We start from the raw sequence: 144,179 nt of genomic DNA, 5'->3' as shown, positions 1-144,179 counted from the left end.
AGCTTTTCTGGCCCAAAGCAGCCGGGATCCTCCATGCCTTTGTGGAAACAAGCTGGCAGGAAAGGTAAACACGAAGGTGTGGAAAGAACCTCTCTCTTCCTTTGGTGGTCTCATCACTCACAGAGCCACGCTTAGTATAAATACAGCTTTAAATCGGGAGCACGGGCCATAAATTCAAACGCCGCCCGGTAGAGATGAGGAGTTATTATGTGAGAGGTGATGTGATGATGTGAAGGAATGGTGTTGCTCCGTCGTGTGCAGGAGCTCTCCGCTTTACGGTGGATAGATGATCTCCGTGTGAGTGGAGAAACACATAAAGATCACCGTGTTTACACCTAAGAGTTTAAAACATGGCTGTGATTATCGTCACTTGGGTTCGTATTTACTTTTGGACTCCTAATGTCACAAAGGTAATTGGTTTTCAGTGTGATTCATCTCAGAAATAATTTCTCTCCACATCACAATCTTGAAGCATAAATAATTGCATATAAATGTGTCCAACCAACTTTATCATTATAAGAGCAAAGTTTTATTTTATTTTATTCACATAAAATAGATTTATTAAGAAAAACACACCTCCCTTTGCAGATCACCGCTATGGCTGGATGGCTGGATCAATTCACATATGTTCATTGAACTCCTTACGTAAAAGGAGACATATTCCGACCTTTATTTGCAAGTTAACACAATTTCCCAAAGTTTAAATGGAATTTCTGAGTCATTCTTTGGTCAAAGTACCACAGAGATGCAGCACAGCTGTTTCAACCATGACTCCATCCCTCCGTTCATAGCAGCTGGTTTAAAGGGGAGGAGCCAGCAACTTGACGTTGGCTGTGTTTTTTTAAAATTATTAATTCATCCGTCCATTATGTAGAACAGCTTCTTCCTATTTAAGGTCACAGAAATCCCAGATCTCTTATTTATGCTTCAAGATTGTGAGCCTGGTGTAAACAGAGGACACGCCACACAAGCAGAGGAGGAACGTACAACCTACACATACAGAAGCCCCAACCAAGATTCAAACCAGGAACGTTATTATATTCCAGTTCAGTCCATTTTGTTGTAATTTAATGAATAAAATTAATTCCTTGAGAGTCCAGATTCAAGAAAAAACAAGAGAGCAGACCGCACACTTTTGCTCCCTAGTGCAGATTTATTTAGCACATCACACGTGACGGTTCAAGCGCATTTTGCTCTTCTTCAGACCAAAATGCACTCAAAACGCCACGTGTGATGTGCTAAATAAATCTGCACTAAGGAGCAAAAGTGTGCGGTCTGCTCTCTTGTTTTTTCCTGGATCTATGCTTTGAGACCAGCACCTGTTGAGCTATTGGATGTGTGCGACCTATTTCACCCTTTGAGAGTCCAGATTCAAATTTCATATAATACAATTCATACAAAAAAAAAACCAGCCTAACCTAAAACTTTGCGTGTCTCTTTGACAAAGTCCCTCATCCTAAAGGAGCGCATCATTTTCTGCACAATCCACCTCAGAGGTGCGAAAAATAACAAAAAGTAACAACGTGACTAAATACACTGTTGTGGTCGGAGATGCAGATGAGGAAGCTGGATAATTCTGCTCTGATCCGGGTCGGTGCTGGCACAATATCCTGCAAATCTTCACAGCTCGCCGACAAGACACGTGCTCAGACTCAGATACCCGGACACGCTGATAAGGTCGTGTTGTGGCGACGTTTTGAGCTGGTCGTCACCGAGGACTCTCAAGAACTTACACACACATGATTATTACTGCCCTCTTTAGTCTGATGGTTCATCAACAGTCTGGCTGTCGATACCTGCTCCCCCCTCCGGGGTCACAGGGGTCTGCTGGAGACGATCTCAGGTGTCTTCAGGTGAGAGGTAGCTACACCCCGGACAGGTCCCGTCATGAAACATGATCTGCTGATTGGTGTTTTTTGTCGTGTCACAGTTTTTTTTTCTCCCCCCTTTCATGTTCATGAATTTAGAACTTTATGTTGCAGAGAAGGGTTTGCAAAAATCTTGCAAAAGCAGTGATTTTGATGACTGTTTCTCATCAGTCTGACAGTAACACAAGTGCATAACTGTGAAAGATGTTTACTCTAGAAGGTTTTCCACATCTGTGTATCTATATCATCGAAAACGAAGGTCCAAGACTTAAACTCTGAGGCTACAGTCTGTTATACAAGTTCAATATCAGTAGAAGTGTTTTTAACTCAATTTCACAATTTGCATATGAGAAAAGATATGAGGCAACAAGTTTAGTCAGTGCCTGTTTTTTTAAATTGTAATCAGAGATGTCAAGTAACGAAGTACAAATACTCCGTTACCTTACTTAAGTAGAAATTTTGGTTATCTATACTTCACTGGAGTAATTATTTTTCTTTTACTCCTTACATTTTCACGCAATTATCTGTACTTTTTACTCCTTACATTTTAAAAACAGCCTTGTTACTCTATGTAAAAAAAAAACTATCCAGTTAAATTGCTCCATCCGGATAGAGTGAATTTGGTTGTGGTTGTTTCAGATGTTCTTGTCCAGTTTTGTTCTTACATCCGTTCCCTCAGATTCCTGCAACTAAACTTGGATGTACATTCCAATAAAGGTTAGGATAAATGATAACATGCCTCTGAAGTTTGACTTTTTGCACCATTACAATACTTATAGGCAACTAGTCATCATATCTGCTGCTCTCTGAAACACATGTTAATGCTCAATAGTACACATATATGGTTCTTTAATATATTTGCATTATACTAAGATGCTTCATTTTCAATGGATTTTGTCCTTAATGGCTTTTTCCCCCTTACATTACTTTTACTTTTATACTTTAAGTAGTTTGGAAACCAGTACTTTTATACTTTTACTTGAGTAAAAAACTTGAGTTGATACTTCAACTTCTACAGGAGTATCTTTAAACTCTAGTATCTATACTTCTACCTGAGTAATGAAGGTGAATACTTTTGACACCTCTGATTGTAATATACATTTGTTATGAAGTGAAACTTGCACCTAAAACGGACGTTTCAATCCCTGCAGGATCTGGAGCCTGAACCGCTACCACACCGCCATCTGCTGGTGGACGGCGGGAGCGCATGCGCGGGATCTGGCCCCATTCATTCATTTCAGCAACTTCCTGAAATAAAACGGCCGAGTGGGAAGGAAATTAAAATGTCAGAAGGTTTCTGACAACTTGATATTCATTTGAATTAGATTTTAAAAAGCAAAACGCAACACAAACGATGAATTTTAACAGAATGCGTGGGCAAAGAGACACCCAATAATGAGAATGTCAGAGATTAATCACGATATTGTTGCATCGCTGTGTCAACTGTGTATTCAGTGTTATGTTTGAATCAGTGGAATTATTATTAATAAAACATTAACAAGATTAAAGCTGTTCCTTACTCCGTATGTGCTCACAGTCTAAAATAGACATTATTTGAATAAATCCTAAACTTACAGTGATTATAAAGGAGGTAAGACATTTTTTTTCTTCACGTTAAGAGTTGAACATCGTTTTAAAACCTTGCATGTCATGTTTTTATTTACATATAAACAGCTTCCATTGGGAATATGTGTGAAATAAATAGATATAAAACCACAAACAACAGTTTTTTTGAATTATTGCACAAAGACAACATGAAAATATATAAAACTACGAATTTGTATTCATTCTCAAATATGTGCTCACTTTGAACTTGAGGCCTGCAGCCCCCCCACCCATGACATGTGTTTACCACTGCATTGCATCAGCTCCCCCGTTAACAACAGCGCTGCTGGGAAATGAGGAACCGTGCAAGCCCGTTGCTTTGTGAATCATTCCTCTTTTATGTGGCGTTGCAACCGCTCCACAATTCACAACTTCCTACACGTCTTCTTCTCTTAGCAAACACAACAAATGTTTTGAAGAAGGAATGGATCTGGGCTGCGGGCCAGTTCAGCCGCTTCCACCTGCTTCTGTCTTACGGCCACTTGTCAAGTCTCGCTTCATCTCCATGTGAACGCCTTTAACGTCCAGCGCTGTTGTGAAACTGTTATTTACTTTACAGTTGAAATATTTCAACATGTGCAGAGGATTTCGTTTCTGGTGGTAGCAGGCAAATACAGGACAAATACCTAGCAGACTTCTGGGAAGAAAAAGGAAAAAAAGGAAATAACAATCCTCTTTCAGGTGTTTAATCATATATAGTGAAATAACCACAAGTGGATTGGATTGGATTCAACTTTAATAATCCCCAAAGGGGAAACTTCATTGCCACCATGGCCACAACAATACAACATAAAACAATCAACAATACACATTAAGAATATCTCCACCTAGGGACAGCAGTGGATCAATACAACAAAATAACCAGAAAATAACCACAAAAAAAGGGAGGTAAAAGAAAAAAGAAAGAAAAAAATGCATAAAAGAACACAAATCCATTTAAAAGTGCAATGTGCAGGACAAGTATAGCAGCAAATTAAACAGCTAAGAATATAGCTGCAATTTAAAGTGCACTGTACACAGTACTAGAGTTGAGGGGGGATGAGGGGGGATGGCATCTCCCCTGAAATAAAAACGGTCCAAATCATCCCCCCTGTAAAACTGCCATCCCCCCTTTTCATCCCTTATGTCATTTCATCAATGAATGTGGTTTTACTGCTATTTCAACATTTAGAGTCACCACCAGAAAAATAACACCAGAAAAATAACTTATTTGACAATTTTCACCTGTTTCAAGTAAATTTTCACTTGAAATAAGTAGGAAAATCTGCCAATGGGACAAGATTTATCTTCTCATTACAAGCAAAAAAATCTTGTTCCACTGGCAGATTTTTCTACTTATTTTAAATGAAAATCTACTTGAAACAGGTGAAAATTGTTGTTTTTTCCAGTGATGAGTCTTGTTTTAAGTGTAATGAGATTTTTTTACTAAAATGAGACATTTTAACTAGAAAAAAGACAAATATTCTTGTTAAGATTTTGAGTTTTTGCAGTGATCCATGTTACTTATCCTGTGAAGGACAGAGTCATATTGATAAGTTCAGAAAAGTGTTTTTAATTGTTGTGTTTTGATGTATTTGATGTAAGCCCAGTGGATATTTAAAGCTTACAGAAGGCTGCATTTAACTGCTGCTATGTCATTCCTGCAGCATTTTTGCAGGTGTTTTGGTCAGTGCTATTATTTGTAATATATTATATTATTTGTAATCAGCACAAATTATCTGTCCCCATATGATAAAATCCACCATCCCCCCTGATTTTATTTTTACAACTCGAGTACTGACTGTACAAGCAAATATGGCAGCAAGTTATGACAGCCTAAAAGAGTGGCTGCAGTTTAAAGTGCAATGTGCAGTACAAGGATTAGTATAGCAGCAAGACATGACATCAGTGTAACAAGTGTAACTTATTATTAAAATAGCCTTGTTGTAAAGATGAGCACAATGTCATTGTTTTGCTGAAATAATTCGTTTTTCAAAGTAAAAGAAAAAAATAACTCATTTTCTCAGCATTCGTTTCCTAAAATACTGAGAAAAATAACTTTTTTGTTTTCATACTTTTGGTTTTATTTTGAAAAACGAATGAATGAATGATGCACGGGTTTCTTAGCAATGCTCTTCCTTGTAAAAGACATTAGCTCAATATACCGTGTAGGAGATGTGAAACCAACCCAGGGTGACGGCAGCTCTAACAGCCACAAACAAGCACAACTGTACATGTGGGGACGTAACGTCCAGCTTACTTTTATCCAGCTACCGCTGCAGAACCGTCAGGTATTTGGGAGGAGATCTTCTAATGTCAGTACGACCCGAGCTGAGATATCTGCAGATAAACCCTCCTGAAGAGCTGACGGCAGCTGAGATCTATCTTTGTGATCTGGCTTGAAGTTGATTGTTTTGTTATTTATTCCATTAATTCTGGCCGACTTGATTCATGTGTTTATTTTCTTTCATTCCACTCTCTAATCCAGTTTAATTCACTTTTTGGCAAACTCATTTAATTGTTAATCTTATTTAATTTAATTGTTTTAACACCAGTTTACAGTATTCCTTGAAGCATGTTGCTCTTTACAATCGGTCCAGTAATGCTACATTGTCTCTTCCTTATCTTCCCCTTCCAACCCTCATTTGGCTTTTTGTAGCGATAATGATGTAAAAGTTTTGTTTTAAAGAATTGTCTTCTGATGTTATGGTCGCCGTCTAAAAATAGATGGTCAACAGTGAGTGTAATATTAACTAACCATAACGCACTGCAACCCTCAGTTTTTGGATCTCATTTGTTTAAGTCCTTTTAACTGAAGTCTGTCTTTCATTTCTGCTTTTTAAGCTATTGTCTACTCTGGTACTTTTACATTTGAGTTTCAAATCATATGTTAAACTCTGTTTAGAGTTGCTCAGGTCTGAATCCTGTAAATTCTGTTTATTCCTTTTTTTGTTTTGTTTAAACCTTAAATCATGCTTTTTATTTATTTTTGAATGTCTTTGTAAAGCACTTTGAATCACCTTGTTGTTGTGTTGTCATTAAGGCCTTAGAAACTCTGAGAACACGACAAACACGGCAGCACACGTTGTTTGAAGGTTATTCTCTGAGATTTTATAAATACGTGAATTCATTGAATGTTGTTGGATTGTTCTTATTTACTCGTTCCAATTGCAATCATAGACTATAAAACGGAAAAAGCATTGAGTCACGTGACAGATTTAGAAATAGTGGTTTTGACGTCTCTGTTTTCTTCGTATGGGGAGCAGCCATGTTGCTCGGGGAAGCCAACAGGAACACGCCCACCGTACGTTAATAAAAGTTAGCTTTGGCTGCCGGCTCCTTCAGCGAATCCCTACTGAAATATCTCCAGAGCTGCCGACAAACATTTACACCAGAATATACCGATTAACATGTTGACTCAACGGCGAAATAAACAATCACTTCTTCGTTTAGTCGACGCCCGGTTAAGAAAAACGTCTGGTTTCTTCAACCACATTGTCACGGGTGTGAAATCAAATAAATGAGACCAAAATGTTGGGGTTTTTTTAAACACCAAGCTGTAAATATGTTTATTTCTGCTCTAAAGTTGTAAATTTTAACAAGAAAGTCAGTGGAGACTGACTCGCTTTTGGAGCCCCCCTCTGGTGGCCAGTCGAGGAACTGCAACGGATCCTAGTTCCTCATGAGCCTCAACCCGGAGGTTGGAGCTCGGTTTGCAATGCAGAACCAGGAACTATGAGCGGGAGAGACGCTTGAAGAAAACTCTCCTCTGAAAACCTATGAGTGACATCACGTTGTAGAGTTTGTCCACTTCTTCTTATACAATCGGCGGTGTACGCACTGAGAAATGACAACAATGACTACGTTTACATGCATCAATAACCCTTTTCTAACTGGAATATTAGCAATAACCCGGTTTTGCACGGCCATGTAAACACCAATAACCCCTTTGAATAACCGGAATTTGCTCATATTCCGGTTTTTAAAAACACGAACATGACCCCTGGGTTACTGCTTTTATAACCTGAATATTGGGTCATGTAAACGCCAAACGGGATATCCCCATCAAACGGAACATGAATTTGTTTTCTGCGCATTTTTTTTTCACAAGGAATCCTGGGGCCTCATGTACTAAGAGTGCGGCGCACAAAAAACGTGCGTACGCCACTTTCAACGCTCACGGTCGGATGTACAAAGAATGACGTGAACGTAGAAAGCTGCGGTCCTTCACTCACACACCAAGGCTGTTGTACGCACTTTTCTGAGGTTTTGTCCGTTGGCGACACTCACTGGTGATGCAGTGAAGTGCAGAATATGAGGAAACATGACGTCAACAATAAATTCACGACCACGTGAAGGACATGACAGTCCCCACATCACCAGATAAGTTACACAAGAGTGGAGCTGCAACAATCTCACAATCAACCACATGATCTGAACAAACAACTAAAGGAGCTCAACGATGGAACCTGCAAATCCCGATGGAGCTTTGGCTCCGTTAGAGGAACCTGCTGATGCAGGATCAGGAGCGAGTCTTCAGGGACCAAACTGATCTGCTGGTCCAGGACTAAAACTGAACCATCAGCTGGTTTAGTCTGGACCTGCTGGTCCAGGACTAAGACTGGACCATCAGCTGGTTCAGGTACCAAGAGGATCTTCTGGATCTCTGCCCTGAACTGGACCAGCTGCTCCGGTTCAGACCAACATGATGCTTCAGCTGGAGCTGCAGGTCGGACATCTGTCTGTCGTCATGACGACCGTATGGGAGGACTACTGATAAAAGCCAGATCCTAAACATCCCATAACTGTGTCTGGACAGAAATACATTAAAATTAATTTTGAAGCAAAAACCGCGTTGTGCCAAAAAGTGATTGTCTGCCAGAATCTGATTTCTTCTGATTTGTGGCCGCGGGAGCGCGCACAGCAGCCTGTTGAGCGAGAGCGCTAAACCGTCAGATTTCAGATTATGAAGCTCAAGAATGAGATCAAGTCATATTTAGGCAGAAACAACCTTTCATTAACTGTATTTGGCCTTCAATCACTTTTTGGCACGACACCTGTCTCTCCTCCTGCGGATGCAACACTCCGAGTTACAGCAATTTTGCTCTTTATTTCTCACGTTTGCACCTCGATAATCCCGTCGGCACAAATTGTCTTTATTTCTGCAGCGGAGGAATCAGATCGTAATGCTTCATGTTTTAAATATAAATGTTTATTGTTCACATTGTTATACTTATGAGAGGGGTGATCGCGGACATCCATAATGTGTAAGACTATTTAAAAGTGTACATTGGTCTTAATCCGTTAGTATATAATACGCATGACAATAAACAACGAGGAGCCGTTTTTCATCCACCAAAAATTCTGGTGTCGGTTCTTAAAATACAAACAAGAAAAGCAGAGTGTAATGATGCACTAACGCTGCCCATAAACATTAACAAACCCGTACGATCATAATAAAACCACAACTCTTCACCGAACGCAACGCAAAGCAAAGAACACCATAATTTAGGTGCCAAACTGAATCCCAGAAGGGCCGGTGTCCTGCATGTTTTAGATGTTTCCCTGCTTTAACACACCTGATTCTAATTAATCATCATCACCAACTTGTCATCAAAGTCTGGATAGTTCTGTTGATGACACAGTCACTTGTATCATGGTGCAATGAAGCAGGGAAACATCTAAAACCTGCAGGGACACCGGCCCTTGAGGACTGGAGTCCGACACCCCTAAATGCCCCAAAATGAATTATTTATTCCAGCTCAGAGCATTTTCTTGTTAGGATGAGCGGTTTTTAATGGATAATTATCTTCATATCATATTCAAACATATATTTGAGGGAGGAGACAAGGCGGAGTGTTGTGCTCCCGCATGTGCGCTCAAATCCACGCTGATTGTGATGTACAGAGAAACCTGCGTGGATTTGGGCGTACGCACAGCTTTGTACATATGAATTTTTGCGTTCTTGTTAATTCCACGCACGGATTCACGTTGAAATCCACGCACTCTTAGTACATGAGGCCCCTGGTCTTTTGAGTCCAGGAAGTTCTTATAAACATGGCGAAACGCAAGACCAGGAGGAGACTAATCACTTCATAAATGTAATGAAAGATAGGAACATTTCTGCATTTGTAACGGTAGAAAGTACCGGAATAGTGAGATTTACAAAAAGGTGAACGGAAAGTTGCGCAAAGCAGGACTTGTACGAACGCCAGACCAGATCAAGCTCCGCTGGAAGACCCTGAAAAAGACGTACTACAGGGTCGAGAAACAAAACGGTACCAGCGGGTCCGATTATCCGCCGTGCTGCTGTTATTGTTGTTGTTTTGGATTTGGATACAGGAAGAAGAAGCGGAAATGACGGGAATTGCATCATGATGTTCTCCGAGCGTCACTGGTTTGATCCAGATATCCCAAATGATTAATCACCATGTATACAGGGATAACTCTGTTTACTCACGCATGTAAACAGATTATTCCCAATGTTTCAGTAACCGGAATATTGACCTTAACCCAAATTTTGACTGCATGTAGTCAATACAACACCTCATGGAGCTTTTTTCCAGCTGGGGGTGGAACTGGGTCTCGGTCCATTGCATGATGGTCTCTGATGACTTTTCACACATCACACTTCAAGTCCCGGTGCTGCTGCGTCTGCACTCAGTGAACCTTCGGCTAAGTTGCTCCGTGTTGTCTTTTCACGTCAAAGAAATCCCTGTAATTTGCAGTTCTCACCGTCTTCAACATTCTCACCGTAAACATTTAATACAGTCAGCCGGTTGACCTGCAGCTACACACAGCTGCAGACTTTAATCATGCAGAAACGGTTGTCTTACATTTGACTGACGGGCGTGGGTTGGTCATTTTGCATCTTTTTTGCATCTTTTTAGCCTAATAATCACATTAATAGTCAACCTTTTTGTTAAATTGTGTTGATAATGCAACAGATTTGAGATGCTAATTGAGACGACTGGGATGTAAACTCGTGTGTCAGTTCATGTCAGTAATTATGATTCCAGGGAGATCCAGACTAAAGCGGCTGATTAGATGGTTGAGGTGAAATCCCCACGTCGTAAACATTCCTTTAAAATACTTTTAACACAACAGGATTCAAGATTCGCTTTGAAGAGGATGTGAAATCTCGGCTGTGGGTTAAACTCAAAATGTTGCGGTGCAGGGAGAATCACTTTATACTTAGTTACCCGTGTGCTTACTGACGGAGCAATTAGTCCGTGGTGTTGCATTTATTTGCATGATAAGTACGTGGAATAGCCTGCAACTTCACAAATCCTGACAAAACCAAGTAAAGGTTGTGTTATTTGAATTTTTTTTCCTGATCCAATCACATTTGAATGAGAAACCAAAGCGCAGTGAAGCGTGACACCCCGAACCCCCGGCTCAGCCTCCCCTCAGCCGTCTGCAAGTTTCTGCCCTAAAAGAGGACAAGTGACGCCATAACCAACTTGTTTTCTTATGCGCCAGATGTCTGATGCTACTTATAATGTATTTAAAGCTGGGTAAAAACAAAAAAGAGTTGTTCATATAGCCAATAAAAAGAAAGCCCAAACATAGATCCAGGACTACCAGCTGGCAGAAAACAGAAGGGGATCATGGGAAATGCGGGAACGACAGCGAGGATATGACAAAGCATTAAGAAAACCCAGGAGGAGCCCGGTTTCTAACGGTACGCAGGTGTGCAGTGGTAGAAGTGGTGAAATCAGCCCAACTGAAACAGGTGTGGAGCTGCTAAATCCAGAAAACAATCAGAGCAGGGACGCTACGGGAAGAAAGGGATGAAAATGATACATGAAGCAAAGTAAACGCAGATGAAGGATACAGATATATGATGATCTGGGGGGGCGAAGCATATGCCCAGGTAAAACCAGTACTACCCTCAGAGACGTGGATGTTACTCACAACGTTTGCACTAAAAAGACGCAGTACGAACTGGGTCCCAGTCCATCCTAAATTAACTTTTCTTTGCATGAAATGGATTTTTGTTTTATTGGATGGAGTGGTACTTTCAAGCACTGATAACGGCCCGTACATACTTAACATTTTCCCCACTTATCATAATTGAAGGCCTCGGGGTTGAAGATGACAGCTGGTTGATGTTGGTTTGTGGCCTCTGTCAACAATCATTATCAGAGATGGTGAAACCGTATTTGTCAGGACAGTGTGATGAATTGGTGCTCGTAATCACTCCTGAACGGCTCACACCCAGCTCACACCACGCTCGAGTTATACAGGCGGTAAGTGTCGGACACAGGAAACTGGAAACATGGCAACATTAGCATTATTAGCTTTATTATCAAGCCAAGCCAAGCCATGCACGAAGAATATATATATATATATATATATATATATATATATATATATATATATATATATATATATATATATATATATATATATATATATATATATATATATATCCTTTATTTAACCAGGTGAAACACTCATTGAGATTAAAACCTCTTCTTCAAGAGTGACCTGGCCAAAATGGCAGCATAAAAACAATACAACAATACATACAAACACAGTCAGTCACACATTCCGGGGAAACAATAAAAACAATGGTAAAATTTACTCAACGGGGCAGTTGCAAGAACCGAGAGAGCTAATTTCTCTGTCTTTTAAAATGGATTTAAATTTACCCAAGGATACAAGCTCAACCAATTTCAAGTCCTTCTGCGCATCATTCCAAGTTGAGGGGGCAGAAAACCTGAACGCCTATTTACCCAGTTCAGTTCTGGCTCTCGGGACCTGCATCTGAATAAAGTTCTGTGAGCGCAGGCCATAATGGCTGATGTTTCTACACATGTGCACGCACCAATATGTGGGGAGACGTCCCAAAATGTATTTGTAAATAAAAGTCAGCCAGTGGGAGAGTCTACGGACAGGCAAAGAAGGACAATTGGCAGCAGCATAGAGGACTGGACTTCCCTGTGCTGAACTTCAACAGGCACAATCTGTATTTTTAATATGGATTAACACTCAGTAAGTGGAAAAGGGAAGACAGGCACCCAACTATGTGAAGAAACAAGACTTGTGATGTAGTGACGACCAAACTAGCATCAACGTAAGAGATTAAAATAGTGACCAGCGGGGTATGAACGCCGGTAAAAGAGCGTTGTCCGTTTATAGGGGTGTAACGATACACTAATCTCACGATACGGTACGATACACGATGTTGAGGTCACAATAACGATACGATATTATAGCAGTATTTTTTTAACAACCTTGAATGAAGAACATATGACTGGAAAAAATTGTCTTTTATTTGAAAGACACAAAATACAAAACAATGCTGTGCGTTTGCCCTATTGTTACAGTTTGTAATGCTTTATAACTGTTTAAGTTTTAAAGAGAAAGCCAGGCCAACCATTTTCCACAAACTGAACTAAAAGTAAATGTCAGGTTTGCATTATGCATCTTCAGTTTCATACAATAAAAATATTTTGCCACAAACTGAATAGTTTCCATCATGTATGATTTGCCTTTTTTCTTTTCCAGAAATGTAACAACTAAAATTAAATAAATAAATAAAAGTAAATAAATACATACAATTTTACATCATAAAAAAGATTGATTCCTGCTCACCTTATAAGTGTAAGAGGAGATTTATTTTTGTTAAGAAGGTTATTTTGGTAATTCAGGGTTCATTATTTTATAAATATATTCTTTATATTCTGATGTAAATCAGGGACTATAATGACACTAGTCAGTTTATCTGTAGTGATTAGTCTGTTTTAGATTGGGCGGAGTGATACGCCACAGTACGGCACTAGGTGCTGTGTTGATGTTCTAAAATCCTACACTGTTGAGGGACATTAAAGTACACTCCAACTCGGAAGAAGTTGTCCCCGTGTTTATCCTACTCACGACCAGAAAAAGGTTTAATTTAATAAAGGTAGGGCTTAACTCTACACCAGACTTAAAAGTTCAGAGCTCAAAACCCTGCAAGAGTCCCGTGATCGGGACCGCAAAACGGTACTAGTTAATTCTGAGTAAGATTTTGGTCCGCGGGTCGAGGCGCGGTCGGCACGCGTGGTCGGATGCGCGTTTCTAGTCAACACAATAGATTTATATTAATAACCCAATATCGCGATACAGTTTGTTACCTCCACGACACGTATTGTGACGTTTTTGTATCGCGAAATTTCGTGGCACGATATATTGTTACACCCCTGTCCGTTTAACACGTGTCATCAGTAATTTTGCATTGGCTCTTAGACGCTTCTTTAAAGCCCAACCCCACCCTTTTACTGTTGGTTGGTACATTTTGAACCAGAAGAACTGGCACCAGGAGGTGAGGCGTGTGACCGTCCCGACCAGATCCACGTGTGGTTTGATTGCAATTTAAAAAAAAAGAAAGAAAAATATCTCATGTGGTTTTTGGATGTTCAGACCATGAATAAATCTGTCCAGATACAATGAGGACATTTTAAAAACTTGGCCTGTCAGTGAGAACACAGTGTGGTTTGTTGTTTTTTTTACCCAGAAATCCTACACATATGTTGCTAGTCACTCTCGTTAGTGTTGAGATGTCCCAGGATGTTTTTCTTTGTCCTTTCTGTCTTTTTTAAAATCTTGTCCCGATGTTTATAAAAACAGGCTGAAGCCATTAAATTCAAAATGCATGAACACTTACAAAAAATAAATAAATCTAATTTTGACATTTAATGTGTATTTTTTTTTTTTACCATTTTAATTAACCTTTAGGTGTAAATGTCTTGCAGTTAATTGAAAAGTTTGAATCCAAATTAATTGCTGTTTTCCCTAGACGTGTGTGTTTCAGGTGACTATTGAAACCACCGGACCCACCGGAGAGTCACATTCCTTCAGGGGGGATGTATGCGCCTGCTGACCGGATCGCTCTGGATTCTGGCTCTGTTTGTGTTTACGTGCTGTGAACCGGGTTGTGTAACACGGACCACATACATTCCAGAGTAGCTGTTTAGATACCAGAAGCAGGGAAATACTGACCAAGAAAAAAACTGTTCATTTAGTAGTTTTGATATTCTGTTTTACTAAAATGTTCAGACTAATCAGACTGGAAAAGTACGACGGAGTATTAGGGCCAAACAAAAAAAGGAAATTACGAGAATAAAGTTATAATGTAATGAGAATAAAGTCGTAAAATTACGAGAATAAAGTCATAATATTACGAGAATAAAGTCGTAAAATTACGAGAATAAAGTCATAACGAGAATAAAGTCGTAATATATTATAAATATATAAATATAACTTCACAAGATGCTCAATATTCCTCATTTTAACACAGGGAGAAGAAGCTCTTCCTGTTAGAGTTCTCATAAATTATATTCTCATAATATTACGACTTTATTCTCGTAATATTACGACTTTATTCCCATAAATTACCACTTTATTCTCGCAACATTACGACTTTATTCTCGTAATTTTACGACTTTATTCTCGTAATATTACGACTTTATTCTCGCAACATTACGACTTTATTCTCGTAATTTTACGACTTTATTCTCGTAATTTTACGACTTTATTCTCGTAATATTACGACTTTATTCTCGCAACATTACGACTTTATTCTCGTAATTTTACGACTTTATTCTCGTAATTTTACGACTTTATTCTCATTATATTATGACTTTATTCTCATAATTTCTATTTTTGTCTTAGTTTGGCCCTAATACTCCGTCGTAGAAAAGTGATAGAAAAAACTCAAAAGTTTTAATTTGTCCGTGTTTTCCTCACCTCAGCAGCCCGTCTCAAGTTTCTGTTTGGATTTTGGGAGCCCCGCGCTTCCACAACCCGAGCCCTGGTGTTTGTGGTTTCAGCCACGAGCGGGGAACCTTCGTGTTACACCTTCACACAGAGAGGGTCACGTGGAGTCTCAACAAGTTTAAATATATCTAAAGGAAAACAGCAGTCTGATTACAGTGAAAACAAAACCCCAAGAGTTCCCCGCCAGCTACTCCGGAGCTCGCTGTTACACATGTTGGACCGAAAGTAAACAGTATTTATTGATACGAGTCCAAATCAGAACAAGTAAGGAGGAGGATGGATGAGCGGCGACTGCATGAGAAACCATTGAAATGTTTAGAAATAGTCGTTCTCAGCAACAGATTGGACAGGATTTGTATATTTCTTCTCCTACAGAGCGTAATACTGATAAACACTCAAAAAAAAAGACTTCACAACTAAGAAATAAGGTGAAGTTTACAAGAGTGATCTGAACAGCCATAGATACAGAGTTACTTTCAGAAATAGCACTTTTATGAGCAAGAAGAAGAAGCCTTATGTTAACTTTGTCAGTAGGTGGCGCTGACACGTCTGGACTCAGAGGCGTCTGGCATTTCACAGCTTTCTTTTTTTTTGCTTTTTCCTTATATGGTGACTCAAATGTGTTTTCTTCCATCTCAGTGACTTGAAGAACAATAATTCTTTAACATTCCTAGTAGAACGTTATAACCTTGACATACACCTGCTTTAAGCCCCGTACGTTGTGAGGACAGGGCATTTATTGATTAGACTTTGTTGTTTTTTTCAATTTCCGTAAATACTTGAGATCTGGACAGACTGGTAGTCCAGTCTTGAGCGTGAGCTCTATGCTATGTTCCTTAAAACAACCGAACACCGTTTGAAAGACTCCATACACATCTTTGTTGCCTTAAAGACGTGATCGTTGTCTGCAGCAGGTTGTAGGTAGATGGACCACATGACGACGCGGATGCCAGCGTTCAAGGTTCCCCAGAAATATAAAACTACCGGCGATGGCTTGCCTTCATACCCTGCTTTGGCCATTCCTCCCTGAAATAACGGGCGTACGCACACCCTGATCTGGTCAAAATATGTAGCTTGTGATAGACATAGATGAATATCTGACTATGAAGCCGAAGGCAGAGTACAAAGGAATTGGTGTTAAGTGCAAAATCATTTTGGTCAGGCAGTCACTCCGTCCAGGCCGGGAGGCAGTGGGGGGTTCACCTGCTCAAGCCACAATTTATATCCACACCCTGATACAACCATAGCGCAGCGGACCTGACGCTTCCCGACAGCCATGACACAGAGAGTGACGTCAACTTTGATTGAAAACACCCTCATTTGCATAAAGCTGAGCAAAGCTTTACTTTTTGGCGCGCTGCCTGGACGCCCTGCCATCCCAAGATTCCTCGTGAGGCGATAAACAGGCCTCCGTGCTTTCAGTAGGACATGAACTACAACTCCCACGAAGGAGATGAAGCCGCAGCTGCAGCAGGGAAACATGACTGGAATCTGTAGAGGCCTGGAAACCATCTCTGGCTACAAAGATCCCGACTCCCAAGTGCTGGGGGACCAAAAATGGGCAAATGATCGGAACATATTCTCCTACAGATTCGATCAGTCACCCCCCGCCTCCCTCGGCCCAGTCCCCCATGCTGCCGCCCCCCTTCTGCTCCACCTCATACTTTCACTCCAGAGCACTCGTCTCACAGCCAACCCTCGCTCCAACCTGTCCTTCACATCAACCCCAGGTGAGAAACCAGCTCCAGAAGACCAGGACAAGAGAAGTCACAGGTCCAGATGGCATCAGCTCCAGGCTCCTAAAGTCCTGCGTAGATCAACTGCGCGGGATTGTTGTACACATGTTCAGCCTGAAGCTGGTCGGGGGGTGGGGGGGTGCCACAGCTGTGGGAAACATCCTGCGTGGCACCTGTTCCCAAGACCCCCCCAAGGACGTCATCATAAGCAGTGGCAAGGAAAAAACCCCTGTAGTGTGAGAACAACCTTAAGACAAATAGTGGCAAGAAGAAACCTTGAGCAGGACCCGGATCATTAAGGGGAGGGGCTCCTGATGAAGGCCAGCTGGGCAGAGCAGGAACAGAGAGATAGGAAAGAGAGGATGAAGAACAGAGAAATGAGAGATTCAGTCTCACTAGTTGGTGCAATACAGGGATGACTGTATAAACAGAGGTAGACAGAAGACTCTGAGGTGGTTGGGGGCCAGGCTGTCAGGAGGTATCCAAAAGACATCTATACAGTCAGGTGGAAGCAGCAGTGGGATGATCCGAGGGGGGGACTGCAGGTCAGCATGCAGCTCCTGAAGCTCTGGCCTGCAAACATGCACAAAAGAGAAAAGGAGGGGGCGCAGACCAGCACAACAAACTACAAGAACGATGGAGGACAATGATGGTGATGTGATACTTCTAATTAATAACTGAGGGTTGATCTGAAGAATGGAAGGAGAAGAAGAGGAGAGAAGGAGGGTTAGGGGCATCAAGATGGTGACATCTTATAAGTACCTGGTCGTTCTCCTGAACAATAAATACTGGACTCACATCCCAAATGCACTTTACAGGCTGGGTCAGAGCAGAAGCTATCTGCTCTGGACTTTGAGGTCTTTTGGAGTGCTTTTATGCCGTGGTCCGCCGGGGAAGCGGCATCCCGGCGGCTGACTGGAGGATAAACTGATCCAGAAGGCCCGCTCAGTCCTGGGTTCCCCCTTTGACCCAGTGGAGGCGGTGGGAGAGAGGAGGACGGTGGCTAAGCTGGCATCCATGATGGAGACAGACTCCCATCCCTGCAGGACACTTTAGAAGCTCCTTCAGTGATGGACGGCTCCACCCGGAGTGTGAGAAGCAACATTATTGCGGGTCCTTTCTTCCTGCAGCTGTCAGGCTCCACAACCAGCAGGGCTCCCAGTAGACCACTGACTCACAGTTGATCCGATCCAAGTGCAATAAAAATATTCACGTGCAATATCAACACTTCAGTCGTGTGTATCTTACAATGTCCAGGGATGTAAATTAAAAGAAAAGAAAACCGCATATACTGTTTATATCTTTATATCATTACTATTTTGGTATCTTTTTCCTTTCCCCTGCTGCTGTAATGATGGATATGTCCCCTTTGCAGGACTAATAAAGGAAGTCTAATCTAAGGAATGGGACGCGTGCGCGATGCAAGCGATTCACCCGTCGTGACACAACACCGTTGGTTAAAACTCCACAGGTGGTGGCGCCGACATGCCGTCCTCATACCACAGGTGGCAAATCACATTTCTTCCTACCTGCAGCACATAAGCTGCTATTTTGAAACTGTCCCGCTCCCCAATTACATTCACTAATACCACTAAAACAACTGATTGGTACAAGACCACCATTGGCGACAATTATGACACTTCTTTCATCAGATGACTCATGTTTTTTATTGTCAGAATAATTTCTGATGCCTACCTTCCTTTGCCATCGCTACGAACACCGACCAGGAGATTTTCCTAAATCTTGACCAAAATTGTTGGAAGGGGTCAGTGTTGCATTCATGTAACTTTTTGATTAAAAGTTGTAGGATTTTTGCCCTCGATAGCTCAGTGGGTTGAGCAAGCGCCATTTGTAGATGCTATAGTCCTTGTCCGGGCGGCGCAGGTTCAAGTCCCGGCCTGTCGCTCCATACTGCAATGTCTCCCTTCCATTCTCTACCCATTTCCTGTCTACCTACTTTCTCAATAAACGCCACTAGTGTCACAAAATTCTTAAAAAAAGTTGTAGGATTTCTGACACGCTCAAAAAAGGGCATCCGGCCATCTTTCATCCAAAGACCCTTGAGATGTCGGCTGTTGAACTGCGGACACTGTACGACGTAGAAATGATAGTTTGGAGCTATGAGAAAAGATATTACCATGATTCATCCATCTTTCAGCTGTGGCAGCCCAAAATGAGTTGTGAATACCGGGTTTTATTTCCTGAAAGAAACGGTGGCGGATTCAGAAAGAGATGAGGAATTTTACTGTGCAAAAAAGAATCTTTCCTGAGTCCAGATTTTCTTTTTCTTTTCTTTTCGGAATAAATTGGTGCCGTTTGCAACAACATTGCCAGGGTCTGTGATGGTACGAGTTTCCGTCTGCGACATTGGCAAAGGTTACTTCCACATTGCAGCATATCTCCCGTCTGTTATTTCCACATAGTAAAGCAAAACTACATTCTGCAGGCGTTACAAAGGCATAGCCGAGGAATAAGAGGGTACACCGACCAGACGGACCTGTTTCTAAACCGGAACTGTCCACTACAGAGAAAGTGTGGCGAAATGATGACCCTACACTTTTGTACACATTAACACACATTTGTGGGAAGGGCCGATGTCCTTAAAGACAGAACGCCTTTTAAATGTTATGAGATGAAGTGGCACCGTTACAAGGTGATAAAGGCTTTACTGCACCAACGTTTTATGTCATGTGTAATTTGTACTTGGAGGATGAGGCAAGTGTCCTGCTGCACTACCGGGGCTGGGGGGGGGTTGAGATTCACCCTGATGGCCTTGAGGCCCCGGATGCTGTTGCACTGTCCTGCATGACACACGTGTGCAACTTGGCATGGAGGTTAGAGACAGTCAACGGCCCGGGAGCAGCCATGGATTCACACTGACATTAGATGAACACTTTGGGAATAACAGCTCTTTTCTCGGTAGCTCAAATATAATTAGAGAATTTATGGAAGGCTGCTCCGCGGGCTTTCCATGATTATCCTTGAGTGCGTTCAGGAGCTGAGTAGGCAAAATGTCTGGAGCTGATTTAATGAGGTCCATTTGCATTTGGAAGCTGCTGAGAACCCACGACATGTGATGGAAGGCCCCCGCCATGCAAGGGGAACACGCAAACTAAAAGTCAGATAGATATATGCAGTAGGAGTGGTCATCAGCATGGTGGATTCTGAGAAAGAAGACAACAATGTAAATAAAAGATCTGTAATTAGAGTAGAGGTGGATGATTGTAGGATCTTCCCAGTGGTTAAGAAACAAACACACACACACACTGCGGCGAGGGAAGAATGCTCTCCCAGAGAAAAACACATCATTTTCCAGTTCTACAAAAAAAAGAAGATCCCACAAGAGCCAGCAGAGTTCACCACAATGTGCAAACCCTTCACAAATCTCCAGATGTGACAGATTTAAAGGCACGATCTGAGGTATTTAATCATCCGTTAACCTCGATGCATGTAGTGTGCACGCAAGTGGAAAATGATGCAATGGCAGAGTCGATCTCCATCTGATCAAGTTGTAATGCTTGTCACTCTCTGGAAACAAATCTAAGGTCTTAAAGGGGACCTATTATGAAAAACAGGTTTTTTCTTGCTTTAACATATATAAAGTGGTCTCCCCTCAGCCTGCCAACTCAGAGAAGGAGGAAAGCAACCAAATTCTGCAGTGTCTGTACAGCCGCCCGGATGAGCCGTCCAGTGTGATGTGGATCTACGAGCCAATAAGATTCGGTGCATTTTCGTTACGTAACCAAAATGCAAACACGCCCACAACTATAAAACCGTGTAACTGCATGCGAGCGTCCGACTATCGTAGCACTGCGTGATATCAGACGCTCTCTGTCCATCTCCCTCCAGCAGCTGCCACTTTATTGAGGTTTTTGTAGTGAAATGAGGAGGAATCATAGAGATAACTTTTCATTTCAACTAACTGGATCAGCCGTTCCTCATCATGACTGTTTCCTACAGCGCTTTCAACAGGAACGACAGGAAGAAAATAGAAGCAGGGCGTCCAACAAATGTTCACTCAAAACGGCGCACCGCGTCGTGCTGCGTCGCTGCGGGCAGTTAGGACAGTCCAATAGAAAATAAAGCAATGGAATTGATTTTGTCGCTGACGCTCCGCGTTACACCAATGCAGAGGGTAAGGGTAGGGTACGCTGTAGGCTACGCCGTACCCTACGGCGTAGGGTCTGCATCGATTTAACACAGAACCATAATTCAGGCTTAACTCCGCCGGCCGGAGCTTCTGCCATTTTTTCGTAGCGGTGTATCGCGTCATTCAGGCAGCCAATCAGCACAGAGCCTCATTATCATAGCCCCGCCCACTCAGAATCCCTCATAGAGAAAGAGATTAGAAACGGTAAAGATAAAGACATGGCTCAGAGGCTGAATTTCTAATTTATATAGAAAAAACTATCAAAAGCTTGTTTTTAAGACATTCAAGGCCTGTTTAAAATAGACATTAAATGCCATAATAGGTCCCCTTTAAAACAGTTTATCACAATTTTATCTACTTCAGTGATGCTTAGCTCATGCTAACCTATGATGCTTACTAATGCATGCTGATTAAATCTGCAAGTCCATCCTCATGAAGAGAGCAACATGTGATGGAGTACCGCCAGAGCTGGAGCGACGACGGGGAGAGCTCTGATTGAGCACTAGCGGGACCCCTGATGAACAAACAATTGGCTACATGGCCGAGGGCTTTGCTCGGCTAATTGGGTCCCCGGGGTTTGATTCCAGCTGTGTCCGGGGGGAGGTTCAGGAAAAGTTATTCCATCCAACAAGGATGCAGGTTGAATTGGAGGGGGACTTGGCTGGATGAGCCATGACCCATCAGGGATTTCTTGACCACCGTCTCTCCTTCACAAAGCTTTGACCCTTCAGGGAATAAATGTTTGTCTTAATATCATTTCACCTGATGGGGTACATAAATATTCACCTTCTGTTCAGTTGTCGAGGATGTGGAGACCAAAACCAGGCTACAAATATGATCATTTCTACTTTAAAGTTGGACATTTTAACATGGGAATCCCTAGTGGCCAGATCAGGAACTGCATCCTTTTTCACTTCCTGATTTACTATCAAGCCAGATGTGTCCACTTGGTACAAACACATTTAAACTCTTATTCCCTAACCATCCCTCAAGTCTGAACATGAATCACTTAAGGTTAAAAGGTGAGAACTTCTTGTGAAATGTTTAATATCTATTAATAAACTTTGCTGAACTATTTCCTGTTCTACCTGTTACTGATGATCAACACAAAATTATTTCACTTTGATTCACACTATACGACATGACTCAATGACAAATGACTGAAACTATTGTGACACAGTAAATTTGATGTTTTTGCAACGTGGAAATACAAAATAAATGATTAACTCAGGGACCAGCCAACACCCCACATCTTACAGTACATGAGAAAGTTGTCCTTGGTGTAGGTTTGTTTGTCCTTGTTAACAATTATGCAGTTCATGAAGAAAAGAAAAACAGCACAAGGATGCAGGTGACCCACAAGGAGCGCTGAGTTTTTCTCTGCTCATGGATAGTATACTTGCAAATCATCTAACTCAAATAACAGATACATTTCACCCTCATCTTTTGGCACTTATGGCTTAGTTGTGGTAACGTCGAGTGTTATAAGAGCAAGATTTTGCAAAAAGATCATCAGCAGGACCTAGTTTGAGCTAGGGCATGTGTTGTGTGAGTGAAATGTGGTTTAAAACACGTAAAAACGGGCTCTGATGAGAGTTAGGGCAGTTATTGTGAGGGCCATGGCTTTGAGATATGCCTGAGTCGGGGGACCAGGCCCTTCTGCAGTCAAAGCTATCAGTCAATCCCAAATGTAGGCCGGAGAAAACTGCAGACCATGTGTGAACCAAAGATTGTTTCTTATCTGGGCCCGATACCAGCAACATGTGGGCCCAATCTGTGCTGGTTTTGCCTCCTTATTTTTGGAGCAGACATCATGCAGACAGGACGCGACTCACATGTCATACGGCGTGACCTTCACAGGAATTACTGAGTGTTGAGAGAGTCAGACGTAGTCCTCAAATACTAATGCATACTTTAACGCAGTATTATCAGATTAATCTTCCCAGGTGGCCAAGAGCGGTGGGCCCAGATACAGAGTACAGAATTCTGATATTTTGGGATCTAAGTGGCTGTTTCAATGGGATGTATGATGAAAAAAAGACTTTGTTGTGTTTGGGACCAAATACTTGGGTAAATGTGACGCAGCGACAAGTACAGGTTCAGCTGATTTAACTGCCAACCTGTAAGCAATGAATCTGAAACTAACTTCAGGGTTAGGAAGTAAAGTTGATTTATACGGCCCTTTTCACAGGTTTAAAGCCACAAAGTGCTTCACAAGCTAGAAATAGAATTATAAGACAAACGCATAAAAGAGGGGAAGCATTAAAAACAGAATAAAACAAGAAAAAAAACATGAAAACATGAAAACAAACAAACAAACGTAGAAAAATATTAGACTAGAAATCTAGAAACTCTAAAATCTGCTCGGCAGGTTCTTCGAACTGCCAACCTGTTCAGTAGGTGGTTCCCAAAAAATCGATTCACGTAAGAAGAATGTTGTTGCAAAAGGCACTTTCAAACCTCACAGGCGCTATTTTTCTCTCAAAAAGAAGCACTTTTTTTTCATAACTAATTTTTCTCAAAGCTACTGGGTAATATTAATAGTTTTAATTTGTGCAACAGTAGCGTTCCACATTATATTTCAGGTTCTGCAACTTTCTTGTGAGATGAAAATGCATTTTGTTCAACAGTACTATTCTTATTATAGAGAAGCACTTTCTTTTTGTTCCAACTTATTTCACAACTTTTTAGAGTAGTGGTTGTGGAAAAGGTACTTTTTTAAATTGAAAAGGCTGCATGTTTAAATGCACTGTTTTTTATACAGAGGCACTTTTATTGTTATTACTTAAGCAATATAACAGTTGCAACAATTCCATCTGAGCCTGGATAAATGTTTAAAATGTAGTAAGGGTTAAAAAGACACTTTAATGTCTCCTTTTATCATTCTGTTTTGCAAAGCAGACTGCACACCTACAGGTTAAAGCAGAAATGATTATGAATTGAATCATTTTGAACTAAAACTCGATTTTTGAATCGAATGGCGAGATAGTAAAAGATTCCCACCCCTACTGTTCAGCTCATTAAATACACCCACAAGTCCTGGAGAGCCAGTCATATCAGTCTGCCTGAGTAAAGCCAGTGTCTGGGCGGGCTTAACAGGATGACGACAGAGTAATCTGGGGGAGAGCAGTGTAGATGGTTGCAGTTTGAGATTAACAGCCGCTTAAATCGGATTTGGCATCGACAGTTAATGATGACTTTTTCTTCACAAATTGGAGAAAAACTTTGCACAGTAAAGTATAGTGGAAGACGGGAAACGAGACAGACGAGGGGAGGAAAGAGAGAAACGACGGACAAGAAAGAAAAATAACATTTGAGTCATAGTTTGCTTATTTAAAGCCAGCAAGCCTCACAGTCATTCAGTACATTTTCAGTACAAGAAGTAGAACCTACATTTCCATAACGTTACTAGATTATCTGCCCCTTATTACACAAGACTTAACTCTCTTGCTTGTTTTGTGATTTAAAAGACACAATCAGATAACAACATTAAGCCCCTGAGGTTGTGCAAGTGAAGAAGTATTTGCTGTTGAGAAAATAGCAGCGGATGATCATGCAAACCATAATCCAAACACAAAGCCCTTACTTAATGCAGTAATGCATAATAATTACGTAGTGTCATAGTACAACTGTTACTGTATCGTACTGATGAGGCCAAAAACAGCTGGATGCTACATGCTGATGACGTCAGACTGACCGCCTACGTCACATCCAGCGCTGCCACAGACGTGCAAATGAGCAAAAAGCGTTTCCATAAACTGGATTATTGACACGCGTGGAAAAAAAAACACCTTGTGAAAGCTTTAAAAGGTTTTTGTGATATTTGGGAGTTTATTTGAATAAAAAGGTGCTTTGCTTTGCAATATTTGGATTGGCGGGCGCACAGATCGGCTCTGGAGCGCATCCTGTGCGCATCGTCGGTTACCGGGGATCAAACCGACAGATTTGGCTGAAAATCTCGGAGGGTGAATCCCCAAGGACCCAGCTCCAAAACCACCCGGGAACCTGGATGATTTAACCCGGATCCGCGGCGCCGCGTCCGACTGGCTGAAGGATGGACCGTTCCAGCCAGAGCCAGAGAGCTGGTTGTGGGCGTGGTTTCAGCAGCGGAGGCGGAACCTATGGAAATGAGCGCCTATGGTGACGTCACCATAGGCGCAGATTCAGAATGGCTCAAAAAAAGGTCACGTGACACTGGGGGACTCTGTCCGGCGGGGGTCAGAGACCTTACAGAATTTCATGGTATTTTGTCTCCCCTGTGCTGTCAGGGTGAGGGGAGACCACTTTATATATGTTAAAACAAGAAAAAACGTGTTTTTCATAATAGGTCCCCTTTAAATACTTACCTGCTGTACTCTACTGCTCTTACTTTTTAACAACTGGTGCTTTTTATTATTTTACCTCTTTTCTTAAGCGCACTCTTAAATTAAATACTTTTTGAAAACCGCGCAAAGTTAGGGATAAGCCCTGAATACAGGCATTGTGGCATAGAATTGATAAATTGCTTTGATTATCCGAACGAATCAGCACAGATTACTTTTGTAATACTGTATTTGACCCGGTCTTTGTACGTTTTGACCGTATAGAAACGTAATTCTTGTAAGAATGAGATGTGTAGCTGCTGGACTCTACTGCCCTTACTTTTTAACAACTTGTGCTTTTTTATTATTTTACCTCTTTTCTTATCATTTTATTTCATTTTATTTGTTATTTACTGTTTAATTGTGTAATGTTGATGTAAAGCAATTTGATTTACATTGTGTTGAAAAGTGTGTGTGTGAATACGTGTGTAAGTAGATATGTACATAGATATAGAGCAGATGCAGTTAATAGACACAGTATGGTGTAAATAAGTATATTTATATAAATGTATATGGGCTTGTGTGTACAAATATATAGAAATACTCAACTATGTGTATGTATGTATAGGTAAGTGTGTGAGTATTTATAAATATGGGTTAAATGATTAGTGAATGGGGGTAGGATTAAATAAGTTTACACTTCTTCCTACTCCTTTTTTGCACATGTAAATTAAATTATCAAGTGTTAAAGTATGAAATTCTTTGTTTTGTTGTTTTGTTTTCTTATCTTCTCTTGAATTTTTGTTTTTTACATGGACAAAATAAGTAAAATCAAATTCAAAATAAAAAAAAATGTGCTATACAAATAAACTTGCCTTGCCTTTCCAACCTGCCTAATCTCATGTTATATGCAGAGGTGTAGTAAAGTATTCACATTCATTACTCAGGTAGAAGTATAGATACTAGAGTTTAAAAATACTCCTGTAGAAGTTGAAGTATCAACTCAAGTTTTTTACTCAAGTAAAATAATAAAAGTACTGGTTTCAAAACTACTTAATGTATAAAAGTAAAAGTAATGTAAGGGGGAAAAAAGCCATTAAGGACAAAAGCCATTGAAAATGAATGCATCTTAGTATAATGCAAATATATTAAAGAACCATATATGTGTACTATTGAGCATTAACATGTGTTTCAGAGAGCAGGAGATATGATGACTAGTTGCCTATAAGTATTGTAATGGTGCAAAAAGTCAAACTTCAGAGGCATGTTATCATTTATCCTAACCTTTATTGGAATGTACATCCAAGTTTAGTTGCAGGAATCTGAGGGAACGGATGTAAGAACAAAACTGGACAAGAACATCTGAAACAACCACAACCAAATTCACTCTATCCGGATGGAGCAATTTAACTGGATAGTTTTTTTTAAAGGCCGAAATGAAATAGAGTAACGAGGCTGTTTTTAAAAAGTGAAAATCTACTTGAAACAGGTGAAAATTGTTGTATTTTCCAGTGATGAGTCTTGTTTTAAGTGTAATGAGATTTTTTTAAACTAAAATGAAACATTTTAACTAGAAATAAGACAAATATTCTTGTTCAGATTTTGAGTTTTTGCAGAGATCCATGTTACTTATCCTGTGAAGGACAGAGTCATATTGATAAGTTCAGAAAAGTGTTTTTTATTGTTGTGTTTTGATGTATTTGATGTAAGCCCAGTGGATATTTAAAGCTTACAGAAGGCTGCATTTAACTGCTGCTATGTCATTCCTGCAGTATTTCTGCAGGTGTTTTGGTCACTGCTATTATTTGTAATATATTATATTATTTGTAATCAGCACAAATTATCTGTTCCCATATGATCAAATCCACCATCCCCCCTTTTTTACAACTCGTGTACTGTATATATATATATATATACGTTATACGTTATACGTTATATCTTCCCCCAAGCTGTTGCTCTGATGAACTCTCATAACTTATAGTCTCAGAGAAATCAATCACTGTGCAATAATAACAATAATAAAGTTATATATAAGTTTTACTGGCAGTCTTTCTCTTACTTTTTGCTTTTATTTCATTAATTTAATTAATCTTTTTGAGGGTAGGCAAATAATAAGCTTTGCTTCAGCCTACCCCTTTTTCGGTCTAGATGTTATTTGTTTATTTGTATACTGGAAACTTTTTTGTTATGTTTTCTTTGAACAGTGTATTCGTTTTCATGTTGTCAGTTTTATTCTTGTTTTTTTTTTTTTTTTTGTGTCATGACCGAAAATAAACTAAACTAAACTAAACTAATAACATAATAACAGTAATTATAATAACCCAATCATATGTTGTAACAATACACCTTCCAATAATCATATCTACCCCATTCTGCTGCACCTTTCACTTTTTAAAAATTGTATATATGTTAATAAGAGCCACATTTGTTTATTTACTGTCAAATTCCTTGTTGGGCAATGTTTAAACTTGGCCAATAAATTCTTATTCTGATTTTGATATGGCATTTTCCCCCTGTACCGGGTGTGAACTCAGCCTCGGCCCCCAGTGGTCAGTCCGGGTACTGCAGCTTCTTCTCAACACTAGTATTTAGGTGATGCAGCCCCGTGACTTTAGACCTGGTGAACACATCAGCTGGACCAGAGCCTCTGCTGCCCCTCAGGACTATCTAGTGCAGCAACTCTCCCCAGGAGGAGTCTCCGTGTTGCAACGGCAGGACAACAGCCTGTCTGTGCCACAGCCGTCCCGTCCCGAGCCTGTCCGGCTTAAATAGTAGCGGGCGGAGCCGCCCTCCCTCCCTCCATCAGCAGCGGCTCCACCGCATCAGCGGCTCCAGGAAACACGCGGCTGTCAGCGAGGCGGGCGCACGCATCTCCCCGCTGCAAGGTCACCCACATCTCCATCCACCGGGAAGGTGAGACACGGCTTTAAACGTTTGGTTATCAGAAACGAGGCTCGGGGGTAGAGGTCGGGGGTTTGGGCTCTTTATCGTTGTCGTTATAAAGCCTGAATTATGGTTCTGCGTTAAATCGACGCAGAGCCTACGGCGTAGGTTACGCGGCGACGCGCAACGTACTACGCCGTAGCTCTGCGTCGGTGTAACGCGGAACCATAAATCAGCCTTAATAAACGCGCGCCGGGACGCATCACCAGAGGAGACGTCAGTCTGCCTCTTTGTCCTCTTTGCTGGAGGGCTTTTTAAGATGCGTTCAGGGCCCGCTGGGAATCTACCATTGCCCGTATTGGGACGTATATATCCGGCAGCTTCCAGATCTACTTTGAGCGGCCCATTTATCCCGCGGAGGGAGGAGGATTAGGACCGGCTTTATCCGGTCCCTGTCCTTACATCAGCAGCATCATATGATCACGCTGCAGTGCCCAGCAGCCACGCAACGCTGTTGCATCACCCTTTTCTGATGGAAACCCACATTCTCATACTTCACTTTGTTTATTATTACCAAGCATTGTTATTTCCCATTCCCCCCCAAAAAAGCATATTTGCTACAAGAAGAGGATACAGCGCTCCCTGGTCAGCTGGTGAGGCTGTAAAAATAGCTTCACATGACATATTGTGCTGGAAAGGCTCACTGTACTATTTATTTTTATCCCTTTAGTTTAATGCCGCTCGTGTTTCTATTAAAGTTGCAGGAGCACTGATGGATTTAAAAAACAAGGGGGAGTAAAGATGGACCTGCATTTCTGTGGTGGGCATCACAATGTCTCGGTCTCAGGGTTCATGTCCAGACGGAGCGATAACAGGATGTGAAAATGCAAAGCGTTGTGTTTCCAGTTGAGCAGAGTCATGGCCAGATAACCCAGCACTCAGATGCCGGGTTTTTTTTTTCATGTTTTTATTATGTTTAATCAGCACACAAACTGAAGGGTAGAAACAACACTGTGGATTTATGGAGTCGATGAATTGCATCCTGGCATCGGGCCGACACTTCCTGGATCCCGTCAGGCCCGGCTCCTGTTGCTTGTTTACTTCTCAGTCGTAAACATCTTCCCTGCCATTTAAACTGGCCTTTGTGCGAACTTTGTAGTCGCAGTTGACCTCAGAGTTGAGAACTCTTAACTGGAACGCCGCCCCAGATCGGATTCGCTGTGACATCAGGATCCAAAATGGCCGCTGCGCGTGTCAGTTACTTTACTTTTGTGTTCTCATATTTTATTACATCAGGCTGGACATAGGGTACGACATACTCCTCCCTATTTATCACTCTTGTAGGATACAGCGTTGTTATTAGCTGGTGTTGCCAGCGACCGGTCCCGGCATGCGAGCAACCACGTTCTTACCAAACTCAATTCGATTCGATTCGATTCGATTCGATTCAATTCAATTCAATTCAATTCAATTCAGTTGTATTTATATAGCGTCTACAACAGAAGTTGTCTCTAGGCGCTTTCCAGAGACCCAGAACATGAAACTGGTAACTGGAAGGACGTCAACTTGGCTGTGACATCATTCCTCGGTCAACGTTTAGACTTTAGAGGTAAATAGAGCGTACCGTTACCCATAAGTGACTGGTTCCCCCCATTAGCTTGCCGAAGGTACTTCCCCTCTAGACTTCCTGTATTGTTATCTGTCAGGTGAAGTCAACTTCAGCATTGTTTTTAATTGCTCTTAAAGCAGAAGAAGAATCTTTTACTTGTGTTTCAACGTCCGTTTCTCACCCATCACCCATCACCAACGATGGAGCGAGCCCACAGAGCTACAGTTCTCATATTTTATTCTCATCAGGTCGGACTGTGGTACAACATACTCCTCCCTATTTATCAGTCTTGTAGGATACAGCGTTGTTATTAGCTGGTGTTGCCAGCGATGGGTCCAGGCATGCGAGCAAACCACGTTCTTACCAAACTGGTAACTGGAAGGCCGTCAACTTGGGTGTGACATCATTTCTAGGTCAACGTTTCGACTTTAGAGGTAAATAGAGCGTACTGAAGTCAACATCAGCATTGTTTTTATTTGCTTTAAAAGCAGAAGAAGAGTATTTTACTTGTGTTTGAATGTCCGTTTCTCACCCATCACCCATCACCAACAATGGAGCGAGCCCACAGAGCTACAGAGGAAGTCATGTGACCAACTCGACAAAGTAAGACGTAGTGAAGTGAAAGTGAGGGGCGGCGACCTGTAACAACCTCCCGCATGCATGGCGACTCCTCGGCCTCCTGAGGCTCACGGGTCCTTTCTGCTCATTGGGAATTTCTCAGTATGAGTATTTTAATTTGCTCATGTTTCATAGTGGGCGTCATGGTGGCTTGGTGGTTAGCACTGTTGCCTCAAAGCAAGAAGGTCCCCGGTTCAACTCCCTGGCCGGCGGGGTCTTTCTGTGTGGAGTTTGCATGTTCTCCCCGTGCTTGCGTGGGTTTCCTCCGGGTACTCCGACTTCCTCCCACAGTCCAAAAACATGCATAGTAGGTTAATTGATTCTACATTGCCCGTAGGTGTGAGTGTGTCTGGTTGTTTGTATTAGGGATGGGTGGTATGGACTAAAAAATGTATCACGATAATTTCTGGCATTTATCACGATAACGATAAAAATGACAATTAAAAAAATACCAATTCAACTCCACCTTTGTAACTATAAATCTATCACCACGTTCACTCTTTGGAGCCCCCAAAACACTGCTCTAAAAGAATACTAAATGCTACTAAACTACACCAATTAAATTAGTACACCTGTACTGCAAAACTGTAATGACTCAAATGAAACAAGTTTGAAATGTAAGAACAGATTCAACATTTATTCAAACTGTATGGCTTAAACAGTGGGATAACAGTGCAAACAGCAAAAGTACCATTGTCCTTCAAGTTTTCCTAGCTTATAAAATCACAAAGTAGAAAAAAATACAACCTGATAAATAATTAAACAATATTTCCATCCTTTGTACTCACTGTGTTTTTGCAGACTCTGCACATAATAGATGATGTTTGCTCCTCGTTTCTCTTTTTAAATCCAAACCAGTTCCAGATAACGGAGCTGGAGCTTCGTTTAACAACAAGCTACTCGCTCTCAGATCCGCCTTCCGCCATGTTTGTTACACAAAAACGTCATCAACGGGAATTTATCGTTTTTACCAGGAGATGACAAATTCTTACCGTGGGGAATTTTTTTGACGGTATATCGTGAACGGTAAAATATCGCCCATTCCTACTCCCAGGCCAGCGGGGTCTTTCTGTGTGGAGTTTGCATGTTCTCCCTGTGCCTACGTGGGTTCTCTCCGGTTACTCCGGCTTCCTCGCACAGTCCACAAACATGCGTAGTAGGTTAATTGGTGATTCTAAATTCCCCGTAGGTGTGAGTGGGAGTGTGTCTGGTTGTGTCTCTATGTGGCCCTGCGATGGACTGGTGACCTGTCCAGGGTGTAACCCCTGCCTCTCGCCTGAAAATAGCTGGGATAGGCTCCAGCAGACCCCCGTGACCCTGCAAAGGATATAGCGTGTATAGAAAATTGATGGATGGATGGATGTTTCATAGTGTCTTATTCAATTTCAATTCAATTCAGTTTTATTTATATAGCGTCTAGAATCTTTCCAGAGACCCAGAACATGACCCCCGAGCAATTATTGCATCTATAAACATTTTACCTAAGCGTAACCTCATGATTTGGACTTGTCCTCGCCCTGAGCGCCGTCCTGCATGTCTGCAGGAAGACTAAACCCTCGTTGGTTGACAGTGTCCACAGTTTGTTTCTCAGAAAAGCGACAGCCTTCCTGAAAATGTGGGCCGGAATCTTTTGTTTTCCAGCTGAGTCAGATGCTGGTGGTCCGGGGGAGTGAGGGCAGCAGGATATTTCTGTCATAGTCTGACTAAGCAGTTGCAACCTAGCAGAGATATTTAGTAGCAGAAATGGAGATTGCAGCCGTGGGACACGATGGACTGGAGGAGTCACAATAACAACAACAACAACATAGTTTTGATTGATGGTAACAAATGTGAAATGTTGTTGTAAAACTGTAATAATATAGCCGGGGACAGTAGGAGGGGACAGTAGGAGGAGACAGTCCCAGGGGAAGACACTGCCTCTGGACACCGCTGGGTAACCATACAACCGGTCAGACAAAGGAAGCACCATGGGACAGACGCCGTACTGGCTGCTGAAAGCGCCTCTTGGATGCTGCTGTGTGAATAATCACATGACGTTTGCGACTGGTTCTGTACATTCTGTACCAGTGGAAACATTGTGAGTGGGAGGGATACTGGACCCCCTTCACAAAGGAATTCTTTAGAGGTGAATTTAGAGCAGTAACATATAACATACAATGACCAGCCGAAGGTTTGAAGAGCGTGTCCAAACCTTGGGCTGGTGGCGTCTCAGTAATCACGTGTCTCATGTGTGCAGCGTTACTGTTGCACACTTGGACCGACTCTCAGGACGAGCTGCTGGGACTCGGGCTGAAACCAAAGCTGCAGAGCAAGGCCGTGTACTGTACATCAGGAACATATGTTACCCCTTACTGGACATTCCAGCCTGCACATGGCATTGTCCATGACCTAAAACAGTTGCTTACTGTACTTCAGCAGATCCAAGTTAAAAACTACATTAAATGACAACATGAATACACTTTTTCCTCTAAAGTTTATGAGTGTATGTGCGAGCCAGTAAGGACTAGTCCAGCCTAAACTAGGATTCAGGCTAATCTAGAGGGAGACTGCTGTCCCAGTGAGTATGAAGCCTTAATTAGCATCTTTTTTTGAAGTATATATAATGTGACTGTGCGGCAGCAGGACAACTGGAACGGGACCAGCAGCTGCAGGATGCAGACAGAGGTGTGGGACGTAGACGGAGCTCAGGATTGGCTGCTGGACGTGGGTGTTGGCAGTCCACATGTAAAAGTGAAGGAGCCTTTTTTAATCAAGGCTTATCCCCAGGAATTAGCTCAAGGGCCTCACAGTGCTCAGCCAGCCGCTTCAGTTGTGACGGTATTACAGTTTTAGTGTGTTTTATGGGGATCCCCCCCACCCCCCGCTGATGGCCTTTTCTGCTGGTTTGCAGCTTTCACAGGAAGCCACTGCAGTTTTCTCATGCTTGTTGATGAAGTTCAAGCGTGTTTCTTTGCTAAATGTAAATGCATGTTTCAATTTTAGAGATCTTTATGCTGAACTCTGTGTCTAAAACAAAGGGACGACTGTGAGTCTGAGGTTACCTTAGAGCTAATCTTGAGTTACCATAACTTGAAGTTTCAGCATGACGCTGGATGCAGTGAGCGGGGAGTAGCGGTCATGCTGGTAACCGCTGCTGCAGGTGGAGGTCATGTTCCCCACTGCAATGTCTGACAGTCACTCACTGCACGTGGCCATCTGTGTTGCATTGAACGTGTTTACTCTGCCACACCTCAGCAAAGTGCTACGTTCTTGAAGTGTTAAACAGGAAATATGATTGCCTTTACTCCTTTTCCTGCGATCTTGGTGAAAAGTTTGCAGCGTGTTTTATTTTATTGGGTTTTGCAGATGTATACAATTATATAAAAACATTTACAAAGAGTTAAGCATACATTTTTCTTTTAGGAAAAACAACAGAAGTAGAAAACTTTTTGCACACCAGACATGCAGAAAGGTGCGTCGGAGGAGGAAAGCTGCAGCCAATTTAAAAAGAAAACTCCCGCACACGTTCTTCTCACCAGACTAGTGTTTTATTGGGCCAACGTTTCGGTCATCGACCTTTCTCAAGGCCAAGGCCTTTTTAAATAGGAAAACCAACAGAAAAAGACAGTGGTCACTTAAAGGAGCTTGAGGCCGGATTGAGGCAGGATTTATGAAAAAAATTCGTATACGTTTTAAGTTTTCTAGTACCGTATTTTCGCGACCATTCGGCGCACCGTGTGGAAAGGCGCACCCTCATTTTTGTGTGTCATTTTTAGATTTAAAACATACATATGGCGCACCGACCCAAAAGGCGCAGTCTACAGAGCAGAGCTGCACACACGCGTGCCGCAAAACACGCCGGCCGGAAAACACACACACCCGCTGCAGAACGCACACACATGCAGAACGCACACACAAGCACACAAGCGCTTATTTAAAAAATAGAGCAGGAGCAAAACCTCTGTTTCTGCATTAAAGAGCTCCACTAATTCAGCTGCGCCAGTCCGAATTTCCTCGTTGTCAGACACTTTCTGCACAACAGTAAATAAACTTTTCATACCCCGTTGTGCGGATCCTCCACCGCGCAGAGCCCGTCTCTCCCCAGCGGGGTGGAGCAGCGCGCGTCACAGCGGCTTTAACCGGGAATGTGACCTGTTCGGACCGGCTGGGACCGAAACCACCCACCTGTATGGGAGTAGGGGCTCCCGGGGAAATACCAGCGGCATTTCGGCCGGATCTGCCCCGGGGATGGTGCGCCCTGGCCCGGCAAACCCGCGGCGGGAGCCTGGCGGCTCCTGAGCGCATCCTCTGCATCTTGGTTAGGCTACCAGAGATCAAACCGACAGATTTGCCTGAAAATCTCGCAGGGTGAAGTTGTTCCGACCTGGGACAGACCCCTGAATAAATAAAGGTAAGAAAATAAACGTTTCATACCCCGTTGTGCTGCGTTGTGCTGCGGTTCCCGACTGCCTCGGTCCCGGGTCCCGCGTCCCGGGTCCCGCGTCCCGCGTCCCGGGTCCCGGGTCCCGCGTCCCGCGTCCCGGGTCCCGGGTCCCGCGTCCCGCGTCCCGGGTCCCGCTCTGCGCTGGTCCCGGGTCCGCTCCCCGTCTGCTCCCCCGCGCTGGACCCGCTCACACACGCGCTGTCGGGGAGCCGGTACCGGGGTTTGTATCCGACAGGAGCTCCAGTCCGAATTTCCAGACCTGTCTCAGCCACCTGATCATCATCATCCCTTCATCCAGCCCCCCCCTTTCCATTCGTCCTTATAATGACTCCGGCTGGAAACGTCTTATGCAAAGTTTTTCTTTTAAAAATCACCATAGGTTTCTGTCCATCAGCTGCGCCAGTCAAGCGCTACATAAATGAGAATCTGTGTGTGTCGCCGCGAATACACACCCGCGCATGTCGGGGTCCGGTACCGGGTTTGTAACCGACAGATTTGGCTGCAAATTTCGGAGGGTGAAGCTGACCAGACCTGAGACAGACCCCAGAAATCTCTGCTCGCAAAGCGGCCGGGAACCAGGTCGATTGGACCGCTTGGGGAACCAGGAAGTCGGGTTGCAGCAGCGCCCATCACCGCGCTGCTCCAGCCGCTGCTTTAACCGGGGAAAGTCACCGGTTCCGACATGCAAAACACACGCGCGCTGCAGAACAAGTGTGCTTATTTAAATAGAGCGGGAGCAAAACTTAGTTTGATTGTATTTTATTTCACTTTACACATCAAGCAAATCCTTAAAAGTTTTCATCTTCTGTTTCGCATTAAACAGCTCAGTGGATGGTCTCATTCAGCTTCACCCGCCCCCTTCTCCCTTTACCGTTCTCATGGCCGGCCTTACATTACCGTAATTCAGGTAATAGACACGGCGCACCGTTTCTTAAGGCGCCCGGCACATTTAAAAAAAAAAAAAAAAAAAAAAGTTGCGCCTTATGGTCGCGAAAATACGGTAATAATGTCAGATGAAGCGTTCCAAACCCAAAAGAATGAGCCCTCTAGTGTATCTCTCCGTTGCCTTGAACAGGCTGTGTGCTGCAAAATGTGCTGCAATTCCGTCCCGAATTTCCCGCGCTGGGCTGCGGGTGTGACGTCACATGACGCTGCATGCGCGTTCTCCCCGTTCTCCCGTGCCGGCTTCACTGTTGGCTGCAGTACCCCCAACGGCCGTCGTGGTGAAGGGTGGCGCTAGAGAGTCTCATTTCTTAAAAGGAGCCTCATGCTCCTTTAAGTATTGCAGCATACCCGAACAATCTATATAAAACTAGAACAACCACAATAAAATAATTATATAGATAAATAAAAAAAATAAAAAAATAAAACTACGACAGAAATACACAATTACAAGAAATAAATAAAGAATTGTAATGAGAATTATTAATTAAATTTTAAATAAAAAAAAAACAAAACAAACAAAAAGGCACAGGTACATCAGTCAGGTAATAGTGAATTGCAATAGAGATAGCAACAGACATCCCAAGTTAAAGAAGCGGCATATAACCCTTATCACAACAGAAATAACATATCTGCAGGTCTCACTAGCGTGTTTTGAATAAATAATGCAAAATATCACCAAGATACACTACAAAAGCTAAAGTTTCAGCCATGTCTGTTACTGCTCTGGTCACAACAGCCAGTTTCAGGGAGTGGAGTCATACACTGGACTCGTTTTGAAGCTAAAGTTTAATGTTTTGTGATGACCAGTTCCAAGTTAATAGCTAATGTCATGAAGTTGGAAATAACCTGGATAATTCCACTCTTATCGGGACTAATTTGACGTCACCTTGGATATATGAACCAACGGGCTACATCTTGCGCGCTGGACTGACGAGAGCCCAGAATCAACACTGAGCTCAATGTTAAAGTGTCCAAACTTACTGGAGAAAGAAGCATATTGGCAACCTAACAGTTTTGGTTCCCACAGATAGATTTTACATCTGTGACAACTGCAGTGGGGAGGAAACTTTATCTATGTTATCAAGTAAAAGTATATAAAACCATTTCCTGACCGACATCTACACTGAAACCTGTGGTGTCAAACGGTTCGCTGTCGTCACTTTAGCGACTTTGTCAAGTGAACTGTGACTGTGAACTCACTGTGAACTGTGATCGTGGCAGCAAAGTGGCTTGGTGGTTAACACTGTTGCCTCAAAGGTTCCTGGTTCGACTCCTTGGCCCGGCAGGGGTCTTTCTGTGTGGCGTTTGCATGTTCTCCCTGTGTTTGTGTTGGTTCTCTCCGGGTACTCCGGCTTCCTCCCACAGTCCAAAAACATGCATAGTAGGTAGGGCTGGGCGATTTTGGACAAAAATAAAATCCTGATTTCTTTCTCTGAAAACCCGATTTTCGATTTCGATTTCGATTTTTTTGGTAAAACTACAAAAGACAATGGAATAAATTGTTTCAAATATTTTATCTTTATTTTTAAAGAAAAATAGCAAACAAATTTCCCTATTGGGAATGAAGTGCAATTGAAAGATTCTGTAAATCCTCCTTGAGTTTAGTAAAGTGACAACATTTACAATTTTCTTGACCAAACAAAGATGACTAGACGAGCTCTGTCTGTAATGCAGCTGCAAAAAAGGAAAATCGATTTTCCGATTTTCCTTTTTTAACATCGATTTTGATTAATAAATCCGATTTAGATTTAAAATCGATTAATCGCACAGCCCTAATAGTAGGTTAATTGGTGATTGGAAATTGCCCGTAGGTGCGAGTGTGTCTGGTCTTTGGTCTGTAGCCTATATGTGGCCCTGCGATGGACTGGTGACCTATTCAGGGTGTAGTAGTACTACTACTACTTCTACTACTACTACTACTACTACAAAACGACTTACATCTCAGAGAACAAACACCATTTCACCCAGGCGGGTGTAGAAAATGGATGGATGGATGGATGGTTTGCCGTGCTGCTGGTATCACTGACAGACCGCCATGACCATCGCTGCTGTACCCGTGAAGGTGATATGACTGTCACGTGGTTGGTGACAGACGGTGACGGTAGCTCTGAGGGAGTCCTGCTAATGCTCCGTCAGATCTGTCTCGGCTCCTTTCAGATGTCACTTCTGTCGCTGAAATGACGGACAGGTGAAATCAGGATGAATGTAAGGTAATATTGGTTAGCACAAGTTATGCTAAGCTGTAGTAGGGAACTTGTGGTAACTGAGGTAGGGCAGACATCTTCAGACCCAACAAACTCTTGGGTGGAATCGGCTCCTGTCAAGCTGGTGTCCCGTTAGGTAAAAAAACGGCTTTAGATCCACCCTAAATAAAACGTATGTGTAGGATTTGGGTTATTGATGACCAGGTTCTGGGTTCAGAGGAGCACGTTTTAGCTAAATAATAAGAACGCACCACAGACCACAGGTTAGTTTGAAATACCGGTTTATTTATGTAAAGAAAGGAAACAAAAATTGGGGCATCAACAACTACATTTACATTCACACCTACACTAAAACAGGTAATAAAATTCTGTGAATATGCCGTGTATTTTCTTCAAGCTTATTTTTTCACTCTGATACGTGAAGGGCATCAGATTCAGTATCACCTCATCCTTTTTGGGAGTAATTATCAAACGTTTAGATCCAACCGGTGAGCTTCTCATTATAGCTTTTACATATTTAAATCCTTTGCGCCACTAACTTGTCGTAACAGTTAGCTGTAACAATGAACTCTCTTAAAGCGACAGAACAACTTTTTTATACGACTTGTAAAAAAACCAAATAAAACAATATTTTAATTGTAATTACCTGATACGAATATGAATTTCAATTCCTATTTTTATTGCTATTAAACCTTTGTCTGGTTAAGGTTAGTTTCATCTGGTTACAAGGGGCTTGTTATTATTATTATTCCTATTATGCTGTCTGATCTGACACAACCTACTGAGACATTTCCAAACAATGCAACAGTGTTATGTTGGAGCTTCTGAGCTGGGAGTGACTTCAGACTCTCAGATAAATCCACTCAGGCCTAGAAGAGGGCCTGTTTTCATAAGTTCCCCTTCAAAGGTGTGTATTTTTGACCTTTCTTCAGTTTAACAGGACCGCCTTGTTTTCAGCTGCAAGTGAAGTCACCTGCTGGCTCCAGAGAAAAAACAGTTGAGTGCGTGCTAAGTTCTGAAAGGCAAAAGGGCGTTTCTGTGTGGAGTTTGCATGTTTTCCCCGTGTTCCCCTGGGTAGCTAATGTGAGCTACCCTCACAAAAACATGCAGCAGTCCTGGGCTATACATGCCCCCTCCGGCCAACCGGGGCGCCAGATGTGTGGGGAGTAGTGTTGATGTTGTCAGCCTGTTTCAATTTTAGTCTAGTCTTTGTATTGGGTCCAGCTATCATTTTAGTTTTTATTCGTTTTAGTGACGGTCATACTCCTTTTAGTCGTGTCAAGTTTCAGTCGACTAAAAGTCTGAGCATTTTAGTCTAGTTTTAGTCAAAGATTGTATTCAGCAAAACCCATTTTACAATTCAAACAAGGTTATCTTATTATTATATTATTGTTACCTTATAGACTCAAGAATACACTCATTCCAGATACAGAAGACTCTAATTTGAGTTTACAACATATTTATTTTTCCGCATTTCTCCCCATCCTTTTCTTTTTCGACGACACATTGGGTTTTCTTTTCCACGTCTATGTAGGAAATTGTATCCAAAGATGGATTTTCTTCTTCTTTTCCAGCCCCAGAGCAGATCCCCGCGTTTCTCTATGTAACTTTGTTTTTAATGGATGTGAACCTAGAGCTCTGCGTTAACGGCATCAGCCTCTAACTCCTACTGAAAACATGGACATTAAGGATCTTTGGTAGAACATTTCCTCTTGTCTCGTTTTGGTCTACGAACCTGAAGACACATTTTAGCAGTTTTTCTTTTGTGATCTACATTTTAGTGTCGTTTTTATTCGTCTACGATATTGCATTATATATTTAATTATCGTTATCGTCACATGAACATTATTTTTGTTGCGTCTCGTCTCATTTTCCTCAGGTGATAAAGGTTCATTGACGACGATATTTAGTCATAACTTTCATTGATGAAAGTAACTTTTCGTGGGGAGGATCTGTCTGGAATAACGTGATCCTTCCACGCGTTACGTCCGGTCAGAGAAGCCCCACCCTGTCTGGTGAAAAGAAGCGGCCTGCTCACTCCACAAGTAAGGAGGAGACTTGGGCCACGTTTCCACATAGCTGAGTATTTACAAAAATGGATATTTCCCCCTCTACGTTTTGAAAAATACCATCATTTACACGAACCCGCATAAATACGCTGTTAAGGTGCTATGATCAGCCAAACCTACAGGGGGCAGTGTAACGAGAAGATAAAGTCATGCTAGCCAACCAGAATCCTGGAAAAAAACATCAACAAATGACACGAGTAACTTTCAGTTACTTTAAGATTAACGAGAGTCTTTCGTTTGGAGTGACAGAGAAGTGGAGTTCCTTTTAAGTGTGACTTTAGAATATAAAACAGGTAAAATACAAGAAAATATTGACGGTGGTCAAACAAATTGTAAACACAGGTCGCACACATGACGCTGGTGACGTTTCTGTCGCATAATGTGACGTTCTGAAGCCTAAATGTCCGTTTCTCTCTGTTTTCAAGCAAACGTGAAGACGGAGTTTTTGCAAATCTCCACTTTGGCCGGAGTTTTCAGAACTGATGGTTTTTGGTGACTTTGAGCTTCGTTTTCGTGTAAACGAACGACCAAAACGCATGAAAACACCACCGTGTTTGCTACGTGTAAACGGGGCCTTGAGCTCAGTGCAAGGCCCTCCCGGGGTATGTAGAGGGAGCAATGCCCGGGACTGACTGAGGTGGGAGCACTGGGTGATAAAATAGGGAAAAATCGGGATTAAAAAAAATAAAAATAAAATAAATGTTCATGTTTGGAACCTGAATGGTCGTTTTTGCCACTCCTTTCTGCCTTTTTGCTGCTAAATGTTCCACCAAGGAACATATAATTACACAGAGCCCTTAGGTTAATAACATGCTATGCAATCCATACTGTGCTCAAGCACGACTAACCCTAAAGTCTTTAGATTAGTGTGAACTTTCTGGACATGCTCCAGCATGATTCCTTGCACGTATGTGGAGGAGGGAGTATGAGAAACGTAGGCTTGACCTGTTAACGTACTGCTGTTAAAAAGGTTCCTCCAGCCAGCAGGTTTATAAATCATCTTCAAAGCCACAGTCAGGATTGTTGCCATCACATTTTCTGCACTGTTCCTGCGTTGCCCCTAATCTGTGACTGCGTGTGCTTCCCGTAAACAAACGGCTGCTTAGCGTAACAGCGTGTTGACATGTATACAGGCAGCAATCGCACTCATGTGCAACCGAGACCAGAGTAATCCATGGTACTCCGGTAGTCAGGGACGTCTTAGTCCTTGTCAAGCGGGCTGTAAAGATAGCCTGCTGAAGTGTCAATAAAAATTACTGGTGCTCAACATTTATTGGCTCCAACTCGCAGATGTTCTGCTTTATTATGTTCTGTTACTATGTCTGAGATGCTTTTAGGAAGTAAACAAAAGCCAGCTCAGCAGTGGAGGGGACAGGGCTGCAGAAAAGACGCCAACAACATGGACGCCAACAACCACAGAGGGATGTAGGCTAAGGCCAAACTCTTTTAATCGTGATTACTGGCATGACTCTGTGTGGTTAAGCGCGATCATCCGTCCATCACAAGCCAAGCGGAGAGGTTTAACCTCACTGGCCCTGAATGTGCCGCGAGGCCTCGGTCTGAGGCTCAAAACATCGGCCATCCTGACCAGATGCTCAATACTCACAGCCCATGACCATAGATGGAGACTGACATGTGACTAATAGCAAATCTATCACATGTTATTAGGGCCCGAGCACTGACAGTGCGAAGGCCCTATTGTATCTGTAGGAATTGTATCTGAGGACCTTTTTGCCCCCCTTAAACATGCCTTAAAAGTCACCAAATTTTGCACGCAAGCCAGGCTTGGCGAAAAATGTGATATTTAATGGTTTGCATTAATGGGCGTGGCCTAATGGCTCAACAGCGCCCCCTAGAAAACTTTGTGCCTCAAGCCCCACAATACGGTTTGACGTACATGCACGGAAATCAGTACACACCTGTATCATGTCGCAACTTAAAGAAAAGTCTCTTGGCGCCATGGCTGAAACCAAACAGAAAGTCGGTCATTTTGAATTAATCGTGTAATTTTGGCGCAATTTATGCCATTTCTTTGGCCGCTTCGCCCGAACCGTAACGTGCACCCAGGTGTGTTATACATCAAAATGTGCGTCTCGTTCCTGCGACCATGCGCATTACTTTTCTCAGTCAAAAGCGTTACCGTGGCGACGCTAGACGCCAAAAGGCGCGCCCCCTCTTCATCTCATGGGGGGGGACCATCTTGGTCCATATTTGATAGTTCCTACTTTCTGCCATAGTCTTTGAACATAAAGAGTCGTGGGTGGTGTCATCGAACTTAATTTTTGAGTCCTTGAGCATAATTGGTGCAAATTAGCCCTGCCCCTTCTTCTGATTGGTCGATATGGGATAGTTCCTATTTTCTGCCATAACTTTTGAATGGTTTGACATGAAGAGTCATGGGTGGTGTCATCGGACTTAGTTTTGAGTCCTTGACTTTTATTGGTGAAAATTGCACGCGCGAGGGCCCGTTCATCGCTGCTTGCAGCTTTAATTTATTTTGTAATCTGTTGAATCTTTTTTAACGGCGAATAATTTCCATACTGGTTAAAAAGAAAGAAAGAATGTAAAACACAGAGTCCACGCTGGAGCTTTTTTGCTGAGTGATACCATACACGGGTCTGCAGGGCCGTCTGGGGTGACGCTCTTGGCGTTCGGTTTGTGATGCACACAAAAAGTGCCTTAGAAACATAAATAATCCGCCAGTACAGCCGCCCGCCTTGTGCTCCTGGCGTGTGCGGATCTACAGCGTGTTTTCTCTGCTCGGTTCCAGGCAGCCTTTGGCGTCTGAACAGAATCGTGTTTTGTTGCTCCCGAGACTGCAGGAGTGGTGGGAAACGGTCAGTCCAAACACGAGCCCCTGAAACCCAGTGACTTTCCACGTCCACAGGCAGGCCTTGTTTGCTCTCAGCCTCTCGCCATCGTGGCCACACCCTCCCGGCCCCGTTCTGCTCAGGCTCACCTGAAACGCAACACCGGGGTCTCCGCTCCGGCCCTCGCTGTTGATCCAACCTGATAGGCTGATCTGGACCGCTTTCACAAAGACATCATTGTTGTCTCTTTCCCACCAAGCTGAGGTATTAGGTTATGTCCTTGACAGAGGTACACACACACACACACACACACACACACACACACACACACACACACACACACACACACACACACACACACACACACACACACACACACTGACTTGTAGTTTTATTCAGTGTTTTATTAAGTCAGATGCCTGAAAGCACTTCCAGTACTTGTATTTTTGATGAAATACATTCCAAACAAGGGACATTTCCTTCTGGTTAAAGCACAAGAGAGCTAATGTTTGGAAGACAACATCATGGGGAGAAAAAAATGCACATGGGAAACTTAGGAGGTGGTTGGTGTTTGCTTTGAACCAAGTGGCTAAACCCGGCTTGGTAGCCTGTCAGCAACCGGCTTAAATTAAAGGCAGTTGGACTTGACAGTGACCCGTACAGTTACCAAGAACCAGTGGTCCATGGACATGAATATTTGGTACAGTTACCAAGAACCAGTGGTCCATGGACATTAATATTTGGTACAGTTACCCCAAGAACCAGTGGTCCATGGACATTAATATTTGGTACAGTTACCAAGAACCAGTGGTCCATGGACATTAATATTTGGTACAGTTATCAAGAACCAGTGGTCCATGGACATTAATATTTGGTACAGTTACCAAGAACCAGTGGTCCATGGACATTAATATTTGGTACAGTTACCAAGAACCAGTGGTCCATGGACATTAATATTTGGTACAGTTACCAAGAACCAGTGGTCCATGGACATTAATATTTGGTACAGTTACCCCAAGAACCAGTGGTCCATGGACATTAATATTTGGTACAGTTACCAAGAACCAGTGGTCCATGGACATTAATATTTGGTACAGTTACCAAGAACCAGTGGTCCATGGACATTAATATTTGGTACAGTTACCAAGAACCAGTGGTCCATGGACATTAATATTTGGTACAGTTACCAAGAACCAGTGGTCCATGGACATTAATATTTGGTACAGTTACCAAGAACCAGTGGTCCATGGACATTAATATTTGGCCACGGATAGAGTTTCCTGATGTTTTTATGAACTTAATTTCTACGCCGGGGAAATACGCGAAGCAAAGCTTGAAGGCTTACAAAAGTCTGGACGCTTGGTCCTACTTCAAGGCAGGATTTGTTGGTGAAATTAAAGTAATGGGGACACCGAACTTTATGATTTGACCGTTTAACGTTAGCTACCCAAAAATCCAACATTACCTGATACAAAATGGGAACCGCAAATCCACGTATCGGTGTCTGGAATCCAGTTGTTTCTGTGAATTGCAGCGATACATTTGTCTCTCTTAAGCTTATTTTTCGGCAGTCTGTAAAACGATAACTCCGATTTCTTGCTAAATCTATGAGTACAGTCGATCGCACAACAGCTCTTTACCATTTTAGATGTTTTGCAGTTGCTCAAACTGAAAGTTTACGCTGCCACGGAGTCTTTCTGCCACTCAGTCTTTCTGACACTCAGTCTTTCTGCCACTCAGTCTTTCTGACACTCAGTCTTTCTGACACTCAGTGGGCGAAACCCGCTTTGAAGTCGCATCTGTGACGTCATGCACATTCCCTCTATTATAACGGTAATATGGCTCGTTGTGCTATTAGTTATACAGACAGGTTGGAGTGGCTAGTCCTAAAGAAGATTCTGGGCCCAGATGTTTCACCCCCTGGACTGTTGTGGCAACCAGCTAGCCGGGTGTGCTCCTCAGGAAGGGCTAGCCAGGAACGTTAGCTGTCCACGCTCAGCTGCTAACGCTTGCTGACTATGACTGAAAACAACGTCCCGCAGCTATGAAACTGCTACATTGCTAACCCAGGCTAAAGAGCCTGACAATGACTCTGGTGGACAACACAACCTGCAGCCTCTGCTATCTCTCACTGGTCGTGTTACTCTACGTGGTTGAGTATAATTATTGGAAAGTAAATCAGGAAGAACCAAAAGTGAATTCAGAGACTCTGACCTTTAAGAAAAGCAGCAGTCCGCTAATAAACATTTCAACCTGTTGAGCCTCGATGTTCCTCACAGGTTTATGTTAAAGGCCTTTCTGAACACATGTTTCAGGTTAATTTAATCAATCTTATGTACATTTTAATCTCCAAGCACTTCTGTTTTCTGTCTACGGTCCATCAGTTCTCATATGTAAACATTAATTTAAGGTCTATTTTCATCACTTTGTGCACGGGGCTCCGTCCTCTGCCAAAGTGCAGGTGGACTCAGCTGCAGGACTCAAGGGTACCGGTATTTAATTATGTTTTAAAACAGCGAGGTGAGATTTATTGATTATGTTAGCCACATACATTCACCCCCGCGGGTGATGGGCCGAGGGTGGCTAGAGTTACTCAATCTGCCATAAAGAGCCCGAGCTGCTGATCTTTGAGCTTCCTCTGGAGAAAATACTGAGAGTTTCCCCCTGCAGGGGTCAATAAAACTTAATAATTACCCAAGGTCTAAACAATCAAGTCCTTCTGGTTGGGGATTGCCTCTTGCCCCCCGCGTGGGAGTGAAATGCACTGCGGTTCAGCCGAACCAGTCCTCAGCTTTGAGCGCGGCCCGGCGTTATCAGCGTTAGGTGATGGGCACGGCGAAGACGACGCTCGATGGAAATCCCTACTTGGAACTAAATATTGGGAAATGTTGACATTGTAGCGTCTCATCGGGGACGCTGCTTTGCTCGGCTTCTTATGTACTTATGTGGTTGGTCATAAAGAGGCTCTGCAGGACTGAATTCGCACCAGTTTTTCCTCTCCAGCTTTGTCGCTGCTCTTTTACGGTCAATCTATTCAGGGCTTCATATTCCAACCCATCAACTTAAGCTCCTTACGGTCTGAGGATCCATCTTGCATCGTCGTCACGTTCAATCAATCAAGACCCGTATCTCCAGCGAGCGCTGCTGTGGGCAGCCTGTAATCTGATTAGCGTGGATTAGATCCAGTGTGTGGAACTCGGAGAACGGCTTAATCTGCAGCTTTGATTAAAGGGCCAATACGAGAGCTTCGTCTTCGGGATTAGACTCCCATTCACCGGGCCGGTTCCCGTAGACGCACTGTTATTTTGGTTGTTGAGTAATGGTGTACAAACACACTGCACACGTGGTACAGTTCCAGAGAAGTGGAAAGGCTGGAGACGGCACGCCTTTTGAATGGTTTTCTCTGGAAATGTTTACACAAGATTTAGATTATTCAATATATTGCATTTGGATCAACATTAGCTCTCATTACCAGGTCTTTAAACCAAACAATTGCATATTTTCATTGAGTTTATCGACCGTACGCTGATATTTTGCAAAAGACTTCCTAATTGACACTCCTCTTTTTCTGTATTTTCTCGTCCTCAGATAAAAATGTATGTGTGCTAGATAGGAATGGGCGATATTTTACCGTTCACGATAAACCGTAAAAAAACAATTCCCCACGGTAAGAATTTGTCATCTCGCGGTAAAAATGATAAATTCCTGTTGATGACGTTTTTGTGTAAAGCTGATTTATGGTTCTGTGTTAAATCCACGCACAACGTACGTGAAGGAAGGAAGGAAGGAAGGAAGGAAGGAAGGAAGGAAGGAAGGAAGGAAGGAAGGAAGGAAGGAAGGAAGGAAGGAAGGAAGGAAGGAAGGAAGAATGAAAAGAAGAAAGAAAGAAAGAAAGAAAGAAAGAAAGAAAGAAAGAAAGAAAGAAAGAAAGGAAGGAAGGAAATGAGCCAGAAAATAAAGAAAGAAAGATGGAAATGAGCCAGAAAGAAAGAAAGAAAGAAAGAAAGAAAGGAAGGAAGGAAATGAGCCAGAAAATAAAGAAAGAAAGAAAGAAATGAGCCAGAAAGAAAGAAAGAAAGAAAGAAAGAAATGAGCCAGAAAGAAAGAAAGAAAGAAAGAAAGAAATGAGCCAGAAAGAAAGAAAGAAAGAAAGAAATGAGCCAGAAAGAAAGAAAGAAAGAAAGAAAGAAAGAAATGAGCCAGAAAGAAAGAAAGAAAGAAATGAGCCAGAAAGAAAGAAAGAAAGAAAGAAAGAAAGAAATGAGCCAGAAAGAAAGAAAGAAAGAAAGAAAGGAGCCAGAAAGAAAGAAAGAAAGAAAGAAATGAGCCAGAAAGAAAGAAAGAAAGAAAGAAAGAAAGAAAGAAAGAAAGAAAGAAAGAAAGAAATGAGCCAGAAAGAAAGAAAGAAAGAAAGAAAAAAAGAAATGAGCCAGAAAGAAAGAAAGAAAGAAAGAAAGATAGAAAGAAAGAAATGAGCCAGAAAGAAAGAAAGAAAGATAGAAATGAGCCAGAAAGAAATAAAGAAAGATTGGTGTAGTTTAGTAGCATTTAGTATCTTTTAGAGCAGTGTTTTGGGGGCTCCAAAGACTGAATGTGGTGATAGATTTATAGTTACAAAGGTGGAGTTGAATTGGTATTTTTTTATTGTCATTTTTATCGTTATCAGGATAAATGCCAAAAATTATCGTGATACATTTTTTAGTCCATACCGCCCATCCCTAGTGCTAAAAACATTCAAAACTTGGTGACGTGAACTGGTGTGAGCGCAGGAGTGAGTGCCAGTAATGGCTTCCTGTTGACTGGGCATGAATGAGGCTCCGCTGTGCTGCAACCCGACCTGGTGCGAGCAGCCGCCCGCTGGGAGGACGGAGAGCAGCATCATTTATTAATGCCCGTCCTCCCCAGACGTTTACACATTCTCTGAGGAGATAAACATCCACTTAGCTGGCGAAGCTTGGCTAAGGCCAAAGGAAAGCTGCTGCTGGATGCAGATTCAGCTGCTGCTCCTGCCCAAGCGTCACTTTGACTTTTGCTCCAGGGCGGCATCGGCGTTCCTTGAGTTTTACCCACGCTGCTCAGACCCGTCAGCAGACTGCACTTTACATAACTAACTCTTTTTTTAGGAGCTGTTTGTCTTCATCTTCAGCTCATCTTCTCCTGTTTACTCCGAAACTGGAGCATCTGATTCATTTTGAAGGCATATAATTAGTGTTATGTCAGAGGGAGCTGGGACTGCTTACGGGAGGAGACGGTTAAAACAGATTACTGCTGATTGGTTGTGCAGGAAGACTCGGCCGGTGAAGCCAGTTCTCTAACTCTACCACTTACAGCATCTTATTTTATTAGTGCTGGTTTGTTGAGAGGACAGAACATGCAGAAGGCCTAAAAAGGAGACTTATTTTTGACAAATCTCGACAGACTTTCCTGACACAGTTTGGTACCCACTCACAAACAATGCAGCATGTTATTACGTTGGGATGAGGTAAAGACGGGAACCTTCCGGACCGCCCTTTTGTCTCCCAGCCTCCCTCTCTCTCTCATCTGCTGGAGCTGGAGCTCCCTGGCTGGTTTAAAGGAATAAGGCCAACCATCAAAATTAAAACGACCTTATCTTGCCCCTGTAAAGGTCCGCAGAGTAATCCAACGACGCGTGTTCGAGTTTCAGAGTTCCCGGAAAGGTGACTGGGCTCCGTAGCCCAAACTTGTTTACACGGAGGGACACGACGTGTCCCTACATGACGTGATTGATATGCCTGGTGCTCGTCCAGGTGGAATTAATACGGTTAGCAACATGGTGGTGGTACCGCAGGTGGAGAATATCCCTGCTTTCCCTCAGTCACAGGTTTAACCCTTGTGCTGTCTTCGGGTCAAGGAAGGAGGAAGAGAAGAAGGGAGGAAAGAAGGAAGGAAGGAAGAAAACAAGGAAAGAAGGAAGGAAGAGAGAAAAGAGGAAAGGAAGAAGGAAGGAGAGAGCAGGAGGAAAGAAGGAAGGAAGGGAAAAAAGAAGGAAGAAAGGAAGGATGGATGGAAGGAAGGAAGGGAGGAAGGAAGGAAAGAAGGAAGGGAGAAAACAAGGAAAGAAGGAAGGAAGAGAGAAAAGAGGAAAGGAAGAAGGAAGGAGAGAGCAGGAGGAAAGAAGGAAGAAAGGAAGGAAGGATGGATGGAAGGAAGGAAGGAAAGAAGGGAGAAGGAAGGGAGAAAACAAGGAAAGAAGGAAGGAAGGGAGAACATAGGAAGGAAGGAAGGGAGAAAAGAAGGAAGGAAGGAAGGAAGGGAGAAAATAGGAAGGGAAGAAGGAAGGAGACAGCAGGAGGAAAGAAGGAAGGAAGAGAAAAAAGAAGGAAGGAAGGAAGAAAACAAGGAAAGAAGGAAGGAAGGGAGAAAAGAAGGAAGGAAGGAAGGAAGGAAGGAAGGAGAAGGAAGGGAGAAAACAAGGAAGGAAGGAAGAGAGAAAAGAGGAAAGGAAGAAGGAAGGAGAGAGCAGGAGGAAAGAAGGAAGGAATGGAAAAAAGAAGGAAGAAAGGAAGGATGAATGGAAGGAAGGAAGGAAAGAAGGAAGGGAGAAAACAAGGAAAGAAGGAAGGAAGAGAGAAAAGAGGAAAGGAAGAAGGAAGGAGAGAGCAGGAGGAAAGAAGGAAGAAAGGAAGGATGGATGGAAGGAAGGATGGAAGGAAGGAAGGAAGGAAGGAAGGAAAGAAGGGAGAAGGAAGGGAGAAAACAAGGAAAGAAGGAAGGAAGGGAGAAAAGAGGAAGGGAAGAAGGAAGGAAGGAAGGGAGAAAACAAGGAAAGAAGGAAGGAAGGGAGAAAAGAAGGGAAGAAGGAAGGAAGAGAGAAAAGAGGAAAGGAAGAAGGAAGGAGAGAGCAGGAGGAAAGAAGGAAGGAAGGGAAAAAAGAAGGAAGAAAGGAAGGATGGATGGAAGGAAGGAAGGGAGGAAGGAAGGAAAGAAGGAAGGGAGAAAACAAGGAAAGAAGGAAGGAAGAGAGAAAAGAGGAAAGGAAGAAGGAAGGAGAGAGCAGGAGGAAAGAAGGAAGAAAGGAAGGAAGGATGGATGGAAGGAAGGAAGGAAAGAAGGGAGAAGGAAGGGAGAAAACAAGGAAAGAAGGAAGGAAGGGAGAAAATAGGAAGGAAGGAAGGGAGAAAAGAAGGAAGGAAGGAAGGAAGGAAGGGAGAAAATAGGAAGGGAAGAAGGAAGGAGACAGCAGGAGGAAAGAAGGAAGGAAGAGAAAAAAGAAGGAAGGAAGGAAGAAAACAAGGAAAGAAGGAAGGAAGGGAGAAAAGAAGGAAGGAAGGAAGGAAGGAAGGAAGGGAGAAAACAAGGAAGGAAGGAAGAGAGAAAAGAGGAAAGGAAGAAGGAAGGAGAGAGCAGGAGGAAAGAAGGAAGGAATGGAAAAAAGAAGGAAGAAAGGAAGGATGGATGGAAGGAAGGAAGGAAAGAAGGAAGGGAGAAAACAAGGAAAGAAGGAAGGAAGAGAGAAAAGAGGAAAGGAAGAAGGAAGGAGAGAGCAGGAGGAAAGAAGGAAGAAAGGAAGGATGGATGGAAGGAAGGATGGAAGGAAGGAAGGAAGGAAGGAAGGAAGGAAGGAAGGAAGGAAAGAAGGGAGAAGGAAGGGAGAAAACAAGGAAAGAAGGAAGGAAGGGAGAAAAGAGGAAGGGAAGAAGGAAGGAAGGAAGGGAGAAAACAAGGAAAGAAGGAAGGAAGGGAGAAAAGAAGGGAAGAAGGAAGGAAGAGAGAAAAGAGGAAAGGAAGAAGGAAGGAGAGAGCAGGAGGAAAGAAGGAAGGAAGGGAAAAAAGAAGGAAGAAAGGAAGGATGGATGGAAGGAAGGAAGGGAGGAAGGAAGGAAAGAAGGAAGGGAGAAAACAAGGAAAGAAGGAAGGAAGAGAGAAAAGAGGAAAGGAAGAAGGAAGGAGAGAGCAGGAGGAAAGAAGGAAGAAAGGAAGGAAGGATGGATGGAAGGAAGGAAGGAAAGAAGGGAGAAGGAAGGGAGAAAACAAGGAAAGAAGGAAGGAAGGGAGAAAATAGGAAGGAAGGAAGGGAGAAAAGAAGGAAGGAAGGAAGGAAGGAAGGGAGAAAATAGGAAGGGAAGAAGGAAGGAGACAGCAGGAGGAAAGAAGGAAGGAAGAGAAAAAAGAAGGAAGGAAGGAAGAAAACAAGGAAAGAAGGAAGGAAGGGAGAAAAGAAGGAAGGAAGGAAGGAAGGAAGGAAGGAAGGAAGGGAGAAAACAAGGAAGGAAGGAAGAGAGAAAAGAGGAAAGGAAGAAGGAAGGAGAGAGCAGGAGGAAAGAAGGAAGGAATGGAAAAAAGAAGGAAGAAAGGAAGGATGGATGGAAGGAAGGAAGGAAAGAAGGAAGGGAGAAAACAAGGAAAGAAGGAAGGAAGAGAGAAAAGAGGAAAGGAAGAAGGAAGGAGAGAGCAGGAGGAAAGAAGGAAGAAAGGAAGGATGGATGGAAGGAAGGATGGAAGGAAGGAAGGAAGGAAGGAAGGAAGGAAGGAAGGAAGGAAGGAAGGAAGGAAAGAAGGGAGAAGGAAGGGAGAAAACAAGGAAAGAAGGAAGGAAGGGAGAAAAGAGGAAGGGAAGAAGGAAGGAAGGAAGGGAGAAAACAAGGAAAGAAGGAAGGAAGGGAGAAAAGAAGGGAAGAAGGAAGGAGAATGAGGTCATTTTGACCCGAAGACAGCACAAGGGTTAAGTATGTTCAAGCATGTCCGTTACTTCACACTGCTATCATGTTGGAAATAAAGTAGTACAGAGCAATAGGACCCATATGTTAGAATAAAGGACTATTCAAGTAAATAAAGTCACTTGAAGTAGAAAGTACTTCCCTCCCACGTAGCAGCCAGGTGCTGCCAATAAACTTAAGTAATTACTCATCGGTAGGTGGGGCCGTCTGTGTAAAAGCAGGAGTTTTGGCAGGTTGGAGTGATTTGGAGCATTCGGGCGTGTAATAACACAATGCCAACGAGGCATTACGTCAGCAATGAATCTAGAGAAGCAATTTTTGGGAGGATTGAGAAGGTCTTTTGCAGCTCTAGTGGCCTTTATTCAAAGTGCAGACAGGAAGGGGGTAGAGAGAGAGAGGGAGGACTGTAGCCTCAGTATATGTGCCGCTTGCTTTAACCACTGTGCCACCCAGCGACCCTTACATTCATATTTCTAAAGAGAGGAAAAATATTCAGAAATGGAAAATGTAATGTTTATGTCAGTGGAAGAAATATTCCTCTTTCGGAGGGATTCCCACATGAAAGCCTTTCTCCCTTTGGATAGTTTCGGGTTGCAATGATGCATCTGAGCAAACCACAACCCTTCTGCAACAATTTCTTTTAAAGATATGAACAAAGTGGAGATATTTGGCTATGAAGCAGAGCATCACATTGGGCAAATACAAGGCATCAGAACAAATGCCTCAAACCAGCTGTTGAGCTCGCTGGCGGAGCGGCGATGCCAGGTCCAGTTTTTTAGGCACTAGAGTTCTCAGTGATCAACCTTGAGCTCTTTGAATTGACCCTCTGTGTACCGAAGTAGGACTGCAATTAATGACTATTCTGATAGTCGATAAGTCATCGACCTGTGAAATCATTAGTCGACTAATCAGATCATGAATCTCATAATTATGAAGTGGCTTTTATTTAGCTCTCAACTTTCACATTGTGCATGAGGTTTGTTTTTCTACTAAATGAATTAAAAACTTTAAAAATACATCTTTTAATGACCTTTGCTGCCAGTCGCTGTGGTGATGCTTCGGCCCTTGCCATATTTTTTCCCTGGCGCTGTGCTCTATTGCACATGTGCAACTCTCAGCAGAGATAGGAAGGAAGGTGATGCCTCTATTGATCTTTTTCTTTTTTCTTTGCCAACAATAGTCAAAGATTAAATTCGTTGGTGACTATTTTTATTATACATTTTCTTTTATTCGTTGCATGTCTTTGCCAAGGTATTAAAGAGCCAAATGTCGAGCTGTGCTAAAGCTGAAAATGAGCCATTCAACAGGACAAACGACCCAAACGTGCCAGCAGATCTGAATGCAGCGACCCAGTAAAGTTACTTCTTATACTTATTACTTCTTAGTGGGCCATAAATGAACATTGACACAACTTTGTATAAAGTTAAATTCCTCCTCAAGATGTAAGAAGCTCATAATGTCAAAGAGAAAACAATTCGTTCGGGTTATTGCCACTAAAGATGCTTTGGCAGGCTATTAAATCATTCCCTCATCATGGTTTAGTTGTTGTTCTGTACCTTATAAAACAGTCATATATTGTATCTGAGGTCATATTTACTTCATTTTACTGCCCGGTGATGTTTTTCTATCAGGTCCTGACATAAAATCTTATAATTGGTGCACTTCCTTTTTCTTATTGCTGAATTTAACAAGAAAACAGCATTTAAATGTAATTTCAAAAGACGCTGGATGCTTTTGTTTAAAACAGTTGGGGGGGAACGAGAGGACAACGTCAGAACAGAGACATCATTGTTCTGCTTTCTTCACTTTAAAGTGGGAAATGCTCTTGATTGTTTGAGTATGGCGCAGCTTGAAGAGCTGCAGTGCTGCGATCCAGACGATGTCCGGGGTGGTGGTTTTCCAGCCCCAGAACACATTGAAGTCCTTTGTTTTGCGACACCAACCGCCGCGGCTCGACTGAATTGAACCGGGCCGAACTGGTTTTCTTTCCATCCACTGGAGGTTAATTACTCCGCCACACTTACTGGATCATGTGTGTGTCGACATGTCGCCTTGTGTCCGTTGAAGTCGGACTCCCTGCCAGCACCGTGAGATATTTATAGATGTATATGTACCCGACTTCTGGCTGGTTGCAGGCCGAGCTGGTCGGAGTTAAAGGACAAAACCACCTGCTCGCTACACCTCACATACATTGTGACAAGTGACTCTGAACTGAACTGCTTTGTGTGTGTGTGTGTGCGTGTGACAAAGGCCTTTTGTCCTTTGTCAGGGCGTGTGTTTACTTTGTACACAGAGCCGTATAACTACCTTCCCGTCACTTGACTGCCTCGGCCTGTTTCCATTACCTCCCCGGAGCCGGGGGTGCGGGCCCAAGGTGAAAACTGGGCGGGTCCGGCCTCTCAGGTGCAGCGGGTGCAAGCCCCGCCGGATAGGGAGCGTTGTGTGTGTGTGCGCGCCCGTGGCGTTGCCCGGGATACGCAGCTCTGGCATGTCCTCGTGTGTCACTCTGCTCTCCGCTACTGGCAGCTGTCCATGTGACTGACAGCAAGGACAAAGCCTTCTCATCACACGGCCGTGTGTGCACTGTCAATACGAGCTGGAGGTGCTGGCTGAGCTCGGATTGTCTGTAATGATCTGTGACAGTTTCCTATAAACAGTTTCCCCAGCTTTTGATGTTTGAGGTGTGTTGGCAGCATCAGTGCGGAAAACATGTGTCCCTCTCAAGATCACGTCTCGTAAATGCCATGCAAACATGAATATGTCATGACTGAGGATGTAGAGGGTTCGGTGTGTACCGTCTTTGCCCTTCAATAAGTTCACGAGTTGGAAGGAAGAATGGGACAAGACACCAACTGAGGCTTGCTTTGGTCATATCAGTGCCAGCGTGTCTTTTAAGCGTGGGGTAGTGTTGAAGTCACCCAGACTTCCCAAGTCAGGAGGAAGGCAAGTGAAGGTTCAAGCGGTTGAAGAATTGTTGAAGTACTCAGCACACTAGGCCTGTGTTGAAAACATGATTTCCCAATTCTAAATCGATTCTCATATTAATTCCTAAAAATCGATTCATATGTCTAAAGATCGATTTTTTTTTTTTTGGGGGGGGAGGTCCTTTTTTTCATAATTACATTACAACTTTTGGTTATTTTTTTGTTTATCCACAAAAAAGGAATGTTTTGTTTGACACGAGAATAACTTGTGCATGTTTTTGCCTTTAAATATGTTTAAAGGTATGAAAACATTAAAGTGTTAGGTTATAATTGCATAAATTGTCTATATTTCATTACTTTATATACTGTCTTGGGGTTGAATTTGCAAAAAATGCTAAAAACCAAATTCTCAAAAATTAAAAACCAAAATAGACCGAAAATGGAACAAATAAAAATGGAATGTGGGATAAACTAAAACCGATTTCATCCGTCTCTGTTTCCTCCCTGGATCTGTTTGGTAATTCTGACCCACATGTTTCTGAAAGCAGTTCTATCAGCATTCTGGGAGCTGATTGGTCCTTACAGCATCATTAGCTGCAATGCTTGCTGTTTAATCTCAATATAATACTAGTATTAATATGTTGCATAACTACAGTCATATAATTCATGCAACAGCTCAAAAAACAGTTTTAATAACACTAACCCAAATCAATATCGGATTTGAATCGAATCAAATCTTGATAATCGATTCTGAATCTTAAGAATCGGAATCGAATCGATTCTTGACATTTGAATCGATCCCCAGCCCTAGTCATATCAGTGCCAGCGTGTCTTTTAAAGGCGGGGTAGTGTTGAAGTCACCCAGACTTCCCAGGTCCTGAGTCAGGAGGAAGGCCGCAAGTGAAGGTTCAATCGGTTGAGAAATAAGTACTCAGCACACGCTTTCTTTCGTTCGCCTTTGCAAAGGGAGAGCCCAGCTTTACAGACCCCGCGATCCGTCTCTGATCTGCTGAAACTCTGCCGCTCTGTTGTAAGCAGGCTGTATTTATTTGAAGCGCACAGATGATAGCATTGGTCATTTGATCACACTACTGTCTTGTCCGACCTCACTTCTGCTTTTCCTGTTCAGACGGGTCTTCACTCCAAATAAGGGGTTTGTTGTTCATCTTGTGCTTAGCGTGCCCTTATCGTGCCTTTTACTTTTCGCGTGTGCTGCACTTTTCACCAGCTGAACTTCCTAGCACCCCGATACTTGAACTCTGCATCTTCCTCACACCCTGATATTCGAACTTTGCACACACCTATTCATGCTGCTGACACATATTAGCGCCCTCGCTTTAGATTGCAGAAGTCTGCACTCTGCTCTATGCTTTGCAATAATTGTTTAAGCTTTACAATAATTGTTTATGATTATAGTTCCATTATAGTCCCACATTAACCAGAGGTAAAACATGATTTCCTAATACTGTATGTCTCTGTAAGTCATTCTAGCTGAAGCAGATTGTAGGAGTAGGAGTAGGAGGAGTCGGTGGGATTCTGATAACAAAAATATAACCCACATATATATATATATATATATATATATGTGGGCTATATATATATATATATATATATATATGTGGGCTAGGGCTGCACGATTAATCGTTAAAAAATCGCGATCTCGATTCATGCTTGAACGCAATCTCATTTCCAAATGACGACGATTTAAAAATTAAAAAAAAAAAAAAAAAAAAAAAAAAAAAAATATATATATATTTTTTTGGATGTTTATTGTTTTTATGTTCAATGTCAGCTGTTACAAAGTTGATGCCAGTCTTTTATCAGGCACCATCATATTTTTTGTAACGTTTACCTTTTGTATCGGCAGCTTCTTAATAGCAGCAAAAGGCAATGGGGGGTTCATCCCAGCCAGAGGAATAATTTGTTGCCTCAGAACTACAGGATCTGTTACAAGTCCCCTTTCTGAAAGGGTGTTCAACTCAGGGAGGAACAAATATTGTTCAAAATTGTTATTATTGTTTAAATTATTCAAAAAGTAAAGAAGACAAGAGATGTTTATTGTTATTATATTTTTGTTCAGCTGTTGCAAAGTTAAAGCTGTTGCAGCGGGGGAGTAAGTGCAATAAATTTTATATTGGAAAAAAATCGTGAGAGAATCGTGATCTCAATTCTAAGCAAAAAAATCGTGATTCTCATTTTGTCCAGAATCGTGCAGCCCTAATGTGGGCCACACCTACAAAGCACAGTGGACAGCCCCTGATCACCGGAGAAGAAGCCAACGGTCCGGTGACTCCGGTGACTCCGGTGATCAATATTTATTATTTTGATGCGAGAACGTTAAATAAATCGTTTACGAAGAATTTCAGATAATATACCTCCAAAAATGGATCTGTTACCCAACTTTTAAGTGTTGCGAAAGATTTGTTCAAGAATTCAGATTAATTCACAAAAAAATACAAATGAAGGATGTTTAGTGTTTTTATTGTCTGCGAGGAAGGAATGCTTTTATTGGATCTGATGTATCCTATATCATTCCATTTTGAGCTTTGTTTTCCCTCCTTTTTCCCGTCTCTGCAGTCAGCTTTGAGGCGGGCCAGCGATGCCTCCCCCGGCCCCAGGTCCGTCCGCCGTGCCCCCACCTGACGGCGGGTGGGGGTGGGCTGTGGTTCTGGCGTCCTTCATCTCCATCGGGTTCTCCTACGCGTTCCCCAAAGCCATCACCGTCTTCTTCAAAGACATCCAGATCATCTTTGATGCCTCCTACAGTCAGATCGCGTGGATCTCCTCCATCATGCTCGCGGTCATGTACGCTGCAGGTAAGACGCTGCTGCCTTTCATGTCATTAGGAGATGTAGACTCTCATCTTTTCTGACCCAATACTCGTTGAAAACTTTGATATGTATAATACTTTCAATATTTGTCCCCCTCTTTTAAACTTCTGATGGTTTTCAGCATTTAAAGGGGACCTATTATGAAAAACAGGTTTTTTCTTGCTTTAACATGTATAAAGTGGTCTCCCCTCAGCCTGCCAACTCAGAGAAGGAGGAAAGTAACCAAATTCTGCAGTGTCTGTTCAGCCGCCCGGATGAGCCGTCCAGTGTGATGTGGATCTACGAGCCGTTCAGATTCGGCAAATTTTCGTTACGTTACCAAAATGCAAACCACGCCCACAACTATAAAACCGTGTAACTGCATGAGAGCGTCCGACTATCGCGTAGCACTGCGTGACATCAGACGCTCTCTGTCCATCTCCCTCCAGCAGCTGCCACTTTATTGAGGTTTTTGTAGTGAAATGAGGAGGAATCATAGAGATAACTTCTCATTTCAACTAACTGGATCAGCCGTTCCTCATCCATGACTGTTTCCTACAGCGCTTTCAACCGCCTTTCAACGTGAGCGACAGGAAGAAAATAGAAGCAGGGCGTCCAAAAATGTTCAGCTCAAAACGTTGCGCTGCGTCGCTGCGGCCAGTTAGGACAGTCCAATAGAAAATAAAGCAATGGAATTGATTTTGTTGCTGACGCTCGCTCGCGTTGCAAAAAGCCTGAATTATGGTTCCGCGTTAAATGCGTTGGTGTAACGCGGAACCATAAATCAGCCTTAACTCCGCCGGCCTGAGCTTCCACCATTTTTTCGTAGCGGTGTATCGCGTCATTCGCGTCATCGCGTCATCGCGTCAGGAAGTCAATCAGCAAAGTGCCTCATTATCATAGCCCCGCCCACTCAGAATCCCACATAGATAATGAGGTTAGAAACGGTAAAGATAAAGACATGGTTTAGAGGCTGAATTTCTAATTTATTTAGAAAAAACAATCAAAAGCTTGTTTTTAAGACATTCAAGACCTGTTTAAAATAGACATTAAATGCCATAATAGGTCCCCTTTAAAGGAGACTTGTTGTAACTGTTGTAAAGTTTTTGGTATAGTTTTGGCAGTTACCACAAGGTCGTGGTACAAAAGCAGGCTTCTTCAACCATGTCTTTACAACAGTGTTCACAGGAGCCACGTTGAAAGGGGTGGAGTCAGGCACTCTTGAAATCTGGGTAGAAGATTTTTTGTCCGGTGAGGTTTGGCCGAGATATCGAAAGATGAAGCTGGATACTTCTGTTCTGATATGGGTTTGTGATGTCACAGTATCCTGCAGGTCTGAACGGCCCACTTTTCTTTTATTCTAAACAAAGCCCTAAACAAAGGGACAAGGTCGTGTTAGCAGACACTGAAATATCTGTTCTCTAGTACGTGAAATTACATCTTTCTGTTTCATAATAGATGAATGATATGATATGATATGAGGCTCTGATGGTAAAGCTTAATCTTGATTTGGGTGTCAGCCGGAACAAAGAGTTGAGTCAAGTTGAATCAACACGGTCACCTAAATGAAAATGAGAACAAGCTTCCTGGTCTGTTACTGTGTTACTGAGCCTTTGTGCACATGGGCGCTTGTTTTTGCTCTGCCTGCAGGTTTAAACAGCTTTTACAGATTCAAAACTATTGCTAGTATAGCGATAAATACTTTTTTTGTGTCACCAGAAAGTGGTTCAGGGTTGAGTTGTTCCGCTGTGTGAAACCATCCAGGACACAGACTTGGCCTCCGTCACACCGGCTTGTGAGCTGCTGGTTTAGATCAGCCCACAAACTTCAGCTTTGGCAGTTTAGTCATCCTTATCAGGGTTTTTGAAACCAGAAGAGATTTGGATCAGCTGAGGGGGGGGAGCTGCAGAGCAGCAACGGTTACATTTACAACAACCGTGATCTGCGTGGGGACGGTGGAAGCTGGAGACTGTAACAGCTGTGTTTACGTGGCCATTTCTTTCTGCTTAAACAGAATTACCAGATTTGGTACAGCAGATGATAGCAAAGATTTAAAACCAAGTATTCGTGTTAGTAAACCAAGAGGGAACAGATAAATACACGTGTTATACTTTGGACTGATTTTTGAAGAGGAAAGTTTACATAGAGTTGTCTATTTCGACATATTTAGGGATGTATGTGGCTGTGATGTTTCTCAGGTACCAAACTACCTAATCTTGTTTTATTTTATATACATATGTGTATTTTTGGGGCCTGTGAGTCAGAGGACGTCTTTAGTTTGCTATGCAGATGCTCAGCTGGGGGATTTTGCACAAGGCCGTATCTCAGGAACAGCTGGACGGCTTTCAGTGACCTTTATTTCGTCTTCACAACCAGCAAAAGCTTAAAAAATCGGCCACTTCTTTCCAGTCGGAGCAACGAAAAGGTTGTACTAACGACTTGGCATTACTAGGTTGCACTCTGGAGTCTCCAGTTTCTCGGGACGGCGGAGCGTCGTGGCTGGTCGGCAGTCTTTGTGCGGTGTTTCCGCTCGGCGTTGGGATCGCGTCTTGTTTAGGTGGATGCCGTTTTTATTGGCTTAAAGCTGAGCTTGCTCGGTGTGTATATTGTTTCACGCTTTGTTGAAAGAAGAGCTTAACTAAATTATCAGCCTGAAGCAATGTACGACACCAAGTCATCCTCGCCGTGCACGTTTTCGGATGTCGGCGAATGAATTAACTTGATGAATTGACTCGGATTAATAAATGCAGTCAGAGGTTAATTAAAAAAAGAGAAAGCTGAGCTTTTCTCGGCTCGTGTCTGGGGAAAAGGAGTGATTAGATTGAGGAGGTTCTACTTTCTGAGCCTCTCAGTTACTTTGTGCATGTATTCATAGACACAACAATAAAAGCCTGTATCTTCTCTCATTTCTCAAAGATCCAGTTTTCACTTTCAAGCCTAATATGGTCCTGCGTGCTATTTATTCAGAGCTCTGGTCCTGAATGAGAAATGCATAATGTAACACTAATTTTACTAGTTTGATAGTAATTTTTAGTTTATTGTGATACTTTATTTTAGTGAAAGCAAGATATGACTGCAAAATTGGACTTTTATTACTTTTTAAATAGCTTTTTGTATCTAGTTTGTACTGTATTGTTACAGTCAGTGGTTATTGTACGAGCAGCTATTTGTGTTGCGATGTCTTGTATCTGTCGCTCCATGACACCCGTTTACCGTCTTAGGGCCTGTAGTGGCCTGGTTTCCTGTCTGGTATCTTTCCTTTTTAACTTTAACAAGTCACAAGTTGGGCTCCTTATAAACTTTCAAGATGATGATTGCAGATAACTAGTCCTAATCTTTTCCACTTCAAGACTAATATTTGTCAGATTTCCTCCGGATTCGACTACCAGCGGATGAGAAACTGCCTCCGGGCTGCCGCTGGATAGACGTACAACTAATGAGACTGATATGGACTAAAGAATATCCAGACTGGTGTGCAGCGATAAAAACGTTTAGTAAAATGAGCTGTGCCAAGTACGGTAGTAGCTGGATCAGCTGGATGTTGTTGTTTTTCTATTGAGGTTGTCTTTCAGGAAAAAAAACCCTTTGCTTTTAAGATTTAGGTCAGGGGTTCTTAACCTTTCTGACCTTGGGGCCCAATTTTTTCAGTACAGAGTGGCCCGAGGCCCGTTAAATATTAACACTGTATAGCAGCGAAGGTCCAGAACATCATAATAAATATATATATATATATATATATATATATATATATATATATATATATATATATATATATATATATATATATATATATATATATATATATATATATATATATATATTCCAGTAGCCTCATAGTTGTATCAACATCTGCATCTGACTGTTATATTAAAAAAGTACATATTTGCCCATTAACATGTGTAACTTCAATTACACATTTTTTTCTCTTAAAAATAAAATAAATAAATAAGATTTTATTTTATTTTTCAAATGCTATCTTATTTTATTTCTTTACCAGCAGTTTGAATTTCCCCTTTTCTTTGTTAATTGTCTCAACACATTTTTATAATAAATTAATATAAACACATCTTAACAATTTAAAAGTTTTGCAGTTTTTCTTTCTTCCCCTTAATCTTATGCCCTCACTTTCTGTCGTTCAGTGAGAGAACTGAGCTCTAATTTCTCCTGCCAGGACTTTAAATCTGGGCTGGATGGTGTCAGGTTCTCATGCACATGAGAAGGTGCTCATTGATGAGCCTGGAACGATATTTAGTTAATTATGTTCATTGTGGAGAAAGCTGCTTCACAGCTGTATCTGGACCCAAACATGTTTAAGATGGTCAGCTTATTTTCTGTGACTTCAGTTCAGACTTGAGTGAAAATGTTTGATGAAAAACTTTGTGTTTTGTTTCAGTGGCGTTTTACTTTCGCACTTTGAACGGCACGGTCTCTGAACGTATGAGACACTGGTTTTGTCCCAGTGTGAAGACTGAACCAGGATGAATCTGTCCATTCTGGGTTGAACTTCCCTTTCCACCTGTTAGGCTTCTCATCTCTGTAAGAGTCAAGCTAATCACTTACTAAGTAACTTACTAAGTTTTATTTACATTAATAAGTTGTCAGGACTGCGCGTGTCGGACTTCATCCGAGCCTGATCAGCTGAGCCGGGCAGAACCCGCAGCTCTCTGGCCGCTGCAGCAGAGTCACTTTCCGATGCTTTTGCGAGCCCGAACAACAGTCCAGTCCAGACGACACACCTACATGTACAATCCTTCAGCAGTAACGATGGAGCCCACCGCCCGAGCGGCACCGACCTCCCCGGCCGCGCGGACGAGTCAGGATAAATGAGCACGCCGCGCTCGCTCGCTCTGGGCGCAGACCCAAGTAATCGATCCCCGATCCTGGCGGATCTAAACCTACTCTGTGCAAAATGAAGGATTTTCTCTATAAATACACAACATTTTCTCTTACTATTACACCTAGAGCTAGCTGAGGGTCTTCTTCTCCTCATTTGGTCGGGAGTTGCTATGCAGTCCCGCGGCCCCCGCGGCCCACATGTACAAAACTGATTTTTTTTCGCGGCCCACTAGATGGCGCTCGCGGCCCAAGTGTGGGCCGCGGCCCTATGGTTAAGAATCACTGATTTAGGTTCTGTATCATGATCCACTTGGCAGTGAGAGAAAAGCCATGAATCAGGTCTTTTATGTGAAACCACATATTGTCGTGTTGATACCTTGTAGTACGGTGGCCGAGACCCGCCATTGCTGAAAATAAAAGTAACGCTGCAAACAGAAACAAACGCCGCTGCAAATTAAACAAACGCTTTGCAAATAAAATAAATGCTGCAAATAAAAAAAAACGCTGCTGCAAATAAAAGAAACGCTGCAAATATAAAGAAACCCCGCTGCAAATAAAATAAACGCTGCTGCAAATAAAAAAAAACACGATGCAAATAAAAAAGCCACAACGGAAGTGAATTACCGGGGACTATTTTTGCTGATGTACCAGTGTTTTTTACGTGAGAGGAGAAGAAGAACACTAACCTTTTCACTTATTTTCTCATTCGTTGTTCTTATTCCTCGCTCTTCTTATTTCTTCCTTTTCACTTACGTCCTCTTCGTCTTCTTCTCCTCTCACATAAAAACACCGGTGCATCAGCAAAAATAGTCCCCGGTAATTAGGGGTGTAACAATATATCGTGCCACGAAATTTCGCGATACAAAAATGTCACAATACGTGTCGTGGAGGTGACAAAGTGTATCGCGATATTGGGTTATTAATATTAATCTATTGTGTTGACTAGAAACGCGCATCCGACCGCGGCCGGACCGCGCGGACCAAAATCTTCCTCCGCTCAGGAGAAACTAGTCCCGTTTTGCAGTTCCGTTTTGAGGTCTGAACCTTTACTTATGTAAGTCTGGTGTAGAGTTAAGCCTTACCTTATTAAATTAAACCTTTTTGGGGTGGTGAGTAGGATAAACACGGGGAAACTTCTGCTGAGTTCCAGTGTACTTTAATGTCCCTCAACAGTGTAGGATTTTAGAACATCAACACAGCACCTAGTGCTGTATCACTCCGCCCAATCTAAAACAGACTAATCACTACAGATAAACTGACTAGTGTCATTATAGTCCCTGATTTACAGAATATAAAGAATATATTTATAAAATAATGAACCCTGAATTAACAAAATAACTTTCTTAACAAAAATAAATCTCCTCTTACACTTATAAGGTGAGCATGAATCAATCTTTTTATGATGTAAAATTGTATGTATTTATTTACTTGTATTTATTTATTTAATTTTAGTTAAATAAATAAATATTTGTACTTGTATGAAACTGAAGATGCATAATGCAAACCTGACATTTACTTTTAGTTCAGTTTGTGGAAAATGGTTGGCCTGGCTTTCTCTTTAAAACTTAAACAGTTATAAAGCATTACAAACTGGAACAATAGGGCAAACACACAGCATTATTTTGTATTTTGTGTCTTTCAAATAAAAGACAATTTCCTCATGACTACTTCATTCAAGGTTGTTAAAAAAAATACTGCTATATCGTATCGTATCGTTATCGTGACCTCAATATCGTGTATCGTACCGTATCGTGAGATTAGTGTATCGTTACACCCCTACCGGTAATTCACTTCCGCTGTGGCTTTTTTATTTGCGTTGTTTTTTTATTTTATTTGCAGCTGCGTTTATTTTATTTGCAGCGGAGTTTCTTTATATTTTCAGCATTTCTTTTATTTGCAGCGGCGTTTGTTTCTGTTGGAAGCGTTACTTTTATAGAATAAAATCTTCTCTTCTCGTAAAAACACCGGTGCATCGGCAAAAATAGTCCCCGGTAATTCACTTCCGTTGTGGCTTTTTTATTTGCGTCGTTTTTTATATTTTATTTGCAGCGGGGTTTCTTTATATTTTCAGCGTTTCTTTTATTTGCAGCTGCGTTTATTTTATTTGCAGCGGGGTTTCTTTCTTTCTTTCTTTCTTTCTTTCTTTCTTTCTTTCTTTCTTTCTTTCTTTCTTTCTTTCTTTCTTTCTTTCTTTCTTTCTTTCTTTCTTTCTTTCTTTCTGGCTCATTTCCTTCCTTCCTTCCTTCCTTCCTTCCTTCCTTCCTTCCTTCCTTCCTTCCTTCCTTCCTTCCTTCCTTCCTTCCTTCCTTCCTTCCTTCCTTCCTTCCTTCCTTCCTTCCTTCACGTACGTTGTGCGTGGATTTAACGCAGAACCATAAATCAGCTTTACACAAAAACGTCATCAACGTGAATTTATCGTTTTTACCGTGAGATGACAAATTCTTACCGTGGGGAATTTTTTTGACGGTTTATCGTGAATGGTAAAATATCACCCATTCCTAATTTGCAGCGGCGTTTGTTTCTGTTTGCAGCGTTACTTTTATTTTCAACAATGGTCTCGGCCACCGTAGTGTAGAGCCCCATGGGGGTTCTGTCTGTTGGAGTAATAAGGACTCGGTGAACGTGCACCATATGCATCAGTTTGTCTGCAAAGAAAGGATGAGGAGTGATGAGTGGATACAAAGAGAATCAGAAGCCTTGTGACTAGTTAGAATATGCTTTCAGCCGATCGCTCGCTCCAGCGTATTGCTCTGATCACTTGCCGCATATCCTAGTTTGATTTCAGCGCTGTAGCCGTCTCCCGGTTGGCGCCATCTGTCCACGCTGTAATCCTCCCGTCACGACTTATGTTGTTGTTGCCATCTGTGCTGGTCAACAACAAGCTGAGAAAAGCTGTGCGGAGAAAACGCAGTGAAACTTAACCTAGATAGTAAGAAATAACAAGAGGCCTCAGCTCAGCGCATGATTGTTGATGAAATGTTTGCAATCGATAGCTCAGAAACGGTGGGATGGACAGACTCTTGAGTCTATGACACAAATCCAAATAATCACAGGCGATTTTCTTCTATTTGAGTCAAAGCAGCCTGAAGGGGAGAACGTTAGTAGATATATTTGTCAAGTCCTGAGAAAGTTTGTTATTGCCAATTATTGGCTTACTTTAATCTCTCTAAGAGGGTCAAGGGAGGGCCGGGGGTCGGGGACAGGGTTTGGGTATTTATTTAGATCCTCACTTTCTCTCTCTCAGCTCTCCAAAGACGCGACGTCATTATCATATTGACGGCGTCAATATGTGCAGTTACTAAGCGAGCAGCTCTTGTTACTCATTCATTCATATTGATTGCGCTCATCAGCTATTCATTAAACACCTGCTCTCTTGTTCTGTCTATTACACTGATGATTCCATCGCTCTTTGAATGTTTAACGCCTTTCTAATTCCCCACACCTGCTTGTGTGTGGTGTTTACACAGCTCTGTCATTACCCAGCGGCTGCCTGGTAATGAGCCAACAGCAGCAGACAGCCACAAGTAATAACGCAATCGATCCCAATGATGGAAAACACCTTTTTCACTTATTACCTGTGCCCAGTCCTAAACCTGCGGCTGCAAACCTGCAGACCTTTTTTTTTGGGGAAGTCGGCACACAGAAAGATTGACTTTGCCTTACAGCCATTAAAATCTGCAGCCAACTGACTGTCATTCAAGTTTTGAGATTTCAATGCTTTAGGTTCTTTTTACGTTGTGAAAGTACCAGATTGGATAATTGATTGATGTCCCCCTCTTTTTTCTTGTTTTGTTGCTGTTTGAGACTTAAAAAGATAAGAAAAATGATTTCTCCCACGGGGTGACGATCTAGATGACAGGGTTGATTAGCTTTGGTTGCGAGTTAGATACATAACCAGTTATTTCAATGAACTGACATCAAATTGTAGTCATTTGTCATCACAAGAGGGTAAAAACATGGTACACTTGAGTTCAAACCAACGTCAGCACTCGACTATTCAAAGTCTTTGCACAATAACAGGTGTTGACCCTCTGATGTGGATCTTTAACGCCGGCGTGCGTCCTCTCTCTTTCTCCTTTTAAGCCACACATGGACGGCTTTTCTAAATTTCAAATGGTCAGGAGAATGAGTTAGTCTCCTTAATGGGTAACTGGTGTTTTGACTTTATGCTTGTGTTGAAGGGACCCAGACAGCAGACATATTTAGCCCTAATCTTGACAAGCTTGGGCACTTTTGGTCAGGTGATGAGCTACTTTGGGGATGGCATGTGTTATTTGGGTCAGATGTTGCCAGGATGGTATAAGCCAACTTTCACATGGGTCATAATGTGGCCCTAATTAAGGCCCCCAAAAAATGAAGATTTGGGCTGTGTCTTGTGGACTAGCCTCTAGGAAAGTTTAAAAAAAAGCCTTGTTTCAAGAAAATGTGAAGATTATTTTGGACTATTTTGCTGAAGAAATCTGCTTGGTAGTTAATCTGTTAGTGACAAATATAGTATAAATGAGATTGGGAAAATAAATATACTGTAACTGTAGCAGGTAAGGATGATTACTTCTAGGTGCTACATCAAAATTGCAATTCCTTGACTGGCCACTAGGGGTCGATCGTCAGTGAACCTGTGTACAAGTATCAAACTTACAGCAGGAATAAACATGGAAAAAAAAAAAATTGTCTTCCCTGACAGTGGTATAGGGGGTGAATTATTATGTATGTGATCACATAAAATTATATAAAAGCCACAAATATATGCAAAACTAGAGGCTTTCGATGTAGTGAACTACTAATGACTGTCATCGCTTTAGCTACATAGCAATTAGTTCTCTCTTGATTTGACTTCTGATCCGTGATTAAAGACCCAACAGTGCATAATAATTCATATTTTAAATCGTATATTTTGAAGCCCTATTAATTGTACGAACACACGGCCTTGATGGGCCGTGAGGTGTCCATGGGGCATCTGAAGAAGCAGCTTAGTTTAGCAGCAGATAGCAGGTACATTTATCCATGGACGAAGGCTACTACTCTGGCTGAGCGGTGAACAGTGTCTACAGGTTGTTGCCCACTTGTCGTCTTCTCCAGCCCATTCACCCCCAGTCCCAGGTTGGGTTGCTTGATGTTGGACTGAATCCCTTCACCCAGCCCTCTAGTGGGACCCAGAGTTGGATGGAATCAGTGTCTGTCCATGTTGCACAGTTCAAAGATGTCCAGGGATTATTTTAGCATTCATGTTCAATTCATACAATAATACTGTGTTAGTCTCTGGAGGGAAACGATACGTCACAGCAGAAAACCAGAGAGATTGTAGATTTATAGCTGCGCATGAGAACAATCTCAAGAAAGAACCCGCAAAAGCCTTGCCAGTGTTTGATTATGGTGTGTTGGTGGATGTGCACAGATGTTTCACAGCGTGCGCTGCATTCTTCCAGGTCCCTGTAGACCTAATCCACTACAACTTGGTCTCCACCAGAATGGAGATTGTTTTGTTGACATTAAAGAGGAAGTCATTGTTTCCAAACCACCCCGCAAAGCTGCTCGGTGGCAAGCAGTCTGCCGCCAAAGTTGAACGTCACCAGCCGGTTGAGATCTGTTGGGATGCACCTGACTGCACAGATGGCTTTGTTTCGCAATTGTATCCAATGTTATCTACAAACCTGAAAATGTTCCACCCATAAAAGCTGTTGGTGGGGTAACGGCGTTGTCCTATCTGAGAATTTGCGTGGCCAGCTGCCAGACTGCACAGGCAAATCAACTGGCAAATACGACTGCAGTACTACTGCTGTGCATGTAAGAGGAAGTAAAAGCAGATGTGTGAAAGTGTTTTTACAGGAAATGTTTGACGGAAACGAGTGCAGTTATTGAGCTTTGCAAAAACAAAAATACTAAGGGGTCGGCATGTTTGACGATGTGCTGGCCTGTCGGCGAAGGCAGCGTCGCTGTGTGGTGATGTATTTGAGCTGCATGCTGGGTTCCTGCTGCACCAGAGTCACTAATCCAGAGAGACTCACACAGCGTTGACCTTCAGTGTGTTGCATTCACTGTCATTCAGAAAGACATGTAGGAGACAGGATGTGACGGCAAACAGCAATTCATTTTCATCCATCGGCCATGGGTTTGTTTGCGCCACGGCGCCCAGACAAGTTCCACAAGTTAGACTTTTACACAAGTTTTTGGTATTGAGTCCATGATAGTTTTTGAACTCCGTCACAACAGAACCCAATGTTCCCTGGATTTACTGCACGTTAACGGGATTGTGGAGTCTTTTGGCGATCGGGTTACACCGTCGAGTAATCCAATGAGCCTCCTGCTTTATTTGGGACTAATTCCTAAGTAGCAAATAAATCAAATTAATGAAGTTTTCCGTGGAAAGTAGCGACTGCAGCTGAGACTTTGTAGCTTTTGTACCCAGCATCCCAGGGGGGATCGTTTTATCGCCCTAATTGATCTCACAGTTGAAGGCACCAGCCCCGTTTCTCCAAAGCCACCAACTGTTGCCGTGTCGTAAACGTCCCCTCAACCTGTCAACCGCTCAGATAAACTGGGTTTTGGTTAGTTCCTCCTCCTCAGTTTGAGGCCAAGGCAGCATTTAAAAGCTGCTTGCTTCCCTTTCTTTCAGCTGTATCTTTTGAAGTGTGACGGAAAGCTTGGCATCCTGACATGATGAGCTGCACCTGCCCTTATCGTGACGTCAAGAGACTCACTGGAGAAACAATTCATATCTGTGTGTGTCATCCCTTTTGGTAACTAGGCGGCTATATTTAGCTCAGGGTTTTGTCCCCTGTCAAATGGACTACGGCCAGGAGATGATAAGCCTTTCGCTGGTGCGGTAATGTACAGGCTCAGGGGCTTCCTCGTTTTGGTCGACCCCCCCCTCCCTCGCCCCTGAGACTACTGATAACTGCTGCGAATGCAAATGAGGAGAACTTTCCTCAAGGTCAGGAAAAAGACTCATGCAGAGCAAATTAAGTGAGATGTCTCCACATCTGCTGTGGCTTTTTAAATGCCACCGGCTTTGGCAAAAAAAATATGATGCATCCCTAGTAAAAAAAAGCTATTGCTGTTCAATTTACACCTCGGTTTGGGGGACTCTAGTATTCATTAGATGGAAATACTGTCCAGGGAGGACGTTCCTGCTCTGTATGAGCTCTGACATTATGGAGACAAAAAAAAAGTGCAAAAAGCCTTATTTTTCTTCTATTTCTATCATAAATAAATGCAAAAGGGGACCTTTTACAGTCACAAAAATGTATATCGTAAAATGTAATTAAACCATACACCATATTCATGTTTTTAAAGTTGAATATTTCAGTGGAGGGGTTTAAGTATGCTATACTGCCACCTGGTGGCCAGAAAAGTAATTGATACAATCTTAAAGGTTATGTACATTTTTTTTTTACTATATTACCTGAAATTCTGTACACAAACCAATAAGAGACAATTCAGTAAATGCTAATATGTGAAGATAAAACTAAATGAATCATCCGTGGAGGCGACGAGGCTCCAAAAGCAGAAATGGGTAGAGGAGCCAAAAATTGTACTCAAGTAAAAGTACTGTTACTTCAGAATAATATGACACAAGTAGAAGTAAAAAGTAGTCATCCAAATAATGACTTGAGTAAAAGTAAAAAAGTGCTTGGTGGAAAAACTACTCAAGTACTGAGTAACTGTTGAGTAACGTTTGATTTATTTTTTTAACACAACCATTCAAACAGACAAAAGTACAAAATAATCATCTTCAGGCAAATTAAATCAATAAAATGAATAAGAAATAGCAAAATTAAATTGAATTAATCTTAAAGTAAATTCAAGTACTTTAATAAATAATAAAATAATAACAGAATAAAAAAATAAATTAAGCACAAGTAGCACAAAATTTCAAGCCTTTGTACTTTTCTTTTTTAACCAGGCAGAACTAGAACAAACATGAACTCATAGAAACTGTGTGTGTGTTTGAGTCTGTGTAAATGTGACAAAACATGCTAAAACAAACATTTTTCCCAAAGAATCACCCAGTGATGTCATGAGATTGACGCGTACACGGATAAAAGGGATAAAAGAAAAGTAACAGCTCAACGTAGCCTAATGTAGCGGAGTAAGAGGAACAGTTTCTTCTTCACAAATCTACTCAAGTAAAAGTACAAAGTATAGTGATTCAAAACTACTCCTAAAAGTACAACATTTCCCAAAACTTACTCAAGTAAATGTAACGGAGTGAATGTAACTCGTTACTACCAACCTCTGTCCAAAAGTCAGTGGACAGTTTGCTTTTCTGTGAAACTCTGCGTCTTGAGAGAGCAGTGGGGCTGCAACGGATCACGGGGGACCTGTTCTCCGCTCACATCCCCCCACAAGATGTCACATGAACTGTGAGCTGTTTCCTCTTTGAGTAGAAAAAAAAAAGTTGGGTGGTGCCCGACAGTTGTGAGTAAACGGCGAGCCGAACGGCAAGAGGAACCTGAAAAGCCTCTGGCGTCTCCTCATCTGCCAAGAGACTAAACCCCACTGGGAACTTAAGCAGTTAAAGAATGTTTGTTTCACATTAACCTTTGTTTGACTTTTGCTAAGTCATTAAGACATCACGGTTAAACTATCAGCCTCGGCTACACCCTGATTCATTCTTTTCCCACCATCTTTTTGTGACGAAGAGGCTCACATGCTTATACCGAGACTGTTTTGTCATTTTTAGGACAGGAATAGATTTTAATTGGTTCCATACATACACACCACCTGTCCTGCTTAAAAGTATTCTCTCATTTATCAAACTGCCACTTTTCTTAATTTGATTTGACACAACATGGTGGGAGTCCCAGGTTTAAAAATTAAAACAGCCCACTTGCTGCTATTAATAGCGGGTCAGGTTTGCTCTGCTTGCAGCACTGAACTGATTAAATAATTACGCTCTCGCTCTTCGCAATCCTGCAGAGCTAAAACATGCAACTTATATGTTTTTTCTTGTTTGCTGCAGGTCCCATCAGCAGCATACTGGTCAACACGTACGGCTGCAGGCCCATCGTCATGATGGGCGGCTGCCTCTGTGCCACCGGCATGATCTTAGCTTCCTTCTGCAACAACGTGATGCAGCTTTACATCTGCATCGGCGTGATCGGCGGTGAGTAAATATACATTCGTCTAAGTCCCTTTTGAGTTGATGGGATCAGCCAGTTTGTCTAAGTAGAGGCTAAAAATAAAGTCCATGAATGAAGCAGTATTTTCTTTCCCCTTCTAAAGTCATCTTAATGTACTTTATTCTGATATCCTTTGTGACATATTAAGGGTTGGCATCAGCCGACTCAGCGTGCTGTCATTTAAATTACTGTGTAACGGTAAAATAGTCCCCCATGTATTTTTAGCCATATTTGGAATCGACTCACTGTTCCCTGGATATAAAATATTTAATGTTTCTACTTACCTAGAGAGGGTTTATGTCCATCACAATAACAGCTGTTTATGTTTAGGTTAGTGCTCGGGTTGCCATGGCGATGCTACATCACATCGTTAAGGGCTGAGTATGGTTCTGCGTCACACACACGCAGAGCACACGGCGCACCCGTGACACCGTCACGAACTGTTCAGACTTCTCCGTCTCTCCATTTGGTCGCGGTGCAGTACCCCCCGCGGCCACTAGTTAGCGATCTTTTTCTGAATGGTTTATCCGACTTTTTCCGGTCACAGTAAATCAAAGAAATAAGGACAACTATTGTGCAAAAAACAAAAACAAAAAAAATCACACATAAACGAAGAAAAAAGCCCTGGAAGTTCACTACTGCTTCAAACCGGAAACCGGAAATGCTTCGCTTTCAAACGAACCAATCACAGCCCTCTCGGTCTGCGTGTGGACGGCGTCTCCTCGACGCGTAGTTACAATTTTCGGGAGGTGCACGTCACTGACGGCGCATGTGACGGCGTGTCCTCTGCGTGTACAAAAACCACACGCCGTAGGCACGGCGTCGTTTTGACGCAGAAGCATAATTCAGCCTTTACTCAGCAACTATCAGCATCTCTAGACCAGTCCCCCAAAATAAAACCCACCAAACAAAAAAAAAGATCTTGTCAATGCTAGCACTCATAGTTCTTTCATTTTAGCATGTTAGCTGGCTTTTAGCGGATTAGAAATAAATCAGGGGTCGGCAACCCAAAATGTTTCAGCATTAGAATGAAGACAAACACATGCTGCATGTATCTATATTAGTTATAACTGGGGGAAGATTTCTTTTTTCATTATGCACTTTGAGACAAAAGTCAAAATGTCGAGAAAAAAGTCAAAATGTCGAGAAAAAAGTCAAAAATGTCGAGAAAAAAGTCAAAATTTTGAGAAAAAAGTCTAAATGTCTAGAAAAAGTCAAAATTTCAAGAAAAAAGTTGAAATGTTGAGAAAAAAGTTGAAATGTTGAGAAAAAAGTCAAAATTTCGAGAAAAAAGTCTAAATGTCTAGAAAAAGTCAAAATTTCAAGAAAAAAGTTGAAATGTTGAGAAAAAAGTTGAAATGTTGAGAAAAAAAGTCAAAATGTCGAGAAAAAAGTCAAAAATGTCGAGAAAAAAGTCAAAATTTTTGAGAAAAAAGTCTAAATGTCTAGAAAAAGTCAAAATTTCAAGAAAAAAGTTGAAATGTTGTACAATCTTGAGAGAAAAGTCGAAATGTTGAGAAAAAAGTCGAAATGTCGAGAGAAAAGTCAAAATTTCGAGAAAAAAGTCAAAATTTTGAAAAAATAGTCGAAATGTCGAGATTTATGTTGAAGTACAATCTCGATAAAAAAGTCAAAATGTCAAAAAAAAGAGAAAAAAAGGAAAAAAAGAAGAAAAAAAGGAAAAAAAGGTCAAATATTTTTGAAAAAGCTCCAGGAGCCACCAGGGCGGCGCTAAAGAGCCGCATGCGGCTCTAGAGCCGCGGGTTGCCGACCCCTGTACTAAATCCTGATGGCTGTAATTGGTTTTAGTTAATTGGTTTTTCTGATTCAAACGAAACGGAAGGTTAGATCAACGCTAATGACACTCAAAGCTTTAACAAGCTTGGTCTCAGACTAGATGAGCAGAGCCGACTGGAGATTTGCGAGGCCCTGTGCAAAATGGCTGGCTTGGGTTTTTCGGGTCGGATCGGGTGTCTATATGTGCAATTTTAACTCTTCAATTAAAGCTGCAATCAGCGATGAACGGGCCCTCGCACTCACGGCCACCGCCCCCATAGGCATATCAGAAATGACACCACCCACGACTCTCCTATGTCAAACCATTCAAAAGTTATAGCAGAAAATTGGGACAACCAATCAGAAGAAGGGGCGGGGCTAATTCAGGCCAATGAAGGTTAAGGACTCCATAAAGAATCTGATGACACCACCCATGACTCTCTATGTCAAACCATTAAAAAGTTATAGCAGAAAATCGAGACAACCAATCAGAAGAAGGGGCGGGGCTAATTTTCACCAATTATGGTCAAGGACTCAATACCGAGTCCCATGACACCACCCACGACTCTTTATGTCCAACCTTTCAAAAGTTTTTTTTTTTTTTTTTTTTTTTTTTTATTAACAAACAGTGCAAACGATGACAAAAGACAGCATCAGTATGTGTGTGTGTGTGTGTGTGTGTGTGTGTGTGTGTGCGTGCGTGCCGTGTTTGAGTGTAAATAAGGTGATGAAAATAGGTACATAAATTGAGAATATTGATTCGAAAGTGAACAAATAAACAATTTTCATATAGAGTGGTGTAGCATGATATCATATAAATATAGCAATATCCTAATATAACATAATTTGTATAAAATATTATAACATATAACCAAATTATATCACCATACTATTATATATTACAATATAATACTATAGTTTAACATGCCAAGAGATTTCATAACTTAAATATAATAATATGAAACAATATATCATGATAATGCCAGTAATAATTATTTTAGTTAGAATTGGTCATTTATGTTTTGCAATGAGGGGTGAGGTCAGACCGGGTTGTCAGGGAAGCGAGCGGGAGGCCCCCACCAGACTTCAGTTGCCCGACCGGGAGCCCCAGCGGGAGGCAAGTAGGACGGCAGTGAAAGGAAACCCCCCCCCCTACTATATAAGTACATATATATTTATTTATTTTTTTATTTATTTATTTTTTTCCCCCTTTTCTTTTTCTTTTTTTTTTTTTCTTTTCCCCTATTCCCTTTCCCCCACTACCCCTCCTGATTAATTTTGTTAGTTCTGTTAGATGTCATTTAGAGTCAGAGGGATCGCATCTTGGACCGCAACCAGACCCAGAGGAGGCTGCCGGCCCGTTGTGGATCGACCTCCTGTGCTTCTCCTACTCTGGGCAACTCCCAGACCCAAAGGAGGGGGTCTGCCCGCTGAGGAGAGGCTTTCCAATTTTTCATTATTCATTTATTTTATTTAATTATTTATTTATTTAATTGTTCCCTCCCCCCCTTTTTTGAGAGTGAGAGAGATGGGGTTCTCCCATACCTGCCCCCTACCGCCAGCCAGGGCCCCGTCATGGCCCCACAGAGCCAGGCCTGGGGCCCCCGCCCACCTCTACCTTCAGCCAGTCAAGCCCGCCCCCCCCCCCCCCCCCCCCCCCCGCCTTTACTCTAATTATGATATAATAACTTAATTATCATGATTATTGTTCAAATTAAAAAAATAAATAAAATAAAATAATAATAAATCATAATAATAATAATAGTAATATACAAAAAAGAGAAACTTTGGTTGTGATGTTGGCTGATAATGTTGGCAATGAGAACAACAACAGTAGTAATAATAATTACAGTCATGATCTTAATCATAACCAATATATATATATTAATATTTTACTCTTCAAGAGTGACAGCCACAGTTATTGTTATCATCACATTCATAGTCATGGTTGTAATAATAATGTAATAGTCATAACAATATAATAATGTAGTAATAATAATAATAATATATAATAGCTATAACAATATATTTAATATATGGTGATATAAAAGTGTAACAGTAGTAATATATGACAGGCATAATATGTAATAATACTATATATAACCTATACAACCTTTCAAAAGTTATGGCAGAGAAAAGTATTCTAGGGGGCACTGTTGAGCCATTTTGCCACGCCCATTAATACAAACTATGAAATATCAAATTTATCGCCAGGCCTGGCTTGCATGCAAAATTTGGTGACTTTTGGGAAACTATCAAATATGGACCAATCAGATGAAGGGGGGCACGCTTTTTGGCGTCTAGCGTCGCCACGGTAACACTTTTGAAAGAGAAAAGTAATGCGCGTAGTCGCAGGATAGAGACGCACATTTTGATGTATAACACACCTTGGTGCACGTTACGGTTCGGGCCGTATTAATTCTCGAAGGAATGGAATATATTGCTCCAAAATTACGCGATTAATTCAGAATGTTCAAAATGGCCGACTTCCTGTTCGGTTTCGGCCATGGCGCCAAAAGACTTTTCTTTAAGTTGCAACATGATACAGGTGTGTACCGATTTTCGTTCATGTACGTCAAACCGTATTATGGGGCTTGAGGCGCAAAGTTTTTTCGGTCTCAACCAACCAGATGAAGGGTGGGCTGCTTTTTGGCGTCTAGCGTCGCCACGGTAACGCTTTTGAAAGAGAAAAGTAATTCGTGTTGTCGCAGGATGGAGACGCACATTTTGATGTATAACACACTTGGGGGCACGTTACGGTTCGGGCCTTATTAACTGCCGAAGGAATGGCATAAATTGCGCCAAAGTGACACGATTAATTAAAAATGGCTGACTTCCTGTTCGGTTTCGGCCATGTCGCCAAGAGACTTTTCTTTAAGTTGTGTACTGATACAGGTGTGTAGCGATTTTCGTGCATGTACGTCAAACCGTATTGTGGGGCTTGAGGCACAAAGTTTTCCGGGGGGCGCTGTTGAGCCATTTTGCCACGCCCATTAATGTAAACCTTTAAATATCAAATTTTTCGCCAGGCCTGACTTGCATGCAAAATTTGGTGACTTTTTGGGCACGTTTAGGGGGGCAAAAAGGCCCTCCTTCCATCAGAAGAAAAAGAAAAAGAAAAGGAAAAAGAAAAAAAATTCCTACAGATACAATAGGGCCTTCGCACTGAAGGTGCTCGGGCCCTAATTAGCAAAATACTGGATACCTTCCCCTGCCTCATCATCATCTGGGCTTGCCTCGACGCAGGGCTCCACGGCTGCTTGAGACCCGGTCGGATCGGTGATTTTTGTAACAAATTTATCAATAGAGTCTTTCAGAGAGTCATTAAACTCTTCCATTTTCTTTAGTTTTTTTCTTTTTTCATCCCCTGATGGAAATTTCCTGATTCTGTCTCGTTCTCTCGACATTGTGTGACAGTTTGTTCCAATTCCACCGTCTGGATCAGAGCAGCTTGTGTCTGCGCTTGGTCTGATCAGTTGTATTGAACAGACACGCGCATCATTGCACATATATTTATTGATATGCACAGACTAGTACACTTTTAGGTTTGTAATGGAACGTGACTGTTGATATTTATAAGGGAAAAAAGGAAAAAAAAAAAAATTTTTGAAAAAAAAAAGAAAAAAAAAAAGAAAACGGCCCATAGCGCGAGGCCCCGTGCAGTCGCACGGTTCGCACACCCCTTGCGGCGGCCTTGTAGATGAGTCAGAGGTATTTAGCTGCTCACAATAAAGTGTTGTTTTTGTTTGTTTGATACGTGAACAAAGTATATTTTGTCCTTGTCAACTAATTATTGGAGTCATCTTCCTGCCATTTCTGTTTCAAGTCTTACACACGTCTTTTATCACAGGACTGGGCCTGGCCTTCAACCTGCAGCCCGCTCTGACCATGATCGGCAGATATTTCTACAAGAAGCGTCCCATCGCCAACGGGCTGGCCATGGCCGGCAGCCCGGTGTTCCTCAGCACCCTGGCTCCGCTCAACCAGTACCTCTTCAACCAGTTTGGCTGGAGAGGCAGCTTCCTCATCCTGGCGGCCTGCTCCTGAACTGCTGCGTGGCTGGCTCCCTCATGAGGCCTCTGGGACCACCGCCCGCCAAGGTGGAGAAGGAACAGAAGAAACTGGCGGCCGTCACCGCCACCACCAAGGAAAAGCTCACCGTCTGGCAAATAGTCAACAAATATCTGGATTTGTCACTCTTCAAGCATCGCGGCTTCCTCATTTACCTCTCCGGCAACGTGATCATGTTTCTGGGCTTCTTCTCGCCCATCGTCTTCCTCGCCGCCTACGCCAAGGACATGGGCGTGGACGAGTACTCCGCCGCGTTCCTGCTCTCCATCCTCGCGTTCGTCGACATGTTCGCCCGGCCGTCCATGGGGCTGCTGGCCAACTCCCAATGGGTCCGGCCCAAGATCCAGTACTTTTTCAGCTTCGCTGTCCTGTACAACGGGGTGTGCCATATCCTCTGTCCGCTGGTGGAAAGCTATACGGGCTTGGTGGTGTACGCCATCTTCTTCGGCTTTGCCTTCGGCATGGTCAGCTCGGTGTTGTTCGAGACGCTGATGGACCTGGTTGGACCTCAGAGGTTCTCCAGCGCCGTGGGACTCACGACCATAGTGGAGTGCTGCCCAGTCCTCCTTGGGCCACCGTTAGCAGGTACGCTCTTTGTTTTTGTGGGTACTTTGATATATTTGTATATTGCTGAAGCTGTTGGGTTCAACATCTACGGTGGCCGAGAACCCGCCATTGCTGAAAATAAAATAAACGCTGCAAACAGAAACAAACGCTGCTGCAAATAAAATAAACGCTTAGCAAATAAAATAAACGCTGCAAACAAAAAGAAACACTGCTTTAAATAAAAGAAACGCTGCAAATATAAAGAAACCCCGCTGCAAATAAAATTAAAAAACGACGCAAATAAAAAAGCCACAACGGAAGTGAATTACCGGGGACTATTTTTGCCGATGCACCGGTGTTGCACATTAAAAATTACACGTAGCAACGTTGAACACTAACCTTTTCACTTATTTTCTCGTTCGTTGTTCTTCTTATTCCTCGCTCTTCTTATTTCTTCCTTTTCACTTACGTCCTCTTCGTCTTCTTCTTCTCTTCTCACATAAAAAACACCGGTGCATCAGCAAAAATAGTCCCCGGTAATTCACTTCCGTTGCTTTTTTATTTGCGTCGTTTTTTTTTATTTGCACCAGCGTTTCTTTATATTTGCAGCGTTTCTTTTATTTGCAGCGGCGTTTGTTTCTGTTTGCAGCGTTACTTTTATTTGCAAAGTGTTTATTTTATTTGCAGCGGCGTTTCTTTTTATTTGCAGCGTTTCTTTAATTTTCAGCAATGGCAGGTCTCAATGGCACATCGTGACTTTGCTGCGGTCACGTTACAAACGGAAGATGAAGCCGTTTTAGACACTTAGTTGTGATTAGTTGAAGTGACTAGTTAGTATTCCCTGTTGCTGGTGAGACGGTTTAGTTTAGGCTTGTTGAGCCGCATTTTGTAATAACGGTGCATTTTGTAATAAACGTCCAAAATGTAATAACTTTGTCATTTCATTTTGTAATAAAGCTGCATTTTGTAATAAACTACCCCAACGCATTTTGTAATACATTTTGCCGCATTATGTAATAAGTTATTACATTTTGAGAAGATTATTACAAAATTCACTTGCGACTTTTTTATTCTCTAGAAAATGTAATAACTTGGTGCATTATGTAAAAACAATTCTAAAGCATAGTTTATTTGATTTTTGATTTGATTTGATTTGGATCCCCATTAGCTGATGTAGTTTACATCAACTACTCTTCCTGGGGTCCGATCAATAAAACAATAAAAATAATATGATAAAAATAAAAATACATATATTATAATATATAATATAATATATAATATTTGTTTGTCATTGGCCTATATAATTCCGAATTTCAAATAGGCAACTAAAGTTATATTTGGAGTTTTATACATAGATCTATTGGGCTACATAGCTCTAAGGGAAATTGCATAAAAAACAACAAAAGTCACTCTTGTATAAATTCATTGTTAAACTAACAACAATAATAAGTATTATTACATAGTGCACCATGTTATAACATTTCCTAGAAAATAAAAAAGTTGCAAGTGCATTTTATAATTAAAGCTGCAAGCAGCGATGAACGGGCCCTCGCACTCACGGACACCGCCCCCCATAAGCATATCAGAAATGACACCACCCACGACTCTCTATGTCAAACCATTCAAAAGTTATAGCAGGAAATAGGGACAACCAATCAGAAGAAGACGCGGGGCTAATTTTCACCAATTATGGTCAAGGACTCTATTCCGAGTCCCATGACACCACCCACGACTCTCTATGTCAAACCATTCAAAAGTTATGGCAGAGAAAAGTATTCTAGGGGGCGCTGTTGAGCCGTTAGGCCACGCCCATTAATGCAAACCATGAAATATCAAATTTATCACCAGGCCTGGCTTGCATACAAATTTTGGTGACTTTTGGGGAACTATCAAATATGGACCAATCAGATGAAGCGTGGCGCGCTTTTTGGCGTCTAGCGTCGCCACCTTAACACTTTTGAAAGAGAAAAGTAATGCGCGTAGTCGCAAGATGAAGACGCATATTTTGATGTATAACACACCTGGGTGCACGTTACGGTTCGGGCCGTATTAATTCTCGAAGGAATGGCATAAATTGCGCCAAAATGACACGATTAATTCAGAATGTTTAAAATGGCCGACTTCCTGTTCGGTTTCGGCCATGGCGCCAAGAGACTTTTCTTTTAGTTGCGACATGATACAGGTGTGTACCGATTTTCGTTCATCTACGTCACACCGTATTCTGGGGCTTGAGGCGCAAAGTTTTTTCGGTCTGAACCAACCAGATGAAGGGTGGGCGCGCTTTTTGGCGTCTAGCGTCGCCACGGTAACGCTTTTGAAAGAGAAAAGTAATGCGTGGTGTCGGAGGATGGAGACGCACATTTTGATGTACAACACACTTGGGGGCACGTTATGGTTCGGGCCGTATTAACTGCCGAAGAAATGGCATAAATTGCGCCAAAGTGACACGATTAATTCAAAATGGCTGACTTCCTGTTCAGTTTCGGCCATGTCGCCAAGAGACTTTTCTTTAAGTTGTGTACTGATACAGGTGTGTAGCGATTTTCGTGCATGTACGTCAAACCGTATTGTGGGGCTTGAGCCACAAAGTTTTCCGGGGGGCGCTGTTGAGCCATTTTGCCACGCCCATTAATGTAAACCATTAAATATCAAATTTTTCGCCAGGCCTGACTTGCATGCAAAATTTGGTGACTTTTTGGCCACGTTTAGGGGGGCAAAAAGGCCGTCCTTTCGTCAGAAGAAAAAGAAAAAGAAAAAGAAAAAGAAAAAAAATTCCTACAGATACAATAGGGCCTTCGCACTGAAGGTGCTCGGGCCCTAATAATCTTCTCAAAATGCAATAACAAAATTTATTACAAAATGAGGCTTTATTACAAAATGAAATGACAAAGTTATTACATTTTGGACGTTTATTACAAAATGCACCGTTATTACAAAATGCGGCTGCTTTCACACTATAGCACTCTGAAGGTTGGGTAGGAGATGTTTGAAAAACCAGTAAGAGTCAGCGATATTTAGAAAGTCCCCTGTCTCCCCCTGCCTGAAATGAGCAGCGGCTTCAAATGCTATCAGTCCACTGAATAGGAATTTATCATGTGTAATCAGAGCCTTGAATGGTGTGAGTAGATGGGACATTGTCTACCCGGCAGATTTTTGTCATTATTCTTTGGGTTGATAATGGCTACTGCTATTGAAAACGAAACTTAGGCTCAGTAGATGTTTTATCACCATTCTACGCTCAACTACACATTCCAGACCTAACTTTAACCTAAACCCTGAACCCGAATTCTAACCGGTGACAAAACATCTACTGAGCTTAAGTTTCGTTTTCAATAGCAGTAGCTGGGAAAGCCATTATCACCCCAAAGAATAATGACAAAAATCTACCGGGTAGTAGGAATGGGCGATTTTTTACCGTTCACAATAAACCGTCAAAAAAAATCCCCACGGTAAGAATTTGTCATCTCGCAGTAAAAATGATAAATTCCCGTTGATGATGTTTTTGTGTAAAGCTGATTTATGGAAGGAAGGAAGGAAGGAAGGAAGGAAGGAAGGAAGGAAGGAAGGAAGGAAGGAAGGAAGGAAGGAAGGAAGGAAGGAAGGAAGGAAGGAAGGAAGGAAGGAAGGAAGGAAGGAAGGAAGGAAGGAAGGAAGGAAGGAAGGAAGGGAGGGAGGGAGGGAGGGAGGGAGGGAGGGAGGGAGGGAGGGAGGGAGGAAGGAAGGAAGGATATGAGCCTGAAAGAAAGAAAGAAAGAAAGAAAGAAAGAAAGAAAGAAAGAAAGAAAGAAAGAAAGAAAGAAAGAAAGAAAGAAAGAAAGAAAGAAAGAAAGAAAGAAAGAAAGAAAGAAAGAAAGAAAGAAAGAAAAATGAGCCAGAAAGAAAGAAAGAAAGAAAGAAGGATAAATTCCGGTTGATGAGTTTTTTGTGTAACAAACATTGCAGATCTAATAGATTTATATTTAAAAAGGTGGAGTTGAATTGGTATTTTTTTTATCGTTATCGGGATAAATGTCAGAAATTATCGTGATAAATTGTTTAGTCAATACCCCCCATCCCCACCGGGTAGACAGTATCCCATCTACTCACACCATTCAAGGCTCTGATTACACATGATAAATTCCTACTCAGTGGACTGATAGCATTTGAAACGCGTGGAAATGAGTTTCCTCCCCTGGGTGTTTGGACTCTGGAGAAGTTCAGTCATCCGGGGGAGACCTGGAGCAGAGTTGCTGCTCCTCTGGGTCAAGAGAAGCCAGCTGATGGGGTTTGGGTATGAGGTGAAGATGTCTCCTGGACGCTTGTCCAGCTGGTTGGAGGCCTCAAGGCAGACCCGGGACCTGCTTGAGAGGTGATGTCACTCAGCTGGCCTGGAAACCCCTCCGTACTGACTCCAGCAGAGCTGGAGGGGGACCGTGGCTGGGGAGAGGGAGGTCTGGTCTCTCTAATGAGGCTGCTGCCCCTGCGGCCTGACGTTGGGTAACTCAGTGGATGGAGAGCTCTGCTATTAGATCTGCTGAAGTCATAATTCAAAAGCTCAAAAACCAGAGTTTGACTCACAGACCAGCAGCCCTGACGTTGTTAGGATCACTTACAAAGACTGAATGGTGTTTGTTTGAGCCCTTTTCCTTACGTGAGTGAACAATCCTTTTGGTTTGACGTATGAGCACTTAGTTAAGAGATTTTTAGGCAATATAGCGAACAATCCTTCAGAGAAACATTTTCTACCCAGCCCTTTAAAGTTGACACATTGCAAGACTGTTTAGATTTAACCACTCGTTATGTTGATGTTAGTTTTCCGTTCACATTAGGTGACCGGTCACAGACACAGACAAGTTTTCTCAACAAAACACACCTGGGAAATGAGATGTGACCATTGGTTGCGTCTCATTGGGCTTTAGGGGTTTTCCCTATTTCAGGATTCCCCTCCTCATGGTAACCTCACCTGATGCCTCATCTCATCTCCTCGCCTTGAGACTATAACTTTTATTTTGTTCATTAAATATCCAGCCATTGGAAGAATCATCACTGAGCAGTCTTTGAGTTGTTCACACATAATGATCAAAGTCCGACTCCAGACCGCCTGCCAAAGCTTTTGAATGTGAATTCAGATAATTGATTTAACTTAACTGAGTTTGGGCTTGTTTTCTTACGATAATTGGCAAAATGTGGCCTCGAGACATGTAGTACCTTTTTGTCCTTCATCACAACCAAATCTGATTACTCTTGAACTTTGCTCTGTCTTTCAGGAAAACTGGTTGATGTAACAAAAAATTACAAGTACATGTATTTCTGCTGCGGAGCTATAGTGATTGTGGCCAGTATTTGGCTCTTCATCGGGAACTTCATCAACTATAGACTGCTGGACCGTGAGCGCAAGCAGGCCGAGATGTACAAACGGACTGAGACAGAAGACCCGGACAGGGTTCGGGACGAGAAGGAGGAGGAGTTGGTGGACAAGAAAAATGAAGAACCTATGCAACGGGAGACAAACATCTAACACGTTCTACTCTGCCAACGGTTTCACCTCCAACGCAACCTTGCAACACCCTACACCACGACCTAGCTGAGCTCCGAGCAGAGAGGTGTCTCCCAACGTCCAACCACAGTGTATCTGGGCTCCTCTGTACTTGCTATGAAACAACTGCCAAAGTAACAACCATTAAGTACAAAGCTGTGAGGCAAAGTATCGGTGGGAGAGCGTAAGCTGTGACCACAACTGAAACCTAACCAGTTACAGTGTGTTAGATAAGTAAAGATGTACCATAGAAAGTGGTTATATTATAAAAGAGTTTCTCAGTATCCAGTCACACTGCTAAATTAGCTGTTTCCAGGTCCAGAGGTATTTTGGACAATGACGGGACTCTTATGATTTCGCAACCCTGAACCAGTTTGGACGAGAGGTTTGTTGGTGGCGGGGTGTGGTTTCAGCTGGCTCCGTTCCCTGGATCACTGCTCCACACCTCGGCCCAAACCACGCCCCCCCCACCGCAACGGCACTTTCCATCTAGATTGTATTCACAGTACCTCGTTGTCCTTTTTTCCTTTTTCACTTTCAATTTAAAGTCAAAGAGTCTAGTTTCCTCCCTGCAGACACTTCGCCCGGTCTCCCCTGCAGCCACCTTCAGTTTCGGCTTGTTCCTGCCTTCAGTTTGTGTTCAGTAACTGGAATTCCGGCTCAGTTGGATCGAGATCAGGCCATAAACTTAGCTATTTAGGAATATCCCTTTTCTTTACTGTTCATGAGTTGCTCTCGCAGCGTGTTTACGGTCATTAATTGCACCGTGAAAACAGCTGTGAAGCAACGTTCCTGTGAGTTTCGCGGCATCTGGCTGAATGTGAACAGATGCTTTAGGCTCCCGATACCCACCAGAGTTCATCTGGCTCCTCCTGTCAGCAGCCGCATCATCATCATCAGTAAACACCAGCGGGCTACTCCATTAGCAGCCGTAGACGCCCATATCATAACACTTCCTCCACCGTGCTTGACACAAGTCTAGTTAATCTGATTCCAGATCGGGGAGGGTTTAATCTAGTTTCCCTGTTATGGGCATCCAATAAAAAACTAGTTGGGTCACTTGAATGTAGATAAGAGATAAACCTACCTTCTCCACAGTGTTTTTCACTTCTGTTGATGTTGTGAAGGAGTTATTCTTCACCAGGGAAATAATCTATACTGAGTGTCTTCTGTTATCTTCCGGACCTTTTGATGTCATTGAGCTCACCAGTGTTTGTAGATTTGGCCACAGCCCTGTGTTTTTTGCTGTTTTGGCTGTTTTATTTACCATCAGTTGTGATGGTGTATTAAAGGTAGAGTCCTAAAAACTCTGTCATCGTCCAAATGCTTCTGGACCCGGCTGCATTTGCTCAGCGGGTCTTTCTTCATGGGAGAACAGCCATAGAAGAAAAACAGTCAAATGAAGGAAAATTGCTTCTGAAATAGTGGCAGTGTTGTTCCGTCTGCTCTTTATGAGCGACTTTAAAGCCATTTTTTGTCCCTTTTCCAGAAATTTGCAGTTGTATTTGCAGTTGTATTTGCAGTTGCAGGTGGGTTTTTTTTTTTGGGAGGCGGGGGGGGATTGTTGCTGAATGTTGTATTGCCTCTTTGGGCTGGCTCCAAATGAGCATTTTGCCCATCTAAACAAGCATATTTTCACAGTTTATCTCTTTGGAGCAGGGTCTAATTCCTTTCTGTTTCCCATCAACACATATCAGTAAGTCAGTGTTTGACAAATTGTGATTTACGGGATGAAAATGAGAATCAAATGAGCAAAGTCTAGATGAAAAGATTGGGTTTGATCACAAGTGCATGGATTTTAAAAGCTGCATGTCACATGCAAATATGGGTTACACGTAGCAATGAATTGGTAGCTTTGGGTGTTTTTTTAAAAGTTTTTTTAGAGCACTAGATCCGGTTGTTATCTGGCACCACTGGATTGTGGGTTGATGTTTGAGATGGTTGACATCCTCAATTTGACCACTAGATGTCAATAATATCTACACAAGGTTCCCTTGAGGTTAAGATTTGGGGCAGACAGAAAATGTTTGTGGTAGTATTATATCAAAACTGCATACTATGCACTGTATTTATAATGAAGTATATGTGCAGTATGTACTGGTACTGGTTTGGCAGTTGTATCCAGTATTCCAAAGCTGTGGCATAGTTGACCACTTAGGTTCTGCAGTAGTGATGCATTGCATTTGGATATATATACTACATTTTGGCAGAATGAGTATGCAGTATTAATATAGTACTATAGTAATATAGTACTATAGTAATATAGTAAGGTGGGTCAGTTGCAGACTGGAAAATTCCCTAGAAGTGGCAATCCATCCATGTACTTTTCACATACTGCAGATTGTGCAATTGATCTCATACTGCATACTGTGTACTGTATACTGTATACTACACTTTGGCAGAATGAGTTTGGACTAGTAATATAGTATGCACTTTTGAAAACTTCCTATATTGCCCTTTTTGCCTCCTTTTAAAAAAATACAAGTGCGTTGTATTAGATGTGGTAAACCTTGGAAGGAGGAGTTTAAATTTCAACGTCTAGACATTTCATGTGTAAAATGGATACAAAGATACAAACATCTAATTTACTGACGAGCAATCAAGACAAAACGGCAGCTTATTATTTATGTATTTTAGACTTTAAAGTTTCGGTTCAGATTGTAACAAAGTTACGTTTTTCTGCGATCTTTCGTAAACATATTCCGCACAAGCAAGGTTATTTTTATAGACAAGGTTATTCCTTGTTTTGATGTTTTTCCGTCCTTTTTTTCCACAACAAATTTCTTTTACCTGTGTATTCCCAGTCAGAGCAACGGGGTCTCCTGGAGGGTCTTTGGATGTCACTTAGCAACAACAACCACCTCATTGTCAAAGTTGTTTCTCCAGCTAGAAGTTAGATTGATTATGCAAGCCGTGGTGATGGCTCTGTGTTGGGCCCTGTAGCACTTTAGAGGGCGACGGCCTTTGAAACACATCCTGATGTTTCTGCTCTTCCATGTTGCCGGCCAGTAACTGCACATTTATGCACAAACACGTCTAATAACTCCGTTAAAACGAGGTCAGCCATCTTCCCAGGTCCAACATCTCTGCAATCTGACATCGGACACTCCAACAAAGAAATGAGCAGGCAGCGTTCATAGCTAACTTCATAAACATCTATTTGCAATGATCAAAACTGTGTTTGCATGTGGACAATAAGTACAAATAAAAATAGCCAGGTTTGGGTGATTTCAGGACATCTGACTTATCTTTTTACTGACTAAAATATTAGCTCAGTTCACGTTAAATGACTTAAAGCACTTTAATATTGAATATTCTCGCCCTGTGTCCCACATTTTCCAAGTTTGGAAAAAAGCGCCATTGCGTTGTTCCTGCCGTGTCTTCCAGCGTGACGTGAATGTTGCGTAGACGTGTTGCCCCCATTCAAACATCACCAGCAAAATCAGACTACTTCAAATCGTACAAATAAAGGCTAGTTAAGTAAGTAGAAAGAAAGGTTTTCTGGCACTGAAGGGTGTTTTTATTGTCAGCATTGGTGTTCGTTGGTGGTTCGTTTATCCGTTAAATCCTTCACTCGCGCTTCCGTTTTGTATTCATCAGTGTGTCACATTTATTTCATGTATGTGTAACACAGGACGGTGAAGTTAAAGCAGTTCAACTTTTAGCTCGACGAATCCCCTCAGAGGAATGGAGGTTAAGCTGCTTTTTACAGTTTTCTCTTTTTTTTTTACTCTCTTAAGCTTAACTTCGTCTGCAGGTCTTGGTGGTCAGTTTCTGACTTCTCACCTATCAGGTTATTTTAATGAGCCGCTTGCATCATCTTTTAAAAGCGAGCCACATCTGAAATCTACATTAACACTGGTTAACTGCTCAGGAAACACCGTCCCGCGGTGCAGGAGCTCGGCTACTGATCTGGGGGAAGTTAGGCAGCAGCAGAGGAAACCAGGCACGAGCTACTCGTAATGAATGTAGGTGAAGCAGAAGATGCTGGTATCTTGACCCGCCGTTGCGGTTTTGTTGCTGTGTTGGTTCAGTAGAGGTTTATGGCTACGGTGGAAGACACCGTCACATTTTCAAGGATGTCTGCTCTGGCTTTACTGGGATAAAATGCTCTCAGTCCACAGATGGACATCTGATTTTTAGTTCACATATGCGTCAGGCCCGAAACCCGAGCTCGTGTTCTGCTTAGACGTACGCCGGTCATATCCAATCTATAGGAGAAAAAAGGATCGGCTCCAGCCACGATGTCCGCTAGTAAAGTACACTGCAAAAACTCAAAATCTTAACTAGAATATTTGTCTTATTTCTAGTTAAAATGTCTAATTTTTAGTCAAAAAATCTCATTACACTTAAAACAAGTCATTACCAGAAAAATAACTTGTTATTTGACAATTTTCACCTGTTTCAAGTAAATTTTCACTTGAATTACCGGTAAGTAGAAAAAAATCTGCCAATGGAACAAGATTTATCTTCTTATTACAAGCAAAAAAATCTTGTTCCACTGGCAGATTTTCTTCTACTTATTTTAATTGGAAATTTACTTGAAACAGGTGAAAATTGTCAAATAAGTTATTTTTCTGGTAATGACTTGTTTTAAGTGTAATGAGAGTTTTTGACTAAAAATTAGGCATTTTAACTAGAAATAAGACAAATATTCTTGTTGATTTTGAGTTTTTGCAGTGTACTTAGCTGATTGTAGAGACAGGACACAGCAAGAGCTCGACTAAAAGTAGGCAAATATTCCCTCAAATGAAGCTAAAACTGATATTTTAACATGAAGAAAAGTCCTTGGTGCTGCTTTACGTCAAGTTGAGGTCGTCCGTGCATAGAAGAGGCCTCACTGTGTGCTCACAATACTAAAAACCTAATTTCCTTTGTGTATTTTTAACGGTGTGAAGCTAGTAAGGGGTGTGATAGCTGCAGCTGCGCAGTCATGTCGGATCATCTACAATCGGAGGTGTTAAGCCACTGCCACAGACAACCAACCAAACAAAGCGGAGGATGTCTGATCAGAAACTCGTCGCCGTGCTGAGTTTCATCCCGCAATTATCTTCCCTGAATGTCTCACTTCCATGAACAAAGACCAGATGTGTTCACAGCTGGCCAGGCTGGTGTGTGTGTGTCGCGCCGCTCGCTTGAGTACTGTAAAGCTGCGTAGTTAAACCTGCGCAAAATTTTGATCAAGTCATAAAAAGGAAAAAAAAAGATGCTGCATCAAATATCTTGGGTTCCATTTTCTTCCGCTCGTAGACGGTACGCATCAAAGAAAAGCCGCCACACTTTTCACCCCCCCCAACGTCATAATAAAAAGTGCTGCAATTCAGTGGATTTAATTATGGTTGAATGTAATTTCCTCAGTGGGCCTTAATACGGTATTAATGACCAAAACCCATCTGCATATTAGTGGCTTTTCTTTTCCTCCAGCCCATGAGCAATATATATATCCTCTCACGTTTTGATGCAAACACACAGGGAAACATGTTTCCAGTGGCAGCCCATCCTGTCTGTGACACAATGCCTTAAATGCAATGCAGTGTTTTGGGTGCAGGGCCGTTGTACAGTTAATACTTGATAGTATTATATGAAGCTGACAAACCTTTGTGTTAAATGTGAACCACTTTTTCTTTTTTTTTTTTTGCTGTGATAAAATTTAAATTCATATGAAATCAGTGTATTGTACTCCATTTGACTCCTAACATGTCTGTATTGAAATGTTAAAGCTTTAAGTGATTGATGTCGTGTGTATACTGTACGGATCTACATTTACTCATTCACTAACCACATCCATGCCAGTATGTTAAAAAAAAAAGATGAAGAAGAATTATTTTACTACTAATTAATGAATGCTAATCAGTCTACGTGTATAGTGTGCGCTCAAATATACTGGATGGCCGTATCATAGAAATGTCTTTTTGCTGTAAAGTGTGTTCAACATTCTTTCCATTCCTTGTGTTAAGTGTGTGATTGCTTAGATTTTTCCTTAAAATCCAGCGCTAGAAGCCAACTAAAACGGCGTCGCACCTCAGAAGTTCTCGACGCCTCGTTTCCACTCGTCTCGGGTCAAACTACTGCCCCCGATGGCCAAAGCCAGGAATTACAGTTCTGTGTAGCCACATCGACCAGCTCTTAATGCCGCCCTAACGACTGCACATGCCAACATCCGCTGTTGCCATGGCAACCTATACAGCAGCGTCGGCTACACTTATGCTGCGTTCCATTTACCTCGGAAATCGGAACTCGGAACTGGGAATGCCGTCACAGCCGAGTTATCAGCGTTCCGGTTACAAAGTCGGAAAACAAGATGGCCACGTCCACGAAAGCTGTTCTAGCGCTTGCCTTGTCCGAATACAAGCAACTTCTGGACAAATATGCAGTCCCTCTGCAACTTTCAAACACGGTGGATGAAGAGGAAACAGAAAGGAGCACAGCTCTCTTCTACTTCCTGTTTACAGCCGGGGCAGCCATCTTGGAATGTTAACTCGGGGTTGGTGAAGATTATCCGACTTTCCGAGTAGGAAATCCCACTTCGAGGGGCGTTCCAGTTGAAAATTCCGACTCGGAACTCGGAAATTCCGACTTCCGAGGACAAATGGAACGCGGCATAATGCTAACAACGCTATCCGTGCTAATGCCAACATGGTCGCTGCCAGTGAAGACAAACATGTTCTCTAGTTTCCAAACTAACAGCATATACAATTTCATTACATAGTCAAACACATAAAATAATTATTTATTTTCAAATCTCGCTAGTTATTAACGTTGTACTAGCTAGCACTTGGTGCTAGTACAGCATATATATGATATCCACCGCGTGAGCTCAAATTTTTGAAAGCAAATAACAAATAACACTCATTTTCCACAGAAAAAACACCAGGAGTTTTATAGCTACGTCAAAGATTACAGAGGTTCCCATAGAAATGAATGGAGTGCAGAGAAGCAGGTGGAAACCTGTTCCCCTACCTGTTCACCACGTGAACTACTTCAAATATCCAGACTCGTCCGCTGGTTCCGCTTCCTGGAAACCAAAGTGGAGTGTAAAGGAACCAGGCTAATTCTTTGTATTGATGAGGAAATATTGAGAATGGCTGGCCAGGCTAGATGTTCCTGTAGAAACAAATACTACAAATGTAAATGTTTCAAAGCAATCGTGAACAAAACGAAAGGCCGTCTTCAGTAAATGTTTCTGCAGATCCATGAAAAGTCACGTGCGCCTGCGTAGCTGTGGCTCAGGTGTGACTCTAGGTGACCCTGATGCTGCTGACGTAGGAACCCTGACACACTGTTGAGAACAACTGCTGTGCAATTTATCGTAAAAAACAATCATAATCTTTGAAGCTTTGCCTGTCACAGCTCTTCAGACTCGGTTTTACTTGTTTCCACTTCGACATGCGGACGTGAAGGTCTGTGTTGTCGAGTCTCATCACTATCTCAGCCACTCAGGCTCCTAAAATCTGCTCAGCTCACCAGCGTTTTCACGCAGTACATGTATCAGTGTCTGCATCTTTCTTGTGACTTGAGTTGACGGGTCTTGCTGAGACCACGAGAATGTTACGCTGCTCTGACTTCATCAGCAGGAAGAGTTCGACTCTGATTCACTGTGATCGGAGAACATTCTGATTGACGATGAGGGAAACTGACTGCTGCACAATCACTTTCTACCTGACAACACTGCCCCCTGCTGGTGGAAAACCACCCACACCGGGTTATTTACCTTTTACTAATTTAAAAAACGATTTTTTTGTTTCTTTGAGTTAAGAGAATGCATGAAGATTTTTTTAAAATTTCTCTTCTGTGATGCTGACATGTTTAAAATGTTCATTTTTAAGAATGCAAACAGAAAATACTAATGAATTTTAGTAGCTTGTCTTTAGTTGTTTTCTTTTCCTTGATCTAAACTGCCGTATTAAGCTTTATTTGTTTATTCCCTGAGAAGAAATTTAATTAAGTGTATTTAATCATATTAAGATCATTCATATATAATTAAATAAAGAAGGGACGTGCACCAACAGCCTTATCAGTTAAATCACTAACCGTCTCAGTGATGACATTTCAGTTCATGTGTGTATATTTAGAAAAAAAAATAAAGATTATTTTAAAGTTTGCTTAACTCCAAATTTGGCCAAGAAAATATATTTAACTGAATATTAAATGCTATTTCCAGACATGTATTATTTTTGTAAACAGAGATAACTATTATTAAAATAAAATAGGACATGCTCGCTTTGTGAATATTTAACTTGAATAAAGATTAAATTTATTCTCATTTGTAACCGAGGTGCTTAAGGACGAGATCACGTTGCGAAGCTTCAGTTTTCAGGTTTAAACTGGGCAGCAGATTGGAGTTTCATGCAAAAAGGCAGAAATAATTAAACCACACAAGCCGGAGCCAAAGAGTCATAGGTTTCCTAGAACTGCTGTGAAAATTATCACGAACCAAATTAACCTAAATGATCTGCCCTGAGTCTAAGCTTCATGCTCTGGGCCTGAATGTGCTTCCATGAGGTGAAATGCTTGAAGAAACGTTGTGAAATAAAGTACTTTCACGTCCAAATCTCTTATTTTGAAAAACCAGATTTCAAAATAATAAATGCAAATCTCTGCCTAAATAGAGGATGGGATAATCTGTGTCCTGACTGTTTTTCACAACAAACCTCCAATCTGCAGATTGAAATCCTTCCTCGTGTGCATCAAACTTATAATTCTTCCCGTTTTTGTGGCTCAAGTTGGTGTTGACTGGAAAAAACAGACGTTTCCATCTGGAAACGGGGGGTTCGTCAAGCTGACTGTGCCTTATTGTGCTTCGCTGAGCGTCACCTGAGCATGAGCAACGGTACTTTCATTTCTGTCCTTTTATTGTGCTGTCTCTATGTTTACAAATCACTGCAGTCTGTAAATAATAAATGTTATTATGTAGCGACAGCTCAGAAATTCACATTTGAACAATCGACGTGTTACATGAGAAAGTTCAGCACTAACTTTAGTCCAGATATTTCAAACCAGGTTCATTCTGATAAAAAGGATGATGTTGTTCTGTTTCCAGGGTTTTGCACATGTGTTTTAAGATCTGTGTTTGTGGACACGCGTGAGGGCAGTTTGCACCGCTCCTGTAGATGTGAGCCGTGTGACCTCTGGTCAGGGCGGCGATGCCGCGCGGCTCTAAACCGCTCTTTCAGATCGTGTCAGTCTTTTCACTACCTCTGTAAATCACCACGTCAGATCGAGGAACCGAACCACACGGGTACAGAAACTCGCTCATGTTTTTGTAACTCCAACATGAAGAGCTCACCTATGAAACTAAATAAAGTATATCTCCAGATAAACCACAGATGTCTGCTTGTTTGCTTTTTAAATTCATTCTAATAAAACCTCCAGAACCATGATATGACAAAGGGACATTGAGAGAAAAAAAAGAAAGATAGAGGACATTATAGTGTAAAATATTTTAGAGAAGTAATATATATATATAATATAATGTAATAATTTCCTGAAAATGTAATAAAATTTGCACTTAACTCAGTCGAAAATGTAATAAAATCCAATATTGTAATAACTTCCCCAATAATGTAATAAAATATCCTGACTGATATTGTGATAAAATTTTTTACAAATAATGTAATACCTTATTACATTATTGGGAATTTATTACATTTTCAGGTGGGTCTTTTTTTTTTTTTTTCCAAAACTGATAATGTAATACTTGACAAATAATGTAATATATATGTACATTTTCAGTCCAGAGTTCTACATTTTGTGTTTTAAGTATCTAAGAATGTTTTATACGCTGGATTTGAAACACCAGAATGACTATTGGGTCAAATTACCGACTTTGGGTACCATGTAATAAATTCCCAATAATGTAATAAGGTATTACATTATTGGTAAAAATGTGCTTACAATATCCGTCAGGATATTTTATTACATTATTGGGGAAGTTATTACTGTACATTATTGGGTTTTATTACATTTTTGATTGAATTAAGTGCAGATGTTATTAAATTTTCAAGCATTATTACATTTTCAGGAAATTATTACATTATAGGGTGCTACAAGGAGGAAGATTTTTTTTTCATTATGCACTTCGAGAAAAAAGTCGAAATGTTGAGAAAAAAGTCAAAATTTCTTGAAAAAAGGCGAAATTTCGACTTTATTCACGAAATTTCGACATTCTTGAAATTGTATTTCAACATTAATCTCGACATTTCGACTTTTTTCTCGAAGTCCCTAATATTCTTCCGTAGTGGATGCTTCTCAGTTTAGTATTGAAATCCATTTTACGCAAGATGTTCAAACGAATCCGACTGTATCTGGATTTGACAGAACTGTGTACGTTAGACAAAGATCTCCTGAAACTGAAACACCCAGCTGTCAATGTCCTGGTAACGATTACTTTATTTGTTCTGGAAACGCCAGCGCCTGCAGCCCCCCCTCTATTTATGTAAAATGCTTCAGTCCCCCAGGATCAGCCATCGCCCCGGCGGTTTGTCCCAGACAGTATTCAGAGCTCAGTTCCTCCCCTACTGTACATGTCAACTGTCATGTTTGTTTTCTTTCACAAATATGGTAATGAGAGCTAAAAATACCATTAAAATGCATAATTGTATGTAAAATAGCATGAAAAAATGTGTTGTGGGCCCTGTAAACATTCTTTTCCTGGGGCCCGAAGTCCCTATTGGCACCCTTGTCCTGAGATGAACGGTTGAGATTGTTGAGGAAAAAAGAAAATGCAGAGAAAACTTGAGAGTTTGGATGCCAGGAAAGTAGATTATAAAAGATGTGGTGAAATGTTTGGTAGTCCAGTAAATAATCCAATTTGGTTTAATGTCTTCAGTCAGTTTTTGTTAGTGAAGCTGCAGCTCAGTAGTTTATGGGGCCGGACCCTCGAAAAGAGAAGTGCTGGACGTCCCGACAGTTATTCAAACATTCAACATACAAATATGTAAGGGATAATGCCCGACAAGGTGTACATTATCATAAATATATATGGACAACGCGGGGGTGTGAACAGTTTGCCTCCGCAAAGTCCATATATTTCTGATAATGTACACCTCAAAGGAAATTATCCGCTTATACCACGGTCACTTACCAAAAAACATAAATATTAAATAAGTTATTCATGCTTTAATGTGTTTTCAGTTGAAATCATTAGTTTTATAACATGTCACAGCTGAGCGGCTGAGCGGACTATTTAATCTCTCGTCTGCAGCCGTTGGAACCTGGTAAGTTACAAAGTTTTTTAACAAGCCATAACTCAGTTTCCTTGGTAACGGGAGATATTCTAGTCCGCTCAGCTCCGCTCGGCTAGTTTCATTTCTCTCCTCTTCTGCATCCCAGTCATAAAAATTGTTAAATTCACCAAATAAATGAAAAGAAATGACAAAATCACTCATGTAGCCGTCCTGCGGTAGCCGACTCTTCTTCTCTGAATCTCCGTTGCCGTGGTTACCTGACCTGGCCGTTGATCCAGCGCAATGATATTAAAGATATCACGCAATTTGACCAAACTTGTTTTCTAATTGTAGGTTATAAGTTATAACCTACACCTGCCAGCCAATCAGAATCGAGTATTCACACAGACCGTGGTATAATTAGTTTTAACGGAGACCTGTCCAGACGTTCCCTCAGCAGCAGAGAGCGTTTGCAGGAGAGTTATAATAAGGGAAAGCCGAGCCTCCATTAATATCATTTTGTAAATGTGCCTTCCAGCGTTGAGGAGGTTTATTTGCCCCAAATGAAAAAAATCATCAAATCATCAAATCCAGCTGTTTAAAATAAACTACAACAAAAAGCAGATGTAAGTTTTGGAGAAGGAAGAAGAATCAGTCAGTCATTGATAATGAGCAAACTTCATTTCCAGTAAGTTCAGCTTCTTTAAGTGGGGAGGATTTCACCTTAAGCCCACGATGGGGAATGCAGTTATCAATTAATTTATATGGAAGGTACTTTAGAAATATTGGGTTTAACTTATCCAAAACAGGCATGAATTTGCTCTTACATCAACTAATGGTACAGTATATCTTGATCAGGTCCAAGAGTTTCCTCTTGGGAGGAAATCCAAGATCGATTTTACACTCAGATTCTGACTTTGAATTAGTAGTCGGGACAAAATGAACTTGGTGTGAAACCCTCTGTCCCTTAGCGGAGCACTCACAACATCCATATAACCCAGATACATGTTAATTTTGACATATTCATTGGACCACTTAATTGTCCCGGTATGAACGTCCTCTCCTTCCAACTTCCATCCACTTCACAAAGCTCCAGCTGGAGTCAGACCGGAGGGTTTAACCGTCTCCTACCCAGAACAGAGCCTTTACGGCACCTTCTAAGTCAAGGTTTAACCACCATTGTGGTCTCTTTGGGATCAAGAGAATTTGTTCCAGGTTTTGTGCTTGTGGCAAAGTTACGAGGGTTTGGACCCACCAGTGTCGTAGTTGCAGCTACAGAGGTTTTAACGTGAGACATCACTCACTATCAGCAGCTCCCAAACATGAAGAACATGATAAACTACGACCTTTCATACGCTTTACACGTTTTCTTTCGATCCTTATGTTGAAAGATAAATATAAATGGCAAATTAAGTTTTGATTCGCACCGATTTTACCAGCACACCTTTAACTTTGTGAGCGAGAAGCTTCTAACTGCCTTCGAGATCATCAAAGAAAATGACCAATTTCTCTGTTATTAACTCATTCTATGTATATTCTCATTTTTACTTGAGAGATTAAGGCCCCGTTTACACGTAGCAAAAACGGTGGTTTTCATGCGTTTTGGCCGTTCGTTTACACAAAAACGAAGCTCAAAGTCACCAAAAACGATAATTTCTGAAAACTCCGGCCAAAGTGGAGATTTGAGAAAACTCCGTCTTCATGTTTGCTTGTAAACAGAGAGAAACAGACATTAGGCTTCAGAACGTCACATTATGAGACAGAAACGTCACCACACTGCAAAAACTTTAACAAGAATATTTACCTTATTTCTAGTTAAAATAGTTCATTTTTAGTCAAAAAAGTCTCATTACACTTAAAACAAGACTCATCACTGGAAAAAAGTGAAAATTTATTTGAAACAGGTGAAAATTGTCAAATAAGTTATTTATCTGGTGATGACTCTTGTTTTAAGTTAATGAGATTTTTTGACTAAAAATGAGACATTTTAACTAGAAATAAGACAAATATTCCTGGTAAGATTTTGAGTTTTTGCAGTGCAGCGTCATGAGTGCGACCTGTGTTTACAATTTGTTTGGCCACCGTCAATGTTTTCTTGTATTTTACCTGTTTTATATTCTAAAGTCACACTTAAAAGTAACTCCACTTCTCTGTCACTCCAAACGAAAGACTCTCGTTCATCTTGGAAGTAACTGGAAGTTACTCGTGTCATTTGTTGATGTTTTTTTCCAGGATTCTGATTGGCTAGCATGACTTTATCTTCTCGTTACACTGCCCCCTGTAGGTTTGGCTGCTCATAGCACCTTAACAGATATTTATGCGGGTTTGTGTAAATGATGGTATTTTTCAAAACGTAGAGGGGGAAATATCCGTTTTTGTAAATACCCGGCTATGTGTAAACGTGGCCTAAAATGTCCCGCCAGCGTGTAAAGCCTTGCGGTGCTCAGGTCTACAAAAGGCTGCGATTAGGTGTTTCAGCTCCTCTTTACGTAACAGGAGTTAAAGAGCATATTGCAGGTTGGAGACCCCTGTGAATCAATGTGTAGGAAAATAATGTAGGAACTGAATTTTCATTGAAATACGCATAAATATATACTACAGTGACCTCCGGAGTTGTTTTTGTGAGAGTATTTTACTTCCGCATCTGAAAAAGCTGAACCGGAAGTGACGTGGCACCAGGGAGTGCGGTGAATTTCAACAATAGGAAAAATAATGGATCTTAATGTTAGTTGTGACACTGAAGAGGTTGTGAATGTGTATTCACACCAATATGACTAAGAACCCGTTAGGCCCCCCACGTTCTTTTGATTGACAGCTGAAACTCGCTTTTTAAAAGGCTGATTTATGGGTCCGCCTTACACCAACGCAGACCCTACGGCGTAGGTTACGCAGCGACGCACAGAACGCTGCGTGCGCCGCGTACCCTACACCGTAGGCTACGCCGTCGATTTTACGCGGAACCATAAATCCGCCTTTATTCACTGCAGCACCCGCCCGTGAGCTCCTGAAAGAAACTCAGAAACTCCTTAAAAATGGGTGAGTACTTGTAATCTGTCTACGTTTGTACTTTCTAAACAGAAAACAGGCTTATTATCTTCTCTTTTTTTTTAAAAAGCATCCGAAATAGCCGGGTATTTTTAAAACCGAATACTTCCCCCCCTTCGTTTATCCACATTACATCGTTGTTAAAAAAAAAAAAACCTTCCACACAGAACCGAAGATCTGCGTTTTCGACCACTTTCATAAGCACAGACCTGTAGATCATCTGGTCTTCCGGACTCCGGGCCGCCTCCGCGGCGCAGTTACCCCGGGATCTGCGCCTCCTCCTCGGGCAACGAGCTGGAGTTTCCCCGTGTCCGCCGCGGAGCTGCCGCGTTAATCGACGCAGCCCTGCTGCAGCCCAGCTGCAGCCCAGCTGCAGCCCAGCTGCGCGTCGCCGCGTACCCTACGGCGTAGGCTCCGCGTCGGTGTAACGGTGTCAAGAGCAGAGACCATTTATTTAATAAATAGCTTGGAGGACAGATGGTGGATCATCTGCAGTTCTGGATCGCACGTTAGACGTCAGACTCAGAGCAGATTTGTTGTTGTTTTGGAGCATAATGTGACGTTCGAAAACGCAAAACTCCGGTTGTCTCTGTTTACACCAGGTCTACACGCATCTACATAAACGGAGTTTTCAAAAATCTTCCCTTTGCCCGGAGTTTTTTTAAACATTCGTTTATTTGTGTTTTCATGTGGATGACAGGTCCAAACGTAGGAAAATATCTTGGGTCTACAGATACCCGGCTACGTGTGTACGGGGTCTGGGCATACAGATGGGGCAGAGCTGTGGAGACTCTCCCTGGTGTGACGTCATATGACGCTGTGTTAAAAAAAAAAAAGCGTTTGTACGAGCTTGGCTAAAATCAGCCACTTTTTCCTCTGAATAAGTGCCCTTATGTCTTGTAAAACATATTAAATCCTACATTAACTTCTCACATAGTCATTTTCACATAAGGTCAGGTATCATTTTTGAAAAAATTCTAACCTGCAATATGCTCTTTAAACACAAACGTCGAGTGAATGAGACTCAATCAGACAGAAAGGTGCAGATATGGTACATCCAGTAATCGAGTTGTAATAAAAAATCAGGGGGGATGGTGGATTTTATCATATGGGGACAGATAATTTGTGCTGATTACAAATAATATAATATATTACAAATAATAGCAGTGACCAAAACACCTGCAGAAATACTCCAGGAATGACATAGCAGCAGTTAAATGCAGCCTTCTGTAAGCTTTAAATATCCACTGGGCTTACATCAAATACATCAAAACACAACAATAAAAAACACTTTTCTGAACTTATCAATATGACTCTGTCCTTCACAGGATAAGTAAAATGGATCACTGCAAAAACTCACAATCTTAACAAGAATATTTGTCTTATTTCTAGTTAAAATGTCTCATTTTAGTAAAAAAATCTCATTACACTTAAAACAAGACTCATTACTGGAAAAAACAACAATTTTCACCTGTTTCAAGTAGATTTTCACTTGAAATAAGTAGAAAAATCTGCCAGTGGAACAAGATTTTTTTGCTTGTAATGAGAAGATAAATCTTGTCCCACTGGCAGATTTTTCTACTTATTTCAAGTGAAAATTTACTTGAAACAGGTGAAAATTGTCAAATAAGTTATTTTTCTGGTGTTATTTTTCTGGTGTTGACTCTAAATGTTGAAATAGCAGTAAAACCACATTCATTGATGAAATGACATAAGGGATGGAAAGGGGGGATGGCAGTTTTACAGGGGGATGATTTGGACCGTTTTTATTTCAGGGGGGGATGCCATCCCCCCTCATCCCCCCTCAACTCCAGTACTGGTTACATCTGATGGATACGTGATAATCCACAGCTTTTCCCTTGTCTGGTGGGTTCACCCATGCTTCGACTGATTCAGCTTCAACTTTTTAGAAGTGAACAAGAAGTTCCAGCAATCCTTCAACCCTAGTTTGATTTGCAATAAACTTAGGGATGAGCTTTCCCCCATTACTCTCCTCAGTGAGCGGTCTGTACAAATCTTCCCATGGTGATGAAATTGTCACATGAAGTAATGATTTACGATGGTCAGGTGGGTTATTTATCACCTCATAAAAAGTATCCTTCCAGCAGAAAAGAAGTGGGTTTTTTTCTGACACATACTCCCGTATATTTGTTGTAGCGCGCTCTGTCTTCATTACTAGAATTGTTCACCAACTCGCAAAGGAGTTAGCGTAGGTTGATATAAATGTACAGAAATGTTGCCACAGGCAATATATTTTTGAATTTCTTATTGTTTCCAGCACCTATACACTGCATAAACTCAAAATCTTACCAGGAATATTTGTCTTATTAGGGCCCGAGCACTGAAGGTGCGAGGACCCTATTGTATTTTCTGGTTAAAATGTCTAATTTTTAGTCAAAAAATCTCATTACACTTAAAACAAGAGTCATTACCAGAAAAATAATCACTTGAAATAAGTAGAAACATCTGCCAGTGGGACAAGATTTATTTTCTCATTACAAGCAAAAAAATCTTGTTCCACTGGCAGATTTTTCTACTTATTTTAAAGCGACACTACGTAACTTTTCCACCTTAATATAATATTTCCAGAGTCATTGTGATGGTACATCAACTTCCAACAGGTTTAATGACACCTCTGTCATGGTCTGAGGGGTCTGTATCGCCTTCACTGGCACTATGTAACTTTGAGGAGCATGGTAGGAACCCTGCCACACTACTGGTAAAGCACTACCGCTTTTGTCCAAAGGAGACGCCAAACTCAACAAAAGCTAAAAGTTACGTTGTGCTGCTTTAAGTGAAAATCTACTTGAAACAGGTGAAAATTGTTGTTTTTTCCAGTGATGAGTCTTGTTTTAAGTGTAATGAGATTTCTTTGACTAAAAATGAGACATTTTAACTAGAAATAAGACAAATATTCTTGTTAAGATTTTATTTTGAGTTTTTGCAGTGTAGAAAAGTCACAAAAAGCAACTCCGGAATGAGTTAAAGATCTTTCGTCGTCAGCTAAATGAACCACCTGCTTTCACGTTGAGCATTACGGCAAAAGAAACTATTAAAGAAGTCAGAGCCTCGGTGATGGCTGCAAAAACCCTTTTAAAAATCCGTAAGATAAATGCACATTTTAACCAACAAATTTCCATGACTTTTCCATGACTTGGCAGCAAGTTTCCATGACTATACATGACCATCTAAAACATCAATGTATGAATGAAATATAGGAATACAACTATGTAAAAAGTCACTACAGTGAAGATCTAATGACAATTATGGTTTTATGCAAAATAAACATTTGTTTAAACTAACACTGATATACCAGCACTATGTTGTAGTATATGTTGTATAGTAATCTAATCTAACTGTAATAACTGTAATAATAACCGATCTGCATGATGCACAAGATGCTAGGCACGTCCCGCGTGAGAAAGCACGAGACTTTTCTGTACGAAATATTTATTGATGAATTTTAAATCTACCTTATAGGCTGTTATTACATGGAACAAACTTCAAAAGGATCTAAAAATAACAGAACTTATTCCACTGAGTGATTTTAAGTCAAGAATGAGTACTTGAGACAGCATCTCTGATTTGTAACTGTTTTAAATGATTTTCATTTTTTTTTTGTTTTATTTCCATTTTTTGTTTCATTTGATTTTATTTCATTTTAATATTTCACATCACACCTTTGTACATTTTAATATCTGAAATCTTGTGCTGCCTCTCGGCCAGGACACCCTTGCAAAAGAGATTTTTAATCTCAATGGGTCTCTTTTCCTGGTTAAATAAAGGTTAAATAAAAAATAAATAAATTACTAAATGTTATCATTAAGTGAGAAAAATAAATTCCATGACTTTTCCAAAACGTTTGGGGTGAACTTATGTTTCCAAAACTTTTCCAGGCCTTGAAAATGACATTTTCAAATTCCATGACTTTTCCACCCTGTAAACCCTGTAAATGGGGGAACAACTTGAAAGAGACCAGTGATACTCATTGTGTTCAAAGCATCCACCAATTAACCGGCCAATAATCAAAAATCATTAATTCTTCCCAGCCTATAATTCAAAGATGGGATGGAGACCATTCAGGCCCCTCCACCCCCCACTGTCTCATCAGTATGCGACTCTTTTGGCACGGCCGTGTGTTGCAGTGATGGCTGCAGACCCTCAGGCGGAGTTTCAGGCTAGATTTTAATGGGGCGGTGAGGGTCACCAGGCAAAGAGAATACAATACGCCCCTCTGCTGATTCCTGTGATCGGTGAGGGAGAGGGGGCCAGTTGGGGCTCGAATCTGAGAAGAATCTGACCTTCAAAACATTGTCAAACAATACTCCCTGTGAAGCTGCACACTTTCAGGCTGCCTCACTTTGAGCTTTGGTGGTTGGCAATTAATGAACACATTCGTGCCAAACACACTTTACAAAGAAAATTAGGTTAAATACTGAGGGGACACAGGTGACCCTGCAGAGATGTTACACATCGTTTGATGTTGCATTGAGCCAGTGATTGAATTATATCCACCTGCTTGCAAAGGGCTTTGTTACTTTTATTTTCTTTGCTATATCTCTGTTAATATGCTACAAAGCTGCATGAATATCGACTCACTTCTGTTTAATACTCAAAGGTGGTAACTGTTGGTTTAAATTAAACATTCAATTTACATGTCTAATAATGTTTTAGATGTTTTATTTGAGTATGTCTTTGAAGAACTGTTTCAAGCATGTCCATCATTTTGGGATTAAATGTTTTACTACTTAAGAATAAAAAACAAAATAAATTAAAGCTGCAAGCAGCGATGAACGGGCCCTCGCACCCTTGTGCACGTTCAGGCTGCAGTGGAAGCTTGTATGACTTGATGTAGATTCTTCAGGCCTGGACATTTAGCGGATGACACCACCCACGACTCTCTATATCAAACCATTCAAAAGTTATGGCAGAAAGTAGGAACTATCAGATATCGACCAATCAGAAGAAGGGGCGGGGCTAATTCAGGCCAATGAAGGTCAAGTACTCAATACCGAGTCAGATGACACCACCCACATGTCTTTATGTCAAACCATTCAAAAGTAGGAACTATAAATTATGGACCAATCAGATGAAGGGGGGCGCGTTTTTTGGTGTCTAGCGTTGCCACAGTAACACTTTTGAAAGAGAAAAGTAATGCGCGCTGTCGCAGGATGGAGACGAACATTTTGATGTATAACACACCTGAATGCACGTTACGGTTCGGGCCGTATTAACTGCCGAAGCAATGGCATAAATTGCGCCAAAATTACACGATTGATTCAAAATGGCCGACTTTCTGTTCGGTTTCGGCCATGGCGCCAAGAGACTTTTCTTTAAGTTGTGACATGATACAGGTGTGTACCGATTTTCGTGCATGTACGTCAAACCGTATTGTGGGGCTTGAGGCACAAAGTTTTCTAGGGGGCGCTGTTGAGCCATTAGGCCACGTCCATTAATGCAAACCATTAAATATCAAATTTTTCGCCAGGCCTGGCTTGCGTGCAAAATTTGGTGAATTTTGGGGCAAGTTTAGGGGGGAAAAAGGCCCTCATTTTGTCGGAAGAAGGAAAAAAAAAATATATATAAATAAAATGTGTATATAGAAGTATTAAACATTTTACACAACAGTAAAAAAATAAAGATGATCATACACTGCTTTTATGTATTCACATCTAAGAAGTGAAGTTAAGACAATACTAAGGACAAAGGTTAAGGTTAAGTGATCACATCCATTAATCATAGCCAACTGTCACTAAAAAAAAATAATTATGCATATATTTATGGATTTGTTTAGTTATACCTGATGAGTAAGATACTTTTTATTGATCCCTGTACAGTTTTCATAGATATTTATCGAGCTGTGGAGAGCAATCAGATTTTTAAAGCTGTCAGTGTGATTATTTCTCCATTAACGTTGGACATTTCAGCCCAGGGATGGACAGATATCGACGCCCCCAGAGGTCATTCAGAGAACTGCACGCGTTGGCGCTGGCTGGATTACATCAGTAATGCAAACTGGATATCGCCCCCTGGGTGTACATGTCATCCTGTGACAGCTCGGCAAGGCTCCAACCCCATCCAACAGGATCAAGCCACTGTAGAAAATGGACGTGTGGGTATTATTTATATTTTTACACTAAATATCCATCTATTACGTGCTAACTAATAGAAACACCATGCTGTCTTTTACATTAAAATAGATCTCTCTTGTTCTACACCATCATGTATGCTGCCAATAGCAGATGTATGAATATGAGATGAACTGTAGAGGGAAAACATCAATTAAAATGCATTCCCTATGGAAGAGATAACAAATCTAACGCTGAGAATAAAAGCGGCTTGCATGTTAATGAAGCTAATAAAAGCCCCGGTACAGCAAACTGACATCAAGGCCCCGCGACAAGGAAATGCCCCCTGCTGCGTCTGCTCACACTCGCAACACACGTGCAAAGCCTTGACCCGGATACGCCACATAGAAACGATTCAGTGGCAACACGGATGTAAGAGCTCCCCCTGCCCACGAGAGCGTAACTCTCCGGGGCCGCAGACGCAGCTGCCGCGACTCATTTCCATCACACTTTTGGCACAAAACTTTCCAGATGTCAGTTCCCATCAAGTTACGTTATCCCACAAAGTCAGGTTTTCTATTCTCCAGAATGATGACAGTGGACGTCCAGAGCCTGTTTCATTTCGGCAGGTTGATTTCTGTTTCTGTCACCACCAAAGAAAAAAAACTCGATAGGCATAATCCTGCATTTGGAGCAGCTACAAGGGAGCCAATGGCAGGAACATGAATGTCACTCTTTTTGGGTAAAAAGTTTAAAAGGTTATTGTGGCAGGGTGGAGGAGCAGCCACTCAGTTGATTGGGCACAGGTGTGCCCAATCAACCTCTCCACCCTGCCTGCCTTCATAAGAAGTGGCTGCACACCAGCCAGGGGTCTCGGCTGAGGGTGACTGCACGTGTGTCTGGTGAAATAAAGAGTTCCTGCACTAAACCCTGTGTCCTCTGTCCTGTCGGTCGGCCCCAGTGGCAACGAGCTTGCTACAGTTATATTTTTTAGCTTTTCTTACTTAAAGGGGACCTATTATGGCATCTAATCCCTATTTTAAACAGGCCTTGAATGTCTTAAAAACAAGATTTTGATTGTTTTTGCTAAATAAATTAAAAATTCAGCCTCTAAACCATGTCTTTATCTATGCAGGATTCTGAGTGGGCGGGGCTATGATAATGAGGCTCTGTGCTGATTGGCTGCCTGAATGACGGAATACACCGCTACGAAAAAATGGCGGAAGCTCCGGCCGGCGGAGTTACCGTGTCCTCACCGTGTCATAACTGCATGCGATGCGAGCGAGCGTCAGCGACAAAATCAATTCCATTGCTTTATTTTCTATTGGACCTCTGCGTTTTGAGCTGAACATTTGTCGGACGCCCTGCTTCTATTTTCTTCCTGTCGCTCGTGTTGAAAGCCGGTTGAAAGCGCTGCAGGAAACGGTCACGGATGGGGAACGGCTGATCCAGTTAGTTGAAATGAGAAGTTATCTCTATGATTCCTCCTCATTTCACTACAAAAACCTCAATAAAGTGGCAGCTGCTGGAGGGAGATGGACAGAGAGCGTCGGATGTCACGCAGTGCGACGCGATAGTCGGACGCTCGCATGCAGTTACGCGGTTTTATAGTTGTGGGCGTGGTTTGCATTTTCGTTACGTAGCGAAAATGCGCCGAATCTGAACGGCTCGTAGATCCACATCACACTGGACGGATCATCCGGGCGGCTGTACAGACACTGCAGAATTTGGTTGCTTTCCTCCTTCTCTGAGTTGGCAGGCTGAGGGGAGACCACTTTATATATGTTAAAGCAAGAGAAAACCTGTTTTTCAGAATAGGTCCCCTTTAAATCCAACCGTAGTTTGCGTACAAGAATCTTCTGCCCACCCAACAAATCCTTCTGGGACCCATGTAGGACCACTGTGAGCCCAGGTGAGGCTTGACCAGCGAAGGTAGTGTTCCTCCCTATAGACATTTTACATAAATGTGGCCCTAAAATGCCAGAATGTGGTCCTTGAAGGAGTTAACCAGTTTGGGGACCTAGGGGCTGGTTTATGGACAACACTGTGTTACACAAAAAAAAAGAAAATCACAAGGCCCATAAAGGGCCAAACTGCTGGGGCCGTGGCGGGTCAACCCACATGACATCTGCATGGATGTTCTAGTGCAGGTTTGCCCCGCATACGCTGGTAAAAGGACTGTTGTGTACAGGGACATGTATGAGTGGAATTCATTTCCCAAACACATCACACAAACAAACAGCATAAGAACATTGTAATTATTAGTTACAACATCTTTTGAATCAGTATAAGTAACAATGATAGAACATTGAAATAGAGATCACTTAAACCAGCAGCTGCTGAGACTGATTGTCTGACATGCTGGAATTGGAAACATAGTTGGTTATGACTGTTGTTGAATGTATTTTTTTCTTTCTTTTTTTCTGTATTAGATCAGTTGTGAAGTTCTAGAAATGAAATAAAATTGTGGACTGCTTTTCAGACTTTTTGACGACCTCAGATGAACTCTTAACTGTGCAGTGTTTCTGCGTTGCGTTGTGTTATATTCTCATTTCGCTGACTTCATTTTGTAGAATGCCTCTGCTTTTTATTTATTTATTTTTAATTTGATATTCTCTTTATCTAGTGGAAATGTATTTGGTTTGCTTTTATTATGTTATGTTTAGTACTGTATTATTTTAAAATGTTGGCGGACCCCAGCAAGAATAGCTGCAGTCATGCTGTAGCTAATGGGGATCCTAATTAAACAATTAAACTACACTAACCAACAGTAAGGCTACATTCCCCATGAGAAGTCCACTTGTCTGCTGGGTTGTTGATGAGCAGTTTGGCTACTCAAGGCTATGCCAAGACTGTAGCTAGTTTCTTCAAAATTTAAAACCAATTTGTTCAATAAAAACATCGATGATGTGATGAAAATCTGAGAGACACAAACATGCCTGTTCAGCGTTGTTCAATGAAGTCAGATGCTCCGGAGTTATTTAAGCTGTGAACTGCAGTATATTTGGTGCTTATGCATGTGCACGCAGGTTAATTGATTCGTTTTCACAAAGATTTACTGCCAAAAGCCAGAATTTTATTGTTTAGACCAGCATTCTTCATCCCCGGTCCTGCATGTTTCAGACGTTTCCCTGCCAGACTCGTACAGCCCCTGGTGTCAAGCAGAAATAGACATATTTATGTATTTATTTCCCATTTAGCACGGTTTTGACTTCTCATCTGTGGATAAAGGCATAACAAAGGAAAAGCATTGATATTCTAGAGAGATTATGTTTTGTTGTGTTGTTAATTGTCCTCAAAGAGCAGCCCTGGCCCTGGTTTGGCCTGGAAGGGTTTGAGGATGAAGCTCCGCTAAGCAGCAGGCAGCCTGTGCTTATCGTGCTCCAGTCAAATGATTGCAGCCTTGTAATCCCTGACGGCTTCATCGCAGCAGTGTCCCGGCTCCTCCATGATCCCCTTGAACCTCCGCCTCCCGCGGGATCCTCACCGGGCCAACACAGCCATCATTTCTGTTGCTGCTGCTGAAACTGGGACCTCTGCAGCTCGTCCTCATGCTCCGCTGAGGGACCGGGGTCAGATTCCTCAAGGCTGCAAATGTCATTTCAGTTAGTGACATATTTGATCAGAAAGAATGTAAGCTAAAGTTATTTAGCATCTCAGATTAATGTGAGCTGAGGCTAGGGTTCCCTTGAAATACGGAATTGTTACGTAATTGGGAATTAAAAAAAACAATACAGACATATATTATGCTCTTATTTATTGAATTAAATTTGAATATATTGCAAAACTTATTTCGTAGTAAATTCAACAAAAGGTGAAACAAAAATATTATTTCTCACTACATTTAAAGTGAGATATTTCAAGCCTTTATTTGTTATAATTTTGGTGATTATGGCTCACAGTTTATGAAAACCCCAAATAAATAAATATATTATGAAATCAATAAACAATTCAATCATCAAAATTATAGCAAATAAAAGGTTTAACATATCTTGCTTTGCCTGTAATGAGACTATGTAACATATTAGTTTCACCTTTTAAGTTGAATTATTGAAATAAATTAACTTTTGCACCATATTCTAATTTTCCGACCTTCACTTGTAGGTTATATTTATATTTATCTGCGTATAGAATATCTGGGCTGATGTGACATAGGAGGCTATTTCAGTTGCTAGTATGGTTGTCTGTCTGTACAGTCATGCAAGTTCAATCTATTAAAGCACTTTTATCTTTAAATCAAAGCATTTGGTTTTTCATATAAAATAAATACATTTCTATGCAGTTTAGAAGTTTTGGGGATGTCCCTTTTTTTGGCGCCTGCTCTGCTGAAATCGGGGCGTCCCTTATTTCTATTTCTGAAAGGTGGCAACCCTAGCTGAGGCAAACTAAAATAGCTAACTTTCTAGGGCGCGAGGGCAGCTTTGCTGCTACTTACGATCAGAAAATGTATTTCTAAACTACAACCATCACTTGTTATGTTGTCATGGTAACCATCCCCAGCAAGGCACACAGGTTCAACAGCACACCGATAGACATGACCTCCTAAATAGCAAAAAGGAAAGTTACATTAAATATTTTATATGACCAACTCTTTAAAACCTTCAGTTTTTATAAATAAAAACATGAAAAGACCTGTTGTAGGTTCACTAGCCAGTATTGACGGGCAAGTCCCTGGCCCCAGTTAAGTGGAGAAAATAATTGTTAGCCCTCTGGGTCCATGAATCCTGGCTTGGCTTCAAAATAAAACATGGAAGAACTTGATAAAATAAACACCACAGGTGCGTGTGTTGCATGCTCTAGACCTGCCTGTTCAGTGATGCCAGATAATCACTGCATTTGTACGATCATTTTGACTTTGTACGATCAATAGTAGGTGTAAGTATATGATAATTAAAAAATCCCTCATGAAAAGCCAGTATTTTTTCACATCTGTTATTTATTATTTTCAGCAAAGTCATTTGTTTGTCATTAATCTGGCATTTTGTCAGGTTTTATTTAGTTTATCCTCATTTTCCCTCTCACACAGACACGCCCCCTTAGCCCCGCGCCATCAGCCAAAATCGTTTCTCATTCGCCGTTGTTGTAGCGTACGATCATTTTAATGAAAATACAATAGTTTCAGACAAGAATGCAGCAAAAGAAGAAAGAGAAGAAGAAACAAGTTTGCTTTTTTAAACATACACCACATTGGTAGGGAATAAGATTAAAAGAAACCCCCTGTCGGACCTGAACTGACTCCATCTATTCTTTTTTAACGCAATCGTCGTCTTAATCAAATGTACTCAAAGCAAAATATTTCTGGTTCATACGGTTCGTTATTATGAAAAACCTTCATTTGCTTTTCTGTGATCAAAAGAATTTGGCTTGTGCAACAAAATTGGAGTGTATGAACAGTTTAAGAGCCTTTTCTCCAGCACTTTTACCCTCTTTCATGGTGTGAAGGACTTACATCATTTCAGATGCGGCTGCTGCCAGCCGGCTGATATCCACCGCATACAAAGTCAATATCGCCTGCTGCTGCTGCTATCGCCGTATATGTAGTGGAGCAATAACAGAGGAAAATCAAACCTGAAAGAGAGCTGCTCTCAAAGCATCGGTTTAAAAACCTTGTTATCGCGCTGCATACAGCCAGCTCGCGTGCCAAACCAATAAACGGTGGCCCGGAGGCGTCATGACCCAAACTGGACCTCAAACCGATATGGCCAAAAACTACAAGCTGCTCTGCTGTCTCAACAAGACACACATTAACCTTTCCTGCGTTATTTTTCTGTAGAGATCTCCCACTTTGAAGTGGTTCCATTTAACCTTCATTTAACTTTTGTGTCATGCGCTCCCCGGTGCCCCATTTTGACAGCGGAAGCCTTTAGAAGTCAGAAAAGGCCTGCGGCTATAAATGGCATATCAGCACATCTGTCTGCTGCAGCGCCAGGTTGTGAAGAGGAGAACTGGCTGTTTGTTCATGTTCCACTGTTCTTGCCGTTTACAGAGCGGATTTTCCCTCTATCTAAGAAATTTTAAAATTCATACCGGATATGCTGATCTTACGGGGGCCAAGGACAGAAAACAGAACTTTAAAGGAGAAACTCTCCAAGCAAACATTCGCTCGTTTTATCTCTGTTTTGGTCTCCAGCAACAATCTTTCATCCAACTATACATCATAGCAGTGAAATGGATTCAAAGTACTGAAAGCCACAAGTGAAAACTATGAGCTGAAAGATGATAAATTATCCAGATAAGAGCTTGGCTGTTGAATGACTGTCATTTGATTCACTGTTGATATTAAAATACTGATAAATACAGCTTTGTGGACTAAATGAACATCAAACTCATTCCATCTGGACAAAAGAGGAGATTTCTTTTGGTGTAATTTTCTTTTTTCCTTTTGAGGTTTTAAAATCACTATTCCTACCATTAATCTTAGTTAATAATGTACATTTCAGCTTCATATGACTTAATATGGATGCGCCAGGATATTACTCATCTTTCCTGTGTTGAATATCTTTCAATGTATCAGTTTGGGATACAAATTTGTAAGCCCTGAATAAAATCTCAAGTATTTTAACAAGTTCATTCCTGTTTTATGGACCTGAAAACATCTGACCTTCGTTAGTGTCCACGGTGAATTATTTTCAGAGTATTCAGTAGTTGCTGCACTTCTCCCACTTGTGTCAGGTTTAAAGCATCAGGGGTTGGTTTATTCTCTTTGTTTATTAAATATATACCGGTACACAATTGAAACTAGACGTAATTTTTTTTTAATCATGTTGAAACAATTAATGAGGTTTCAATAAAATATTGGTTACATGCTTTGGCCAAAATACCACAAGATACAGTACAACAGCTCCATTTTCATCCATGACTTCACAGCTCTGTTTGCAGCAGCCCGTTTAGGAAGTGGGGTGTGCCTTTTAAGATCGATCCCACAGCTTTTTACCAGCTTCTGATGTGCAGCCATAGACGTTACAAGAAAAACTGGACGGACCCTCTATGATGTCACCCAGATATTTTTTGAACATCCTCTGAGCTGACTCCGCTTACCTGTAAGTAAAAATTTACAAATTTGTGTCAGAATGAACAAGCCAGGCAGTTTGTTGGGAGACACCCACCTGGCCGCCATTGCTACAAGCTAGCTAATTTAGCTTCTAACTAATGTTATCTTCCAATCAGGCTCTTCAAATCTCTTCATCCATCTTTGTTTTAGCATACGCTACTTAAACAACATTTAAAAGAAGGACCACTGGAGCGACAACAAAGCTCTGGCAGAGCACTGGCTAGCCTATCGTTGCAAGCTGTGGCTTCTGGCAGCAAAGCAACTTTGAGAGGTTCCAGGCCAACTAGGAAGGGTCATCTGCAGGTTTGCCTGGCTGATGGCTCAGCTGGAGCAGCCAGTGGCTGCTAGTGGCCACCCAGCCAATCAACCACAGGCTACAGTAGCTCCAGTTGGTGACCTTCAGCAAAGGTAGGTGCTGAAAGCTCCTTTAGCTGAACCTGTCAGGGTGCGGTTGGAGTAGGACCCAGATGCAGGAGACCAGGAGTTCCAAAAATAGTGATTTATTGTATTTAAATCAAAGAAAATCGCTGCTTAGCAGGATTGCAAACCACAAGAGCCTAAGCTTAAGCCAAAAAACCAAAACATGACATGACACATGGAGGTAGTAACAGTACGGACCAGCAGGGAGCAAGAGGAAAACAAGACCAGATATACACAGACGGGTTAACGAGACACAGGTGCAGACAACGCATTTGACTTTGACCCTCGTGCCATTCTGTAGGGGGTGCTCAGTGAGTATGGGGTCCGGGGCCCTCTATTAAGGGCTGTCCGGTCTCTGTATGATCGGAGCAGGAATTTGGTTCGCATTGCCGGCAGTAGATCAGACTTGTTCCCGGTGCATGTTGGACTCCGGCAGGGCTGCCCTTTGTCACCGATCCTGTTCATAATTTTTATGGACAGGATTTCTAGGCGCAGCCAGGGGCCGGAGGGGATCCGGTTTGGGAACCACAGGATTTCATCTCTGCTTTTTGCAGATGATGTTGTCCTGTTGGCTTCATCGGACCGGGACCTTCAGCATGTATGGGGCGGTTTGAGGCCGAGTGCGACGCGGCAGGGATGAGAATCAGCACCTCCAAAACTGAGGCCATGGTTCTCCACCGGGAAAGGGTGGTGTTCCTTTTCCGGGTGGGTGGAGAAGTCCTGCCTCAGGTGGAGGAGTTCAAGTATCTCGGGGTCTTGTTCATGAGCGAGGGAAAGATGTAGAGCGTGAGATTGACAGACGGATCGGTGCAGCGTCCGCAGTTATGCGGTCGATGTACTGGACCGTCGTGGTGAAAAAGGAGCTGAGTCGAAAGGTGAAGCTCTCGATTTACCGGTCAATCTACGCACCTACCCTCACCTATGGTCATGAACTTTGGGTAGTCACCGAAAGGACAAGATCGCAGATACAAGCGGCCGAGATAAGTTTCCTCCGCAGGGTGGCTGGACGCTCCCTTAGAGATAGGGTGAGGAGTTCGGTCACCCGGGAGGAGCTCGGAGTCGAGCCCCTGCTCCTTCACATTGAGAGGAGTCAGCTGAGGTGGCTTGGGCATCTGTATTGGATCCTCCTGGATCCTCCCTAGGGAGGTGTTCCAGGCATGTCCCACCGGGAGGAGACCCCGTGGAAGACCCAGGACACGCTGGAGAGACTATGTCTCTCGGCTGGCCTGGGAACGTCTCGGACTCCCCTCGAAGGAGCTGGAGGAAGAGCTGGAGGAAGAGATGGAGGAAGAGCTGGAGGAAGAGCTGGAGGAAGAGCTGGAGGAAGTGTCTGGGGTGAAGGAAGTCTGGGCATCTCTGTTGAGACTGCTGCCCCCGCGACCCGGGAACGGATAAGCGGAAGAAGATGGATGGATGGATGGATGGATGGAGGTGCAGACAATCAGGGCAGATGGGAAAAGGGGGAGGTCAAGACAGAACTGAAACACAAAGACACAGGCTTCAAAATAAAACGGGAATGTGGCAGAGTGGAGGAGCTGCAGCCACTCAGGCTGACGGGACACAGGTGTGGCCCGTCAACCTCTCCACCCTGCCAGCCTTATAAGAGGAGAAGCTGCTGCTGAGACGGGTGGTCAGACTGAAGCTGAAGCTGCTGGAGCTGTGCTTGTGCACGTGTGGCGGTGTTTGGGAAGCGATTGCTAATAAAAGGGTCCTGCACTAAACTCCGTGTCCTCCTCTATCCTGTCGGTCGGGCCCCCAGTAGCACTCGCACTGCTACACTATCCGCATGCCAAGGAACCCCTTGCTGCTGTCCAGCTCTGTCTTATAAGGCAGGCAGGGTGGAGGCGCGGCAGCCACTCAGGCGGATGGGACACAGGTGCGTGTGTCCCATCAACCTCTCCACCCTGCCACAAGGAACTATCAAAACCATAACAGAACCAGAGCCTTCCAAAGCAACCCAGAGCCAGTCGCACTGATCTGTTTGTACAACTATTAGTACACAAAGCCATATGATCTTTAAGATAAGAGTATTTACAGTCTGCAAGGTCAGGTTTACTGAAAGTGCTAAGGAGCCAAAGTGATGACAACTAGCCATTTGACACCACAGACTCCAATATAGCTGTTACTCAGAAAAAAATGCCTCTAATAATTTGTGGTTTGATATAACTTAAGCTGATACAGTGGAATTTCATCCTCTGCACTGCCATCATGGTGTGAAATCTAGCAATGAAGACTGTTTTTTTATCAGGCTGTGTTTATTTTTGCTGCAAAGTTGGACATTTTCAGATGGTGACCGATGGAAATGGACTCACTCTTGGAAACCAGCCCCTAGTGGTCATTGAGGGAACGTCACCTTTGGGAACTTAAATATTGTTTGTTTTTCCACATTGTGTCTCCTTGAGACAAACAGGGTTTTATGCAAACGCAAATTTGTACATATGTTGTTCTATCCTGTCTAATCTCTGCGTATCTTTGTCTGTGGATCCAGCGGATCAGAGTGAGTCATTGGCGGTGACAGACTCTGTCTTTGCATAATCTGGCCGGCGATGATCAGCGGGGGATTTTGATACCGAAACCTGATTTTCCGTCTAATTGCAGTTTTTATGGCTGTGTAATAGACTTATTAACCAAAAGAGTCTTCAAACAGAGTGCTTTGATTTGGGTTACGCAAGCGTGACCAGTGTGTGTTCCATCATCCGGCACTGGGGGGGATAATGAGTCCGGAAGGAAAATCGTTTTTAAGCATCTGAGGATGTGACAGGGGTTTCTCGGGCTTGAGCAGAGATAAACTCAGACAGTGAAGATCTGCCTCGCCGCTTTGATCTGGCCTGTCTTCCCACTTAACTCCTGTTGACACTGCACTTAAGAGAGGGCACGCCGAACGTGAAGCTTTTTACTCTGACTCTCTACCTCAGGTGCTCGTAAATATATTGAGCTCATCTGGCAAAGCCGAGTGTCCCAGCTGCTGAAGAGGCAAGTAGTGGGGGACACCTTTTATCCATCAACATTAGAGCCAGCTCATCCGTGGAAATGCAGCTTCAGAAAAATGCCTGATTCTGTGCATCTTCAGCACCTTTGCATGGCTGTATGTCACATTTGCAAGTGCCGGTCTGCACATAGAGGGCACTCTTAGCCTGATTTTCCTCTGCAGTATCTCAATGTAATACCACTGGGAAGTTATTTATAGAGGCCAACTTCAAAGGAGGAGAGGGCAAGTTTTATAGAGGTGGCTTCGCTTTTGTGTCAGATACAGAGGACGGCTTTGTGTCTTTTGTCTTCCTTTGACTGCCTTTGCTTTTCGATACGTGCGTTTTAATTTAGGGAAGGAAATCAATCGATGTTTAATGCTGATTTGATACCTTTAAGTTCTGTAAACGGCATGTTGCAAGGTGCGAGGTGAGATGATAGTGGACCGTTTGATTTATCATACAGACTTTCTCTGGTTTCTTTCACCGTGAGTGGGGTGGCAGGTCTCCCTGAGTTAAGGGTGAATCTTCTAGTTTATGTGAAGATCTGGAGCTGCAAATGTGTCAGCCTGGCAGTGAAATAAATCTGCGATGCCAGGGCTCAAAAAGAGGGAAATAAACTTTTCTGATTGTACCATGTTTGCGCTCTTGTTTGGACCTGGTTTTCTCGTCACGATGTTACTTTTTAGTTGTGATGACATTCCTTAAAGCACAAACAACAAGACCGTGGACATAAAGACTGGCAGCTTTGAGCTGAATCTTTGCTAAAAATGTATCTTAAAATAAAAGAAGAAGATTTTCTTTGGCAGCTCTCCTTGTTTGGCTTTCCGTGATTGTTGTTTCTCTGACTTGAAAAGAAAAAAAAATCAAGATCAATTTCTGCAAACTAGATTCACAGACTCTGAAACATTTATTACGCACTCGAATTCCTGTGAAAATTCAAGGTTTAAGGTAGTTCTGAATGTGTCTACATAGTTATTCCACTTTTACAGACCTTCAAAGTACAACACGTGTCTGTGCATCAGACAGTATATGCAAACCAAATATTCACTGGAGTGGAGACAAAACCCCGATTAACAAGAAGACACTTAGGTGGTATTCTTTAAACCTAGTTCTTGGGGCCCGTTGTCATTTTAGATGTGGCTCTGCTTGAAGACGCCTGATTCAGAGGATTGGATCATCTTGTCATCAAGGTCCACACAAGTCTATCCACGGTCCACTAGTTTGAGGAAGGTGTGCTAGAGCAGAGCAACATCTAGAACAGAGGTGGGCAATCCTGGTCCTGGATGTCCAGTGTCCTGCTTGTTTCAGATGTTTACATGCTTTACACACCTTTACACACCTTTACCTTTACATGTTTACACACCTGGTTCAAATTAATGATCGTCATCAGCTTGTCTTTAAAGCCCGAATTCTGGTTCTGCGTTAAACCTACGCCGTAGGGTACTATGCGGGAGTCTCTCCGTAGCCTACGCCGTAGCCTGACGTGTACCTCCCAAAAAATGTAACTACGCGACGAGGCGACGCAGACCCAACGCAGACCGAGAGGGCTGTGATTGGTTTGCTTGGTAGCAACGCATTTCCCGTTCCGGTTCGTGAAGCAGTCGTGAACTTTCAGCGCTCTTTTCTCTTTTCTTCGTGTGTGTGTGATTTTTTTTTGGGTTGTTTTGGTTTTTTGCACAATAGTTGTCCTTATCTCTTTGATTCACTGACCGGAAAAACCTAAACAAATGGAGTGACGGAGAAGTCTGAAGGATTCACGACGGCGTCACGGCAGCGGCGTAGGCTCTGCGTTGGTTTAACGCAGAACCATAATTCAGGCTTTAGGTCTGCACAAGTCTGTTAATGGTGTGTTGAAGCTGGAAAACATCTAACACATGCAGGACGCCGGTCATTACGAACCGGGATTGCCCACCCCTCATCGAGAGCATTCAGGACAGAGGGCCCTGAGGACCAGGGTTGAAGAGCACTGATCTAACAGAACCATCTGTTAGATGTGATTGGACTTCAAGCAGAACTCTGACATATCACTTGCACTTGCCTCTGTGACACGTCCTTTGGTTCATTCATTCCTACTGTACGTGAACCTCTGTGATCTTTGTAACAGTAGCAAAACACCTTCTAGGGTATTCTAGAGTGTTATTTGCTATGAAAAACACATAGAAAACATTTTTGAGGGAATGTATGTTTGGTACTAGCATCCAAGACTAGCCAGGACATCACAAATAACTAAATCTTCTGACAGTTGTTTTACTATTTGTGAAAGCTACTAGTGTAGCCTGCTAGTTAGAGATATGAGAAGAGGTTTCTCCTCTCATGGCAGCGATGAGGAGGTGCTAGCAAGTTTAACTTAATTAGCATCAGTTCAATTTAATTTTATTTATATAGCATCAATTAAAATACAAGTTGTCCCTAGGCGCTTTCCAGAGACCCAGAACATGACCCTGAGTAATTAGTACATAAGTGGTGGCAGGTAAAAACTCTGCAAGCAGGAGATAAACTGTAAGCCAAACAGTGGCCCTGAGGTTTACTAACACTAACTAGAGGTTTACTAACACTAACTAGAGGTTTACTAACACTAACTAGAGGTTTACTAACACTAACTAGAGGTTTAATAACACTAACTAGAGGTTTACTAACACTAACTAGAGGTTTACTAACACTAACTAGAGGTTTACTAACAGTAACTAGAGGTTTACTAACACTAACTAGAGGTTTACTAAACACTAACTAGAGGTTTACTAACACTAACTAGAGGTTTACTAAACACTAACTAGAGGTTTACTAAACACTAACTAGAGGTTTACTAACACTAACTAGAGGTTTACTAACACTAACTAGAGGTTTACTAAACACTAACTAGATGTTTACTAAACACTAACTAGAGGTTTACTGAACACTAACTAGAGGTTTACTAACACTAACTAGAGGTTTACTAACACTAACTAGAGGTTTACTAAACACTAACTAGATGTTTACTAAACACTAACTAGAGGTTTACTAACACTAACTAGAGGTTAACTAACACTAACTAGAGAGTTACTAACACTAACTAGAGGTTTAATAACACTAACTAGAGGTTTACTAACACTAACTAGAGGTTTACTAAACACTAACTAGAGGTTTACTAACACTAACTAGAGGTTAACTAACACTAACTAGAGGTTTAGTAAACACTAACTAGATGTTTACTAAACACTAACTAGAGGTTTACTGAACACTAACTAGAGGTTTACTAACACTAACTAGAGGTTTACTAACACTAACTAGAGGTTTACTAAACACTAACTAGATGTTTACTAAACACTAACTAGAGGTTTACTAACACTAACTAGAGGTTAACGAACACTAACTAGAGGTTTACTAAACACTAACTAGAGGTTTACTAACACTAACTAGAGGTTTACTAAACACTAACTAGATGTTTACTAACACTAACTAGAGGTTTACTAAACACTAACTAGATGTTTACTAAACACTAACTAGAGGTTTACTGAACACTAACTAGAGGTTTACTAAACACTAACTAGATGTTTACTAACAGTAACTAGAGGTTTACTAACACTAACTAGAGGTTAACTAACACTAACTAGAGGTTTAATAACACTAACTAGAGGTTTACTAACACTAACTAGAGGTTTACTAACACTAACTAGAGGTTTACTAACACTAACTAGAGGTTTACTAACACTAACTACAGGTTTAACACTAACTAGAGGTTTACTAACACTAACTAGAGGTTTACTAAACACTAACTAGAGGTTTAACACTAACTAGAGGTTTACTAACACTAACTAGAGGTTTACTAAACACTAACTAGAGGTTTAACACTAACTAGAGGTTTACTAACACTAACTAGAGGTTTACTAAACACTAACTAGAGGTTTACTAACACTAACTAGAGGTTTACTAAACACTAACTAGAGGTTTACTAACAGTAAATAGAGGTTTACTAACACTAAGGTTTACTAACACTAACTAGAGGTTTACTAACACTAACTAGAGGTTTACTAACACTAACTAGAGGTTTACTAAACACTAACTAGAGGTTTACTAAACACTAACTAGAGGTTTACTAACACTAACTAGAGGTTAACTAAACACTAACTAGATGTTTACTAACACTAACTAGAGGTTTACTAACACTAACTAGAGGTTTACTAACACTAACTAGAGGTTAACTAAACACTAACTAGATGTTTACTAACACTAACTAGAGGTTTACTAACACTAACTAGAGGTTTATTAACACTAACTAGAGGTTTAACACTAACTAAGGTTTAACACTAACTAAGGTTTACTAACACTAACTAGAGGTTTACTAAACACTAACTATAGGCTTTACTAAACAGAAAGGTTTTAAGTTTGGTTTTAAAGGTGGAGGTGGTGTCAGCCTCCTTAACCAGATTGGAATTTGGTTCCATAGTAGTGGTGCCTGATAGCAGAAGAACGTCCTCCAAATCTACATTTGGATACTCTAGGAACTACGAGTAAACCTGCACTCTGAAAACGGAGAGCTCTGCTAAGAAAGTAAGATACTATTAGGTCAAATATTGCAGAGCTAGGCCGTTTCAGACTTTATGCTCAAGTAATAAAATTTTGAAATGGATTCTAAATTTTATAGGGAGCCAATAGAGGCAGACTAACACTGGAGAGATGTGCTCTCTCTTATTGATATCTGTCAGCACTCCTGCTGCTGCATTTTGGATCATTAAATGGTCATAACTGACTTGCAACTGCCTTTTCCAGAATTTTAAATACAAATGGAAGGGTTGAAATTGGCCTATAATTAGCTAAGACGTCTGGGTCAAGAGAAGGTTTTTTAAGTAAAGGTTTAATTACTGCAACTTCAAAAACCTGTGGTACACATCCTAAGTTTAGGGATAAGTTGATCTGGTCCAGTATTGTCATGCCAATAAGAGAAAGAACATTTTTGAGCAGTCGAGTCGGGATGGGGTCTAACATACATGTGGTTGATTTAGCTCTATTGACGAGTGAGGTCTACATGATCGAAACAGTCTAGAGTCAAGTCAGAGCCTAGGGAATAAAAAAAAACCCACAGCCGGTACCGGGTGGGCCTGGTTGATATCTTCTCTAATTTTGATGATTTTATTGTTAAAGAAGCTCATAAACAGGGGTGAACACAAGCCGGTACTCGAGGGCCAGTCTACTGCACATTTTAGATGTTTCCCTGCCTCAACACAACCCTGATAGACAAGGCTGTGTCACCAACAGAGTTGTGTAAACCTTGATGACATGCTGATGACGACCAGTGATTAGAATCAGGTGTGTTGAAGACAGGGAAACATCTAAAACATGCAGTAGACTAGCCCTCGAGTCCCGGCTTGTGTGCACCCCTGCAGAGTTGTGACTCTTTGTCAGCCTGGCTACAGCGCTGAACAGAAAACATGGTCCATTTTTATCATCTTCTATCAACGATGAATAATAAGCTGTTCTAGCTTTGCAAATGGCTTTTTATATACTATTAGACCTATTAGATCTTTCCATTCACGATAAGACTTACAAGAGTACCACTTCCTTTCTGTTTTACACACTTTTTGTTTCAGCATGCAGATATGAGAATTATACCAGGAAGTTAATGTCCTATGGTTACAGCTCCTCTTTTAGTGTCAAGACAACCTGTCAATTATTAATCAGTTATAATCATCAATACAGTTCTTTAACTGTACTTCCTTTAACTGAACATAAGGGAGGCTTGATCCATATTTCACATGGATTGATGCAGAACAGGTTAAAATGAAGCGTTATCGTGAATGAACCCAACCAATCATGTGTCAAATTGATTGATTTGTACTTTTTCTATTTCATCCTTTCTTTTTGTTTAAATATCTGGACAATAAGTGAAAGCTATAAATGAAAACACGCTGGTAAAAAATAACAATGTTGACCTTTTTAGCATTATTGCAAGAAACAGATTTAATTGAAACCCCCCTCCCAAATCACCACCTCATTTAACCTAATTTAGTAGCTGTTTGAAATGACAAAATGTCAGAAAAGCAAAACTAAATCAGGGCAACAACACGAGGAGACTTGCTGGCAATATAATAAAATAATCATAATATTGGAATATGAGGTAAAGTGGGGCAGATGCGAGCAGGCGGGACTCACCCAGCAGGAGCTGCAGAAAGCAAACAGCATAACAAATAAGACCAGAAACAACACGGTTCCCATGAAGACGAGATTAAGCAAAAACGCCACGCTCTTTGCTGACAATGGAAACTGTGAACAACAGTTCTGCAGGTTTGACGCTGTAAAATCAATTTTTAAATTCCATGACACTGCAGTGAAGAGGAGTTTTCTTTATTATCATTCTTAGCCTCATAGGTGAAGTCCAATTGATCCATGCCAGCGATTGACTGGTCATTTTAGTGGAGAAAATAAAGGTAAAAAGAATAGAATAATATAAAATAAAGACTGGAAATATAATTTTAGTTTCAATTACTCTTAATTAATATTATTATTATTATTATTATTATTATTACTAATAATAATAATAATAATAATAATAATAATAATAATACAATTATTATTATTATGATTATGATTATTATTATGAATTTAAGTAGTAGTAATAATAATAATACTACTTCTAATAATGATTATAATAATAATAATATCAATAATAATAATAATAATAATAATAACAATAATAATAATAATAATAATAATAATAATAATAATAATAATAATGATATATAAATCCTATAAAATAATTTTAGAGCATCCAAAGACAAATACACAACACAAGTGGGTGATAAATCATAAAAAACCTGCTGTCAGTAAAAAAGAAAAAACGGGGAAAAAGAAAAAATCCCATGAGGAGAAGGAGGAAGTGAAATTAGAATAAACAATAGATGACAGAGAGCTTTATCTTAGTTTCATGCAGCGATGTCATTAATCATGTCCTTCAACATGGCTGCACTGACTTTGTTTGCACGCCTGCCAAAGTTGGACATAACAGGGGCTCCAGTTTTGGTATTTAATTACAGTCAAACTGCTGACATCCAAGATGATATGCTGCAAGTAACAGCAGTTTCTCTGTAACACTGACAGCCCTGCGGAAACACCTTTGAGTGTCTGTTTCTGCTACAAGTTATTACTCAGCTCTTTTTTACCACGGGAATAAAGAAAACAAAAAAACACTGTGATCCAGGAAAACCTTGCCTCAGACTGTGTCCCATGCATGCAAATGAACGTGATTACTTGGTATTAATTGGGAGTAGATGTGCAAATATTCAAGAACAGGACAGCCTGAGCTGAATTCTGATGAGTCCGTCGTATAATTATAGCTGAGAGCTCTGCAGGAGTGTCACAACGGGCAGTTTGAATCATTGGGAAGAGTTCACTTCAGGCTCAGGCGCTGGCACATCTGCATCTCGCTCCATATTGCTCCTTTTGACCTCTCAGCTTGCTAAAGCTCCTCCAGCCTCACTTAATGTCACTTCGCATCATCATAAACTGCGGTGAGACCTGACACTACACTTCCTCATTTTAGCCTGACTTCAACATTTTTTCCCTTTTTTTTCCGCCTGCATGTCTTTTTTTTCTCTTTTTGTGAGAAACAGGCCGCCTCCTGACCTGTCACACAGCAGGTTGCTATACTCGGGTGCGTCCTGTCCACAAGGCAAGGTTACCCAGGATTCGTGCAGCAGCAGGCTGCATCTTTCATGCCATGACATCAGGTAAAAGGTCACCTGTCTGGGCAACCAAGTCAGGCTGCCGATGTACAAACTCCAGCTTTCTTTAGCTCTGTGAAGTGAAATTCCACTGGATACTAACAGACTTCTGCCGTTATATTTCATTACACACCTGCAATTCAGACTTTCCTTATGTTGTTCACATTTAATGCTCCCCAATGATGCAATTTTGATCCCTTCACATTGATCAAGCACCACAACTGTCGTTATCCTTTGATTTGCCACTCAATAATTCCTCAGGTTTCCTCTATTAGATTGTGCAGCCTGAATCTTCTACTTCTCTGTGTGCTCCAGTGAGCACCCTGTTTGGTCTCCCCTTCACTTTGCTGTTATTGATTACCTTCCTAAACCAATCAGTTACTACCAGTCATGTGCCACATTGAAAGAGACAGTTGTTTCTTTTTGAACTAAATCCCAACTGGTGGTTTAGACCAGTGTCTCTCAAACGTTTCAGTGATAAGCCCTTTGTGAAATATTTTTTCAGCCAAGAACCCCCTAAAAACAGTATTGTGCCAATAGTTTGACATTTATTCAACTGAAAAGAAATGTTTGTTCTGCAACTTTCTTCTTAAGAAAGGGGGCTTACAGATGTAACATTCATGCTTTGTGGAGATGTGCTGATTTCATGCTACTGTTAGCTAATTTCAACACAATACCATGGGCAGATTTCGAGTCATGAATGTAAATTACATTTAAACATGTTCTTCTACATAACGGCAGTATTTTACTGGCTGCAATTTCACCCTCTTTGGCTCCCGTCCCTCTGTGTCTTTAGCAGCACTGCTATACTGCTTCACCCACATCTTTGTTGTTGGTGTTGATTGACAGGTGATGCTGTCAATCACCTGCCACTGAGGTTGGCTGGACCAAACATCTCAAAATCACGAAGACTTGGGGATTATTTTTAGAATACTGAGATTAAAGGCTGAATATAAAATCCATCTTGTAAATGTACATTCATATTTTATTTAATCATTTATTTATTTATTTTAATGTATCCCATTGCTCTGGATACACCCAGGGATAAGTGCTACCCAAAATACGAAACACCTACAATCACAACCAGTTTCCCCCCACCCTTCTGAGACTATGGCCTTTCCTGGAACCAGATTCAGCAGGGACTGAGCTGCCTGATATCAGCCAATCACAGAGCACCTTACACCTCCTGCAGGGGATCAGTGGTCAGTCTACAGGGAGGTGGTCCCATGTCCATGTCCCATGTCTGTGGACTTTCATATAAACATACGGTAGTCATGTGAGCAGCACGTTGTCTTTGACTTTGTCTTTTGGTCAGGATTAACAGGAAACTGTTCAAAAATCTTTAAGTATTTGAACTCAGGTTGTCTTCTTGTGCTTGCGTTGTTGGGGCACGAAGGGTGTCTGGCATAAAACTGGTCGAAAGAGGGATCAAGCCTAAAAGGTTGATGATGATTTTAATTCAGGTAGAACAGTATTGTTATTCTTTGCTTTTTTTCTTCACTAAAGTAGGGTTTAATAATGAAAACACTGTGCGTACGCACACGAGACACCGTTACATTGGTGTATGCGGAAACTTGCATGACCAAACCACACTACAGGGTGAGCTGGGTCTGTGCAGGGGAGTAGTAGGCAGGATAACAGGTGAAACGGATGATGAGGTGCAGGCCATGATGAGGAGAACTGAGGAATGCTGGGAGTTGTAATGTCAGGGCCGGTGATCAGAAGGCTGGCGATGCTGGTAAATGGTAAAATGTCAACATCTGCTGTGGTGTTTATTCTTTTTCTTTTTTTAAACTCAGAGGTACCAGCAACAACAGCGCAGAAGCCTATAAGCCAGTTTTCACATCATTGTATGAAGCTTTTAAAAAAAAACATATATATGGGGGGTGGTATCCACTGCAGAAACTGAAAACTGAATCAGGACTAGGCTACTGCGATTAACTGTGGGGTGAGTATGTTGGTGAGTGAGCAGTTGTGTATGTCTGTTTAACTGTGTGTGTGCAAAGTGAAAACAAGGTTTTACCTGAACTGCAACTATATTGGAGGAGGGAGGGCACAACCACGCCACCCGAGAGACCAGAAACCGACATGAAGAAACCCGAACCCAGGCCACCAGCCGCTCCACAGAGGGGAGAAGAGGGACAGGAGGAAACCCCCCACCAGCAAGGCCCGCCCCCTCCCAGCGGCGACAGAGGGAAGCCCCGGGTGGAGCCCCCATGACCACGGGAGGAAGCAGCTAGGGAACCCACGGCGGCAGACAGGGACCCAGGCGAATCCTGACCAACCGGCCCGGGAAGGACATGCTGCCAGGAGGCCCTCACCCCCCAGGCCAACGACCCCCATCCAGTGAGAGGCCAGCCTGCCCGGAGAGACAGAGCCTCCCCGACCGCCAACGCCGGCGGGCCAGCCCCGCTGCACGGGCAGCGGGGGGGAGCGAGAGAGGGAACCCCCCAACAAGGCGACACCCGGATAGGCCCGGCAGCAAAGAGTCCCAAACCCAGGCTAGACGGACACCAATTCATCCATCCATCCATGCATTTTCTATACCCGCCTTATCCTTTGCAGGGTCACGGGGGTCTGCTGGAGCTTATCCCAGCTAATTTCAGGCGAGAGGCAGGAGTTCACCCAGGAGAGATCACCAGTCCATCGCAGGACGCCCATCCACACAGACACTAACATACACTCACTGACAAAGACATGAACAATCATCCTCTCACCACTCCCATCTCCCCCTGGATGCCCATCACAGCCCAGCAGACCCTCATATTTGAGTAAAATGTAGCTTAGAGCGACTCAGATGTTCTTAGCTACTCATCTATGTCATGTTCCTGTATTAACGCTTTAAATGGGCCCAATTCTGTTTTGAAAACACTAAATGGATAAAAGTGTTATTTCGAGTTTAATGGGGAATAAACAGTGTTGTGAGTCTTGGACAGATAAAAGGTAGTTTAAATATGTTTGTTTACAATAAACTTGAAGCTTTATTAGAAGTAGTCTGGTTCCACAGCTTGGTTTACTGCAGGTGTAAAATTATTTTAACTTGTTTTTTGCATAGCTAATTTTTGTGGTTTAGACAAACCTTTTTACAAAGCAGAGAAAACTAACTTGTTATACCTCCTGTCTCTGCTTTTATATATATATATATATATATATATATATATATACTGTGCAACATGTTAAACTCCAGCGTGAGATTTGACTGGAACAGAGCCGATAAACACTGCGACATGTAACCAGTGTATTGGCCTTGTGTGACAGGGAAGTAAATACACTGTGATCATTGCAGGGAGCCTTCTTAGTGTTGTTGCCCGAGGGTGCGAGACAAACTCAAAGGAGCGCTCCCACAGAAGGTGAAAGCAGCAAAAGAAGACATTTAATTCATGCCATTTGAAAGCCGTCTCTCCTCTACTTAAACACGTCTCCTTTTGTTGTGGCAGAACTCGATGTGTCCACGGGCCAGAATAACATCTCACTACAAACAGGCTCCCTCAAGCAAAGCAGAGTTGAGGTCGAGGTTTTCTCAGGAAAACCTTTCTCTGCTTTGAAAGGTTGCAACTGTGTGAAAACAGATTCCTTTTACACTGTAACTGCTTGCTTCCATCTCCACCTAAATATACTCGTTTTGCTCAACAGACTTCTCCGCAGCGTATTTTTCCCATGTTAATAGACAAACCCCCTTCAAAGCAACTATTCTCTCATTACATCTCATGAATAATTTAAGAACAAATCTTTTTGCTTCAAGCACACAAATATACCGTTTTTCGTGTGGGTAATTTATCATCTTCAAGATGAAAACTAAGTTTTATAATCACTTTGCGGCTATTGTTCCAGCCACCAGTTCTATTCAGTGAGACACGTCAAAGCTGATCCAGACTGTTTCCAATCGACGGTTTGATGTTCATCTACATGTTTAAAATGAGCCATAATAGGAGAAAAGTAATTATGTGCCTGAAAACATATTTGTGTGCTTTAAGTCACTACAAAATAAAAAAAAAACACAACTTTGCCCAAATTGTAAGCTGTTTTGCAAAGATGGATTTGTTTTATGTTTTTTTTTTGGTTCCACTCTTTGGTTCCTTTGAGTTTGTTTTTAATTCTGTTTAAGTCTTGTTTTCTTGTACTCCTTTTTTACACTCACTGGTTTGTTTTTCTTCCTGCTTCAATTTGAAAGTCTGATTGCAGGGGTGAGAAGTTCTGCTCCGGCGTGCCTTATCTTTATCTCCCCTGATTGTTCACACCTGTGTCTAGTTCCCCCTGCGGGTGGATATTGTTAGTCTTTACTCTTGTTCTTTCCAGTGATCCATTTTGCTGCCTTCTCTTGTTCTGCTTTGATGTTTGACTCTTGGTTTTCCTTTCAGATAACATGCAATGCTGCACCTTTTGTTGAAATAAAGGCATTTTTTTTATAATTTATGTTTTATCGAAGTTTAACAAACAAATAATACAGACTGTATAGATACACTTCAGGTGGAGCTTTGATAGGACACACACACACACACACACACACACACACACACACACACACACACACACACACACACACACACACACACACACACACACACACACACATAGCCACACACATAGCCACACATACGCATACACACACATAGCCACACAGACATATACACGCACACACACACACGCACACACACACACACACACATAAATACACACACGCATACATACACGCACATAGCCACACACACGCATACACACACATAGCCACACAGACATATACACGCACACACACACACACACACACACACACACACACACACACACACACACACACACACACATAGCCTCACATACATATACACGCACGCACACACACACACACACACACACACACACACACACACACACACACACACACACACACACACACATATACACATAACCACACATACATATACACACAGAGCCATCGAGGCCAGAAATCTTTACTCCCTAAGTTGCTGTTGTTTTTTCCCTGATTTAGCAAGAACAAGAACAAACAAACAAAACAACCACAGATCACCACACTGACACCTCTAAACAGACAAGCAGACCAAATCAACGACAACACTGCATTGTCAAGGCAACCATTAACCTACAGGCAACCAGTTAGTAACGGGGGCTCAAGTAAGCAGATATTGATCCGGTTCCTCCGGCGGGGAGTACGTCACCCTCTCCTAGGCAGACTAACATTCTTCATAAGGAGGTGGCTGTTTTTTCCTCCAGTGCCTGAATAGTATCGTTTTTGCTGTAGTGAGAGCTAAAATAACACATAAAGTCATTGTCCTGAAGCTCAGCAGTCGATGCTAAGACACACAATTTTGCAGAGCTTTGGAACCCCCTGCCCAGGACTTCAAATATAAACTGATGCATAATATTCCACCAGTCCTTAAGCGCTGGACATGTCCAAAGTATATGTAGTATAGAGGCACCATTCCTGTCACTTCTCCACCGAGCGTAAAGGTATTAAGTTCCACTTGTAAAGTTGTTGTGGCGTCCGTTGCCATCTATGTATCACTTTCATTTGAATAAATCTATTACCCATTTCTTTCTACATTGTATTAATGTTCTCTTAAGATGACTTCCAATATTCAAGAGTTATGTCTGTAGCCAAGTCGCCTGCCCAGTGTTTCTTATCCTTGAGCAAAGAGTCACATAATTGTTTCTGTAATAAACTAATGATCTTAAGAATAATGCCCCCACCTGAACTTGATTTATTTAGCAGTTCCTTAATTGGGCTGCCTGTAGGGGAGTAATCTCCTAATAATCTCCCCTACCTGTAAGTGGGCCTCCTAACCATTTTAACAGCGTGCTTTGCATTTGGACATATCTTATCTATCTACCACTTGGTTAAAGCTTAAAAATAGCCTCTTGTTTCTGTAAAGTAAGTGTGAAATGTAGTTTATCCTTACTTTTTGCCAAATAGTCCCCTTAACGTGCATGGGGGGGATATAAAAAAGCCCCAACGCCCTGCTCTATGTAGTTTATGCCACATTTGCTTATTATTAGTGATAATAGGATTATCATTATGTGATGAAAATGTTGTACTAAACAACTCGGACCAAGGAGATAACCCTCCACTCACCTCAGCTTCTACTATCTATCTCCTTTATATTAGGTGACCACGTTCACATTAAAGGCCCAGTTGTACCATATTAAGTTGGGAAGAGAAAATCCACCTCTTTTTGTGTAGGACTGCTATTTCTTTATTCCCAAACGATGATGTGAATTGCCCCAGAGGAAATCTAGAATAAGGGTGTTAAAATCTCTAAAATAGGACTCGGGAATGTTCAGAAGAAGGTGGGAAAGTACATAACAGATCACAGGTGTAGAGATCATTTTAATAGAGTGTATTTTTCCCCAGAGTGAAAGGTGGATTTTAGTCCATCTGCCAAACTCTGATTTCATTTTCTGAAGCAATGGGTTGATGTTCTCCCAAAACATATTTTTATAATCAGGAGTTATTCGAATGCCTTGATATTTGATGCCTTTTGAAGCCCAGCGAAATTTCCATCGATGTAAGAGGGTAGATGGGCGGTGGCCTGAGAAGGGAATGGCCTCAGATTTGTCCCAATTAATGCGATTTGCAGATAACAATGTGAACGCTTCAATATAATTTAATAAAGTGTTTTTTTTCTGGTTGCGTTAACATTACTAACACATCATCTGCATACAGTAAAAGTTTATGATGGATTTTGCCCATCATATTGAAACGGTATTGACTTGCTTTCTATTTGTTTCCTTAAAGAGTGATGTTTCATTCCGAATCATCTCGAGGAATGAATTATCTTTCAATAACGTCACATAGGCACCGTCTCCGGCTTTTAGGTGTCTGTGAAAACTGGGGCATGAACAGAAACGATTATATTACCTATATATTATATTATATTAGTTCGAGCTGAGGGAAAAGTCAACTAATGATTGAGAATTTGAAAAATAGTCAATCTTTGTGTAAACATTGTGCGGAGAAGAAAGAAAAGAATAATCCCTTCCATCTGGGTGCATTAGCCTCCAGATGTCTTTCAGACCCAGGTGGTACGTAAATTGGGTACGTAAATATTAGAGAGCAATTGGATCATCAATAAGTTGACGACCATCTGAGTCTATTAACGCATTTGTTTCATTAAAATGAATTGCCTTATTAATCAAAATGGAGACCCTTTTTTTGGAATTCTGTTACCAAGTTGATATCTCAATGTTTACATGTATTTGTCTCTCTGTCACCTCGTTTATGTCTTTTGGGAACTAGTATGTCAGACAAGTGGAACAAATATCAATGCAGATATATAGAAATGCTATGTTGGCAGCCAGGAAATGTATAACTTTAAATTGGAAATAATCTAAACCCCCAGTATTAATTCTCAAGCTACTTTACACTTGATGATATTTGTTACAACAGTAAAAGCAGATCATCAGACTTTTAAAAAATATGGCAATCTCATACAGAATTTGACTTTAAGAATCTCGTAGGTCAATGTAAGGCATAGTGACAATGATAAGACCTGAGTGCAATGGTTTGTGTTGTTTTGTTGTCTTGTTTGTTTTAAGTGGGGTTTTCCCACCGTTTATGTCTGTTTGTTTTGTTAGGTTTTTGGTTTTGTTTCCGTTTTGTTTTAAGAGTTTATGTTTGGATATAATTTTGGTTCTTAACGGACCAGCCCCAACTTAGGATAGGAAAATAATGACATGAAGTGTTCCTACATTTTTTGTCCCCTTCATCTTGAAGTTTGGTAGGAAGACTCTTTAACTATTTAATTATTATTTCAGAGTCATTGATACGACAGATATGGTAGTACTAACTGGTATTTTCAATTAGTGCAATGAGTAGAATTTTTGGTTAGAATATTTGGCAGGATTATAGCACTATGAAATACGTCTTGGTGTGTATGGACTTTGACTGACTTAATTTTTTATTGGAAGTTGAGATGTGGGGATTTTGTGTTCTATGTATGTACAGTATACCCCACTTGTTGTGATCAAAAATATAAAAATACAATAAAAAAAAAGTGGAAACCATCTGCTCTGCTAGTTCCTGGACTTGAGAAAACCTCCCCCACCCACGAGGAACTCAAGTTCAACGATTCATTCATGTTTAGATTTGTTTCCCTGACAAAGTCTATATCAACTTTAGATGATTTCAAATATGTCAGGATTTACTTTTTTCTTTATTACGTTGTTAAGGCCATTTAAATTTCAACTGGCAAGTTTCAAATCAATTGTGCTAGCCATGAAGTGGTAATGCAGACATAGATAATACGTGCATTGCCAAAATACAGTGTGGTGATGACAAATAAATGTTACAGATATAACAAAACAAACTACCTACAAACCCAGTCAGACTATCATATAGTATAGGTTGGGAGCTAAAGTCAAATTGGACTTACAGTACTACCCCCTAAAATGCTCATAAATAGGAGGAAAGCTGCAAAAAAAGTATTAGCTTATCAAAAGAAAACAAAAATTCAAAGAAGATTGACCGGCTCCATTGATGTAGTAATGTCAAAATAGTCATTACATTATAATTAGGAGCCTATAGGATTTTAATATTTACCCCCAGTTTTGTCCTTTAGCTCAGCCTTCCTTTATGCCAGGGTTCTCCAACTCCGGTCCTGGAGAGACCTATCCAGCATGTTTTAGATGTTTCCCTGCTTCAGAACACCGTGATACAAGGAGCTGTGTCAACAACAGAAGTTAATGACGACCATTGATTAGAATCAGGTGTGTTCATGCAGGGAGACACCTAAAACATGCTGGATAGGTCTCTCCAGGACCGGAGTTGGAGACCCCTGCTTTATAATCTTCCTCTTTACGAACTCCGAAGCTTCATCGGCCTTTTACCGAGATACTATATTTCTTGTAGAATAATGGGAATAATTATCGATAGTTTTGGTTTTTGTGTTGGGTTATACAGAGCAACACCATCGACTTCATCGAGAGCCCACATCAAAATAAAGGCCTTTTTGTTTTCTCCGTCTCCCTCACAGTCTCCTGCTTTTGGATCTTCAACTCCTGAAACCTCACACTTAGAAGTGTGTTATGATCATAAACTGAATGGGAAGGTCTGGACAAAGCCCCTGTGCTTTTGAAGACCCATTCCCCCTTGTACTGCTTGGCATGCCCACCTTTTTCCAGTGACACCAAATTAGCTTTTTAGCTTGGCTGCCTTATCTTATACTAACTAGCCTATGGTTAATTAGTATTAATTCACATTCATTCTGACGGTTTCTGGCTAAGCATCCTCATTTCTAGGGATGCCTCATTTTTTTCACACCGATTAGGAGTATTTTAATTTGTGTACTCGCCGATACCGAGTACCGATCCGATACTTCTACCACAAAAATAACTAGGCTAAAAATGCAATGAAAAATGCAATGAATTGGAAGACAGGTTTTATTTGCAACAGAAATTCAATTTTAAACAAAACTCGGCCAGCGGGGCTTTCCTCCGCTCTTTAGTCTCATCGCAGGAACATCAACTGAGCATGTGCGGTGCTTCACCTGAAGCCGTCCGTGTGAAACAACATAAACAATCAAATAGAATTTAAAAAACAGGCTAAATGAAATGATGTTACACACTCTTGTACAGTAGGTGGCGGTATGCACCTTAAAGTTGGTTGCGATCCGCCAATAAAACAGAGAAGAAGAAGAAGAAGAACATAAACCATCCCATTGTTACAGTCCGATTAGCCGCTAGTCGGCTAAGCTTAGCGTGGTGATGAGAAGAGAGTGATACCCATGAGTGAGACTGGCAGCACCGTTTTAGGCAAGATAGCGACAACCAATGCAAGCGGGACGTCAGCAGGGTGGACATATTTGAAAACAACAGACAACATCAGAGGCAGGGCAGACCACAAGCTGTCGGCGCGCCAAAAGCCCGCCCCCCCACTCCGAAACATGTCCACACTGCTGACATCCCGCCCGCACCAACCGTCGCCATCCTGCCCGAAACGGCGCCGCCAGTCTCACCCACGGGCACCACTCTCTTCTCATCACCATGCTAAGCTTAGCCGACTAGCGGCTAACCGGAATGTAACAATGGAATTGTTTATGTTGTTTCACACGGACGGCACCGCACATGCGCAGCCGATGCACCCGCGATGAGACCACGTTGTACTGTGAGTTACCTGGAGTGTTTAATAAAGTTCCCTGTGAGTAAGGGTAATACTCAACCGTCCAGTTTGTATAATTAAGGAAGATAAAAAAACTGAAACGCGAAACAGATGGCTGAGCAGCGGTTACTCCGCCGCCAGGCTGCACACTCACTGAGCTGCGGGGCGTCTCAACATCTCCCCCTAGAGGCGCTAACCAGTAACTACAACAACAGTGAAGTATCGGTGCATGGTATCGGAAAACTTTTGCTAGTACGAGTATATGAGAGCAGTATCGGCCCCGATACCGATACCAGTATCGGTATCGGGGCATCCCTACTCATTTCAAGCATCGCCACTGAAACAACCTCCATAACAAGTTCTGCAGGAGCTGATACGAGGACTAGCAGAGCTCTGCTGGGATGCTCGGCCCAACATCAGTCTTTGGATGGGAATTTGCAGGTTACTGTGTTATTACAAACCCAGATCTGAGTACAATCATCTAGTTTCACCGTCTTTGCCTCCAGCCATTTACATATCTTGGCTTATTTGCATTCAAGTCAGGTTGGTAGAACAAAGCTATAGCGCTGTTTTCAAGAGGCAACCCCTCAATTTCCAGAGCAAGGTTCAGGATTAAATCACTCCCATGGACATTTCCAGAATGAGTCTCAGCCATTCACAATAACTTTATTCAGACAAAGACATGAAACCACTGCTGGGGTTTGTTTTCCAGAGATTTACTGAACAGATGATATACCAGATGCAATGCCGGCATCATTAAAACAAAAAATTCAAAGATCCCACGCAGGCAGGTGCAGATACAGACATGTGCGTGCTTTCATACGCACCCAGCCTTTGATAACATTACCTCTGGCAGAACTTCATTTTGCTTTGTCTGCTCCAGTCTAAGGTTTTCACGCAGCATTATCTGTCTGGCTGCCGTTTCCCTCCACCGATCACCGAGCCTGACATCAATCACGGCCGTGTAAGGGTGCTGAAACACAGAAGGAAACCCTCTTCATTAAGCAAATCAATTTAGAGCATGAAATTTGATTTCAGTGAAGGGCCTTCATGTCGACCAGATACACCAGATGACATCCATGTAGCCGCTGTAATTAGCTTGTAATAACAGTATTTCTTAATGAAAAACATCTTTGCACCCATGTTGTTTGCGTGAGGTTGAAAATTGATTTTCCCGTATAGTCGTAATTGTTATTCTTCTGTATTCAAAAAGCTTAGTTTCTTATATTTTTATTCCAGGCATGTCCAAAACAAAGTAAATGTGCAGATGTGTGTAGAGCTGTGTGACAGGGAGCAGTAATGTCCTTGTCAAGCTTCAGACAACAGATTTCCTCATGAGTGGAACGGGGCAGCGGGAGCAGCTCTCTCCCAGGGAGGAGGCCGGCGCTGACACACTAACCGCATAAATTAGTCAGGTGGGTTCTGTCAGGGCACGCTGCAAGGAAGGGGACGACAAAATGTACTTTCTGTTGCTAATGTATGTAGCTCGTACATCCCAGCGACTTCTCCTTCATTGCATGTGAGTCTTGTTTCAATAACCCCAAAGTTCCTCTCTGGAGGCATTTCTGGTATGGATCCCAGAGGCGACCAAACACTTAACTAATTTAAGCAATATTTTCATAAATAAGTAAAGAAAACCCCAAAGCAAGGGGAAAGGATTTTTTTTTTCAAGCCTCCTGCGACAAGGATGTGGAGCGAGGGTCGGCAACCTGCGGCTCTAGAACTCTTTAGCGCCGCCCTAGCGGCTCCCTGGAGCTTTGTGAAAAATGTTTGACCTTTTTTTCTTCTTCTTTGTTTCTTTTTTCCTTTTTTTTCGTCTTTTTTTTCCTTTTTTTCTCTTTTTTTTCTCTTTTTTTTCTTTTTTCTTCTTTTTTCCTTTTTTCTCTTTTTTTCTTCCTTTTCCCTTTCCTTTTTAATCTCGACATTTAGACTTTTTTCTAGAAATTTTGACTTTTTTATCAAGATTGTACTTCAACATCAATCTTGACATTTCGACTTTTTTCTAGAAACGTTGACTTTTTTCTCGACATTTTGACTTTTTTCTCGAGATTGTACTTCAACATTAATCTCGACATTTCGACTTTTTTCTCGAAATTTTGACTTTTTTTTCCCACATTTTGATTTTTTTTTCCACATTTCGACTTTTTTCTCGAAATTTTGACTTTTTTCTCCACATTTCGACTTTTTTATCAAGATTGTACTTCAACATCAATCTTGACATTTCGACTTTTTTCTAGAAACGTTGACTTTTTTCTCGACATTTTGACTTTTTTCTCGAGATTGTACTTCAACATTAATCTCAACATTTCGACTTCTTTCTCGGAATTTTTACTTTTTTTTCCACATTTCGACTTTTTTCTCAACATTTCGACTTTTTTCTCGAAATTTTGACTTTTTTTCCACATTTCGACTTTTTTCTCCACATTTCAACTTTTTTCTTAAAATTTTGACTTTTTTCTCAAGATTGTACTTCAACATCAATCTTGACATTTCGACTTTTTTCTCGAAGTGCATAATGAAAAAAAAAAGATCTTCCCCCAGTTATAACTAATATAGATACATACAGCATGTGTTGCCTTTATTCTAAGGCTTATACAAGACTTTTAATTTTTTGTGGCTCCAGACATATTTGTTTTTTGTGTTTTTGGTCCAATATGGCTCTTTCAATATTTTGGGTTGCCGACCCCTGATGAAGACAATGCGGATTGCGCAATAATCTTAATTTTGGCCTTTATTCCGCTCCATAAAATCAAACTATAACCACCCCCATTTCTAAAATGTGTGTCTTTTTAAATGTGTCACAGCTTTACAACTATCCACCTCAGAGGTGCAACAAATGCAATGTGATGTGAAGTTAGGTGAAAATAATGATCAGGAAGCTGGATAATTATGGTCTGATTTGGGTCTCTGATGTCACAGGACCATGCCAAGCTGAACGGCTCGTTCAGGGACATTTTCAGACTAGTTGTTCTTCAGATATGTTTTTTTTTTTTTGAGTTGATAGTTATGTTAGACACCCAAGTTGTTTTTTTCTGAATTAAAAAAAAAGCAGAATTCCCAACAAAGAGCTGAAACCAAAGCTTCTGCTTTGGTGTGAAAGCAACTTGAGATAGTGACTAAAGTACTCATGAAGGCAGAAACTGAATCATCTTTCTGTTACCTGTCATCTGATGTTTGACTGAAATCTTACATCGATCCTGTCAATATTTCATTCTATGATGGACAAAGACAAGGTCACAGACTTCTGCTGGTAATTAAATCTGGTGGCGTCTTCAGCGAGGAGAGAAAAACACTTAGCCCGTCCATTAATGGCGCCGCATTTTGCAATCCGATCAAGCCACAACTTAACATGTCAAGACTAATTTCCGTCTGATCCCTTCATTCAATCTCAGCAAAGTACAGGTAGTGCTGACACAGGAATCTGAGAGGATAATGAGAAGGGAAGCAGGCTGCTTTGATTTCCTGAGCAGCAGGTTGTTTTTTCACTTTGGTCGCTGTTGCTAAAGGTGCGGGTCGGTTCTATATTTCTCTTGACAGGAAACCTTATCTGTTGGCTTCATTTGTGCGAAAAACATCTTAATCGTCCTCAGAGAGGGTTTTCAGAGAGAAAGGAAATTGGAAAATGATTAATAGTGTGAGGAGGTATCCTTCCTGTGATCAGAAAATCAAGAAAAAACAGCACTTAGAGTTTAGATAAATCGATGTTGGACCTCTGTTAATGTTTGGTTATGCCATCTTTGCAAAAGTTTTGGAAAGATCTTTGTGGACGAACATGTGACACCCTCTCACGGCTATTTTAGTTTGGTTGGTTTGGTTTATGCTAATCTACGACGTTAACTTATATTATTTTACATTAATTCTGATTAAACCTTCCCAAACATCATCATTTAAAAAAAAGGCCTTTGCCTGTAAAGCCCAGTCCCAGTGGACCTCTGCTACACTGCAAAAACTCAAAATCTTACCAAGAATTATTTCTAGTTACAATGTCTCATTTTTAGTCAAAAAATCTCATTACTCTTAAAACAAGAGTCATTACCAGAAAAACTACTTTTTATTTGACAATTTTCACCTGTTTCAAGTAAATTTTCACTTGAAATAAGTAGAAAAATCTGCCAGTGGGACAAGATTTATCATTTATCATCATCTATCATTACATATCATTATCTATCTAACATCTATCATTACAAGCAAAAAAACCTGTTCCACTGGCAGATTTTACTACTTATTTTAAGTGAAAATCTACTTGAAACAGGTGAAAATTGTTGTTTTTTCCAGTGATGATTCTTGTTTTAAGTGTAATGAATTTTTTTTTAATTAAAAATGAGACATTTTAACAAGAAATAAGACAAATATTCTTGTTAAGATTTAGATTTTTTGCAGTGTAGTTCCTATTTCAGCTCTGGTAGCCTAATTTTAGGGTGTCATTGTCATTGCTGGACCCTCCTATGTGATTTCTTGCTTGTGTTGTTCTCTCAGATGTACGTTGTGGCAGGGTGGAGTAGCTGCAGCCACTCAGGCTGACGGGACACAGGTGTGTCCCATCAGCCTCTCCACCCTGCCAGTCTTGATAAGGAGGACTGGGAGACTGCAGCTGGGCAGACTGAAGCTGAAGCTGCTGAGTGAAGCTGTGCTTGTGCACGTGTGTCTTGGGTGTTTGGCAATAAAGGGTTCTGCACTAAACTCTGTGTCCTCTCTATCCTGTCGGTCGGGCCGCTTGGCACTCGCCGTGCTACACTGGCACCCAACGTGAACCATCCATTGGCTAAACTGTGCATGTAAACATCATAACTACACAATAAACTGCTGGATGTGAATGTCCAACCATGTTGGCGAGTGTGTGTTATTTCTTTAAAGGAGACCTATTATGGCATTTAATGTATATTTTAAACAGGCCTTGAATGTCTTAAAAACAATCTAAAGCTTGTTTTTTCTACATAAATCATAAATCCAGCCTGTGGGCCATGTCTCTAGTTTTACCGCTTCTAACCTCTTTTTCTGTGCCTCATTTTTAGGGAAGGGGGGGGTATGATAATGAGGCTCTGTACTGATTGGCTCCCTGAATGACGTGTAGCAGGGGAGGAGAATAAACCTCGCTCCGCCAGAGCAGCCCGAACCTGTAAATAAGTCACAACACTGAATTTTCACAAATGGCAACTTTATTGTTAAAAAAATAAAATATGAGTTGTATATAAATAACATTATGCACTATTTCAGCCGGATCTGCCCGGCGGATGCTGAACGCTGGCCCCGGAGCCACGCCGGGCGCCCAGCATGGCTCCGGGGCGCATCGCCCGTTACCGGGGATCAAACCGACAGATTTCGCTGAAAATCTCGGAGGGTGAAGCTGGTCCAGCCTGGGACGTACCCCAGAAATCCCTGCTCCCAAAGCGGCTGGGAACCTGGACAATTTAGTCGGATGGACCGCGCTTTGGGAACCAGGAAGTCGGGCTGGAGCAGCGCGCATCACCGCGGCTTTAACCGGGGAATCTGACCGGTTCCGACCGGCCGGGACCGCAGGAACCCGCCTGGACTGGTAGCAGGGACTCCCGGGGACTGACCAGCGGAATTTCAGCCGGATCTGCCCGGCGGATGCTGCGCGACGGGCGCTGCAACCCCACGGTGGGCGCACAGATCGGCTCCGGGGCGCATCCGGGGCGCATCGCCCGTCCTGGGGATCAAACCGACAGATTTGGCTGAAAATCTCGGAGAGTGAAGCTGGTCCGACCTGGGACAGACCCCCAAGGACCCAGCTCCCAAACCACCCGGGAACCTGGATGATTTAACCCGGATCCGCGGCGCCGCGTCCGACTGGCTGAAGGAAGCACCGCTCCAGCAGCGGAGAGAGCTGGTTGTGGGCGTGGATTCAGCAGCGGAGGCTGAACCTATGGAAATCTGCTCCCGTTGTTACGTAACGACGGGAGCAGATTTTAATCGGCTCAAAAAAAACCACGTGACACTGGGGGACTCTGTCCGGCGGGGGTCAGAGACCTTTCAGAAATTCATGGTATTTTGTCTCCCCTGTGCTGGCAGGGTGAGGGGAGACCACTTTATATATGCTAAAACAAGAAAAAACGTGTTTTTCATAATAGGTCCCCTTTAAATCATCCAATGATGTCACTTGTGTAACCTGCTGGCTGCATGTGATGTCACCGGCTCAGTTGTTGTCAGGTGATAAACACATCGCCCCAATGACCCAACCAACGTTAAAACTACCATCACAAGTGGGACTGACCTTTGCCAAGGGCACTGATGCAACCCCCAGCCATCGCAGAGCCTGGCGTTGGGGACATGTTGCTGAAAACCGTCTGGGTGGGGCCGGATGTGTTTGGTCCAGAGCAAACAGCACCCGGTTCTTCCAAACAACAACTGAGTCATCAGTGCAATAGACATTTCCAGTGCATGATGATCCATCTCGGACGCTACTGATGAGTCCTCTGGACAAGAATAACATAACTTCATTGTTAAAAAAAAGAAGGCTTAAGCAGTATTTGCATATCTAGTTTCATGCTGTAGTGCTTGATTGGGGTTTTCCAAAGTAATCGTGGATATACTGTAAGAGCTAATGATGGTTTCTGGAGCAGCACTGCAAAAACTCAAAATCTTACCAGGAATATTTGTCTTATTTCTAGTTAAATGTCTAATTTTTAGTCAAAAAAATGTCATTACACTTAAAACAAGAGTCATTACCAGACAAATAACTTGTTATTTGACAATTTTCACCTGTTTCAAGTAAATTTTCACTTGAAATAAGTAGAAAAATCTGCCAGTGGGACAAGATTTATCTTCTCATTAAAAGCAAAAAAATCTTGTTCCACTGGCAGATTTTTCTACTTATTTTAAGTGAAAATCTACTTGAAACAGGTGAAAATTGTTGTTTTTTTCCAGTGATGAGTCTTGTTTTAAGTGTAATGAGATTTATTTTACTAAAAATTAGACATTTTAACTAGAAATAAGAGTTTTTGCAGTCAGGGCCATCAGAGGGAACGGGAATCACAAGCTTCCAGGTTAGATTCCACCATTCCACCTTACACACTCAATTTCCTTGGGATTCCTTAAATCATTTAAGATATGCACTTTAGAAAAGACAATAATGAGAGAAATCCTTCTTTTAGTAAAATGGATAATGTATGAATTATACATCTATATTAGTCTCATCTTCATTTAAACTGATGGTGTCATGAAGACTGCGTTAGGGAACAGTGTATAATGGAAACATGAGGGAATAATATAATTTTTTTTCTTCTTTTTTCTTCTTTTCTTCTATTTCATTTCTTGTTCTATTTGAGATTTTCAACGTCTTGCTGCTCAGTTGTCCTGCAATTGCCCCCTCGGGAATGAATAAAGTTTTCTGAATCTGAATCTGAATCATAATAATAATCCAAAAAATATATTTTCTGTTGCTGAATTTATACTTTATCAAAACATTGCATTGTGTGGATGTAAGCAGCAGTCTACCTCTCTATCCGGTTTAAAAAAGGACCATTTCATAGAAATAAACTCATAACAGAGCATGATTAAAACAGGTTAAATGCTATAAAATGCTGGTTTTCTTAATACGAACAAGGTCGACCTCAAACCCGAGTGAATGCCACAAAGTAGCAACAACCATGGATTTCAGAGTATCAGATTTGTACACCAGCCATTAAATTTCCCAGAATGAGTCCAGTCGTAGCGCTAGCTGGGTTTTAGAGTATTGTGTTTTCCTTCTCTGATTTAACATTTGATAGACAAAGATGTCTGTTGGTGAGCAGGTAGCATGATCCTCCCACCCCAAAAAGATTATATTACCAACAAAAACACATGAATAATTTGAACTGAGGATATCTAAAAATAAAATGTTGATTTGATACCGACAAGCCCGACTGTTTCAGCAGCTTTCTGTCATGCGTTGCATCTCACCTGCTGCTCTCCTGAATCCTGAATGCCGTGAAGGAAACTAAACTAATGAGCACAGAAACGCTTTGGATATTTATACGTCTGCTGAGCCATTTAAAGACACTAGTCTGGTTTGTCTGGAGCAGTGTGTTAGTGAAATACTTCAGTTAGAGTAACGTCGGATTTAGGAACAACATAAAACCTCATTATCTTATTATCTTGAACTGAATACTTGAATACCTTCATCTACTCCATACTGCCTTAAATTAAATGTTAACCTTTAATTTAAAGTGTTAATTACATCTTGAAATTAGTTTTCTTACTGGTATTTGTTTCCACATCTATAAATACGTTGCGTATTTCTATTTCTCATCTATTCTTTAGAACATTAAAGGGGACCTATTATGAAAAACAGGTTTTCTCTTGCTTTAACATATATAAAGTGGTCTCCCCTCAGCCTGCCAACTCAGAGAAGGAGGAAAACAACCAAATTCTGCAGTGTCTGTACAGCCGCCTGGATGAGCCGTCCAGTGTGATGTGGATCTACGAGTCAATAAGATTCTGCTCCCTTTCGTTACGTAACCAAAATGCAAACGACGCCCACAACTACAAAAAACCGTGTCCTAACTGCATGCGAGCGTCCGACTATCGTAGCACTGCGTGACATTGGACGCTCTCTGTCCATCTCCCTCCAGCAGCTGCCACTTTATTGAGGTTTTTGTAGTGAAATGAGGAGGAATCATAGAGATAACTTCTCATTTCAACTAACTGGATCAGCCGTTCCTCATCCATGACTGTTTCCTACAGCGCTTTCAACCGGCTTTCAACGCAAGTGACAGGAAGAAAATAGAAGCAGGGCGTCCAACAAATGTTCAGCTCAAAACAGCGCGCAGTGCTGGGTCCAGTTAGGACAGTCCAATAGAAAATAAAGGAAATGGATTGATGGAGTTGATTTTGTCGCTGACGCTCGCTCGCATCGCATGCAGTTATCACACGGTGTAACTCTGCCGGTCAGAGCTTCCACCATTTTTCCATAGCGGTGTATCGCGTCATTCAGGCAGCCAATCAGCACAGAGCCTCATTATCATAGCCCTGCCCACTCAGAATCCTGCATAGATAATGAGGTTAGAGAATGGGAAGATAAAGCTTGTTTTTAAGACATTCAAGGCCTGTTTAAAATAGGTATTAGATGCCATAATACGTCCCCTTTAAGGGGTAAATTTAATGAATATCTCCTCACTAACTGTTCTTATGAAGGATTTACTGTAAACAATTGAATAAAATAAAATCCCAGATGGGGGGGAGAGTGTGTGAGCCGTGGTAGCTCTCTCCATGTTTCATTGTTCAAATATCAACAGACATGATGTCATCTAGAAATCACTTACCCTACCTTTAACTAAAATGTACAAATCTGTTGAATGATTAGGTGTAATCATTAATGTGTTTACATTCATACAGTAATAACCCCCCCCAAAAAACCTTATTAAGAACGGTGAGAATGATTCAGGAAGTCAGAGTGGATTATTACAACAGATTGTGTGAGTGCGGCACTTAGCTGATGTGTTTTGGGAAACTCAACCTCTTCACCACATCCTTCATCCTGCGTTGGCATTGAAGGAATCTCTCTCCTCTGACGGTTGCCGTTGCATCACACGCTGAGAGGGAAGCTGGCATCTGTCTTGTGTCCCAGTAGCTGACAACTAGTCTGGCAAATAAATCTCTGCTCGTCCTTCAGAAGGGAAAATAAAGTCATACTTTATTATTTGATTTTTTTTTTTTATCAGTAAGTCACCAGAAAGAACATACAGCGTGTTGTTGGGTTGCCTTGATATTTTATTCTATACTTTTCACCTCCCTACACATTTCCAAAAACACTCAATTTTATGTTGTGGATTTTATTTTTCTTTACAGCAGGATTCAGAGGATTTATACAAAGGTTTGACTAAATACTTAATTAATATCTACTAACAGGAGCTGAACAATCCACCGATAAATGAACCACGTGTAGGAAATACACTTTAAAGCCAGTCCATGTAGTAATAAGCTTCCAACCACCAGGGGGCAGCAAACCACCAAACAGATCATGGTTCATCCGCGGCCATAAAGGCGGGAATATACTCTACGTTGGTGCGTGCGTACCCTGCGTACGTGTCTGTTCGGCTCCCACCGTACCTCGCGTACCACACGACGAGAACGCGTCATACCGATGGTGACCGATAGGGGGCAGTAAGCAGAGCAACAGTTGGAAAAGCTACTTATATTAAGTAGCAGAAGTAGTAGCAGCAGCAGCGGCAGCAGATTAGAAAAACGAACAATTTTACAGGACAATTTTGGATGATGTAGGAGATTATAACATCGTGTGAATGTGTTTGAGTGTGTATGAATGTTGGTGGTGGTCGGAGGGGCCGTTTGGCGCGATATGGAGCCACGCTTCTGTCAGTCTGCAGGGCAGCTGCGGCTACAGACGGAGCTAACACCGGGAGGATGTGTATGAATGAATAATGATCTCTGTAAAGCTCTGGGTGCCTTGAAGGAGCTATATAAACCACAGCATTATTATTATTATTCTTTATTAATTTGTATTACTTATTTGTATTACTTTTTTACCCCCTTCCCTGTATGTGTGTGTGTGTACTGCTGCTACGTGAGTTTCCCCATTGAGGGAGTAATAAAGGACTATTTCATCTTATCTTATTATTATTGCTTATTATCAAAAATGGATAGTCTTTCCAGACTAATTTATCCGGCATTCTCCTTACCCATCTCAACAAGAATGACGAAACAATAAATCCAGTTAATTTTAAGTTCATATGGAGAAATAGATGTCAATATATAAGAAAGATTAACATGGTAAAAAACTATGATGATGTTGAATGTGATCGATTTCAATATTATGAATGGTGTCTTGAAACTGAAATAGTTAAAATCTTTCCTTACAAATAGACATTCCATCTGATTTATTGTTCCTAATATGATTTCAAGTCATTCATTCATTCATTCATTCATTCATTTGCAAGTCATTCAATAGTATTTTTATTGAAAAACAGAGTATTTAAAATAAAATAAGTCCCGTCAATTGACTCCGGGAGCCTCCCGTCAATTGACTCCTGGCTCCGCTTCCTCCCAGCTCCCGGCACCGAGGCTCGGCGCGTACCTCCGCCGGGACTCGGCCGCCGGGGCTCGGCCGCCGGGGCTCGGCGGCCGGGGCTCGGCGGCTCGGCCGGTGCTCGGCCGGGGCTCGCCATCCGCGGTACTCCCAGGGACTCTAGTCCCGCAGCACCAGTGAGTATTTTCACCGGACATTTTGACCGGAGAGATTATAAAATACCGGACTTCGGCATATTTTACCGGACAACGGAAACCCTGAGGGGAAGTTAACCTGCATGGGGAACTTTCTCCAGGGGAGAGCAGCATAATCGTGCCAGCTGGGATCAGACCGGGAACAGTGATACTAGCGGCCAGAGCGAGAACTGCAGGTCGCGTACGCGTTCAGTGTCTTTTTGAGAACGTGCACGTCGCCGCGTCAAATGAACGCAGGATACGCAGGATACGCGTGACGTGACACGTATCCTGCGTCGCGCGTACGCGTTCTGAACGGCAAGTATATACAGCCCTTAAAACTATGAGGCGCTCCCCTAGAGGAGCAAAGTGGTATTACAGTAATCCCTCGTTTTTCGCGGGGGTTACGTTCCAAAAAGAACCCATAATAGGTGAAATCCGTGAAGTAGCAACCTTTATTGTTTTTAACAATTATTATACAAGGCTTCAAATTGCGGAGATCAGCACCGCCCCACCGCGATCTGAGTAATTGGATTTGAATGGGAGAAAATTAAAATGATTGTGAAAAAGTACAGTAGTACAAATTGTGACTCATGCACCCGCGTGGTCCGACGATCTTATCAGTCGTTTCACGACTTTTCAAACAATTATGTAATTATTGTATACTGCTCTTCTGATGCCGCTGCATCCTGACTCCCTCTGTAGTGTCTTTTTCTTCTACAGCCCGCGGTGCAGGGGTGTTTTTTCGAGAGAAGAACATAGTTATGGGTAATTGTTGTCACTCTTTTTTCTTCTGGGCAAACTTTATAAACCGACATGCCACCATGGATTATATTTAAGAACTGTAGCGGGGAGAGTGTTCAGCTAATCAGAATGCAGAACACAATGCTCAATGCAAATCTGTGAAGCAGCGAGACGTGAAAGGTGAACCGTGTTATAGCGAGGGATTACTGTACACCAATCCCCTACAGGAGCAAAGTGGTATTACACGCCATGCAGGCCCGTCCCCTCTCATCAGAGCTGTATTGTCAGTGGCTCCTCTGTCAAGAAAGCAGTTATAGGCCCCCATGTGGTCAGAATTGGTATTGCTACCTAGAGTTCTTTAAAATACTTTTAAAACTAAAAAAACAACATTTGAGCAACAGTCAATGAGAGATAAGTGAGACAGATATGTGATGACATCACCAAAAGGAAGTTAATTTTACAAAGCCAAAGGAAGCTACTGTAAACCTCCTACACAACACAACCTGCCATATCACAA

General features: G+C 41.7%; 1 protein-coding gene across 1 annotated transcript; it reads left to right on the top strand.

Annotated features, from left to right (window-relative positions):
• The first annotated feature begins 28,160 nt into the window (after positions 1 to 28,160).
• LOC133424004 (monocarboxylate transporter 2-like) lies at positions 28,161 to 85,631 on the top strand. Its single transcript, XM_061714361.1, is given in 6 exon segments — positions 28,161 to 28,318; positions 57,146 to 57,384; positions 71,177 to 71,320; positions 76,963 to 77,139; positions 77,142 to 77,768; positions 82,976 to 85,631. Coding segments are annotated over 5 exon segments (1,416 nt in total). The 5' UTR covers positions 28,161 to 28,318; positions 57,146 to 57,167; the 3' UTR covers positions 83,227 to 85,631.
• The last annotated feature ends 58,548 nt before the right edge of the window (positions 85,632 to 144,179 follow it).

Source organism: Cololabis saira, chromosome 23, assembly GCF_033807715.1.
Source record: "Cololabis saira isolate AMF1-May2022 chromosome 23, fColSai1.1, whole genome shotgun sequence".
NCBI lineage: Eukaryota > Metazoa > Chordata > Actinopteri > Beloniformes > Belonidae > Cololabis > Cololabis saira.
This window is presented reverse-complemented; position numbering and strand designations above follow the sequence as displayed.